The 144,179-nt window shown below is 41.2% G+C and overlaps 4 protein-coding genes across 8 annotated transcripts; 2 read left to right on the top strand and 2 right to left on the bottom strand.

Moving 5' to 3' along the window:
- Positions 1 to 40,470: 40,470 nt before the first annotated feature.
- LOC144700183 (Peptidase S41 family protein) lies at positions 40,471 to 45,964 on the bottom strand. Of its 3 annotated transcripts, none has more exons than XM_078571612.1 (13): positions 45,771 to 45,964; positions 45,212 to 45,575; positions 44,979 to 45,128; positions 43,925 to 44,007; positions 43,635 to 43,837; positions 42,866 to 42,934; positions 42,660 to 42,778; positions 42,395 to 42,470; positions 42,274 to 42,315; positions 41,897 to 42,005; positions 41,643 to 41,740; positions 41,440 to 41,533; positions 40,471 to 40,756 (listed from the first exon to the last, which is right to left on the bottom strand). In XM_078571612.1, exons 1-13 carry the CDS (start codon positions 45,882 to 45,884, stop codon positions 40,634 to 40,636), a joined length of 1,644 nt encoding a protein of 547 aa, XP_078427738.1. In that variant the 5' UTR covers positions 45,885 to 45,964; the 3' UTR covers positions 40,471 to 40,633. The 3 variants fall into 3 exon arrangements, with proteins under 3 accessions (XP_078427738.1, XP_078427737.1, XP_078427739.1); XM_078571611.1 differs by having other exon boundaries at positions 43,635 to 43,841; positions 43,929 to 44,007; XM_078571613.1 differs by lacking the exon at positions 42,274 to 42,315 and having other exon boundaries at positions 43,635 to 43,841; positions 43,929 to 44,007.
- Positions 45,965 to 51,676: 5,712 nt separating this feature from the next.
- On the bottom strand, positions 51,677 to 53,696 carry LOC144700182 (large ribosomal subunit protein eL20-like). 2 transcript variants are annotated; one of them, XM_078571610.1, is made up of 4 exons: positions 53,603 to 53,696; positions 53,394 to 53,509; positions 53,249 to 53,312; positions 51,677 to 52,167 (listed from the first exon to the last, which is right to left on the bottom strand). In XM_078571610.1, the coding sequence occupies exons 1-4, from the start codon at positions 53,615 to 53,617 to the stop codon at positions 51,826 to 51,828; spliced, it is 537 nt and encodes a 178-aa protein (XP_078427736.1). In that variant the 5' UTR covers positions 53,618 to 53,696; the 3' UTR covers positions 51,677 to 51,825. The 2 variants fall into 2 exon arrangements, with proteins under 2 accessions (XP_078427736.1, XP_078427735.1); XM_078571609.1 differs by lacking the exon at positions 53,603 to 53,696 and having other exon boundaries at positions 53,394 to 53,527.
- A 23,818-nt stretch (positions 53,697 to 77,514) lies between these two features.
- Positions 77,515 to 127,726, top strand: ILA (putative protein kinase regulator ILITHYIA). The gene is made up of 60 exons (XM_078571606.1): positions 77,515 to 77,776; positions 82,431 to 82,807; positions 82,923 to 83,054; positions 83,145 to 83,526; positions 83,627 to 83,773; positions 83,843 to 84,027; positions 84,123 to 84,249; positions 84,338 to 84,411; positions 91,402 to 91,478; positions 91,570 to 91,603; positions 91,789 to 91,955; positions 93,955 to 94,138; positions 99,457 to 99,534; positions 107,830 to 107,949; positions 108,032 to 108,091; positions 110,778 to 110,903; positions 111,007 to 111,112; positions 111,180 to 111,349; positions 111,556 to 111,855; positions 111,935 to 112,051; positions 112,124 to 112,225; positions 112,315 to 112,464; positions 113,851 to 114,015; positions 114,102 to 114,278; positions 114,963 to 115,085; positions 115,595 to 115,678; positions 115,774 to 115,890; positions 118,605 to 118,777; positions 118,886 to 118,963; positions 119,037 to 119,184; positions 119,683 to 119,805; positions 119,887 to 119,943; positions 120,421 to 120,531; positions 120,606 to 120,797; positions 120,932 to 121,105; positions 121,268 to 121,378; positions 121,458 to 121,527; positions 121,631 to 121,709; positions 121,785 to 121,887; positions 121,964 to 122,134; positions 122,214 to 122,336; positions 122,427 to 122,540; positions 122,855 to 122,961; positions 123,029 to 123,080; positions 123,147 to 123,253; positions 123,351 to 123,410; positions 123,489 to 123,603; positions 123,697 to 123,807; positions 123,883 to 124,020; positions 124,097 to 124,219; positions 124,318 to 124,389; positions 124,508 to 124,620; positions 125,005 to 125,163; positions 125,292 to 125,388; positions 125,462 to 125,644; positions 125,745 to 125,939; positions 126,014 to 126,190; positions 126,260 to 126,392; positions 127,411 to 127,489; positions 127,568 to 127,726. Exons 1-60 carry the CDS (start codon positions 77,659 to 77,661, stop codon positions 127,599 to 127,601), a joined length of 7,881 nt encoding a protein of 2,626 aa, XP_078427732.1. The 5' UTR covers positions 77,515 to 77,658; the 3' UTR covers positions 127,602 to 127,726.
- Positions 127,727 to 127,841: 115 nt separating this feature from the next.
- On the top strand, positions 127,842 to 136,777 carry ABCC5 (multidrug resistance-associated protein 5). Of its 2 annotated transcripts, XM_078571607.1 has the most exons (12): positions 127,842 to 128,078; positions 128,159 to 130,292; positions 130,500 to 130,820; positions 131,950 to 132,036; positions 132,490 to 133,185; positions 133,300 to 133,464; positions 133,890 to 134,184; positions 134,890 to 135,104; positions 135,169 to 135,474; positions 135,549 to 135,612; positions 135,954 to 136,193; positions 136,435 to 136,777. In XM_078571607.1, the coding sequence occupies exons 2-12, from the start codon at positions 128,289 to 128,291 to the stop codon at positions 136,545 to 136,547; spliced, it is 4,506 nt and encodes a 1,501-aa protein (XP_078427733.1). In that variant the 5' UTR covers positions 127,842 to 128,078; positions 128,159 to 128,288; the 3' UTR covers positions 136,548 to 136,777. The 2 variants fall into 2 exon arrangements, with proteins under 2 accessions (XP_078427733.1, XP_078427734.1); XM_078571608.1 differs by lacking the exons at positions 135,169 to 135,474; positions 135,549 to 135,612; positions 135,954 to 136,193; positions 136,435 to 136,777 and having other exon boundaries at positions 133,890 to 134,188; positions 134,890 to 135,090.
- Positions 136,778 to 144,179: the final 7,402 nt, after the last annotated feature.

Here is a 144,179-nt window from a genome sequence, read left to right as displayed (position 1 = left end):
AAGAAATCAGAGATTGAAGAATTAAATCAGAGTAGAAGCAGCGGTGATAGTAGTAGTAGTAGAAGAACAAATCAGATGTTGGGGAGGCTAAGTATTAAACCGGAGATTGAAAATGGAGACAAATAAGAGGAGGAAAATTAGAGGAAAAAGGAGACGAATAAGAGGAGGAAAATTAGAGGAAGAGGGAGACAAAGAGGAAGAGGAAAATTAGAAGAAAACGAAGGAGAAGAACAAGAGGAAAAGTAGAGGAAAAAGGAGACGAAGAAGAAGAAGAGGAAAATTAGAAGAAAACGAAGAGGAAGAAGTAGAGGAAAATTAGAAGAAAAAGAAGAGGAAGAAGAAGAGGAAAATTAGAGGAAAAGGGAGACGAATAAGAAGAGGAAAATTAGAGGAAAAGGGAGACGACGAAGAAGAGGAAAATTAGAGGAACAGGGAGGAGAAGAACAGGAGAAAAAGTAGAGGAAAAGGGAGACAAAGAAGAAGAAGAAAATTAGAGGAAAACGGAGGAGAAGAACTAGAGGAAAAGTAGAGGAATAAGGAGCAGAAGAAAATAACAGAAAACAATGAAGAAAGAGGAGATGAAGAAAATACCAGAAAAGAAGAAGAAGAATAAGGAGAAGATGAAAATTAGAAGAAGAACGCGGAGAAGAATAAAGTAACAAAAAATAAGAAGAATAAGGAGACGAAAAAAATTAGATGAAAAGGATCTGATGCAGAGGAAGAAGAAGAAGGCAGAAATTACGGTAAAGGAAGGAAAAATAAGAGGAACGGACACAGAGAGTTAGAGATGGAGGTTAGTAGAGATATGCATGGATAGCAAGAGATTTAGAGAGATGGAAAGCTACGTAGAAAGAGATGGAAACAGATATCGAAGAGAGACAGATATAAATGATAAAAGAGAGTCATTTAGAGTGAGAGATAACTTATAAGAAAGGAGGCAGAGGAAAGTAAGAAATAAGGACTAGACGAAGACAAAGAAGAAGCAAGCCGGTTTAGAAGACTGACCTACTGTAAATGGAGAAGGACCTAAAGCGGTGTGCCACCTTCCTCTTTTTCCGTTGTTATGCTGTCAGCCAGTCACATTGCAAGGAGCAAGTTAGGAAAAAAATAAGGTAGAACAAAAAATGTCATGTAACTCACCGTCCGAAGAGCTATCGTAATTGTCAAGGTCGTCCTCTGAGTCAGACAAGTGCTGCTCTGCGCGGCGGAACCATGCACGGAGCATCATCAATGTCTCTATGCTGTCTGCATCTAGGCGACCTCTGCGGTACGTGGTGATGCCCCGACCAATGGAAAAAAGCCGACCTACTGGTGCACTTGTTGGGCTTACGGCCAGAAATTGGGATGCAATTTTTTTCAAATTCGGGAAGTACCGAGTTCCAACGTCTTTCCACCAGCATAGTGGACTGTCTTCCTCTTCACTGCACGGGATATTTAGGTACTTCTCCAGCTCTTGCCGAGGTGATGCACGTGGGCGTCGAGACTTGCCCGGACGAATATACTGTCGCTTGCTGGACGCGAACTGACTCAGACGGTGTCTTCCAGCTCCCTCATCCTGCTCTGAATCACACCCAGTTGTGCTCGTTCTACCCGCATTGTCGAGAAGAATGCCGATGAATGAAAGCACGCCTTCACGAAATGACGGATGCACGACCTTTATCTTCGAGAATGGATCCAAGGTTCCCGCGGTCGCCACAGTCTTGTTGGCCCAAATGACATCTGCATATTGCATCAACTTATTATACATTGCAGAGCAGGCGAAGCGCAACGCCTCCCTTCGCTTGTCGTCCAAGGTAGACCCGGCATAAGCCATAGCATGTTCTAGTTGGCCCCTGAGGTCTGAGATCAACGACGTCACGTCAGTGATTGGCAATCTCTTTGCCGAACATATGTAGTCGGAACCCGCAGAAATTGGCCCCAAGATACCGATATATTCCTCTATTAATTCCTAGTCCTCTTGACATAGTGCGTAGTCCTTACACGGTGTGGCAAGGAACCTGACCCCCATATGGTCTAGCACGTCCTTCTTTGCAAGAGCACGCTCTAACATCTTGAATGTGGAGTTCCATCGTGTCGGGCAGTCCACTTTTTATCTTGTTCGCGTCAGGAAGTTCAAACATCTTGCACATATCTACATATTTCTCCATCCTCTGTGTGGACCCCTGAATGGCGTTGACGATCACTCTGACACGTGAGACGGCTACTCCCAAGGGTGCATAAGTCGGTGAACTGAATTCGTCACCTTGCGAGTCGATGAGTTCATTCGTCCGCAACGCAGCATATGGCCGAAGATCTCGAACACGTATTGTGCCAACTTCTGGTGCTTCAGGGTTACGTATGATCCTCAGTCCGGCTTGGACTACAAGGTTCAAAACATGTGCAATGCACGGTACATGCCTATCCATAGTGAAATCTGGATTTACGGAACGCAGCTGAGTTACAATCGACGCCATCATAGTTTTGTTGTTAGACGCGTTGTCCGTCGTAATGGCACAAAGCTTCGACTCTATCCCATACTCATATGCAACCTCCACAACGAGTTTCGCCAGGTTTGTTCCGCAATGAGACCCCCTGATCGGCCGGATTGCAAGTACTAGATCGCACAGCTTCCAATCGCTGTCGATCCAGTGGGTGGTTACCCCTAGAAAGGAGAGGTTGTTTCCTGACGTCCATGCGTCCACTGTTAGTGAGACGCTATGAATTCCAGTGAACATCTCTACTAGCTTTATTCGGACTTCTATATACATGGCAGTCGCCGTTGCTTTCACCACATCAGGGCCAGGGACGTCGCCAACCGACTGTGTCCCGTAGTACCATAATCTTCTGAATGACTTCTTCTTCACAAGTCGCCACGGAAGATCATTATCGCAGATGAATCGGACAAACTCTTCCTTCGTGCGCTCCGTGGAGATGCAACATAAGTAAAGCTTCGCTGACAGGAAGTCATACTCGAACATCCTCTTCTGATTCTTGTGGACGCCCTTTAGTTGATCGTGAATATTGCGATGCGCCTTCTCTATATGTCTCCAGAACATGTTCGTGCTCTTATTCTTATTCCGCCTGATAATGACCTTATGATCGGGGTTTTGTGCTAGACACAACGTACACTGATACTCGTCCGGGCCGAGTTCTATAAAATGGTCTATAACTTTAGATCGCTTGCGCCTACCACTTCGAGATGACACGTTGTCATCGATCTCCACCACGTCGCACTCCTTAGACTCAGACACCGTGGCTCTAGTTGTTGACTTCGGAGAGGTAACAGATGTGGATTCCATATCTATAGCATAAACAAGCACACCACATTTATAAACAATACATATTACTATCGCTCGTTAGATTCTTCAAGCTTCGACCCCTGATGCGTAATTTGAATTCCTAATCACCAAAAAAAATTACAAAAACTAGATACCACTGAAATTTCACAAACAGATTTTTTCACTTTCTCTTTCTAGAACTAATTGCTACAATTCTATGATTCTTAAGCCTAATCGAAATTTATAACTAAAGTGTTAAAGCTTTTTAAACTGCCTATCATACAAATTTAAATCAACAGACTTGACTCACTTTCTCGCTCTAGATTTTAGTTCCAACTGCGATGACTCTTAATGCCCTATTTAAGCTTGCAATCAAAGTTTAAAAAAGTCAATCACAATAAATACATTTCCAATCACAATAAATACATTTCGAAGCAAGCTATCACAAAAATTGATATAACCAATTTTAAATCCTAATCACAATTTTAAATCTAGATTTCAGTGCACTATTTTGAAGAATCTTGATGCCAAATTTTAAATCCTAATCACAATAAAACACTTCTCAACGAAATTTTAAATCCTAATCTTGACTGCGTTGAAGAGAAAAGATTGCATTTTTCAATCACAATGAACTTATCTATGAGAAAAGAATATGTCGTAAAACTGAAATTTTAACATCATGTGATAAATTTCATGGAAAGGGAAATTAGAGTGAGTAAAAACTTCTAAATTCGTGATCAGGGTCCCGAAAAGGGGACCTGAAGAATAAAATTACACGAATTCAGAATTCATGGCCCTTGATGAATGCATGATGCATGGCGAGCGCGACAGTTTCTATCAAATATTAGATGAAATTAATGTCAAACTGGGAAGTTCCCACGGGTGAAAACTAAAATGGATGATGGAGACATTTGTGTGTAAGTAAGCAGATGGCAAATGAACCAACTTAGGTATGAATTGCAAGAAACCAGATATAGATGGATATGGGTGGGGGTTCCTAGAAAACTAGGTAATCAAACAAAGATAACAATGACAGTGATGATAATTATAAATGGAGCGGCAACAATAGTGGTACAACAGTGGTGCACTAGATGTTCTCTTTGATGAGACCCCTGTCAATCCCAGGCTTCTGATACTAAGTGTAAACATAAAAAATGAAGGTATAGATTTAAGGAATTCCAAACCTTTATAATATTTATACACGTACGTAGAGAGAGTGTGAGATAAGAATTTACAGAATGGTAAACATAATATATACATATACGTTGAGAGACAGAGTGAGAGATAAGAGTCCAACTCACATTTTTCAGGAAGGAATTGTGCTTTTTTTTGCATGCAAACAATTAGGTGCACCCAAAAAACTAATAAAACTAATATTTATAAATAATCTAAATTTACTATAAGGTCATTCATGTGCTTTCTCATGTTGGGGATTTGTATCATGTTGTCACTAGTCTTCTTTATATTTATTTTCTCTCCCCGATGATATTTTTCTGCATAATTCTCACCTGTGAGAAACCTTACCCCTGTTACATCCATGTAATGCATGATCTGATATACCTATTGATGTTTCGCAAAGCAGAGAGACACGCATAAATTTTCAGGTCGGTGATTTCATGAATGTCAGCAAAGACCTCTCCGTTCAAATTGGTGATGACGAAGAGCTCTACTCTTTATTCATCAGTTAACTAGACAACCACGCGCACATACGAGAGATGATGAACATAGATTTCTTAAAATGATGAAACCCATTAACTAATCAAAATGTGAGATTGGGAGAGATGGAGAGAATTTCAGAGAGGTCGAGAGAGAAAATCAACAACTCAAACGTGGGATTGAGAGAGATCCAGAGAGAAATTTAAAAAAAAAACGAAAGTTTCAGAGAGATCGAGAGAGGTCGAACTTTTGATAAAAGAACTAAAGAAAAATTGGATAGAAATACCAATAGAGGCGTACCTTGCCAGCACGATTCCGCGTCCCTGTCACGAGCTCAAAGGATCTCCAAGCCAAGACGCAGACAGTCCCGCCGTCCGCCGATGCGATATTGCGATTTCACAGTCTAGGGCAGGGCCGGCAGGCGCGATCCATATTCAACTATTCAAGTATTTTTCGATTTAATTTCGTCCCATGGGATGAAAATTCGTCCGACAGCCCTGGGACAGATCGAAACATCGTCCCAGGGTATGCGGGATGGGACGATCCGAACGAGCTATCGTCCCGTCCTTCGTCCCAGGGGACTCACAGGACGGTCACGAGGACGAAGCTCGTCCCGTCCTCATCCACCGTCCTCATCTGGGACGATCCGGAAGTATACTGGCTGGGGCAGTCGGGCGGCTTTGGGCGGCCATGGTAGGGGCCGCCTGGGCGGCCTTGGGCGTCCCTAGCAGGGGCAGCCTGGGGCGGCCCTGGCAGGGGCGGCCTCGGCGTAGCCTTGGGCGGCCCTGGTAGGGCGGCCTGGGCGTGGCCTTGGGTGGCATGGCAGAGGCGGCCTGGGAGGCCTAGGGTGGCCATGTTGGGGCGGCCTAGGGCTGCTCGTGGGCGGCCCTGGCAGGGGAAGCCTGGGCAGCCTGGGGCGGCCTGGGTGGCCTTGGGCGGCCCTGTTGGGGTGGCCTAGGGCTGCTCGTGGGCGGCCCTGGCAGGGGCATCCTGGGCGGCCTGGGGCGGCAGGCCTGAGAGAGAGAGAGATAGAGAGAGAGAGAAGAGAAGATGATGAAGAGAAAGAGACGCTCGACGATGAAACTCTACAGCGGCGATGGTGGCGGCGGCGGCGACGACGGCTAGGGTTTGATGGGAGAGGGAGGCTGGGCAGTCCTCCAAGAAGAGTTAAACAGAAAACTCAATTCTTGAAATATGACTGCCTAACTGTTTCTTGAAAACAATGGCCTATACATAGGCTTTGGAGGAAAAGAGAAAAGGATGAGAAATTAAAGACGAGAAATTATAGACGAGAAATTAAAGGATGAAGGATGTGCTTTGTGTCACACCAAAGGACAGGTTTTGATCTGCCTATGGCGATGTGTCATGACGCGCGCAGGGACGTGCGTGGGTGGAGATGTGCGTGACAACGGTTGCGCCCTGTTCGTGGCGGATGTGTTGACTTAAGTTGACTGTGTCGTCGTGTCCGTGGTTGACTTTGATTGACTGTGTCATCGACGGAGTTGACTTCGGTTGATGGCGGCGGCACGTCCGGTGTCGAAGCATTGGCGTCCACGCCACCAAAATCCTTTACAAATTTACAAACATCTTTCTCCATATGTAAGATCCTTAAGAAGTATTCTCCCCTTTCATGAAAATCATTTGTTTTAGTAGGAAACCCTCTAATCATATCACAAAGTAGAATCGTTTTGGAAAGACATTCATGCTTGAAAACAGCCTCATATTCAAGAAAATAATTCATCATAAACTGATCACTCTCTTCGGAGTCATCAAGTTAAGAAATTTTTTGTTGAATCATTTCAAACTCATAACAAACACATGATGCTCGTTGGAAAATGAAGATGATGCATTTGCAATGAAATTGTTCCGATTCGCCCCCACTCATAGTGTGGATATTCCAAAGGGAGCATGACATGAGTGTGGAAGCCATGATCGTGGTTATTATGAAGAGAAAAGTTAGGGATTGTCGCCTCTCTAGATTTAGGATAATATGGATGCTCATGAAAATGGGGGAAGGCCTCGTAGGAATGGTCATATTCATATATATGAGGATTGATGTCATAGTGTAAATGTTCGCCATGATTCAACAAGTCTCTATAATCTTGAAGATAATCAGATTGTACACCTTCATTTTTAGAAATCATGGTCGTGATAGTTTTCATGCAACTCATGGTAACGAGAATTATGCCCATAATTCTAAGACATGGTTACTTCATATGCTTAGAAATAATTGTCTATCATAAAATACAATGAACTGAAGGAGTATTTTTTAGCTCAACACGTAGCACTTTCTAAGCATTTAAATTTAAATCCAAAATTGGAACAAAGTTGTAATTCAAGAAGATATATCAAATTAAAAATGAGCACTTTGTAGAGAATTGAATCACAAGATTTTGAACGATTTCAAATCACTCAATTGATGAAATTAAAAACCAATTGAATTTCCTTAGCGTTGCTTCCCTGGCAACGGCGCCAATTGATAAGCTAAAAATAGGGGTGAATTTTATGCAATTTTAAACCCTATTTCTAGCTTATCAATTGGCGCTGATACCCCTTGTCCTCTAGCATGATCCTTCAACTTCAGATCTTGTTGTTTTTCATTTTTATCAACTCTGATTTCGAACTGTTTTTTACTCTGATGGCAAGATGGTAGACCAGATGGCAAACATTGGTCCTAAAACTTGTTTTATGCAAAATGGGCACATTGTGTGGGGTTTGACCTTAACCTAGGTCATGCATGTTTTAGTTCCTTCTCAAGTAGTTTTTCATCTCCCACTATATGTTCCTTCTTAAAAGGAACACTTTGGGCATCTATTTTTTCTAGAACGAAGGTTTCTTCTTTTCTGTTTTTTCTTCCTTCTTCTCCCTTGTTCTCTCCCACCAGGATTTGTGCTGCCAGGGAGTGGCAGCAGGGATGCTTTCCCAACATTCGGTGTCAGAGCCTGAAGTCTAGTCCAAGGAGGAAGCAAGAGCAGATCCATGCCAAGACAGGCTAGTGAATCTGTCTCGCAAGCTGGTGGGATGTCTTCAGCAGAAGATAAGTCTGTTGGAACCTCTGTCGTGATGCCCATGTCTCTGGTCGAGAATGGACATGGTTTTCCCATTCTCTCCAAGCAAAACCATTCTTTGTGGGCTATGAGAATGCAAGTTTTGTTGGAGGGGAATGACCTATGGGAAGCTATTGAGATAGAGACAATGACAAAGAAGAAGGATCGGAAGCATTGTTGATTATCTATGGCGCAATATCTGATGAAATATTAGCTCACCTAGATAGCAAGATGACAACCAAGGAGACGTGGATGATGTTGAAGACAAAGAACTTGGGAGTTACTCATGTTCAGAAGGCTAGAGTGCAAGCCCTAAAACGCTAGATGGAGGTGCTCATCGTCGGAGAAGATGAGCTTGTATCTGACTTTGCAGGGAAGTTGTCCAAGGTTGTCACTCAGCTAAGAACCATGGGAGAGAAGTTAGAAGAAGGAGACGTGGTTGCAAAGCTACTCCAACGAAATTTGACTCTATTATATCCTCCATTAAGAAAATTTGGGAAATGAAATCCATGACGTTGGAAGATGCAATCAGATCCCTCAAGATACATGAACACAAGTTGAAGGATCGCCAGTCAAGAAGAGAGGACCAAGTTATGCTAGCAAGTGCTATCAGAAAGGGCAAGAAGAAAGACGAATATGAAAGCTCCTGTGGTCATGGACGTGGGTGTGACAAAGGAAGAGGTCGTGTCCAAAGTAGTGATGGAAAAATATGGAGCAAAGACAATGACTACAGAACTCGAGATAAGTCAAAAATTAAAAGTCACAATTGTGACAAATTTGGGCATTTTGCTTCTGAGTGTCGTAGTGAGAAGAAAGAGGAGAAGGCAAATTTGCCCAATGCCAAGGAGAAGGGAGAGTTGGCTTTGTTGATGACATTGACAGAGTCTCTGGATCATGTATTACTCCATGCAAGTGAGCGAGACCCTCTGATGCCTGATATGTGGTACCTCGATATGGGGGCCAACAACCATATAATGGGCATGAGAAGTATATTTTATCAACTAGAAGAAGCTCACCTTGACAGTGTTTACTTTGGCGATGGCTCGAAGGTGGATATTCAAGGCAAAGGAAGCATTATACTACAGTGCCAGATTGGAGGAAAAACGACATTGAGTAACGTTCTCTTTACCCCTCAATTATGCTTAACATTTTGAGTATTGGACAGCTTGATGAACAAGGCTGCAAGTCTATGATGGAGCGTCATCATTTGATCATATACGATAAGCAGGGGAGACTGCTGGCTTGTGTAAATAATACCAATGGTCATTTATACCTGTTGAAGCTAAATACTATCAGTAGTTGCTTGGTTTTGATTGATGATTCTACTCAAGTATGGCATGAGTGTTATGGTCATCTCAACCACCAAGAATTAAAGTTGTTGGCATATCAAGAGATGGTCAAAGGATTACCATCAATACTGTCTCCAGACTAGTTAAGTCAAAGTTGCATAGCAGGCAAGCATTCGAGAGCTCCATTTTTCCATCTTCATCAACATATAGAGCAAAGACACCACTTGAGTTGTTGCATGTTGACTTATGTGGTCCAATCACTCCATCGACATTGATGGTAATTCTTATTTCATGTTGATTTTTGATGATTTAAGTCGACTAACTTATGTTGCCTTGCTGAGGAAGAAGTCTAAAGCTCTTGGTGCTTTCACGAAGTTTAAGGAGATTGCAATGTGAAGGTCAAAGTTCTCAGGACTGATCAAGGAGGAGAGTTTGCTTCAGCAAAGTTTTCAGCTTATTGTGATAAGCAAGGGATAAAGAGACAATTCATGGCCCCATATTCTCCGCTGCAGAATGGTGTTGTTGAGAGAAGGATTTGGACAATTATGTCCATGGTGCGATCTATGTTGAATGGGAGAAACCTACCCAAGGATCTATGGGGAGAGGTAGTGAGCACTACCGTGTACCTCATGAACTGTGCTCCGACTAGAAGCCTTGAAGGAGCTACACTGTATGAAGCTTGGACAAGGTCAAAGCCTAAGGTTGAATACCTTAGAGTTTTTGGCTGCCTATATCATGTGAAAGTGCTAGGAGGGCACTTGAGCTAGTTGGATGACTGAAGCAAGCCAATGGTCTTCATTGGTTATGAAATTGGGTCCAAATATTATCGCTGCTATGACCCTAGCAGTGGAAAGGTGCATGTGAGCAGAGACATCATCTTTGAAGAAGATACTAAGTGAGACTGGGATGTCCCTGAAGTGAAGAAGAAGTAAGTTACCCCACTCCCTCATATTTTCCAATGTTAACTAATGATTGTGATGGTCAGGTGGATGAGGTACTAGCGGAGAAATCCGATGTTGCATCGCCTCCGCATGAGGTGAGCCCTGAACCATTTGTAGGAGATCCTCTTCTCACTACTTAAGAGAACTCGCCCAGGAGGTTCATAGGTTTATGTCTACTTTATGAAGACACCGAGCAAGTTCACCTTGACCAAGAAGAGTGATTGGTGATAGAGGGGGAGCTATAAAATCTCCTAGAAGCTTCCAAGGAGGAGGTTTGGAGATGCGTGATGAAGGAGGAGTGAATACCAACAAAACTAGTATTAAAAAGTATTGAGGAGGAGGTTTGAAATTTTGGAGTTACATTATCTATTAAAAAGGAATTATCAAACATTTGACTTTTTACAGTTTTTACAAAAAATAGTATTATTTACAGTTTCTAGGATTTATATATATATATGGAAGTAAATCTGATTTCATTAAAAAATAATGCAAATGAATTTAAATTGATTCTAAGTGTAAAATATTTATCTTATTTATAGCACCAAGTAACCATGTCATACTTGCCCAATGTATGATGTAACACGATGGACACTGGGTTCGAACGGCTCATGTTACACCATAGGGAGGGTGATGACAGGCATGTCAAGCAGGGATACGACTACTTCGAACGTAATGCAAGGGATGATGCAACGATGACAATCACTGAGAAGTACAAATCCGACGTCGACGAACACGAACAACCCCTAGGCTACGATAAATGTCACTTGAGAATGATTAGGCTCCCGATGCCACTAGGCTCCCGATGCCACTAGGCTCCCGATGACCTGGACGATGGGTTGAGGGCTGATGGTGCGAGTATGACTACTACCGCTCATGCGTGCACCGTTCAAGTGCCAAACAAGATCGTACTGAAGGAAATTTTAATCCTCAGAACGTGAATCCTATCTATCACTAACCTAACCCCAGCAGTGGAGAAAATGTTTCAGAGGCACTAAAAGAAATAAGTTAACGATGAGTGGAAATCTATAAGTGTACCAGTAGTAGTAGACGCGGCCAATGCCTAAGTTTGCAATAGTAGAAGGCGAGCAACAAGGCGCGGCGGCGTCAAGGCACGGTGGTGCGACCAGCACCACTATTAGCTGAGGCTGGATGCCGAGGGCTGCCGAGCGGCCACGAAGGCGGGCGAGGGGCCACCTTGGGATAGTTGAGGGGCGCCCAAGAGGCGATCGCAAGGGCGGCCGTGAAGTGGCCGAGGGAGGTGACCGAAGGGGCGGTCGCATGGGCAGCCTAGGCGCGGTTGCGGGGACGATCGTGGGGGCATCCAAGGGAGACTGTGGGGCAGCTGTAGGGTTGGACGGGGATGACCGAGAGAATGGCAGCAGGACGGCTGAGGGGCGGCCTCGAGAAGGGGCCTTAGGTCAATCGGGGGCGGTGGCCTTCGGTCGGCAACAGGCCAACAGCCTCTTGTCGGTGGTGGGGCGGCAGCCTCTGGCCAGCCGTGGATAATGGCCGCCTTCGATTGGCCGCGGGCCGCGACGACCTAAGGTCGTTTGCGGGGGGTGCCATCCCCAAGTCGACCGTGGGTGCAGTGGCCTGAGCTCAGCGACTGCAGGCTGCTTGGTGGCACCGGTTGGCATTGAGCGGCCGCAATCAGCCTTGGGCGGCCCATCGCTGCCCTGGGTGACTTCTGGCGGCCCTCTGCAGACGCTGGCAGCCCTCTGCGGCCGCTAGCGGCCCGGTCCGGCCGCTAGCGGCCCGGTCCGGCCGCTGGCGGCACTGGGCAACCTCCGGAACGACGGTCGAATCTCCAGCATAGGTGGCAGCGGCGATGGTTTTAGACAAACACGGCGGCAGTTTCCAACAAACTCTAGGGTTTCCTTTCTCTCTCTAACTTTCCAGTGGCATTTTCATAAATATGATAAAAACTAAATAAACACAAAAAATAGGAAAACTCACTAAAAATCACATTTTTTCAATCTTTCTTCTCTTCTCTCTTCCTATGGAAGGGTCCCACCTTTTATTGGGGCAATTATGGGCCGCTGATAAACCTATTATATGTCATGTATTTATACATATTTTAAGGGCATTTTGGGATAAATTCATGTGTATTTAACTCTATTTCATGAAATGTTGCATGTCATGCACTAAATAGAAAAAATTATGAAAATGATGCATTTTAATATCAATTTTATGCACATTATACAACTTAAATATTTTTTAGTTGAAATATACATTTAATACATATTAAATTGTCTCGGGTTCTATTTAGTATGTTTTCTATGAAATTGCAGGAGAAAAATATGTATTTAATTTGCAGAAAATATTGAGAAGTATTATATATAAAAATTAAAAACATTGCTTTTTATGGGCTATGGGGTATCTCAAGCACAGGGCCTCAAGCTAGCAGCCAGGCCAGCGAGTGCATGACGCTCAAGCCGGCCCAGCCGCCGGCGAGGCCCATGCACAAGGAAAGAAGGAAGCCCAACACCGCGCAAACAGCAGGCCCATAAAAGTCGAGCACACGGAGAGCCCGCGCATGCCCACGGTCGCAAGGAGAGAGGTAAGTAGTTTATTTGAATTCGATAGATAGAATGCATCGACATTTATATACAGCGCTATATTTTTAAATTTTTCAATATGGGATTGCAAAACCCCATGCCTCTTAAGGTCAATCCCATTGGGTCGGGCTTTTAAATAAAAAACCGGATCGCGGCCCGACGGGCCGAGATCCTGAAGAAAACAAGAGAGAATCCATATCGGGCTTCGAGCTGATCAGGCCCGAAGCCCGTATTATTTCGGGCTTCTTTTAAAGAGGCAGATATGATCTCGGTCTTCCAATCTTTCTAAAAAAAGATTGGACGATAGAGATCGATCTCGCCAAATTTAAAGACTTTCTTTCCTTGGTGTAGGCTGATTCGGCCACGGGGCCCAGCGGGCCGCGATCATTGCTAGTCCCTTAGCAATAATTCATAACCAAGCCAAATTTTTCTCATGATGATGGTTGACTTTAGAGTCTATTGCTACTTTAAATGGCTTAGTTCCCCTTGAAAGTGAGGGTTAGGCTAGGGAAATTCTCACCACCAATCATTCTCTCTTTTTCACTTGGGCTCTTCAAGAATTGAGTCCTCTACGAGCTTCTCTGTACACTTCGTAAAATTCCAATCCCGCTCTTTCTTTTGGTACTATCCACCACTCATTGAACCCACCATTTAGCTGAGCATGCATACTATCGTCCACTCTATTCGAGAAGATGTGGATAAATAAACTCGATGCCTCTCGATATAATATCAATTTTTTTGTATACTTTTTGTATTTCCCCTTGTGTTTTTGCTTTGGCTTTTGCCTTACGGGGTTAGAAATACGAGGCACATAGATCCACATTTCTCTGGCCTTTGCTCCACATCCTGCTTCTTTTTCTTCTTTTTCAACGCTTGCACCTTTTTCCATAAGTGTTTGCCATCAATCACTTGCACGATGTAGGTATACGTTTAGGAGCATAGGCTTGGGACGAGAGATTTACAGTACCTCTCAAAGCTATCAGGTGAGAATCAATGACCAGAGAATAGGCTCAGAAGTTCAGATTGGTCATGTTCATTCACTAGGTAATACAGTGAATCGCACACTGACTCACCGTATACTCTCGAATGAGACACCTAGGAATGTTGATCATGATCGTGTGATAGGTTCCTAGTTTCACCTCTCTTCTTCCTTAGGTGGTTCACCACACTATTCTAGAGTTTCCAACCCTTTAGTCACCCTTCATCTATGAAATCGTTGGCTTGGATGTTTAAGTGGGTTACATGTGTATGCACTTCCAGAAGCATCTAATGTAGCACATGGTATGAATCATGCTTGTTGATGATATGCATGAAAAACACCAAAAGGTAAGGGTAGAAAGAACCAACTGAATTTATCTCCTTGGCTTCCAACGGCTTGGCGTCCCTGGCTTGGTCGACGGCACGTGACGGCTTCTAGAGGGTCACCTCCTCGGCATTTTATTGGAAGCAAATAAAATTCTAACTATAAAATGAAAATTAAATATCAAACTAATATATTGAACTGGGTTGTCTCCCAGCTAGCACTGACTTTATAGTCTTCAGTCAGACTTATAGAATTTCATAAAAGAAATTCTATGCCCATGTGTATATATTTGTATTTTAAGGTCGACTTTAAAATTCTCTTGACTTCTGACATGTGTGATTCCAATAATGGTGGGAAGCCAAGGCATCTTTGAACCTGTGAAAGATATGCAATGAATTCAAAAGTCTTCCGTCTAAAATGATCTTCAATGTACTTTAAAAATTCAAGCCAATTTTTAGATTTGTGATCTTCAAGTGGTTCCGCTAAAATTGGCTTCTCATTACCCTCAAAATCAGGAGAGTCTAAGCACATGTTCTCTCCTACGCAAATTATATCCTCAAATGTACCTTCTCTTTCATCTATCATGATCATGGAGGTTTTGTCCTCAACCTCATAAAATGGGGGCTCAATCACCAAATTGCATCCTGAATCTTCCTCAGCCCCTGTTATCGGCTTGGGAGGGCTTCCCTTGGCCGTCTGATGGATAGGGGCTGCTTGGGGAGTCTTCCCGGGCCGTTGGATCGCCCAGCGGTCCCCCCTCGCCGGCCGAAAACCGCTCCAGCCGGCGGAGGCGAGGGCCAGGGGCCAGATTGGACGGGAATGCCCCTGGCCTTCCGATCGTCCCTTTAAAAAGGTTCAACGGCTGCGATTAAATCGCAGCCGTGAACCCCCTCTTAGGGTGCACCCAAGTCCTCACCTCCGCCGGCCAGAGCGGTTCTCGGCTGGCGAGGGGGGACCGCTGGGTGATCCAACGGCCCGGGAAGACTCCCCGAGCAGCCCCTATCCATCAGACGGCCAAGGGAAGCCCTCCCAAGCCGATAACAGGGGCTGAGGAGCCACAATTTGATGATCTTTCGACCATTTAGCCTTCATCGGCGGCGGGGATCCTTCTCGGAGTCGGAGGTAGATTGCAGCGTCGTGACAGCGTAGGCGACTGTGGAAGACTCGGGGAAGCTTCAAGAGAGACTGGAGAAGCTCGGATCTGTGCCACGACGGAGGAGAAGAACGAGAGAAGCGCAAACCGAAGTTAGGCGGCGGCGATCGGCGCCGCCACTCTTGTCTTCAAATCAGGGCGGATCAGTGAGTTCTTTTTCCAGTAAATCCTGTTGAAATTTAGTTAGATTTCATCATCATTTTGACTGTGATTAGTTTAGTTCTCGACTCAATCCAATTCGATAAAAAAAAATACAAGTTACCGCGATTTCATCTGGACATTTCATCGAACACCCTACGTGTTCGATGAATTGATCTCCGTTTATCTAAGTTCTACCATTATTCGACATCATAAAACATATTAAAAAAATATTCAACCCTCTTTCAGGCATTCTGTCGAACACCCTGCGGGCGTTCGACAGAAAATACCCCTCTCTTCTTCTACTGAAACGAAAACAAAACAAATATATATATATATATCACTCTCGCTCCCCATTCGGGTATTTCGTATTTCGTCGAACACCTAAAGGGCGTTCGACGAAAGACTCTATTGACTTCGATTTCTTATAAAGAAAACTTATAAAAATTACATTATAACTGAGTACAGTATATATATCTAACTGTTTTCGACTAAATCGACCTATTAATAATAGAAATTGATTATAAAAACTATATATAAGAATAAAACTAATTTAAATAAATATATATAATTACATATACTAGTTCTACGGATTATTCTGCCTTCTTATATTGCTATAGGTACTTATTAATTTCTATTACTCCCTCTTTACTCCCTCTTTACTTATTAATTTCTCTATACTTATACTTACTTAGTATACTATAATTAGATAATTACTAACTCCTTATTTCTCTCATATTCTTATTAAACTAATATTCTCTATACTCTCTTATTACTTATCTCTTCTTATTCTTATTATCTTTAGTATTATTACTACATTTTAATAAAGATAACTCAATTATTGAACTTAAACCTAAAGGCCAGTCCCTGTGGAGATGACCTTACTCACGCTATACATGAGTAAGTTTCTATACATTTTATAAATTTATTTGATTGTAGGCAAATTAAAATCACGACGACCATTAAAATTAACGCCCTAATTTGCCTCCATCAGCCGCCCCTTAAAAATAAAGGGGATAAGGCCCAATTAAGAGTAATTGGGGTCCCCCAATAGGAGATAGAAACCTACTAATACGCCAACATGGACTCACACGCCCGCAAACGCGTCGGTCCATACAGCGGTCCAAACACATGTGAATAAACAGAAAACACACACATACACGGAAAAAATACAAGGCCTTTTAAACAAAAAAACATAAGGAAAGATAACGACAAACCTTTGTGGCTGTTGACGAGGCCAGGTACTTTGAAGGATGAGTATCACGCATAAGCTCTCGCTCAACAAACTGGTTCAACAAGGTCTTCGAAGCTGGATGGTCCCCCATCAATGTATCTACAAGCATATTTACTTCATGGCTCTTGATAATATTTAATGCTCCTTCAATTCTTCACTCTTAAATATTAGGAATGGACCCAAAAAATATTACAAGTAAGAAAATCACTTAATTAAATTTAATTTGGAACAAAATCCAACGGTACCTTCTCACATAGATTGGAAATGTATTTATAGGTCCGAGACCTTGGATAGGTAAAGGAGAAAAGACTGAGCTATATATATTTTTTATGCCCACACTCATTTTCAATTTCCAAATACTGCATTTTTAACCTGGACCATTTGACCATTGATCGTTTCTCTATCCACTTCAATTAACGTCGAAGATCACTTGTGTGACACAAAACCATCAAATTCCCTGAAACTATGTATCAAAATCTACCTTCCAGTGTGAATTTAACTTTGATGCTGATGTTTGTCCTTTGAGTGGCATGAATACATTGGATCATATCATCTTTCCCCACATGTACCTTAAAAGGTAATAAAAAATTATATATCTCAGTCTTTTCTACTTTATCTTTCCAAGGTAATAAGGTAAAAGATACTTTTCAAGAATTAAATGCATTTTTCCTTCATTCAATTGCAATTTTCCATGTATTTTGGGATCGTTTGAAGATTAGGTGCATTTAATCCAAATTCAATTACTTGGATAGAGATCAATAGCAAAAATTTAAATATAATATAACATATTTAAAGACATAAAAATACTTAAATAAATCATCAAATATATATTCTGCTTTAGAAAAAAAATTTAACAAATCTAATATCATAAAATTCTATAAAAATTGAAGCAAATTGGGAAAAACAAGGATATCATTCTAAATAATACAGTAAATTGGGATCCATTAAATAATACAGTGAATAAACTGTATTATTTTAAGCTGAAAAATTTCATATTCAACTATTTAATGATTGTGAATATATAAAATATATTTTCCTAAAATTATAATTGGAATGTTGGGATTATTAGTGACATGTGATGCAACAGCCCTTGGTATGGGTAACATGGCTGAGAGGCGCCAGCAAAAAAAAACATCACTAACACGACTTAAAATGCCTTAAAATTTATTTTAAGGCAGCAAAGAACAACAGGCGTCATTGATAATACACATTTTTATTAGGAGAATAAGGCTGTATTTACAAGTTTAATTACACTGCATTAAGTATGTATGAATGTTTTCAGGCTTAAAATTATTAAATTTAATTATTGAATAAATTTTAAAAAATTTAGGGTATTTTTTAAAGGAACTTACTAAAATCATGGTCGGGAAAAAAATAGTTTTTGAGTCAGAAAATGACTTAGACTGACTATTCAAATGTTAAATACATGTAGATATATTTTTTCTATAGTAGGGAACATAAAGTCTCATTTTATATGAGTTAATTAGGTTCAAGAAAAACAGCATGTCCATGTGTCGCAAAAAATATGGAGCCATGCATGATCATGACTCTTACATGATTGCTAAATGATAAGACGCACATGGTTGTTGCACGCAAGGACATGTCCCCATGTCCAGACGTATATTTAACGAATGATGTTCCTTTATTTTTTCATTTTATCTTATCTGGCATGGGTACATGTGGTGTGATAAGAGGCTTTGGTTTGGAATGATATGTGAAAATCCACTTCAAGCATGGGTGAAAAAGATGAGCCCTGACCTTTCTGAAAAAATATCTTTGAACTTGCATCGTCCTAGAGAATGATATGATCTGTCAACACATCTATGTTAGGAAGAAGCCACGGCAGTTGCCCGGTTCTGAAGCCCAGGCTCAGTCCATAAAGGGTCCCCTTTAACCCCTCCCTTGGGAGAAGAGGACACAAAGCACCACTGTGAGTTTCTCCCTTTCAACCTCCTCTCTTCTTCCATGGGTCGTCACCCTCTTTCTATGTGCCTGAAGATCGACAATCTTCCTTTACCATTTATCCTTTGTTATTCCTCACCATTTCCATTCTTCCCTTTCCCCCAGAATTTCTCACTCTCACTCTCCTTCCATCCCTCCTACTTAGGATATTCTCTCTTTGCATGTGTGGTTGAAGACATCATTAGCTCAATTGAGATTTACCATTTACAGTTCAAAGATCAATAGAGTCAATCAACCCAGTCTTCACAAAAGATAGCGACGTTGGTATCAGAGCCAAGCCTTCCCTGCTCTGCCGACGCCACTTGGCCACTCTACTGCGGGTCCCTCTTCCACCATCCCCATCAGCCCATGCGAACGGTTTCCCATCTCGCACCGGCAAACCCTAACAGGCTGCCATTGTGGGTAAAGGGCCTTCAACCCTTGGCCTCTATTGTGGGCTTGTGAAATGGGCTTTTTCTCCCTTCCAGGTGAAGGCCAGCCTATTTTAAACTGGGCCAAACCCACGCTAAGGCGAGCGGGCTCAGTCCTTAATTTGGTCATTGGGAGGAGGAAGAACATACCGAAGCTCTTGCCAGGCTCAACCCATGGGGAAACTTTCGAGGCCCTCTCTAAGCAGGTTGCCACAAGGTGCCACTAGCCAATGAGCACACTCGATGGAACGGCCGCGCCATGGGAGACGAGCACCCCTTGGCCGATGCACCTCGCCGACTGCCGCATGTGCTTATACAGCATGATCACATGAGTGAGCATTGGTGGGGAGACAAGAGGGTTGAGTTCAAGGCGGCATTAGACACTTTATGGTGACCTCCACCGCGACATCCCCAGCGAACTCGCCTTGGTTTTTTAGATGGCCATCTAGATAGGGGGTGCCCTATCACCATACAACGGAACCTCCCATTTCTCAAAAGAGGTCTTGGACCACTGGTTATGGATCCTCAAGCAATACTTCAGCTATGTACCCGTGGATGATGCATAATGTCTGTACATAGCATCGTTGTAGTTGGACGAGAAGGCGTCAGCGTGGTTCTGCTACATCGACAATTATTTGGGCTCTCAAGTCTGGCTAGATTTCAAATGGCAGCTCAACCACTGTTTCAGCCTCAAACTACAAGAGACATATCCTCACCTTGTTAGCCTTCAACAGACCAGGCCTGTGGACAAGTTGGTGGCCTCCTTCATGGAGCTTGTGGAATAGCTACCAGCCCTCACCAGTGACACAACGATGCCTTCACTCCTCCCCGCCATTCGCCCAGCTCGACGAGTTGAAGTGAATGACCTCCCACCCTGCACCACTAATGAACTGACTGATTGTGCATTCAAAGTGGAGTCAACCCGCGCCTAGGTTCAAGATCACAAGGACCGCCAAGCTATGCAACCATTTCAGCTCCCAAAAGGAGAGCCTCCTCAAATCCTAGATGTCACACCCGATGGCCCCAACAGGGGTTGCAACAGACCTCCACCAGCATGCTGCCTCAACCTCATGTTAGACAAATTCCTCTATAGACAGGCCCAAAGTCTCTACATCTAGTGCAATGAACAGTTCATGTCAGGACACCGCTGCAAGAAGGATCTGCACATCCACATCATCATGTACTACCCCCAGGAACCTGGCACCAAAAATGATTTGAACCAGCCTCCAAGGATGACAAAGGGAGAGACGAGATCGTGTTCAACTCAATAAAACTAGAGTAGTTGGCCACCATGGGTTACACTTGTTACACACTCTCCATATTCAGGATGATATCCTCGGACAAGATATCAACGTGCTAATTGATATAGATGCTTCAACAAACTTCATATGTATCTAACTCAATGATGAGTTGGGTATCACTTTCAGCAAAGTGCCTCCATATCAGATCTGCTACGGTAATAGTATAGTCACCAAAAGGCAATGGGAAAGTCATGGTCATTCCAATGGAACTATAAGGATACATAGCTGTCATCACTTTCTTATCAGTGTTCAAACTCAATATAGACGTCATCCTTGGGTACTCGTGGTTCTGTACCCTAGGTTAGACTCAAGCCCACTAGGATATGATTCTCCTCAATTTCCAAGTGCATGGGTTGTGGCACACTTTGGCAGGTGTCCCCAATGCCTGCCAGACTAGTGTTACACAACACCAACCCAACAGGGCCCTTGGCACCTTATACGTCATGTAAAGCTCGCCATCAAGTCCTTTCAAGTCCTGGAGATAAAGCTTTAAGGGCATTTTTTTAGCACAATGCCTTAATATGCATTTTGATGAATGTTCAAATTGATGCATGCCCCAATATGCATTGTGATCAAAGCACAATAGGCCCTCAATCAAGTAGTTTACTGATTGTATGTGAAGATAAAATAGGAGCCTTAGCTTTATTAAAAGGCCACTTAGTTTGACCATACGTTGAACAAATCAAATCATGTATTTAGGACATTTATTTCTTATGACATGAAGAAAAACATAGTTTTTGACACTGTTCAGGTATTTGTGTGGATTTGTCTTCATTTGATTTTTTGAATAACTTATCCAAAATCCTATTTACTACCTTCGAGTATTTAAGGTTGAATTTACTGATGATATAATAAAAATGAATTACATGAAGATATTATTATCCAATGGTGATATCTTTATTTAAATGATGTGGTAAACATAACAAAAAGTTTAAGACTATTTTTAAAACTCAAAGCATTGTCGTAATGGCTAGTTTTTGCTCTTAACTCTTGAAAGGTGTTTTGAAGTAATGGCAAAAATGTATATATAAAAAATCAAAAGTAAAATGATTATTATTTTATATTGCTTAATCATAATCAATGCATATGACTGTTGGAGATTCCCATTATGACCTTTCAGATTTCTAAATCCATATGTACAGTTTTGAGCCCTGATTTCAAACTCTTTTATCCTTGCCCTCTGAAAATCACAGTTCAAAAGCTAGAGAGGTCTCTCAATTCCTAGAGCAATTTTCAAGCCATTTTTTAGCATTCTTTGAAGAGATCATTTGTTTCTAACATAAATTAAAGTTCATAGAACTTAGAATCGTGGTTTTTGGTGCAGGATATTTCAAGATTTAAAGAAAAGAAGGCTGGGATCTGAACTTTGCACATCCTCAACCCTGTGATAAGTTTATAACTTTTAGCATATTCTTTATACTGATTTTGAGTTTTTATTCAACATGTGAAATTTTTCTAACACCCATACAAACCAAAGGAATTTTAATTGCATCATTTGCTTGAGTTTGGAAAAAGAGTTACAGGGGTTTAAAGTTGGACACAGAGGAATCAAGAGGTAGACTAAGGACATTGACAGATTGATCTCTGGAGATTTATCTGTTTTCTTTTTGAATATTTTTGTGTGAGACAACAGTTGTGTGAAATTGTGTTAAGAAACCGCTCCAAGTAGAATTTTAAGCATCAAAGGTCAAACACGAATCAAGAATTTCATTCAAAAGAAAAATGTGGAGGAGAAGAGGACTGAAGAAAGAATGAACTCATAAAAGGAGGTATTACTGAAGGGAAGTCATATTTATATTTGTGAATCTTCATCGCTGAATTAATAAAATTTTGACATAAATGTATTCTTGTTGAAATACTTAAAATTGGTCCTTGTCTAAAATACTATTTTAAGTAGCCATCAATACTAAATATACTGCTATTGCTAGATCTTTGTGATCACTCAGGCTAAGGCTTTGGGGGCCAAGTTGAAGTAGATCAAGCATCGTCATTCTCTGGAAGCCTTTGAGGGTTGAGGACGGCAAAGCTTCATCGATTTTTTATTTTTATTGGTATCCTTTTTCAGCCCTATTTCCAAGTGATTTTCTTGGGGGCATTCATACAAACTCGGTTAGAGCACATCATCACCTTTGGATGGATACTCCCAAACAGCATTAAGTATTAGCCTAGGCTGTCTAAAATAAAATGTGTCTCCCATTTCCCCTACCTCATTTCTTGGGCAGAAAATTCCTAGGGTAATTAAAAATAAAAATATAATATAAATAGAGAACCTACATAGAGAAAAAATAATTGTGGAGCTGAAGAGGAGAGAAGGAATGTTTAATCAAATCAACAAGCCAATCAGCTTGATATCTGTCGATCCAGCAAGCCAATTCAGCTTAAATTATAAGCTGATCAATCCCTTTTCCCAACTATTAATCTTATTAAAATTATTAATCATTAACAACCACCTTCTTACCTCATCTTTTCCTTGTCTATCTACCCATTATTTTATAAGCACCTTTTATCATCTTTTAATCATGATTTAGAGGATATAAACTCCTAATCCTTGTTACAAGAAGAGATGATTATGTACTCATCAATAGATAGATTTATTTCATGCGGAAATATTTTTTCTAAAAATTATGGAGTGAACTCGAAGATGACAACGAGTCTAATTACTACCCTAAATTATTGAGTGAACTCGAAGGTGACAAAGAGTCAATCCACATTCTCCTAAGTGTGCTGAATGTCTCATTTTTCTTTTCAAATAGCATTGTCAAATCTCAGCAAAACTCTCCTCCCAAATCAAAATATTTAAGAAATGGAGTGTGTATGTGATAAACTCAAAAGTAGGTTATAATTATGGTGTTTTTGGATTTGATTTCATCATTAAAATTTATAAACCAATACTAAAAAAAATTTACAAGATAGTTGATTGATAGGGACCGTCACCACAAGTAACAGAAATTAGGGAAATAACTCTCTCGATATGGTAATTTTAAGAGAGCGAGAAAGAAAACATATTGGATACAAGGTAGTGATAAGATAAAGATGGTGACATGAGATGGGTATCAAAACTATTTAATCAGAGTAACATGAATATTTCCATGACTAGGGAAGGACACGGTCTGACTGAACTTTGGTCAGACCTCACCGAACTGGATTGTTGGTCAGCCATTTAGGGGCTGACCGAACCGTTCAGTCCGGGTCTGGTTCGCAAGTCGCACCGGACTGAGGACCGTTCCTAAATAAATTTAAATAGTATTATATTGAAAATAAGAACAATGGAGGGAGAGGAAGGGGTCAATCCCCCATTCCTCTCCCCTCTGTCAATCCAGTCCCTCCCCCGTTGATGGTTCCTCTAATCCTCTCCCAGACTGCACGCCACCCTGCTCGCCGTCGCCTCCGCCACCACGTTCTCCGGACTCTCATTCGCACTGTCTAACCCTTTTGCTCTCCACACATCTCACAGTCTTCCTCTCCCCCTCTCCCTCTGTCATGCTCTGATTCCCTCCCTCTCACGCTCTCCCTCTCTCGCCCTCCCTTCCACTCTCATTCCCTCCCTCTCGAATTCTCCCTCTCACTCTCTCAACCCCTCACTCTCTCATCCTCTTGCCCTCTCCCCCTCTCAAACTCTCCCTCTCTTCCTCTCTTCCCTTGTATTGCTCTCATGCTCTCATTGCCTCCTTACACTCTCCCTCTCTTCCCCTCACATGCTCTTTCTCTCCCCCACTCCCTCTCACCCCCTCCAACGCTCTTCCTCTCCCCAACTTCCTCTCTCCCTCTCTCATTCTCTTCCTCTCCCCCAACCTTCTCTCCCCCTCCATTCTCTTCCTCTTCCTCTTGTGCACTTCCTATCCCGCATACCCTCTCTCCCCCGCCATGCACTTCCTCTTCCCCGCACCTCTCTCCCCCTCCATTCCCATCCTCGCCCCCTCACCCTTACTCCCCCTCCATCCTCTTACTCTCCCCCCACCATCTCTCCTCCTTCATGCTCTTCCTCTCCCTCTCTCTATATCTCCCTCTCCCCCTCTTCCTCTCTCACTATCTCCCTCTCTCTCTCTATCTCTTTCTTCCTCTCTCATTATCTCCCTTTCTCCCTCTCTCGCTCTCTCCCTCAACTCCTATCCCCTCCCTGCTTCTCTCACTATCTTGCTCTTCCTTTCTCATTAGCTCCCTCTGTCTAGTCTCTCCCTCTCATGTTCTCTCCCTTTTCCCCTATTTCACTCTCTCCTTCTCTCACAATCTCACACTCCCATTATTTTACTCTATCCTTCTCTCCCTCTCTCTCTATCTCCCTCTTCCTCTCTCATTATCTCCCTTCCTCGCTCTCTCCTTCTCCCCCTATTTCACTCTTACTCTCCCTCTCTCCTTCTCTCACTACCTCCCTCTTATTTTCCCATTAGCTCCCTTTCTCCCTCTCTCCCTCTCCACCAATTTCAATTTGATGGCGCAACCCCGGACACGCCATCGGAGTCGTCACCATCGTCCCCGACAGCACCTGCTCCAGCACCGGATATGTCTACGGAGACGTCACCGCCGCCCTCGACAGCGCCGGCCGTCCGCGTTCAGCCCGCCCGGCAAGCCAAGGCGTCAGTACGCATGCCCGGATTCAAGTATTCCGGGGAATGGACACCGTATCGTTATTTCCTTTTACATTTTTTCTTTACTCGTCTTTGCTTTTAACCATCGTCGCTCGTCGTTTACTGACTCGTCATGATCGTATGTAAGGGGGGAGGTTCGTCCTATAAGGATCTCCCCTCCCCATCGTCGTTCTTCATCATGTTCTGTTTTCGTCAAGGTCTTAGGTTAGTTTGTTTTAGTTTCTTATTTTATTTTGGCATTGTGGTTAATGGGCCAAGCCCCACTTCCCCTATATAAGGGAAGCAAGGTTGCCCTAGAACGGGGACTTTTGCATCTTTTTTTGAGAAAACTGGTTCTCGCCCGCTGCAGAAGTTAGGTCACTGCTGGAGGAAGGAGGCAGGTGAAGAAGAAGACCAGGCAGAACCATCCGAGGAAGGAGACGCAATCGCAGAAGAGGTGGGAAGACGGTTCAACACCAGAACAGGGCGCCCGCGCCGTCGCGCGTTTCTGCGCTGGTTGCGCGCCCCGACTGCACGCCGCAGCGTTGTCGCGCGCGGCTATCGCGCTCGCGCAATGGTCCACTAGATGCACCGCCCCGCGTGGCTGCTCAACCAGCGTGCCCCTGGCGCTACCATCCTGAGCCGTCTCGCCAGTCTTGATTCTCCCGGCGTTCCCGCTAAAGACCCTCGCCCATCAGAGTTCTCAAGTTACCAGTGCAACCCTACATCCCGTGGACTCGCGCCGCGGCCGTGCAACCGACTCCCGAGAGTCGTTGCACCCTCGACGAGCGTCCCCCAGTGGCCCTGACATACTTGATCACCCTGTGACTGCCGGCCCGTTCGACCGAGCTTCTCTTCCGCTGAAGCACCAGCTCCCGGGCGGCACCTCTGGAAGCCACGTCGCCAGCCACAACTACCCCTGCCAAGCTGACCCACCGTCGAGCCGCTTTGCAGACCCGGTCGTAACCACCCACTGGCCACCCGACTGCCAAGAACCGTGCTTGTGCGCGAGACTATTGTCGGGAGGGTCCCTCCTGCCGTAGTCTGACCGTGCCGAGCCGATAGCCCCGTGCTACGACTCCGCGCTGTCACCCAGCCCTCTCTGGCTGCCGAACCCTCCCCCTGCGCACCGTTGCCGCCGCCCGTAGTCCCTCCCGCGCGCCATCACTGCTGCCACGCCGTTCCCCGGCGAGCATCCGCCATCGTTGCACGCCGTCTGCCGCGCCGTGCTGCCGCGCGCCCCGGGGGTCCTGCCTTGTCCCACGAGCCCCTCAGGTTGCGTTCGACAATAGGCGTCCCGTGACGACCCTGACCCCGGCTCCCCTTCGGAGCACCCACGCCCTGGAAGCCCTACACCGAGGAATTTCCCCGCCTGCGGTCGGTGTGCTTTCCCCTGGGACGTCGACAAGGTACGCCGCTCGATTCCCGTCTCTTCTTTCTTGCAGTGCACTCTCTTTTGCCTCCAAAGCACTCGGGCTAGACGTAGGTGAGCGAGACAGGACGAGTGACAACGCCGACTATTTGAGTGTCTCCCCTGGTTCAGTGCGAGTCGGGTTCGCCCATCACGTGCTAGCACTATCCGGCAGGGTAATTTCGTTCGGCGCCGTAGCGACCTCGTCCCTCCAGACGAGGGTCAGGAGGTCCCCTTTCCTTCCCCGGGCGACCCCGTCGACTCCCGAACGTTGGCCTTCCCCCTGCTCGTCGGCAGCTGCACGTACTACACCCCTACCGGAGCATTTCATCGTAGCTCGTCCCTAGGCCCCCCCGTGCCCGACGAAACCCCGAACCTTCGTCGCGCACCGACACACCTTCGATACCGAGTACGAACCCTCGGTGACGGCAGGATTTCGTCTTGGACGTGGTCCTGCATCACACTTTCTCCCTCTCTTCTCCATCTCTCTCTCTCTTTCTCCCTCTCTCCCTCTCCCTCTATTTCACTCTCTGCCTCTCTCATTCTCTCACTATCTCCTCTTCCTTTCTCATTAGCTCCCTCTTTCCCTCTCTCCTTCTCTCACTATCTCCCTCTTACTTTCTCATTAGCTCCCTCTCTCCCTCTCTCCCTCTACCTCTATTTCACTCTCTCAATCTCTCCCTCTCTCACTATCTCCCCATTGCTCTCTCATTATCTCCCTCTCTCTCTCTTTCTCACTCTCCTCCTCTCCCCTTATTTCACTCTCTCCCTCTCTCCGTCCCTCATTTTCTTCCTCTTCCTTTCTCATTAGCTCCCTTTATCACTGTCTCACTCTCCCCCCTTCTCCTATTCCACTATCTCTCCTCTCTCCTTTTGTCTCTATCTCCCTCTTCCTCTCTCATTATCTCTCTTCCTCCCGCTCTCTCTATCTCCCTCTTCTTCTCTCATTTTCTCCCTTTCTCCCTCTCCCTCTCTCTCTCCCTCTCTCTCTCTCTCTCCTCTCTTCTCTCTCCCCTCTCTTCTCCTCTCTTCTTTCTCCCTCTCTCTCTCTCTCTCTCTCTCGCTCTCTCTCTCTCTCTCTCTCTCTCTCTCTCTCTCTCTCTCTCTCTCTCTCTCTCTCTCTCTCTCTCTCTCTCTCTCTCTCTCTCTCTCTCTGTCTCTCTCTCTCTCTCTCTCTCTCTCTCTCTCTCTCTCTCTCTCTCTAACTCTCTCTCTCTCTCTCTCTCTCTATCTCTCTCAAACTCTCTCTCTCTCTCTCTCTCTCTCTCTCTCTCTCTCTCTCTCTCTCTCTCTCTCTCTCTCTATATATATATATATATATATATATATATATATATATATATATCATACTTTCCCATTACCTTTCTTCTGTTCCTCCTTGCAGTCAATTTTCCTCCATATGACCCCCCATTCTTTCATGCCCTCTTTCCTTCCTCTCACTCTTTAATTCTCTCCTTCTTTCATCTCACTCTCGCAATCTCTTTCTCACTCCTTAATTATCTCCCTCTCTCACACTCACAATCTCATTCTCACTCTCATTCTCATTATTAGTTTATGAAACAGAACATGCTTAGAATCAATGGAGTTGGATAAAGATGAGGTATTCTTGTGTTTAATTTATTTTATGATATTTGATTTTAATATTATCTACTCTTATTGTCATAAAAAAAATTACATTATATAGGTGATGTGACAATGAAGGGAACAGAGGTTTGTCAAGGTAGAAAATAGTCGCCTGTGATGGAGTGCTTTACCAAAAGTACTAATGGAGACTATAAATGCAATCTTTGCAAAAGAAAAGAGGTGACGGTGAAACGTCACAAAACTAGAACGACTTACGAAATTCTCATATTGAAGTTCATAAAAAGCTTAAGGGTTTGAACCATGTGAAACCTGTTTCGGGTTATTTTTCCAAAGCACCAAAATTTCCTGGCAGAACTGCAAAAAGAATGAAAGAAGAATTGTTGGATCTGATTGTAAGTACAGACATGCCAATCTCAATTATAGATCACCCTAACTTTCAAAAATTCTGTGAATTCATGGCCCAATAAAAAGTAACTATTCCACCTGACCAGACCGAAGAAGGAACTAGATCGAGACCAAACCGAGACCGAGACCGTACCGAACCTTATGTCTAGGTTTAGGTTTTCATTGAAACCGAACCGCGCTCGAACCGTGTCCTTCCCTATCCATGACTGGAAGATAGTGGAACATGAACAAACCAAGTGAAAATAAGAGTGTGTTATGGAGGATGATGTAAAGAGGTGATGATAAAAAAAGATGGTGACAAAGGGGAATATAAGAAGAAATATTTAAAGAAGGGTTTAAATTTTAAATTAGGTTTTGAAGAGGAGACATAATGGAGATGGCAGGATGAGATGTAGTAATGAAGATGGTGGAAATAAAATATGAGTCAGGATTGAGGAGGAAAATAGTGGTTTATGGTTTAGTATGTGAACAGAGAGGTACACAAGCGATGAGATCGTGGCGATCTAGATGATGTGTTAATGGGTGGTAGATGGTACATGACATATAAAATGCGTGAATGGGGATTTAGATCATGGTGGTTTAAATATATGGATTTTGATGGATGGTTAAGGATGTAGTATCAAGCAATACCACATACTAAACAATAAAAGTTGAATACATTGCAACAGCCGAGGCTACCAAGGAAGCAGTGTGGTTGAAGATATTAATCTGTGAACTTGGCATCATTTCTTCCATCTCATAACCTATTACATTGTTCTGTGACAACAATGGTGCAATAGCACAAGCAAAAGTGCCACGGTCTCATAAGAAGTCAACACATTTTGAGGCGATTTCACCTGATTAGGGAGATCATTGCTTGAGGAGATATTGCGGTGGAAAAGGTTCCATGGACTGACAACATAGCAGACCCACTAACTAAGATGTTATCTCATGAAACTTTTGAACCTCACTATGAGATGATGGGATTGTTGAATAAGGGTGATTGGCTTCAGCCCATTGGGAGATTGATGGATATTATGTGGTAATCAAACCAAATCACACCACCATGTTTTATTTCAGTTCGTTGAATAAAATATTAGTTCTATATTATTCCAGTGTGATGTTTATAATGAAATCCATGAAGAGATACAATGACCTACTACATTATGATGAGATCATAATACTATGATCGCTAGTCTTTAAAGATGTACTCTAAACATTTCTAGTCGATGGATAGTCAAGATGGCCATCCAATTATCCATATAGAATAGCACTAACTGATCCTACATATACAAAAAGTATTACTAATCATATGGTTATTAGTGTGGTGACACTAAGGGAAGATAGTGGGTGCTCTTTGTAGAAAGAGTTCACTAAATTGATTCGAAGAATCTCTCAATGGAATTATAACTAAACATCAATGAAATTAATTCACGTGATGGTTATATAAGTGATCCATTAACCTGAGACACCAAGGACATCTTGTTGATGGACAACTATATTTTGATTACCGCTTACGAGTTTTTAACCACGAGATTCAAACAAGTCATAGCTCAGATGTAGTGAGCATCTCACGGAGATGACTGAGTGGTCACGATGGGATCATCCGCCATCCATATAAGACGAGATTGACTCACGGAATACGATATAGCAAATCCCTAGCATGGGCAGTGATGATATTATAGGAGGAGTTCTCCAATGATCCCCACTACGCATTATTACTAATCGAGTGATGCATTAGGGTTTGACAATTAACCATTCACTAAGTTATCTTAGAGTCTCATGCAAATGATGGACTATACATATACGGTTACTAATGACGATATAGGTTCCATGAAATAGTCTGAAAACTACTTTGTATCTTCCAGAGAACAAGGTGTAGCTCAGCACCCTACAGGCTGGAAACTTAACCTATCAATGTGGTTAAATCGATCTGTAGTTAATTATTTTATATTTTGATGTAGTCAATTAAGAAGGTTGGCCAATAATTGTCACTGGGCCACTAAAGTTATTCACTAGAATGAGACATGGGCTAGAGGGTCACAGGCATAAGATCATTGGGGCATAGGTGAATATATTTTATTTAATGGGTTTTTGAGAAAAACTTAAGTAAAATATAAATAGGGAGGGGCATTCATTCCAAGCAGCTAGGCCAACCAGAGTTGAGAGCCCCCCTTTCTCCATTCTCATCTCTTCTCTACTCAACCTAAGGCTATAATGTGATTAGCCTAATGATATAATGTGCCCAGTGCTTCACCGAAAAAGCCTTGACTCATGGAAGTCAAAAGAAAATATTTAGAAGGATTTGTCCCGCAAATTTTGTGATGAGTGTTAATATCAAACACATGCAATAGCATGTGCACATAATTTTGGTCAATCACATGCATCTTACTCACCTTTATTTTCATTGAATATTGACGACTACTATCGTTGGAAATATATGTGGCCTACAAGCTAATTTCATATTCCAAATCCTATTTAATATTAATTTCAATAATATATTTTTTAAAATGTGTTTGTAATGTTCAGTCAAAAGGAGGAGGTCATAAGTCACTATACCTAGCCATAGGATATACTCCTACACACAAGTTACAGTTTTAAGTCTAGGTAAGCTCTAATACCACTTGTTAGTTTAAGTGGCTAAAGAATAACCTAGAGGAGTAAATTAGGTTATTCACCTATATCATTCTTTATTTTTTGTAATCAACCTATGATTTTTCTACCTAGGAATTCGAGTAGAGGAAATGAGAGACACGTTATTTTTTTAGACAACTTAGGCTAGTCCTTTATGTTGTTCGGGGATTTTGGGGTTCTAGAGGCCTTGGTGTGAACGATGATAAGATTTCCATGTAGCGAAAGACTTAAACAGAATCGTAGTTGAATCATTAAAACCAGTAAATGAATCACCTCAGCACATATCACATCTATGCTTTCTTTGATCCTCAAGTGAGACAAGTCATGCTGGTCATGTGTACAGCCTTTAGACGTATCCATGCGGTACATGGCACATCTAATCTCCTCCTTCAACTTGATGAGCTCCGTGCAGCCTCCATCATCCTTATGTTATCTCGATTGTATAATGAGTGGATAAGAGATGTGGGGAGAAGGAAGAAGTAGAAAGCCCTTGAACAAATCTGGCCTAGGTGAATTTTGTCCATGTCTTTCCCCTAGTAAGTAGGTATTTTTCATAAAACCCCCCAACTTTAAAATATCTCCCGACGTTCAAAAAACCATTCGCGTGTGACCCTCTAGGCCCATGTATCGGTTTAGTTAATGACTCAAGTGGCCTAATAACCTTAATTGGCCTTATAAATTAATTAAATGTATCATGATATAGATTAATTTATGTCAGATTGATTTAACACAATCGATAGGTTGAGTCTCCAACACGTGGGGTGCTAAGCTACACCTTGTGCTCTGGAAAATACAAAGGAGTGTGTGTCGACATGTTTGTCATTAGTTATCGTGGATGTATAGACCCTCATCCACTGGATGCTCCTAGGATGACTTAGGATATGGTCAATTGTCAACCCTAATCGGTCATCAGAGTTATACTGATGCATTTGAAAATCATCCGAGAACTCTTCTCTGATATTTTGCTATCTTGGCCAAGGACTTCATTGCATCATCTTCTTTGAGCTTTCACATCTTATACTGAGGGTGGATGATCCCATCTTAACCACTCAATTGTCTTTGTGAACTTCTTGATGGATCCAAACTAAGACCAATTAGAATCCCATGATTAGAATCTCATACGTCATAGTCAAAGTACAATTGTTTGTCCACTAGACGTCTTTGGTGTCTCAGGTCTAAGGACCACTTACACAATCCTCAAGTGAATAATGCTGATTGAAATTTTGGTATAATACCATTGAGGGATTTGTACGGATCAATTCAATGAACTCTTTCCCATAAAGAGCACCCACTATCTATCCTTAGTGTCTCCACGCTAATGGCTACAGAACCGACCATACGCATCATATGAGTGGGTCTAGATAGTGTTATTCTATTTCGATACTCCGATGTACTTATCAAGTATCCTTCGAAAAGGAATATTTAGAACACATGCTTAAACAATAGTGATCTCCGTATTACGATCTCATAATTTACTCAGTCCAATAATGTATTCATTGACTTCATTATAATCATTACACGTCCACTATAATGAATATGTTCTATTAATGAACATGGAAGGAGATATGGAATGTGTGATTGGCTTGCCAACCACATATATTTCCATCAGGGGTATCTATCCCAAGGTGATGATGAGCCCTAATCATGTTTTGTGAATGCTCCCCAAGCAGATCACTTTGAAATAGGGCTGAACAAGGATACCAAAACACAAAAAAGTAGATGAAGCTTTGTCCCAAAGTTTTCCACGGAATGATGTCGCTTCACCTACTTCAACTTGGCCCCCAAGAATTTTTCATATTGTCCCAAAGCCTTAACCTGGCTGACCACAAAGATCTAGCAAGAACGAAATATTTCTGAACCAAATATTCTCCTCAACAAAACTTAGTATAACCAATCCTTCATTAGTATTCAAGACAAGGCCCAATTTCATGCATTTCAAGAGTAATCTTTGTAGATAAGAATTTTATTACTTCAGAGATAGAAATTTTCAAATGTAAATATGACTTCCTGCAGCAAAGCCTCACTCTTTGTGGTCATTCTTTCCTCAAGCCCTCTTCTCCACGTTTCTCTTTGGAAGAAATAAATTGATTCATGTTTGACCTTTGGCAATTAAATATATTCTTCATTCATGTACCACATAAGACGATTCCACCTATAAACACAAGTACAAACAATTGTTATCTCAAACAAAATATCTCAAATCAAATAAAATACCAAAGGTCAATCTCTCCACGTCCAAGATTAAACCCCTGTTACTCTTTCAAAATTTTCCCTAAAGATATAATTCTAAGTTGTATTTATTTTTACAGATGTTAAAAATTATTCATAAGTTGAACAAAATCTCAAGATCAATATAAAAATTATGTTAAAGATATCAAACTTACCATAAGATCGAGGATGTGCAAACTTCGAAGGTCAGCCTGCTTTCCATTGAATCTTGCATCATGCTGCATCAAAAACTATGATTTTAAGTTCTATGGTTTCATGATGATTTAAGCAACAAACATCCTCTTGAATTAATGTTAAAAACTGCTTAAAATTGCTCAGGGATTGAAATGTCTCTCTAGCTTTTGGCTGAAATTTTCAAAGGGCAAGGTGAAGCGGAATTCAAAATTAGGATTCAAAAATGTACATATAGTCATAGAAATTTGAAAAGGCATAATGGTAACTTGTACGAAGTCCAACAGTGATATGTATTTTGATGTAACACGATAAGCACTCAGATCGGTCGGCTCGTGTTACAACATAGGACGGGTGGTAGATGGATCAATTGAACAGATGATCCTATGTATTGAGAAAGTCAAATGAGAAAAGTAGTGGCAATTTCTGACTAGGAAAGACAGCCGACTAAAGATTCAGGAGTGGACCGTCACAGAAAGACTCCGAATGACCTGACTGGATCAACTAGATGTCTCTAAGGTGGGGACACGCCGTGTCCAAAGGCGTCCATGTCCTATTTTGCCAGGGACATTAGTCGTTATCACAAAAAATCCCTACCTCTTGACAAGAAGCTGGCTAATCCTATTAATCATTCGATAAAACCGGCAGCGGAGCAAGTAGCGGAAGACACTACTAAAGTAAGTAATAATACTGCTAAAAGTGAGGGAAACCATAGAAACTGGTGGGGTTGCTAACCCAAAGTGGTCTTAGCGGCAAGGCGGAGAGGCAATGTCCCGGAACGGAGTCGGGACGATGGCGAGCAGGATACCGGTGTGCTTCTTGCAGGTCGTGCATTCTTGGAGAGGGCATTTTCTTGAATCTTCTCCAGTAAGCTCCAAGAAAATTCCTAGAAACTCCAATAGAGAGGAGTTTTCTTGAATATCCTACAATAACCTCCAAGAAAACTCCAAGAAGCTCCAAGAGAGGGCCTTTTCTTGAATCTGCTCCAAGAAGCTCCAAGAAAGATGAAAGATAGAGCCTTTTCTTGAACCTGCTCCAATAACTCCAAGAAAGCTCCAAGAGAGGGCCTTTTCTTGAATCTGCTCCAAGAAACTCTAAGAAAACTCCAAGAAGCTCCAAGAAAGCTTCAAGAGAGGCCTTTTCTTGAATCTGCTCCAAGAAGCCTCCAAGAAGCTCCAAGAAAGGTCCAAGAATGGCATTCTTGGAAGGTCATCCACCCAAGAAAAGGATTCTTAGGGAAACGAGGAGAACAATAGTTGATCGGGATGGTAGCATAGTGTGGGCATGCACACATGGAAGCAGAGAATGTGCTTCTTTCAGGCCGACGGTCGGGGCAAGGCGGCTTTCTTGAACTGATCCAAGAAAACGTGGCAACAACAATGAGAAGGGGAGCAGAAGTCCATGAGCAGTTCTTCCACGTTGGGATCTCCACGTGGTGAATCTGGCTACGTGCGGACGAAGCTCCCACGATCTTTATTTAGAAAACAGTAAAGATAAACTCCCAAAGGGAGGAGGTGAGAGCCCAATCGAAGAAGACTTTTTCAATTTCAATTAAACTCCAATGCTTCCTTGGGCATGCCATCCCTTTATATAGGGGAGGGAGGATGCTCAAGTGGGCCGAAATAGGGGAAAACCATCCCGTGATGAGGTTTCCCCTTAAACATACATCAAACAACATAAAGAAAATAGCAACGGGTGAGGCCCAAACATGGTGGCCCAATCCAAATTGTTCAGGAAAACCAAAATAAAAGAAAATAAATTCATAGCTCACAGTCGTTTGCTATGCCGAGTACTTGAAGCTGGGGTCGCGGACGTCAGCTCCAGCTGCACAGCAAGGTTGTTGGCGTTGCGTGGCGTGGCTGGTGCGATGGGCTCCCATCATATTTATTATGATTAGACAATATGAGACACCAATCCTTTTCATTTTGAATTATAAATTTTCTATTTAGTCATATGTTTAAAATACCTCTTAGATGGTAAGAGTAAAAACAAAGTTGTCGTTATGCCAATGATTTTAGATTTAAAATAATCTGACAGTTTAAGGTATGTCTACAACATATTTTACTCAATATATTACCATCGGATAATAATATCTTCATGTGACTAATCTTCAGTAAGGCATCAATAAATTAGCCTTAAAATACCCAAAGGTAATAAGTAGGAATTTGACAAGTTATTAAACAAATGAGATGAGGTCAAATTCAGACAACTATATGAAAAATGTTAGAGAATATGTTTATCCACATGTCACAGAAAATCCAACTCTTAAATCTATGATTTGACTTTTTCACCAAATGGTCGAACTAAGTAGTCTTTTTCTATAACTATGGATAGCTATTAGCTTTTCACTAACAATTAGTCAACTATTTGATTGAGGACCTGTTCTACTTGATCACAACTCTATTGGGGCATGCATTACTGTGAACATTCATCGAAATACATATTAAAGCATTTTACTAAAATCCCTCAATTCCTAATCATCAATAGTTTTAGAGATGATTGCAATTTTGGACATGAGACGTGTGAAATAATGCAAAATAATTCCCTGCTTTAGGGAGAAGGTGGAGGTACTCGACACATATGAAGATCTAAGCTATTGGGTGGATAAATTAATACTAATGTAGAAGAAGCCCCTAAATCTGAGGTTCAGAAATGAAAAATACAGATGATGGATGTAGCAATCATAAAAGAGAATGTGGAAATTGGGGAAATTATAATGAACTCATAGAGCTGGACGACCCCAATACCTTAAGGAGGCCCATGGAAAAGACTTTGCCTAACAATGAGTGCAAAAATTGACCAACAATATCAGCACTTCATGGGACAAAGTTATTTTATCATCTAAAAACACTATTTCTTATCATTCAAAATCATTAGAATGTATAAAATCAAGTATTTTATGATAAGTATGGGTTGAAATCCACAATGAGGAAGGGGTTGAGCTTTAAACCGGTGACTTAGTTAACTAGATCAAAGTAGAAGAATAAATAGCTCAAAATGTTATTATAGAGTATATACTTATATATGAGATTTATTCATCCAATTGAACAAGATAGACAACAATAAGATTCCAAATTTTAAAATAAATCACCAAGCAAGATAACCCATATAAATCTATTTACCAAGTCAAGTCACTAATTATTTAGAGAAAATTATTAAAGATTTATATTATAAGAATATAAGAATTATACGAATTAATTTCTTAATTTTAATAACTTATCAAGTGTAAGCAAATAAACGGATTGCAAGTGAAAGAGTAACAGTATTGTTAATTTGGGTGAATTAAGGGTTGCTTTGCCATAACTATTGACTTTAGGTGAATTGAGGGTGAATGTATAATAAAAGTTATGTAATCTAAGGGAAACTTATCATATAAATTTGACAATTTTGGAGACTATGAACTACTATCACATTCAACGTCAGTTTTTAGAAAATAACCTTACAAAATACAGCCAAAGTAAAGGATTCTAAATAACCAAAATCATGCTTACTGGAGGTTTAATCATCGATACATTGCTCTCAAAAGTGAATGTGTAGAAATTCTAAGTCCCTGAGGACTAGGAACCATCTGAAAAGTATTTCCAAGATCAAACCACAACATTAGTGCACAAATTTAATATTCACAGAATGAGGGGAAAATGAATCTATTTTAAAATGATCACAAGATTTCATAGCCATCTATTTTGTTTAATCAAAATGTTCTGTCCTGATTAGTCTGCATCATGCTAGGAGTGACCTATGTTGCGTATGTGGTGGACTGGATGGTTGAATTAATCACACTGAAACATCATTTTTGGATATCCTTCCAAGCCTTCAGTATTGTACCATGTTTTTATGAAAAAGCAGACTACATTAGTCCCATAGGAAAATAAACTAGCTTTTGAGAGGGGTATATAATATCTGTAGTGGATATTACTTAAAAAACACCTAATGGTCTAACTAAATCCATTACTCTACACAACTACAGGCCACATGTGGGCCCTCCTTGCACAACGTAGGCCCTTCTATGTACCCACTTTACAATGTTAGCTTGATAGAAAGTCACCACTTCTCAGTGTAATTAATTGTTTTTTTAACTTCTTAATTCCTAAAAAATCATTAAAATTTTTAAAAACTGTGAAGTGGAAATTTAAGTCTTTTGACTTGTTACTTATCTAGATAAAATCAAAGCGTAGAATAGTGGTACCTATTGAAACATTTAAAACCTCATCTATCCTTGAATAAAAATCATTTTTATGAATAAGGAGATGAAGATGAAGAAATAGAATTATAAAAATGCAATAATCAAGCCAGTCAAAAAAAAGAAGATGAAGGAGATGAGGAAGATGCAGCAGAAAAAAAGGAAGCATACGGAACAAACTTTTTCTCTATTTAAAGGTGCAGGGGCACGTGGTGCTTCCACAAAATCTAAAGATTAATAATGGAACAAGATGAACACGGTGCAGAGCTCATAAAATAGGATCGTTAAAAGTTGTCAAAAAGAGGTCAAGTTCTCAGAATCAACACCAAACCAACCTGTAAGGAATAGGGCAGTTCAAATACCAATGAAGGACAAGAATCTACTCCAAAGATCAAGTCAGATTACTTGAAGGTTATAATGAGAGCATAGGCTTGGTGCTAGAGTGGCCATCCATCCACCAAGCCTTATCAGATGTAATGTCTCTCTCTCTCATTCTTTCATCTTCCTCTTATTGTATTCTCATTATGGATATTAAACTCGCTAGTTGGACTACCTTAAGAGCCATTGTGCTGGAATATCTCTACACCCTCATTGATCCATGTCCACTTTCTTGCTAATTATGGCGAGAAAAAGATTTTCCTCACTCATTTCCCCTCACCTTCAACAGCTTCTTTGTCATCGCCATCTGCTTCAAAATTTGTCCACAATACATCTGGCTCATAGATGAATGGATCATGTCTGGTCCGATTTTTCACGAAAGAATTAAACCTTACCTAAACTTCCATTCAGTTCCCGGTCGTTCTTGTTCGGTCCCGGTCCAGTCCAGACCGGTCCCAGTCTGATCAGGCTGACTTGTGAAATTTCAAAATCAAACTCGAAAACTTATGTTCATAGTAATGTTAAATATGCTCTACATCAAGTGGGTTCTCACATATGGTCAAATATATGGCGTCTATCATGAGCACAATAGAAACCTCTCCGTCGAGTTGGATTTGATATTTTTTAGAAATTTTATAAAAATATTAAATAATATTGCCAGTTCCGGTCCAGTTTGACCCATGGACCTAAACCTGTTTGACAAATCGGTCCACCCTCAAATGGAGTACCTACCTACAGTCCCGGTTCAGTCCGGTCAAACCAACCTACGCATAAGTGCCTGCTGTTGAAGATGCTTAACTTTGATGTAGCCTAATTCGGTGAGCGCAAGAACTCCACTGGCACCATAACGCCCACCGTTCCAAATATGCCAGCATGGTTAGTACCCTTCAACTCTTGGTTGACTTTATTTTATGTTCCTTCTACTTTCTTCATTATTCACATTTCACATCTATTTCTGTTTTTATTTCTAGTATCTTTATTGCAACTTTTCATCTTCTTGCGCTCGTGATCAACTTGCATTCTTTTTTCATCCGTCTTTTTCTGTTACATTTCTCAGCTTATGGCATTTGGCTGGTTCAATTTTTTGTTGTGTATGTGTCACCAAGAGACAGAATAAGGAAAAACTCAGACAAAAAAACTTAAGCAATATTAAGTTGAATCTTTGCTTTAAACCAGTCAATTTTCCTCATTTCAAACTTGAAACATTGTTAGTGAGATAGGCCCTATATGGCTAATGGGCCCTGTTCTATTAGCCCATTAGCCTTACTCATCTTCTCTCTCCTAGGGTACAAAGACCCTTCTCGTGTAACCTCTAGGTTATGAGATTATTGTTCTTCTTCTCCCTCTGGTCTCATCATCCTTCTCCATCTTCTTCCTCCTAACCTAACCTAGGTTAGGATTCCACAAACATAAATGGTACATTTGTGTTCATATAATATGTTTCCCCCATACATTTTGCCTACCATGAACCTATCCCTGCCAGAGGAGGCGGGGTGGTGGTGGAACTGGGACGAAACAAGTTTTCGGGTGTATTATCGTTCCTTTTTTTTTCCCATCAGAATCGATCATGACCCAGCCAACTAATCAATCAAGAAGTTTCATTGATCAATCAAGTTCTACTGATGATCCACCAAAAAAAAAGTATACGTCATGATAAAATATTTTTTTATCAATCCAAAATATCTCAATGTAGATCTGATTGATCGGTTGATCAGACCACAGTTGAGAAGTCGCAACCTCTACTAAAATGCAACTTGAAGATGCAGCGGGAGCAATCAAATGAAGTTCTTTTCAATCTTGTCTCTCTACTGCTGTCTATGATCAGAAAGACCCCATTTTGGCAGCTATCTGAAGTTGAGTTTTGCTTTTTGAACTAATCAGATCAATCTGATCACCACCAAGGCTGTTTGTTCAATAACCTTTTTTATCCAGATCTGATTCCCAGCCCTTAAATGAAACCATTTGACCTGACCCAGGTGCAACCAAACCCCAAACTGACTTCTTGGTCAAGACAAAGAAGACAACCTAGGGGTCGGTTCAGCCAACTCGAACCAATTGCTAAAAACTATACGAAACAATTTAAAGTTTTAGAGCTTGGGAGAGAAAAAAAGAAGTCATTTCGTCAGAAACAAGAGAAAAATTATTCACCCACACAGGGGAGTGATTATCAGCAAAATAAATACATCATATCCCGATGAATAAGATCAAATCTTATTCCATGATATTTCCAAATTCTACTTCTTTATGATTATTATTATGCAAGGCATCGGGAAGGTTTAGTTGACAATTGATCTATGGTACATTTTATTTTGTCTAATTCTAGAACGAAAACTATCTGAAAGAATCTGAAGGTTTAAACTGTGCGGTGCTGTCCCTTATCAACTGAGACTTTAAAAAAAAATCATTGATCAACTGATCTCTCTCGAGGGCTTGCTTAGGAACAATAAAGAAGAAGATTCTGGAAATATCATGGAATAAGAATTAGACAGTTTTAAACCTTCTTATTTCATGATATTTCCAGAATCTTCTTCTTTATTATTTCTAAGCAAGCCCTAGAGAGAGTTCAGTTGATCAATGATTTTTTTTTTAAAAGTCTCGGTTGATCAATGATCTATTTTTCAATATCTTTTGATTATTTCCAGAAAGGAAAAACCCTGTTTAGCAGAAGCAAGTAGATTCACAAACTTCAAGTGGGGTAACTAGTTTTCATTTCCCTTCCATCCAATGCGAATTACAATATTTGACATGAAGCAGGATAGGGACAGAATGCCAAATTAAATGGTGATGGGACCTTTCCAATACATTCTTTTTTAACTGTACCTAAATGATGATCTTTGGCAGAAGCTTCTCACCTGGAGAATAGCTTTGTGCTGTCCAAGTTGCACAATGCAGGATTCTTCAGGCAGTCGCAGATTCCCTCCTTATCTGAAGGGAAGGACGCCGGAAGCGGATGATCTGGAATCACCCCAACCTTCATGGAGCCACAGCATGAGTTAGAAAGAGAAAAAGATCCACACAGCAAGAGATTGAGCAAGAGAGAGATGGTAAATAGAAGCTCAATGGCGGGCAGAGGAGAGACATTGCTGCAGTGAAATGCAGATGTGACAAATAAAAGAAAGATATGGTCATACCATACATGCACAAATCTAATCTCCGTAGCAAAAACATTAAAATATATTCCTCAGGTCATGAACTTATCCACAGAAGTGATGATCACTAATCTATTCAGACTACATACTAAAATGCTCGGCACAGAAATGTCAGCTTAACGGATTGGATTGATTCATGACATTGCACTCCAGGGAAAGCACCTCACGGAAGAAGTCTTTTAATCCACCACCTAGTATGAGGCGACATTACCGAAGTACATGATTCCATCAAACTGAAGTACTTTTGATGTTTTCTCATCAACATAAATAAAAATTCTTAGCTAATGCACATGCGTTTCAAAAATTAATCCAATTTGAAAAAAAAAATACAAAGAAATGATCCGATCCTCTTTTTCCTCAAACTGAGATCCATCAATCAGTTCCCGCGGGTAACTATCTTACATTTTATTCTTGGAGAGATCTATGTTCCTATTAAATTTAAGCAACTTCATGATGACCATAAGTATCACAAAGCATGGTCATAAATCGCATGGCGGGATCTGACCTTATCAATGTCCGTATGAGATGGAGTCTGGTAGCGCGCCACTGTAACTGCCAGCCCCGATCCATCCGACAGCTCAAAAACTGATTGGATCTTCCTGCAGAGAGAGAACCGCCAGCTTCATCAATTGAATCCCAAACTTGAAGGATTCAGAGAAGGAATTTTTCAGTTACTTTTTATTTCTTATTTTTTATGGATTAATTTACCCTTTTCCAAATGTGGGTTCTCCAAATATCACTGCCCTTTTGTTGTCCTTTAGTGCCCCAGCCAAGATCTCACTTGCACTTGCAGTCCCTTTATTGACCTGCGATCCAGAAAATCAAATATCATAGTTTTTCTTGTTTTCAAAAAGAAATATCAAGTAACTTTAGTGTTTAAACTTGGCCCAAATTAAGATTTTAAAATTTTAAGTAAATTTAGGATTTCGATCTAGCTCTTGAATAGAGGACAAAGATTATACCAAGACAGCAAGCGGTTCTGACACTGCAATCGCATCATTTCCATCCGTATCATATATATCACGAACTCCACGACTATCGCAAATATAAACTATTACCCCTTTCTGCAACCTGAAATATCAATAAAATCTAAATTCTTAGAAATCCGTGGGAAAAACCTATTTAACCAGAAGTAAACTTCCTATTTAGTTTTTCATGGCACGAGTAAAGAAGCGCTTTGCTTCTCCAAAGGGCTTCAGAAATCGTTCGTAAAAAAATAACATTTTTTTTCATTTCATGTATAATTTAATACATCTCTACATGGATACGTTCGAGAATTTAAGTAATAATAGGATAATTAAGTCAAAGAAGTTGAGAGAAAAAGGGCCTAGAAGTTCACCAGATCTTGGCAATCTCGATGCCTTCTGGGAATAGCCCCCCACTGTATCAGGGAAATGATGAACCATATCAAGTAGGCAGCCTAACCGTGAAATCATGGTCGTATATGATGAGGACATTACCTGTTATCCCGAAGGTCCAATATAAAAGCTTTAACGTTATCCCCTCTGAGTTTCTCTATGGCCTCCTTAACTGCACCTAGAAGGAAAAAACAGGCGCCATTGTGATTAGCAAGAGAAAATTATAAACGGAACATGCATAAGATTAAGTACTGAATAAATTTTCTTTCTAAAGGGAAAAAAAGGAAAATGAAAGCAATAGCGAGAAATGAACTTCTAAAAACGAGCTACACTAGAAGAGAGACTGATGGCATGAATCGTCAGTTACCTGAAGCATTTTGGTTGAAGGTCGCCAGCCTAATGTATCCAATTTTAGAATCATTATTTCCCATGCTAGCAACATCGCAGATCACAGAATTCACAGGGTTCAAGGTAACTTTTGCCCTCCTGCACAAGAGATCCCGATAAAGAGTGCCCAAAATTTTAAGCGAGACGATAAATTTACATAAAAAAGAGCATAACAGAAACACATACATTAAAGAAATGTGTTTGTTTTCAGAAGCAGTCCGAATATCCATCTCCACCGAGCTACCTTCCGGCCCTCTGAGAATCATTAGAACTCGGAATTATGAAACTGAAAAAGTTCAGAGAGAGGCAAACTGATGCGCGTAAGGAAAATTAGAAATAACTCAATGTCACAGTTCGATTACAGTTATATTTCTCAACAATATCATTATGATTTTCTGGGCTGATCACCGATTTCGGGTGATCTTCCCTCTTGAATTCAAAAAAAAAAAGATTTTCTGATTTAAGTAACGTATTTCATTATTTTATTTCGAATCTAGAACTCACAAAAAAGACAAACGTCAGTTGGATGAGTCGTAGGACCCCTCAAGGGAACCCACAGGTAGGATAATCGAGAGGAAGGAGAAGCCAACGAAGATAGATGGTGTCCCTCAACCGTGCCAAATGTAACGGGGCGTCTCCTAGCTGGATGCAGGTTGGGAACCTTGGTTAACAACCATAAACTAGATAATAAAGCCCTAAGCACGCTCACAATTTATTTGAAGTAACTCTAACGGAAAGGTAACTTAAGGATCTCTAGACTGCGCCTGGACCAATGGCCGGACATGCCCACTTTGACGGGCCAGAGCATATTCCTTGCCTATTTGACAATAAGTCCACCAGATGATCTTATCAGTGAACGAATCGATACATAAATAAAAAACCAATTTCCTTTTCTTGGAATTCAAAAAAAAATCCAAAAAAGTCCAACAAATAAGTCAAACAGATTGAAACATACTGCAATCGCTCAGCAGCATCGTAGATATCCATATCCTCCGTACTTTTACCATCAATTGACAGTATTACGTCTCCAGGAAGAATGCCAGCCTTCTTAGCTGGTCCACCGGGTGTTGCCGATATCACCACGATGCCTGAACCGTCAAGTCTGGTAGGGTATCCAATCGACAATCCAACACCTGTGAGAGTACCTTGTGTGCCTGACTGCCTTCAGAAAAGGGCAGAGTTTTTTGTTCAACACTAAAAATAATTAAAAAAATTTAGGACGGAATGTCAACTCAGAATGTTTACCCACAGACTCCTGAATCTCTCAGGTTCTAAAAAACGAGTAAAAGGGTCGTCAAGCGTCGCAAGCATCTTCTTGATTGCCATATCTGTAGGGTTAATTCATGTTATCTTATATAAAGGAATGGATGCTTGCGACTTAATTTCTGAGAGACGTTTACACTAACATGTCAAAACCTTTTTAGCCTTAGTTTTCATCTAAACGTAGCTACATTTTTTTTGAATAAAAACTACATAATTTGATAAGAGTGTTAGCTTAAGGAGATGTTTGAGTTCAGACGATTAACAGCAAATGGAAATGGAAACGCCAAAAGTTATTTCCTCAAAGCTTCACATGGAAATGGAAACGCCAGTCTAATGGGACAATCAGAAAACTGCTAAAGCATCAGTCCCAAGTCATGACTCTATAAGGAAAATGGATTTTTGTTTGTGACGGAGTAAAATTGTGATAAACTGGACATTGCACATCTATATGAAGGTTTCTGCACTCATCAACGTCAATAAAGTTGTCAGCATTGACCCTAGTTGACGCATATGGACATTGACATTGACACAATTACCATCAGCGGTTGATATTAACGCCATCAGCCTACATCAGCCGTCAACTTAGTAAAACTCTATCGTCAACTTGGTTGAACTATAGTTTTACGAAGTTGACGGCTGATGTAGGCTGATGGCGTTAATATCAACTGCTGATGGTAATCGTGTCAATGTCCATATGCGTCAACTTGGTGCAATGCTGACAACTTTATTGATGTTGATGAGTGCAGAACCCTTCATATAGATGTGCAACCCCATCAATGTCAACGTCAGCCAAGTTGACGATAACGACGGTGTCAAACGAAATTTTCTTTAATTACGGACAGTTGACATGGGCAACAACGTCGAAACTCATCAGAATTGATGACATTATCAGCAAACCGTCATCATCAATGTCAAAATCAACATCGACCTCACACATCGATGTAGTCAGGATGCACTGAACCTGAACCATATACTACTTCAAAAGTTGATAGATACAGTCTACGATCATCTAAAATTATCAAGTGAGAGATCATACAAGTCTCCTCTCGTGTATTCATTGGTTCACTTCGCAGCGCTTGTTCACGATATCTAAACCAACTCTGTCCATTAAATGATTTATCATAGTATGCGCGATCAACTGTTCTCCATGCCTCCAAGAAAAGTAAATTTTCTTCATTAAGCGCCCCTAAGATAGTGAAAATTCAAAATATTAGGCAATGATAAACACATTCAGGATCCAAAAGAATAATTTTTTAAGAACAAACGTACATGCAGGTGATTTGTTGACACCAACAGAGACTGACAACGCGAGCATCACGCCGAAAGCAAGACGAGAGAGTAACAGAGGGAAAGAGTGAAAAATTTTCTCTTTCCAATATTTAATCTGTAGCAAGATAATAGAAGATCGCAAGGATTTCAGGCTTCTTTGACGATTAAGCGACAACCAACGATCAGAAGACAAGCTCCGAATTGACTGAACCAGGCTGATAATAAGCCTGGATTCTGATTTCTTCCCATCTGTTTTGAGCTTATGTCGTCTTGACGGTAAATTGGAGTTCACCAGCGAAGATGAGCACAGCCCATTACAATTAAACTTGATTCTAGAAAATCCCATATACCTCCATTGCACAAACTGTCCAAGAACACATCCAGTCAGGTGAAACTTTCAAAGAATTGAAACGGGATGAAAGAAGCAAAAAGCAAACCCAGAAATACAACGCATAGATGCGACCCAGATGATAAATCGAGAATCATCCACGATGTGGATCGACAATAATGACAAAAATCGCAAACAACGTTATGAATTCAGGGTCATAGAAAGGCCAACCTGAGGACCTCCGATGCTCAACTGCCGGCGTGGAAAAGCCGATTTCTTGTTGCTACTGCTGCCGTGCATGGACAAGAGAATAGAACCTGAACCAGAGATAGCCGCGGCCTCCATGTCTGAGACCACGAACAGAACGATCGAGCTCGTCTCTGCTGTCAACTTGCCTTATCTCCTCCCTCCTCCGCCCAATAATGGCAAAAAAAAATGATTGTAGACCAAATTCGATTTTACTGATCCCTCTGCTCTCTCTCCAACTTTTTGGTGATGAATTGTTTAACCATATAGTGAAATAATTTCAGAAACATGATGGATTGAGTTCCAACAGTTTCAAGTTTTAGTTCTTTAATTTCTTTCAGATGTTTAAGAGCAACCCTTTAGTTGGTTATGAATCAATTGACAAATTCTTATACAACTTCGAAAATTGCTTGATGATTGATCATTTTGTTATTCTTTTTCTTTAAAAAAAACATTTTGTTAGTGGGTATTGAGAAGAATCACATGGGGGATTGAAAACTAGTGATTGAAGGCTGAGAATAAGATGGTGGTGGAACTGAGAGTAATGGTGAGGAGATTATGTCAAAATTGAACTTTATCAACACCTTGACCAAGTCTAGGAGAAGTGTATTGACCCTCTCTTGAACTTGAGAAATGAATAGAACAGGTTTAAGCCAAAGATTCAATCCAGAAAATGCCTCATGGTGAAAAGACCCTTCCCTTAAACATTCATAGCAATATTCAACCACCAAGCATCCAAGAAGTGCCAAAACTTTTATGTTTACTTGGTTTGCCCCTGAAGCAGTGTGTATAAATGAGAGATACAATGTGTGAAATAATCAGTGATGTATTTTGAGAACCCTTGACTGAATAACTATCTCCCAATGTTTTGGTATATTGAGGAGAAGCTATGAGTATAAAATCACTCCTTAGGGGAAGATTGTGAGGGTCAACATCACTTCTATAATATTTTATTTATTCTCTACTTCTCCCCTTCTCCACCAACTGTGCTAGGATCTCAGGTTTGTGACAAAAAAGATTCACGAGTATCAAGATAGAGAAAATAATTTCACATCTGAATTAAGATGCGCAAAATTTCTCTTATCTTTGGTAATTTTGATCCGTTAAAGCATCTTATTTCGATAGTTTAACTTGAAGGATAGACATAATATTTTGAATTGTGATCATATGTCTAGTCTAGATTGGATCTGCCCATTAAAATTGAACTCATTGGCCTTTGGATTGTGGTTTTTCTTTCTGAAGAAGGCAATTCAATCTCCATTATCTTAAAGTCACCACCTGTATATAAATTCAGTGTGAATTGATGTTACTCTAAGTTGACTGGGCTGTATCATAATAATGCCTCGAATAAACTGGAATACCATATCCAATAAGAGAAGATAATGACACGTGGAAAAAAAGAGGTATGTCCCCTGAATTCTAATAGATCGCCCAACAAAAAGAAGCCAAATAAAGACTCCCTGAAGTTTTTATTTGATCACTCCTGCAGGCATACTTGGAAAATTGGAAGTTCAAGGGTAGACTAAGAAATATATTACTGTTCTACTTGTGAATCTCGATTGATTCACAAGAGTTGAAAAATGCCTTAAAGGTAGTTTATGATGTTCACCAGCACTTCTTCAGCCATGTTAATTACTTTCCTGTACCTGAAAACATTTCCATAGTTTAAACCCATCAATCACGAATGAATTTACTATAAAGAAAATTATAATGATTCGATTATGTTTCCCTCTCGGTATTTATGATCATAAACACTGTTCTCTACACGACATTCATTTATTTCTCCATAAGCTAATACCAAATTTCAAATTGGTGATCCTAACACTGTTGTAGATTTACCCTTACTCATCAACTCACAAATCTCTTTATTTTTTAGATTAGATATCTTGACTAAAATAATAAGGCATTCAATCTACTTCAAAGTACCCATATATTATCCATAAATTTACTCATATATTATTTATATTTTCTGGATTATGTATGGACCTTTAAAATTATGAATCACCTGTTAAAATTTATATCAATGGGAAATTCATTCTAACCACTTGGGACAATACAAGACTGTGAATCTTTCTGTATAAGGAAGTGATGTGATTCGGAAATAATACTATTCAACTCCTCAGATATGTTTAGATTTTTTGGTTTTTCAATAGTATATTTATTATTATCATATAATATTTAAGTTAAGAAAAAATTTAAGAGCAATCCAATAAAATTTTTCCATTCTAAAATGATAGATAAGTTTCCTTCTTCTTCAATAATTCCACCCTCTCCCTCATTCATTGCATTATCATTGACATGTGGTCAAGTTATTTCCTATCAAATTACTATCAGATCTAATGATTCTTATATTTTTATATTAGGTATGCAATATATTAGGTATGATATAAATTTTAAATTTTTCTGCATAAAAAATGAAAGATGTGTGGTCTCGAGCTTAAAATGATTTAAGCTGTTTTAAAGGTTATTCTAATTTATATTTAATAATATTTTAAATGATTTTTCCAATTATATTCTGAAAGAATTTATTGATCTGAGTCAGAATATTTCTTGTCATGAATTTGTAAACATTATATTCAGGATGATATTAATTTAAATAAATTATGACTTCAATTTTATTTAATAGGATGTATTTGATGATTTATGGTCCTAAATCCACAACCTGCCACGTGTCACCCTTCAATTCCCTGCTTATTGGCAAACAATCACAGTTTTGTGCGGTGATCAGCGAGTCTAATCATTGAAAAAGCTGTCAGTATGATATCATAAGACATGATTCCATAACAGCCAATGATTAATCATATATTTTTTTAATCGGATGGTGACGTGGATCAATAGAAAAAAATGCACAACTAAATTCAAAATAAATGTGTGCAGTAGAAATGGAGTTTATAGTTTCAGGTCTAGGACGTATAAACAAAATTTCTTAGTTTTTAACCACTTCCTGAAGGATATATTATTGATCAATTGCAACAAAAATATCATCTTATTTATATTTTTCTCCTTCTCGCTGTGCTTTTTATCTTTGCATCATTTGGAAAGCCTTCGTTTCATAGGCATAGGATAAACAATTCTCTTAATATTTACGACTGAGATTATGTTTTTCTTATTTCTATATCTTGGATAAGAAATTATATTATTTTTATCAATTCAAGGGTGCTGAAAAAATAAATAAGTATACTTTTCTAAATTCATCTCAATACGTAGAAATGGTGAAATTTTTTAAAGTTAAACTATGGCCCTCACAGCTGAGTAAGTTATATGTCATATTTTGTACTAGGGTTCGCCCATCCCGATGCCGGTATCGGGACGGATGCTGAACCGGATACCGGAAATGAATTTTCCGGTATCCATTTTTTTCGATATCCGGATACCGGATATCGGTATCGGATATCAGTTGCTACAGTGCCGATATCCGATATCGGTATCAGTCCGATACCGGCATCCGTCTCCGTCTCAGGGGACAGATGACGGTACCGGATATGGGATGCGGATATCGGTTTTCGATATCCGCATCGAATTATTTATCTCTCTCTCTCTTTTACTCGTTCTCGCTCTCTCTCTATCTCTCTCTCCCTCTCCCCCTCCCTCCCTCTCGCTCTAACTTTTCGTGTCTCTCCCTCTTAAAATTTGAGAAGCACATTTAAACCAGGTTTCTCTCTCCTAAAATTTTGATCGGCTGGGATCTCACACATCGCAGAAATAATGTGGGCAAGGGGGTACCGCAGGATAACATTACTTAGTCATACAACTTAGTTATTATATACAAGCGACTATTTTTGATTCGTTCCGTATGGGATAGATGGATTCTGGTTTTGTGTTAAATTCGGAATCCCTTTATCCCATATGGAAGAAAAAAAAATTTGCACACTATATAATAACAAGCATTGAATATATATCAAAATCGAATAATGCGATATAAAGTAACAAGCATAATGTCTGAAGGTTGATTATTTTATCGGTCGATATCGGATATCGGTTTTCCGATATCCGGATATCGAAAAACCGGTATCCAGCATCCGGTATCCGTCTCCGACATCCGGATATCAGAAAACCAATATCCGGTATCCGATATCGTATTCGTCCTCACCCCCCGATATCCGATACCGATATCCGGTACCAATATCCCTGATAGACGGATATCGCCCGATGCCCAATATCCGATATCCGATATCCAGAACCGTTGCATTTTTTTCCAGATATTGGATATCGGTTGTCCGATACCGGATATCGGACGGATATCGGGACGGGTGAACCCTATTTTGTACCAATGATTAGCAGTATAATGTTCATCAAAAATATGTAATTAATGAAATAATAAAATAATAATTTTTGGATGGACATGGTGACTCAAAACCATCAAAATTTAGGCATGATCTTTTCATTTTATAATCAAGAATGTTAATTAAATGAATATAGATTAATATATGTAGATAATAATTCTATTAAACAGTATTTATTGGAGATCTGCGAGGAAAAAGTCATAAATAATATTTATATACAGTCAATTATCATGCATTCCCATAAATTTTCAAAATGTATGAAAAAAGAGGATTATCCCAAAAAAATCATCCTTGTCAGATTGTGTATCATTAAATTTCTGATTTTGAAGGGCTCACGCTATTCAATAAGGTTAATCCATGCTAATGGATATGACTTGAGTTTTTTTAATTGTCTCAAAGTTGGTTTTAGACCGATACACAAACTATATAGAAATGATATCAGAGCAGAATATAATGTCACTTTGACATGGGCAATTGTAAGATTAGGGTTTGCACTTTTGAACGAGGACCGGTTAGACTATTCCATACTGGGGCTGTCGGCATGCTATTTTCTTCTTCTTTTCTTCTTACTCTTTATTTTCTTATTCTTTTCTTACTTTCCTTACTCTCCCATTCCTCATTTTTTCTACTTCTCTTTTTATTGTATTCATATTTTCTTATTTTTCTCCTTTTCTTTCCATCATTCTTCTTCTTTGGTTTTCTTCTCTTTTATTTTCTTCCTATTCTCGTGTTCTTCTCATCTTCTTCTATTCTTATTTTCACCTTCCACTCTGTTTTCTTGTTCTTCAATTATTATTTTTTTCTAATTGTATTATTAATCTCTTTTTTATTTTCTTGTTCTTCTTTTCTGTTTTTCTTCTTATCATCTTCCATTAATCTTGTTTTCTTCTCTTCTTCTTCTATTCTTATTTTCACCTTCCACTCCTCTGTTTTCTTGTTCTTCTATTATTATTTTATTCTAATTGTATTATTAATCTCTTTTTTATTTTCTTGTTCTTCTTTTCTGTTTTTTTTCTTTTCATCTTCCATTAATCTTGTTTTCTTCTCTTTTTTATTATTCTATTGAATTTATGTTATTATTCTTTTCATCACGCATTCTCGTTCTTTTCTTTTTTTTTTTATTTTCTTCTTTTTTGTATGTATTCCTCATATTATTGAGAATAAATTGTACTATTCAACAAGGAAAAGAGCATCTGGAATAAATTCCTCACGTTTACATCTCAGCTTGAATGACATAAATCCTAAAGCTTACTTTGCCCTCCCTTTTTGCCTATGTATATGACTTAATGTTAAAATATTGAGTACAATGATTTCATTTTTCAATTATCTGCACTTTCTGTCTTTAAATGTCTTCTATCGATTTATTTTAGTTTTTCGACATAGATAGAGAATGAGAGAGAGAAAGAGAGGATGTAAGCCAAATATATATGGGAGAGAGGAAATAAGATATGAAAGAAATTGTGAACAAGTTGAAAAATAAAAGAGATTCTTAGAACATTTACGTTAACTACTATTTCCATATTGAGACATAATTACAATTGGGGGAGGAGAGAGAAGATTCCTCAAGTAGATAAATTTCAGCATATGTAGTGAAGAGACTAAACGGCATTTGAAAAAAACTTGGTCCTTTGTCTAATCAGATAAAAGTGGAACTTTCTGAAACAATTCTTCTTCAAAAAATAGAAACAGGAGTAAAAAATGACATTCCTCCAAAAAAACTCCAAGTAGTTCAAGAGTTGCTCACGGTTTCACTCTCTTTACATGAAGAGATTGGGGCGGGAGGCCTTGTAAGTGGTCTTGAGGCGGCGGGTGGGGGGTCTGACCTTTCGATTGACAAGTGGGAACTTGATCTTTGAGTCATGGAACTGCTTGGTGTTGTCTCTCTTGCAAAGTTTGGAAGAAATTGTAGCTGTTTTAATGATCTGGATGCATGGGTGCCTCACCCTGTGCCTGGACGCCATCTCATCATACATTTGCTCAACAGCGCCGTTCAGGGTTGTGTCCCTGTACTCTTTGTACATGTTGTGGTACCCTGTCCGGCTCTGGTACCTCAGCCAAATCCCATAATTCTTTATCGTTGTCGGCTTCTTCTCAAATATCTGCCAATTCATTCCAAAATTTTCAACAAAAATACATTTGAAAGTTCTCAGAAGTTGAAATCAAGCCAGATAAGGATTTTAGGTTGTAAATAAAAATAGGGTTAATAGATACGTAACAGGTACTGAAACAACAGACGACTTATACATAAATTTACCAAAGCTGAGAAAGAAGATAAATCATTGGGGGGATTAACCAATCAATTAAACGCTCAGAGAGGAAGAGAAAATTCGATGGATTTATGCATTTCTTTATTGATGATAGAGAATATTTAAAGAAGGTAGATATATGTCGTCTGCGGTGTTATCATTGGTCTGTAAGATTAAGACAGACAATAAAAAACAAGGCAGTCTCCTAATGTCGGCAACAGGGAAAAAGAGGAAACCAAGACGATGGCTGGTTACCTCGGCAAAGTTGCCGCACTATCAATAATAAACGAGAACAAATGGCAGAATTTGAAATCGAGACAATATTGAACAGACTGTTCTACGAGATAAATGGATTGACAGAGACAATAAGAACCTTTAAAAGTACAAATATGTAGTTCTCGGAATATCAAACGTAATGGTCGACATTTAAAAACCATAGTAAGGAAAGAAATCGCAGTTGATCTCTTGACATTTGAAAAATAAAAGACATTCAGTTGAAATGGATGATCGAGACAATTAAAAGAGGATAGGAATATGTCCTCCGCAGTGTATAACATTGGCCTGAATAATTCAACAGACAAATATAGAAGCACTACAGTCTACTGATGTTGGCAACAGGGAAAAAGAGGAAACCAAGACGATGGCTGGTCACCTCGGCAAAGTCGCCGCACTATCATGGAAAGCCTACAATATATTAAACGACGAACGGATTCAACAGAGATCCTCGCAAAGAAAAATGGTCAATGACCCACGACAATGACAAAAGAAACATGCAATCAACTATATCTTTCGTCAATGACCCAGAAGAAAAGGTATAATAAAAAACCGATTAGATAGTTCGTCGTAAATAAAATTTGAATAGATATAATGAAATGATGAAGACACGGTGCAGAAACAATCAGCAAAGAAAGTCCACATCGCCCCAACGATTTACCTCGTTGATCGCAAGCACCTGACCGTTGCTTTTCTTCACCTTCTTTAGCTTCCTCAAAAAATACCTTATAACGCAACCACTATGAGATCCAGATTCATGAAAAAAACTAAGATCAGAAACCAAATGAGAAAATAAACCGTCGCACCAAAATTTCGATTTCGCTCGAACTTCGTTAGTCGCCCACAACTTCATCCTGAAGATCTTCGGATGCTCTTCGGATGGGGTAGGGAGAGCTCGACCCACCACCTGGTACTGATGAAACTGCAACAAGGAAACCATGCCATACAATACAATCAATCAAAAGGGTACGCATTTCCGCGATTGAAACAAGCAAGAAAATCAAACCAGACATACCCTGAAGTTGCCCATTGTTGAGCTCCGCTCTTGCTCGCGCCGCTACTCCTAATCTTCTGAGGAGAGGATTGGAGTTTAGTATATATACTCCAGCGGACGAAAGCCCTAATCCCCAAATGCCTCTTATTTGCCTCGCTCGAGGGCAATGGGGCGGTTCGAAAATTCGCTCACTTGGGTCGAAAATTCGACCCAAGACTGACTTAGGTCTAAAATCCACACTTGTCTGAATAATTGACCTTAAGGAATTGCCCTTTTAAGAGAATTTGTTGTATTAATATAAGAAGGTAAGAGATTATGATAGGTAGCGTAAAGGGCATATTTAATTTATAATAAGATATAAGAGCAAATAAGAGGAGACAAAAATATCAAATTACGGTGCCCCTTGCCAAAATCCACTGTCTGATCAAGGAACGTGAAAACCGATGTGGAGATTGATGGCTTTACCTCAAGCCGAACAATATTACTAAATGATGGACCAACTGCCAAAATTAAATCTCAGCCGTGGACCTTTTTCCTGATCGATGATTACTCATCATTGTCAATTGCTATGGCCCAATCACTACATTCAAGATCACAAATCCACCATTAATAAACTTAAAATGTTTTATAGTGTTTCTATTGCGATGTTTTCCTTTTCAGGCTTTTGTATTATTAAATAAAAGCATACCATCATACTCATAAATGAAATAATTTCTAAGTCGAAATGTCTATTTTTGTAATTTTCTTGCAGTTTATTAAAATGTATATCAAATATTTATGTCATAGTATTTTTGGGTTTTCCTTGAAATTAAATAAAAAATCTATAATTTTGCAAGAGAGGTCTATAAGTTTGATAGGGTTTAATTTGAGAGAGACAGCCATTGACTGCAATAATTATTACAAAAAAAAGGTGTTGTCATGGCATCACATATTATAATGCCATAGTGGCCAACATTGTACTAGTTTTTAATGTGCATGAACATGTGCTAGCATTATTAAAAAATGAGGAATTTTTCCACCAATAAATAAGATTTATGTGCCTACATGTGTTGTCAGTGCATAAATTGTTGATTACAACCACAATAATTGCAACTAGAAAGCAAAGACATGTGTCTGCATGAGAAATTTGTGAGCAAACCAACATGAAATGACCCATGAAAGCATCGCTTGGCTGAAACTTACGGTATTTTGTGATTAGCCAAAATGGATCTTAGAGAGTTTCATGTCATCTTTTTTTCCTGATGGGCACACATGAGATCTGCAATTAAAGTACGTGCAAATCTAGTTAAAATCATATTGGAATTTATCCTATAATATGTAAGATGAGTGAACTTAAGTACTTTTGAGATCCATCAAGTTTCCTAGGTATCCATCATCAATGGAAGTTAGAAGGTGAAAGAGGAGCAGAGGGGCTCTCCTACTATTGCAAATTTCCTTTGTTGTGATAAAAAATACAAGGATATTCATTGAGTCTCCTTGCACATACAATATCATTATCTTCTCAACATCCATCCACATATTCCCATCTACTCATCAACGTACATCTATCTCGTGCATAACATCTAGAAGTTTCATCCATCCATATTCAATGACACGTATAGTCGATATCTTCTTATTGATTATTCAGTTTGCCATCCTCATTCCGTAGCTATAAAAATTTAAAGGGCAAATATTCCCATATATCCCGGGTTTTTTAAATCGTCCGCGATCTATCCCGGGTTTTTAAAAAGTTCCGCGATCTATCCCTAAATTATTTTATTCCGCGATCTATCCCGAGTTTTTTAAATCGTCCGCGATCTATCCCCGATTTTCTAAAAAAACCGCGATCTATCCCGCGTTTTCCCGACGATGACGTGGCATCCGACGCGGACGCCGAAGTGGGCTGACCGTAATAGACGTGGCATCCAAGTCGGACGCCACGTCATCATCGGGAAAAAACCCCACTCTCTCTCTCCCACCGCGATCTCTCTCTCTCTCTCTCTCCCTCTCTCTCTTCCGCGATCACCTTCTCACTCTCTCTCCCGCGATCTCTCTCTAATTCTCTCCGGGTCTCCCTCTCTCTCTCTCTCCCCCTCTCTCTCTCTCCGCGATCTCTCTCTCTCCCCCCTTATCTCTCTCTCTCTGCGGTCTCTCTCTCTCCCTCCCTCTCTCTCCGCGATCAGTCTCTCTCTCTCTTCCGCGATCTCTCTTCCCCTCTTTCTCTCTCTTCTGTGATCTCTCTCTCCCCTTCTCTCTCTCTCTGCGGTCTCTCTCCCTCTCTCTCTCCGCGATCAGTCTCTCTCTCTCTTCCGCTATCTCTCTTCCCCTCTTTCTCTCTCTTCCGTGATCTCTCTGTCTCCCCTTCTCTCTCTCTGCGGTCTCTCTCCCTCCCTCTCTCTCTCCGCGATCAGTCTCTCTCTCTCTTCCGCGATCTCTCTTCCCCTCTTTCTCTCTCTTCCGTGATCTCCCTCTCTCTCTCTCTGCGGTCTCTCTCCCTCCCTCTCTCTCTCCGCGAAGATGATGACTTATTACAGTTTTTCGACGCGGACGTGGCGTCCGACTTGGATGCCACGTCTATTACGGTCAGCCCAGCTGCCCACTTCGCCGTCCGCATCGGATGCCATGTCAGCGTCGAAAAACCCTGGGATAGATTGCGGAACTTTTAAAAACTGAGGGATAGATCGCGTGAAAAAAAAACGTGGGATAGATCGCGGACGATTTAAAAAACCTGGGATATATGGGAATATTTGCCCAAATTTAAATACACCAATTATTGAGTATATCTCGCATTGACATCCTTCTTGTATCACCATGTTTATTGTTTTACAAAATATATATTCTCATTTCCTAATTACCATTTAAATATGAGTTTAATTCATCACAATCTCTCCCCTTGGAGAAAACACTTGTTCCTCACTTGCTAATCATATCATTTTATACGTCAAATTCTTATAAATTTTATCAACTCAAATTTCAGAGATGAATTTAACACCTCAAATTTGAGTTCATTGGTGCCTCCAAGCTCAATAACACACACCATCTCAATCATCCACTTATAGTTAAACAATACAATCATTTCATATTTTTTTTTGAAATGATCCCCTTCTTTTTTCTTGATCAAGTATTAGGGACAAGGTGAAATTTGGGACCAGGTGAAATTTCTACTCTGACTTGAAGTGTATTTTATATATTTTTGCTAGTTTGAGATCGAGATGATTGAAATGAATTAAAGAGTTGACGAATTTCTAGAGATATGAGTGAGATGTCAAGCCTTAAATCAGAGGCAATGACACAAAGAATGACTACCATCAAGTTGAGATGTAAAAAATATTCAAATATTTTATCATGTAATGGGTTGGGTTTAAATATCTAAGTTTGGATTAATTTTGAATCGTACTTTATATGAATTTTGATTCATAATAGTAACAAAGTAAAAAGTTTCTACGCTTGTGACATTATAGCATTTCTGGATCCCAGTTTTTTAAGATAGTAAAACACATATTTAAGTTTCTTTCACTATATAAAATAAATTCCAAATACAAATATGATAATTTCTTTTACTTGGAATCTGCAAACTGATGTGTGGACCTCAATCACCAGTGCATACAAAATGAAAATTTTCTACTGAGTTCTGATGGCATTTTTATCAGATTTCTATCAGCTAAGTTATGAGTATTTATATTGCAAAGTGTTGGAAGTTGAAAATCACCTCAATGTACCCACAACTCCAGCAATCTCAGCGGGCAAGATGACTTAGGGTTTTAGGAGATGAAAAGAAGAAGAAGAACTGTGGAGAGAGAGAGTATTCAGAAAAAATATCACGTCACTTCTTGTTTAGGGCTCACATTCTTATAAAGGCCTTAATGAGTTTGGATCTTAAAGTCCAAACCCAATAAGCTTAGAACAATCATAAATTTGTAGCCATTACATTGGATATAGACACAATTTCAACTCTAATATGGTAAAAAAGTGAATGCAAATTTCTCACACTCCCCCACAAGTTGGGAATGAATATTTTTCATTCTGAGCTTGAAGACATGCTTTTCAATAAAGGTCTATGGACCCCTTTTGTAAGGATATATGCACGTTGCTCTGCATAGTTGACATGTGAGGTACAGATTGTGCTGTTTTCAAGCTTCTCTTGGATGAAGTGACAATCAACATCATAATGTTTGGTTCTAGCATGATGAACTGGACTGTGTGCAATAGCAATGGCAGATTGCTTGTCGCACTTCAATTGTATGAGTGTGGAGAGAGGGGTCTTGAGTTATTCAATAAGATGTTTTATCCACAAGCATTCACATATACCCAAGGCAAGCGCTCGAAGCTCAGCCTCTGCACTGGATTGTCACACGACTGATTGCTTCTTGCTTTTCCAGGAGACAAGGTACCTCCTAGAAAGGTAACAATAGCCGGAGGTGGAGCTCCAATCTACAATGTTACCTGCATAAACAGCGTCATTGTAAACGTCATGTTTAGTATGGCCATTGGATTTGAATAGTATGCCAAGTCCTGGGGTTCCCTTCAGGTATCGGAGTATGCGACGAACAACACATTCATGGACTCCCTGAGGTTCCTGCATGAATTGACTAACTAATCCCACAACATATATCGGGACGAGTGAGAGTAAGATAGATTAGTTTACCAACCATACGTCTATAACGTCCTTGGTCTATTGGCTTTTTGTCCTGCCCAAGTCTTAGTTTATGGTCTGGATCAACCGGCGTAGGTGCTGGTTTACAACCTAATAGCCCAATTTCACTCAATAAGTCCAAGGTGTATTTAAGTTGGGACAGAACAATGCCTGAAGGGGAGTAAGCAACCTCAATGCCCATGAATATTTGAGTTTGCCTAACCTTTAAATTTCAAATTCATGGGATAGTCGGGAATCCATTCTCTCGATTTCCTCATATTCATCCACTATAAGGATCATGTCATCAACATATACGAGTAATACGGTGATTCCCTTTGGCGAGTGCTTGAGGAAAAAAGTATGATCCCCATTACTCTGTTTACAGTGCATAGAATTCATTGTGTTGGTGAGTGCTCCATATCATGCATGTGGCAATTGCATAAGTCCATAAAGGGATTTGTGTAATTTTGCAGACTAAGTGATTGTTTTGGGTGGTTTTAAATCCCGAGGGAATATGCATACATACATCTTCCTCTAAATGACCGTGAAGGAAAGCATTCTTGACATTAAGTTGATGTGGGTCCCATCCTTTGATAGCTGCCAGGGAGATGAGCATACGTACAATCATCATCTTAGCTACAAGAGCAAAGGTTTCCCCATAGTCGATGCCACGTTGTTGAGTGTGTCCTTTAGTGACTAGACATGCTTTGTATCTCTCGATGTCCCCATTTGGTTTATACTTAAACATTGAAGATCCAACGACATCTGGCCGGTTTCTTCCCTGCATGCAAAGGAACTAGCGACCATGTATCGTTGTGGATCAAAGCGTGCATTTTGGTTTCCATAGCAAATTTCCAATTGGGATCTTGCATAGTTTCAGATATATTTGTAGGGATCGGTATCGCCCTGACTTTTGATATAAATGGTTGATATTAAGTAGATAAGTGGGTTGACGAAATATAGCGCTGAATGGGATAGAGAGGTGTACTTCCTTCCCTTGTAAATTGGGAGAGAAGAGAACATGAAGGTGCATGAGAAATTGGTCTGATATCTCCTCATAGGAGGGACGTCCAACTATGATATATATGGCCATACCAAGACTTAGGATTGGACAGTTTCGTAGAGGGTTCGAAGTGTACTAGGGCTTGTTCTTCCCCACTAGGACTATGGTGGTTAAACTGATTTATGATTGCTGACCCATTCTCCCCCTCAACTAATACAGTATTGGAGGGTTAGAATGTAGCCTTACAGGCTGGTCTCTCTAATGACCCTAATTCATGAACTCACATGTCCAACATATAGGGTTCTAGAGGACCGCAATCAGATTTCTTTTCATCAAACGTGACATCTTTAGTAACATAATATTTTTTTTCAAGAGGATCATAACACCGATATCCTTTCCAGGTCACTGAGTAACCCAAGAAAACACACACGAGGGCTTGAGAGGCTAACTTCGGAATGGCAGATAGATGTACATATGCTACACACCCAAAGACTCGAAGGGGTAAGTCTGATTTCAATCTTACAGATGGGTGATGGCTCTCCATGACATTAAGGGGACTTGACCCATTTACCACCTTTGTAGACCATAGATTAATCAAGTATTTGCTTCTGAGGAGAGCCTCACCCCATAAAAAATCAGGAACATGACTTTGTAGCATTAGAGAATGGGTAACTTCCAAAAAATGTCTAGTTTTACTTTTGGCCACTCCATTTTGTTGAGGACTGTTTTTTTTATTGGCAAAATACATGATGCCAGGTACGTCCAACCTTGCGGTTGTGGCCTAGACCGACCAAGTCATGCCCTGGACGCCACCCAGGAGGGATTTTATATATTAAGTGGATTGTTCACCAGTGTTTATAGGCGTGGAGCGAGCATAAATATTTAAATTACACTCTAATCCTACTCGTCCATGCCCATGGTGCAATAAAAGAAACATACATGAGTACACCTAAGCGGTGCTCAGAGAAGGTCACCCGTGCCGGCGTTACGTAGGGTCCCTCGCAGTAGTGATGGTGCATGGAGTGTATAGAGCTTTTCTCACCTTTAATAGGTGTCAGCGTTGAGGTGTGTGGTATGTACATCGATCAGGCGAGAGGGCGAGCGCCCTCATCTCTACTACGCCAGTCGCGGGGGTTATCATTTGACAAGGTGCGACGCGTGCGAAGGGCCAGCAAGCCAAGGCACTCAACGCGGTGGCTACCACAAGCTACCCGAGGGAGTTCCTACCAAGAGGAGTAGAGAGTATAAGGGGCTCGAGTGCATATCGCATGGTTGGAAAGGGCATCCGCAGTTTGGTTGCCCTCGCACAACTGGTGACTAATGTTAATCAAGCGAGGGCGGCACTGTACGATGTTTGCCATACTTGCTGTAGTCGCCACTGGGAGCAAGTACCTGCACGGAGCATGTTTACTAACACCTGTGAGTCTGATTCTATGATGACATTGTGAAGGTTTTGTGCCTCGCAAAGGTACAAACCAGCACGAATCTCCATAGCCTCGACTATTGTGTAAGTTTGGATACCATAAAAAGATGAAAAGGCAAAGATAATACTTCATGTGTGATCTTAGAGGATACCGCCCCCTCCGGCGAGTCTTGGGTTCCCTTTGGCTGCACCATCCATATTCAACTTGAGGATGCTAATTGGCGATGGGTGCCAATGGATAAGTTGCAGCTGAATGGTGACAGGGACGAGGGTCACTGAAGTGCCCCAAGTGCGAAGGAGATTGCATGCGAGGACTGAGTTGTGGGCGAGGGGCGGTGTGAGATGGTGAGTGCGTCTTATCTATTGCTGAACTCGTCGCATGATATCTAGTGCTCACATGGGGGTCCCTATAAAATGAGAAGAATTTTGCCCTTTCCAGATCTCACATTGTAAGTGAGCTATGATGACGTGAAGGAAAGGGCTCCACTTAGAGAGTGTTGGCGAGAGAAAATTCTTGCTGAAACACTCTATCGGTGTTAGAATATAAGGGGTACGCAGCAGTGGGCGCAAATGATTTGTAATTTGGCGCCAATAATCTAGAGCTATCTCACTATGGAAGAAAAGGTGCTCCATAGTCTCAGCCTTTGGAGGTGCGGGACAACACTAGCAACGCCAACTGAGGGAGTGATCGATATGAGTCACCTGATCATCAATCGGGAGGCCACGATGCATGAGCCTCAAAAGGATGAAAGAGACACGAGTGATGATCACCGGATGCTAGATGTAGCGACCCCATGCTGGATGGGGGATTTCTCGCGGAAATACAAGGAAAATGATCCATTGAGGGTAAGCGTCCAAATAGGACGGTCGTGAGTAGACCCGATGAGAGTACTTAGAGTCGGGGATAACATGCCTAAGGGGAGGCCATGTTGGTCCCAAAGGTGACGCATGTCACACGTGAGAAATTGTGCCCCGTTCAATAGCAATTGATGGGGCGCAAAGTGGGGTTGGTGGGCTAAAGGCTCACCGCTAAGCCATATATCATACCAAGCCCTAATCTCTCCACGACCGACATGCCAACGTGTGACGTTGGCTATCTCTAGCCAATGTCACTACCAAGTCCGCCATCTGTAATGGCCCCGGATATCCATCTCTCTCCATGCCCATTCGTCGTACTTGGTTGAGATGAAACTCCCCAATGGGGAGTGCATGGTATGCATATGTCAAATGAGCTTCTTTTGAAGCATATCTTTGACACCCTGAAGGCGTCTAATCCCTAGACCTCCCTCGTCCGTCGACCGACAAGCTTTCTTCCAAGAAATCTAGTGGTGGCGACTCTCTCCCTCGAGGTGACCAAACCATAAGAAACGTGCGCACAATCGCTACACCGAGTGGAGAACTGTGAGAAATAGTGAGTGGATCGTGAGAGTAAGCAGTGGGATGCTCATGAGGACATGTCTAATAAGCTGGATGCATCCCCTAGGAGATAGAAAATAAAGTTTTCATCCATCTAGTTTCTTTCTCAACCTGACCACCAAAGCATCAAAATAATGATGCCTAGCGGGTTTGAGAAAGATAGGGCATTTGGGATAATTGAAAGGGAGGTATCCTCATGAGTACTCGGCATAGTGTTGGATAATTTGAGAGCACTTTTTAGTGGTGGACAGACCGACCATAAAGCTACTCTTTGAGACATTGATGAGTTGGCCAGAAGCCCGCTCGTACGCAGTGAGGACACTCATAAGTTCCTTAATGGATTTTTAAAATCATTGAGGAAAAGGATGGCATCGTCTGCAAATAGAGAGTGCGAGAGAATCAGGCATCCCCTTTTTGTAAAATATGGTTGGATGAGGCCGCGAGTGATCGCTCGTGTGAGCGATTGGCTGAAGACCTGCCTACATTAATATAAAAAGGGTGGGTGAGATGGGATCACCTTGCCGTAGACCTCGCGTGGCCGTCAAAAAGCCTTTTGAGTTTCCATCCACCAAAAGAGAGAAATGATTCTCTCTAATGCAGGCATCCACAAGAACGATGAATGCATCGGTGAACCCAAAGCGATGTAACACTTTGGTAAGGAAACTCTACTCGACTTGATCAAAAGACTTCTTTATATCAAGTTTGATGATGACATTCGAGCCCCGAATATGAGTGTCTAGTGACTGGGCTAACTTGTGAACTAGCATGATATTATCATGGACCTGTTGACCCCTGACAAAACCACATTGTTAAGGTGAGATAAGTCTATCAAGGAAGGTTCTTAGCCGATTTGTAATGATATTGGATGCAACTTTATAGCATACATTACAAAGACTAATAGGGCGAAAGTCTCTAAAAGAAGTTGGAGTGTCCACTTTTGGAATAAGTGCCAAGAAAGTGGAATTCCAACTTCTAGGTAGGACTTTACACGTAAAGATCTCCTTGATAACAAGCACCAAGTATGTGCCTACTATATCCCAACGTGCTATGTAGAACTCTGTAGAAAACCCATATGGTCCCATGGTCTTGTTCTGACTAAAGGAGAAGACCACCTCCTTGATCTTTGCTCTTGTAGGAAGGGTCGTAAGTAGGGCGTTTTCTTGGTAAGTCACTAAGTGGGGGATGGAATCTAGTAAATCCTCACTCAAAGTAGCCGGTTGTGAAGCAAGGAGTGTACTATATAGTATGCAACACTGGCTGCCGCTAGGTGGGTGGGGTCTTGATTATGCATCTCTAATAGGATCTCATAATTAGTTGTCTCTTGTTGAAGGCTGTTGACACATGAGGTCTCATAGATTACATCTTGATCAAAAAAGAAGTTTTTGAGTTCATTATTCACATAATCCTTGGAATTTTCAAACCGGAAGTATTGGATCCCTTTCCAAACTACAATTTAATCATCTTGGAGAAATTAATTATAATTTGAGATGACTATGCTTTATGGGTCACCAAATACATCCACATCATACGTGAACAATCATCAATAAGTGATATATACAAGTGTTTCCCACCATAAGTGATTGTAGGAGATGGACCCCATATATCACTATGAACAAAAGAAAAAGGGGAAGTACAGTGATGAAAACAAGAGGAGTAGCTAGCACGGGTGTGCTCAGCCCGCATACAAGTGTTACAAGTAAAGTGCAGTCTATCTAGTACATTAGGTAAGTTGGGGAACAAAAATTGCAAATCAGGGAAAGCCGGATGTCCAAGACATTGGTGGAGCAAGACTTCCTCTTAGATGCTAATGGGAGTGCTATGGAGAGCAATGGAGGCTTGCGGTAGGATGTCTTCAAGTTGTCGGTCCACGAGGTAGTACATACCACATCGTTCTTCAGCGAGCGGTCCAATATACCACCCGGTCATCTTGTTCACAAGAATACACCCCGTCTTAGTGATTAAGATGTCATGTGTGAGTGACTGTCTAAGTCTACCAAGAGAAATCAAGTTAGCCGATAAGTGCGGCACATGTAGGACATGTTCAAACTTCCCAACCTTAGGGATAAGAATGGTACCAAATCCATCAATGGGTACTAGATTCCCACTCGTTATTAACACATTCTTGCCCTGACAAAATGATGTATATTTTGTAAAAAAATTTCAATGGGGAGTCATATGGCTGGTGGCACTTGAATCTAGGATCCATGGACCCTTATGTCTCCCGTGATGCGGAGATTCAAGACTAGTGAGAGCTACACTCTTGCAAATGTAAGTTATGTTCTCCTTGGGACGAAGGGATTGATCATATGATGACGATGGATAGGATGAGGTCTTAATAGATGGTGCTTCAGATGGTGTTGCAACAGAGGTAGTCGTTAGTAGTTGGCGTAGACGTTCTAATTATTGGCATAGTTTGTCCTTTTCGTTTGTTGATGTGGTAGAGGGTGGTCCTGCACTTGGTGGTGCCACCGGAATCCCCTGTATGGATGAAGTCTCACTTGTAACTAATACTTGGGGAAAGCTAGATGGCAGAGGAAATTGCCCGACTAGACTGTCCATTATATGGTTGAGGAAGGCCTTATATTGGCCAAGTTGTGGTTTCCCATGCAACTTCCAGCATGTTTCTCTAAAGTGTCATGGTTTTCGGTAGTAAGAGCACCACAATTTGGCCTTGGGCCAGCTATTGAGTGAGATAACACTTGAGTACGACGAGTGACTCTTGATCATCCTTGTGATAGTGACGTTGCTAGGTTGGGTAAGGCTGGTTGACTTGTGAGCTGAAGGCAGTGTTTGTAGTGAGTTCTGGTACTCCTAGCGATTTCAGTTGACTCTCCTCTAGTAGGGCCATCTTGACAGCCTCCGCGAAGGTTAAAGTACTTTCCTTGTTCAGCAACATTGTCTTCAATGTATCAAATTGTGAATTGAGTCCATCAATAATTTTTTGGACTCAATCTACTAGTACATGGCCCTTTCCTCTGAGTCTGGGTTCTTAACAGGCTGGAAGTAGTTCAAATCATTGCCAATTATGTGATGTGGGATTTGTCATTTCGTTTGGAGTGCATATGATGTACCCTATCCCATAAATCCTTCACGGATGGTAGTTGAAGAAGATGACGACCTGTGGTGGGATTAATGGTGTCTAACATCCATCCTTTAATGAGAGCATCCGCTTCTAACCAGCTCTCGTAGAGTGGGTTAGTGGGATGTTGTGGGTTCTCTGATAAATGTCTGATCTTGCGATGTCCTACCAAAATCATCTTAACATAATTTGCCCATTCCAATATGTTGGGACCCTTGAGTTTGTATAATTTTGGAATTTTGGGAAGTTCACTCACATTCTTTGCATACTCAGCTGAAGGGGCTATTGGGACTAGATATAAATGGGAAGTTCTGATGCCATCATTAATAAGACAGGTGGAATGTTTAGCAACTAATGTAAGCAGAAATTAACCAAGAACAAAAAAAATTTCAAGCAGATAACTTTTCAAGTATTCACTTGATTCTGGGAGGTGCAAAAAATGCAAATAGTAGCTAACCAATAGAAGCAACACGCTACTTTTGAGCAGGTATTGTGTGTAAAGCTTTCGTTGGGTTCTGGCTCTATTCAGGAGCTCTCCCTACGAATTTAGAGGGGGTCACGGCTCTATTCAGGAGCACTCCCTTGAACTCAATAAAATCAGACACATAAGACTACCAAAACATAGAGATAGCCAAGATCGATGGTTGCAGGTTCAAGCAAGGATGGAAGAGATAGCACTTGCGTTTTGCTTTGATACCATGTTGGAAGTTGAAAATCACCTCAATGTACCCATGAATCCAGCAATCTCAGTGGGGAAAATGAGTTAGGGCTTTAGGAGATGAAAAACAGAAGAAGAATCAAGGAGAGAGAGAGAGAGAGAGAGTATTCAGAAAAATATTAGGGCTTAACAATTATTCACATCCTTATAAAGGGCTTAAGGGGTTCGGATCTTAAAGTCCACACGCAATAAGCTTACAACAGTCATAAAGTTGTAGCCGTTACATGGGATTTAAACATAATTTCAAATCATAAAGTTGAATCGAAATCAATTACTTTTTAATCAAATGTGCATTATAAGTGGATACATTTTGAAGGAAATATAAGAAATCTACCATATAAGATGTTTCAAATGGAACAAATCACAATAAAAAAAATTTCAGTTTTCTCTTTCCCATGTTTTCTGCATTGTTACATGATGAATGAAACTGCTGGAAATTGTATAATAATTATGGGGAGGAACTTATAAGTGTTGTGGCACGCACTTCCCCTCATATTGATAGTAATTTTGCAACACATAATTGTTTTTTTTTCGTTTGCATTATTATTTATTATAGAAAGTGGGGCAAAGAACCATTTATTTGTTCTAAATTTATGACAATAATTCAATGACAAATAAATTTAGATTTTATCTCTAGAAAATATATAGATATTCACAGATATACGAGTATTTAAATTCATCGTCTTTACAATTATAACTGATCATGTCCTGTTGTATATATTATGAAAGTGCATACTTAAATATATGTTTCATCAATTAATTTATTATCTCTCAGTAGAGAACATGTATTATTCAGAGTGTATACATATAGTATGTATTGAAATTACTCTCCTACTCCAATACCTCTGTTATTATGAGCAGCAAATTTCATCTTTTATAATACATTATCTTTCCCATACTCAAATTGCTATAAATATTATTTATATATTATCAAGTAATATTTCAGTAATAAAAATCATATTTCTATATATTTCCTTAAATACAATGTTCAATAATTCGACACGTTCAGTTATATTATTATTTATTTTTATATATTGATTATATTTTAGTATCATTGCCCTATTGATATACACATATGTGATAAGCCAAAAATAGGGGTGAATTTTACTAATTTTTAATCCCTTGTCGTTGTCAATATCAGCTCATACAATAAAATTTATAAAAACCCTACTTAAGATGTGTAGTGATAAGTAAAGGGTATCGTCCAAGGGAAGCTAGTAAGTTAATTCAATTGATGATACACTTGAATAATTTGACAGTAATTAGAGTTAACTTGATCTTCAATTAAGATCAAATCACCCTATTTAGATGAGAAATTTAGAAAGGGGGTAGAAGAGATGGGATGAATAGAAGAAATAGGGAGCTCTAAATTGGCTTCTTTGATCCAAAGAGAAGGGTCAAACGGGTCAATTAGAGAGGTTGAGAAGGAAATTTTGAATTCGTTTGGTTGGTTTTGTAGGTTTGATAATTCAGAAATAACTACACTATTAGATAATAAAAAGGGAAATTTAATCTCCTAGAAATTGAAGTTTTTTTATAGTTTTTTAATGTGCACTCGGAATAGCTAGGTAAATCTCTCAATCTCTCCTCTCAATCTCAGTAAGAGCTTGTACATTTTGCTCAAGCCTAGCGATTTAGAAGTTCATACCAAGATCAAGAAGAAGAAATTTAACTATAACATCATTGATGACTCTAAAATATGTCATCAAATAATCAAGTTCTTAAGTTTAAATTCATTACAATTATCTTGTGAATTCATGCTAAGTTCATGCATATGTATTGTTTTATGAAATCACTAACCCCACTTGATTCTTTGAATCAAGTGGAATATATTTAACATTTTATAGCTAGTGAATATTCAGAAACAGGTTAAGAAGATCAAGGAAGAGAGGAGGATCAAGAGAAGTGGGCAAAAATTTGAAGTGGCAAAAATTACAAAAATGCCCCTGGGCATGACTTAAGAGAAAACCTATAAATACTCTCTTAAGAGAGGAGTTTAGGTTGTCCAGAATTTCTCTCAAGGAAGCTAGGGCTTGGAGAGAAAGGATTTCTGCAGACCCTCCAAGGCTGATGAGCATTGGAGCTGGGAGAGAAGCAAGCCGAGGAGTAGCTGGAGCACGACGATCGCCGCCTTGCCCAGAAGGAGTGACACAAGGAGGCGTGAGCGTTTCGGTTTTGGTACAATCTTCTTCTCCCTTCTAAGACAATCAGGGTTGGGCTGAAGATCACAAGCTGTGTCTTCAGCATTTCCAATTTCTGTTGTTCCTTTGGTTACGTTTGATTTCGAATCCCATAGTTAATTGAATCGTTTTCCATTCTGTCTAGCAAAAGTTTCATTGTTCTCGCATCCTCTCGTGAAATCCTTCCCTGCAGAATTTCCAACTGCCCGCGCGAATCAGCACCGCGAGCAGGCTCACCCGCGCGCCGGCGTTCGTGCGTGCACAAACACCCGCAGGGTGTTTCCTCAATTGCCTCACAGGGCGTAAGCGAACCGTCAACAAAGAAAATTTCTCTGCTGACGGTTCTACTCAATTGAGTTTTGCCAAGATATCTCCGTAAAACGTAACTGAAGATAATTTGACTGAAGAATTAGCTGAATCAATACTTTTAAGGAATTCTCTGCAACTTATTCTGAAGAAAATTTCTACAGAGATTAACACTTGGAATTAGAGAACTGAATAGACTGATTTAATAGAAAAGAATTTTCTGTTGTTTTCTCTGCTTCCTGTGGATCGACCCTTGCTTGCCAAAGGCTGTGAGGTTATAAATTTCGTTGCATAAGCTCAATCCTCACACGAATTCAACTGACAAATAACCAGTAAAAAAACGCCCTAAAATTGAGTTTATCAATCATCCAAAGTACACTAAAAGATCAAATACAAAGAAGGAAAAAGGTACCATTTTACCCAAGCTGGAGCTCCTCTCTGTCTTCAACTGTGATAGAGCACCATCAAGAATGACCTCCTCCTCTCGAAATTCTGCTTTTATACTTACGTTAAATGCTAAAAATTACCATTTTACCCCCACTAAGTATGTGATTTTTATCTATCTATGTAGGATTGATCTAAATCATCCAAGCATACAGATAGAAAGAGGAGGTTAAGCCGAGCAAATTCATAAAAAAATCACCTCAATCGAACTTCAGGATAAAACATAATTAATAAATGAAAATTGACCAATCATAGCTGTTGGATCAATTTTCCTTTATTCAATTTAATTTTTCTTTTACATGCAATGTCGTGTCATTTTCTGATTGACTGATGCATTTTGAACTTCAAATGGCAGGTTCACTCTCGGTGCGCCACGTACCCAATGTCCTGGAATAAAAATAAACAAAAAAACATTAAAACCATATTATACAAAGCGCTTTCCATGTATGTGTACGCTTCTATTGTCACGCCCCAATCACCAGTCACCACGTCATCAACTGTTCATGCGTTGTGCATGCAATGCATGGTACGTGGCGCACCGAGAGTGAACCTGCCATTTGAAGTTCAAAATGCATCAGTCAATCAGAAAATGACACGACATTGCATGTAAAAGAAAAATTAAATTGAATAAAGGAAAATTGATCCAACAGCTATGATTGGTCAATTTTCATTTATTAATTATGTTTTATCCTGAAGTTCGATTGAGGTGATTTTTTTATGAATTTGCTCGGCTTAACCTCCTCTTTCTATCCGTATGCTTGGATGATTTAGATCAATCCTACATAGATAGATAAAAATCACATACTTAGTGGGGGTAAAATGGTAATTTTTAGCATTTAACGTAAGTATAAAAGCAGAATTTCGAGAGGAGGAGGTCATTCTTGATGGTGCTCTATCACAGTTGAAGACAGAGAGGAGCTCCAGCTTGGGTAAAATGGTACCTTTTTCCTTCTTTGTATTTGATCTTTTAGTGTACTTTGGATGATTGATAAACTCAATTTTAGGGCGTTTTTTTACTGGTTATTTGTCAGTTGAATTCGTGTGAGGATTGAGCTTATGCAACGAAATTTATAACCTCACAGCCTTTGGCAAGCAAGGGTCGATCCACAGGAAGCAGAGAAAACAACAGAAAATTCTTTTCATTAAATGTCCCTCATTAAATGTGCTAGTGCAAAAGGACGCTGCCCGAAAAGTATTTATGTATATGCGCTTTTCGCTTTCTCTCTCCTCCATTTTCTCATAAAAAGCATTAAAAAAAATCCTATTTAATTACAATAAAACCTTGTAACTAGTTTTATTGCTTCCAACCACGACCGAGAGCTGTTTTAAGGGCATGATTGCAACAAAACTTTAAGAAAAACACCTTTTACTTTAGAAATTGCCTAAAAACTCATATTTTCCATATCAATATATCCTTTTCCTAGTTAAAAATTCATTTCTTTCACAAAATAAATTCCAATAAAACTACAGAAAATTCAAGAAAATTCAGTCATTCATCCCCACATTAATTCACATCAAAATTAAATTTTAAACCTGCCATTTTCATTTAAAAAGAATTATTTTGCACTTAAATAAATTCCATAAAATTCATATAATTAACTGAAAATTAGGGAAAAATCAGAATTCACTTGGAAAAATGAATTTACACGTAATATATGATAACAACCCATTTTATACTATTTAAGTACATAAAATTGTGCTAATTTCTTGAAATAAATACCAAATTTAGGCTGTTATTAGTATGCACGTGTATGTTCCTACCATGCAATTGTACATACATTGCTACCTCTTATACAATTATTACTTACATCTCTTCTGCTTGGGCATTGTCCATATTAAGACAATGCATGTTCTCTCTCACCCACCATGTATTGATATTTCCCATGCAAAAATATTATAACTACATGAATTTTGGAGGGTACGCAATACCATAGCAATACATGGTCATTGTACGTGTCTCAGTGAAATAACAATTCTGTTGCAAAGGCTCCATAGTTCAAAGTATCTCCTTTGGAGAAACCCTTTTAAAGGTCTGGGAAATATTGGGCCGTGTTTTGAAGGCTCAATATTCGTAGGAGATTTAATTTAACTGCCTTTCCACAATCAATCTTTGTCTGCCATCATTATGTGTCAAATCAATAGGGAAATGAATGATTTCCTATCATTTGAACCTATATATCTACACACAAAGATGCATGTGACACTCTCCGTATAAGTGGTCATATTAATGAAACGGCAAGGCAGAGGCCCTTTATTATTCAATATTGTATTAGTGATGAGCTATATTGAGCTTATCATGGGATCAAGGGAAAGCACCAATTGAATTTGAAGAATAATACAAATACGGGTATTAAAATTTCCATTTATTTATAAATTTCATATAATGATTCCAATTTTCTATATATTTCCTTTAAATTGCAACTTCATAGGTGTTTGAATTGCATGTATGTGTACTCAATAATTTTGAGTTGGGTTAATAAGTTAAATCTTATTTAACCCCACAAGAGATGATATAATGATTTGTTTTCACCTTACATCGTAAAAAATAAGTCAAAGTCTGCAATCTTATTAGACATCCTACACACCTTTCCACATTCACAAAAGTAAATATTTGTAGACAAATCACAAAACACCACCATGACTATTACATAGATGCTCAATTCCAATGCTGATATGGAATAAATATTGGATGACCTATTTCCTACTCATTGATAAAATGCATTGCTATATGAAAAATACGTGTTGAATAGTGAAGATAGAAAGAATAAGGGAATGGACATATTTCTTAGTCAATAATCCAAATATGGTTTAGGAAAAAGAAGACTTTGAAAAAAGTCATATCCTATTCTTAAGTTTTTCCTAACTTCTACTTGCATACGACAACGATAAGATATACAAAAAATGCATTGGGATAGAGATATATGAGTGATTTGGAATTGATGGGGGACCATCTCGCCACCGACACCAACGGATGCCAGCAGCCATATCGAGCAGCACGAGCCAACGTCCGCGACTCGTCATTCAAATACTTGGCTAAATGATGAGCCATTGGATGATCTATCTTCCCTTTCGTATTTGGTGCAATTGTAATCTCCTTTTGGATTGTGGACGGGCCTATGTGTTTGGGCCTCGTCCTTTTGAATTGTTTTTACTTTGTCGTTAAGGAATGCCGCTCAACACGAGACGGACCTTCCGCGTTTTGGCCCAATTGGGCATGCCCCCACCCAATATAAAGGACGGCATGCCCAAGAAGCCATTTGAAGTTGAAATTGAAATTTAAAGGTTTTCTTCATCTTTGGCTCCCGCCTACCCCCCCCTCGGGAGATTTATCATTTTTCTAGAGTAGATTGCTGGAGCATGTCCGCCGCACATCCAGCCACGTCGAATCTCTGTGGAGGAACCACCGTCGACGCCCCTTCATTGTTCTTGGAGCCGATCTTCAAAAAAACCCATTCTTGGAGTTGTTTGGGTCCAAGAAAGCGCCAAGATTCATTTTCTTGGCCGATTCTTGTGGACACCGCCGTTGTTATCATCGCCGCCGCCACCTCTGCTGCTACCACCGTAGCCACCGCTTCCCCCGTCGCCGCTATCATTGCCGTCGCCGCTGATACCTCTGAAGCCGCAGCCCTTGTCTTCGCTGCCAGCCCATCGTGCCCGGTCGCGCACGTTCTTCCCCGCTCGTCGCCCGTCCTTTGCACCGGGGTGCATTGCTCACCCAGTGTTGCTGCCGCGCATGCCCGCCCGCACGCGTCGCGCGCACTTGCGGTTGCGCGTGCTGCACGCCCATGCTGCCCCGCACGCGCGCTCCCAACCGTTCATCGCAAGCCCTTGTGTCGGCGTGCGCTGCCACCCGCCACTCCACCATCGTGTGCCCACTGCCGCATGCTTCCCCGCACACACCGCACGCCCTGGCCATCGTGCACCCCGCCACATACATGATGCCTTCTATCTGCTGGAGTATTCATTGTTGCCTGCACCTCAGACGTCTCTCGTGCGATCAACATTCAGGTTCTATCGCTTCCCCTACATCCTCAGTTTGTTTACTTACTTCAGTGCTATTGATGTGTGTCTTCGATAGCCTCAGAGAGATTGAATCAACTTAGAGGAATTAGCCACCATCGTTGTGTGAGATATAGGGAATTTCTTGCAGTATCATTAGTTAATATTGAAAAGGATCAGACGTCTTCGGGTAATTCATCTTACCCCTCGCTGTCGTGGACATTTAATCGATCCAAAGGGACATTGAGGAGTCTGATTGTGACCCAATCAAACTCCATCAACTTAATCGATTGTCAAACTTGTCATTGTTGCTGCATATTTTCATTGACTTAATAACTTTTTATTTCATCAACACAGCATCTCTAGCTCAAAATTATTAATACTTGTGTTACAACCCGTGCCAATTGATCCCGGTCGATTACGTGTTACATCAGGAATCACAAGACATTATTACCGATCCCTAAAACACTCCCGAGACTTTGACATAATAAAACACAGCCAATAACATTAATGTTTCGTCGTATGTATATAATACGAGGGATGAGAACAATCTCCAAAGTATTTTGCTTATGAATGTTTTTATTATTACATGCCAAAACAAGTTTTCTATTATCCAATTGATAGTTTGTTTTTGTATGCAATTGACCTCCATTTATGTGCAATCATAATTCAAATGATATCCCTTACGGGGCTCTCTAAATAAGAGAGTTCACATAATTCCATACATTATAGTTTTTTCACTGAACCTTTTTACTTCCAAGTGAACTTGTCATCTAAAAATTTGTATGTTTTTTAGATATTGACAAACGAGGAGAAACAAATATCTTTTGAGTATAAGTATGTTACTTTCACCACATGTGTCAAAGATATGTGTTAAAAAAAACTTTTGAAACACCTCGATATTCAAAATAACAAATGTTTCAGATTTTCTACTCAATGTACTATGACAATAAAACACCAAATACGGCCTATTTGGAGAAATAAAAAATATAAATAAAATCAAACAATAGTAAAATACTATTATGAAATTGAATTGATGACATACTGATATGTTTGTGTTAAGAAATACATTATATTTTTATTGTGATAATAATAAACTACGTGCATATATAATGTTTACGTGCCCTTGATTTAAGAGTTTGAGGAATTTTGTTTAGTCCCTCAATTTTTGTCTGGTTGATGTATTAAACCATTATCCACAGTAATTTCCAAAATGCATCCTTACATTAAGTGAACTCAATTCCATTACTATCAATTGTCTGGCTGAGTTTAAGATTTTAAACATACACAAACATATGAGTTGAATATTTTAATATAGGAGTCCAAAAATAAGAAAAATGTTAATAATATTGAATAATAATTATACCGCTTTTTCTACATGTGAATAGTGTTACATTCTATTATATGGCGCAGTGAATTTTGCGAGTCTCTAAAAGTTGTATCCATTATATTATCTATGCATATTGATGTCAATACCATCATCTTATATATATGAAAGCTTCTTATACTAGTAAGCATTCTCCCTTTTGAATATCAATTAATGACATGAACAATATAGGAACATTCACGTGCTTCATTTCTGGGATATCTCGCTACTTTATTAACGCAAACTAAGTACATGAACAGTATAGGAACAGGTCTTGAATACACAAGCCTTGCACTACTTGAAGGAGCCAAGTCCTGAATCCATAGAACTAGCTTCTCCAACCCATGAGTCCACAAGGGGTTGTGCTTGAATCCACAAGCACTAAAGCACTCTCTAGCAAAGAGAACACTAAGATGGGAGAAACAAGAGTTTGAACAAAACAATACACTTCAATAATGACCCTTCAAGGGTACACGGAGACCTTATATAGGCCACAACAAGTGCTGGGTCGTCCATAATGACTGTACCCATGAAATGACAACTCAAGCATTGAGAAAAACAAATTTGACAAGCTAAAACAGAAGATAAGCAGCCTTATAGGCCTGAGTAGAGATATATTGTAGATTCTGGGGCCTGTAGAAGTTTTCATGAGATATTTATGTGGCTAAAGAAGATCCTGATGGGACAAAACAAAAGATATGTAGTTATGACAAGTGAGAGTAGAGATCTTGGCATAAGAAGAATCTGTCGAAGGATTTTGGCAGATATGAATCTACTAGAAGATCTTGTCAGAGGATCTTGTCATGGAAAACCTTATTAGATAAAATCATGTCAGAGGGTCTTGTCAAAGGAAATCCTGTCAGAGGATTTTGAGGGGCTATAGGTACTTTTCTTCAGATCCTGTCAGTTCTAGAAGAATCTCCTTCTTGGGCCTCATGCTGCTAATGGGCCTCATAAATGGGCTTCTGGGCTATATCATCTAGGGCCTCAACTGAGATGAAAATCAATGATATATGTAGTAGAAGGTGAGTAATAAAATCTGACGACACTTAAAAAACAATGATCGAATCACATGTGCACGGATCATATACATGATTTATCAAATCATTAAGTGATGTGTTGAATTGATCTATCATGCAGCCTTTGGATGTATCCAAAGGATCCCTGACACACTCAATCTCCATCTCAATGAGACTTGTAATTCTTCCACTATTGTTGTCGAGATGTTGTCTTTGCACCAGGAGTGGATGCAAGCAAATTAAGAAGGGAGAAAAAGGCGGGAACCTATTATATATTGGATAAATGTTTTCTAGGGCTTTCCCCTATTAATGATTAATGATAGTTTTTCAAAAAAGCAACTTTAAGTATATCCTTTCACTGCCAGAAGAACATTAGTATTCAAACATATAGGCTCATGTATCGGTCTATTTAATGACTGTAGTGGTTCGATAGCCATTGTTAGCCTTTGAAACTAGTTTTATATCATTACACATATTAATTAATGACATATCAATTTTATCCAATTGATAAACTGAATTTCTAGTATGATGGGTGGCAAACAACATCTATAGAGTATATTGACTTGCTCATGAAACCTTTTTTGTGAAATACTGTGTATTTGTTGACTTAAGATGACTTAAGGTGCGGTTTAATGTCAAAACCTGGTCGTTCATACAAGTCAACACTAATACATTTATAAGTTATACGGGAAATCTTTCCAATAGTCCACTACCGTGGCATAAGGCTTGATCATATCATTCTCCTTAAAGTGTCCCCTCTTAAACCAACGACGTACAATCCCATGTTGAGATAACTTACAACTCCACGCATATGAACTCATAGGTCATAGTCAAAGTACATTCATTCATCCATGCGATGTATTCAGTGTCTTAAAAAGGACTTATTTGCACCACTATCACGCGAATCAACTTGCCTGATAGTTTGGTATAATACCATTTAAGGGTTCACACAAGTCAATTTTGTGAACTTTCTACCCTAAAGCGCACATTATATGTTAGTGTATTTCCACTAACGATTGTGGGATCGATTATACTCATCATACGAGTGAGATTAGATAGTTTGATCTCCTTCTCGACTATCCGTCAAATAGGAATATTTGGAAAACATGTTTTATATCAGTGATCTCCGTATTATGATTCCATTGTAATCGACTAAATCGAATCATGTTTTCATGGACCTCATCGCGAGCATCACAACATGCTAGATAATGGTAATATTGAATTAAAGAACAACAAACGAGCTATGTAATGAGTGATTGGCTCGATATCCACATACATTTCCATCATTGAACACATTTATTGCCAACTTACATTATCAATTGTCATTCTTAACTATTTGTTTAGTGTCATTAGTAAATGTAAATATGAGTTTAAATTGACATCTTTCCAAAATAATCCATATATTTGTTGTTTTAGTCACTGACATGTTTCTAATTGCATAATAGTTGAAATAATTGTTTTTGACATTTGAATCACCATTTATATACTAACTGCATTCAACACTTTCAACGTTACATAATTAAACCAATTTTCACACATGTCCTTGTATTGTTCACAAAGTCATCAGGTATGAGCCTCCTTGCATGATCAAAGAAGCTTTTGCGAAGTCCTTGTATTCAACATACAATGGTACACACATAGCATTGTTTTGATTTTTAATATCAAATAAAGTTGAGAGTTATTCAAGAGCTTATATCCCTTTATACGATGCAAAGTCTCAAATAAATGTAGCACATACAATTCCATACAACAAAGGATGATCCTTGCGGTCTATCATTTGTATTTATAGTTAAAGGGCATTATATTCTCTCAAAATTTCTGCTGTTATTCTATTGTTATCTCAATATTTTTGTGCTTGACAATGATTGTTTTTACAACACTAATGAATATAATTCTTTATTTGCTGAACCCTAAACCCTAAACTAAAGAGCTTCAAGAGCAGGACTTTCATAAAACAGACCAAGGCACTTGGCCTTTGGGATTCAAGTCTATTTACTTAACTGTGTCCATTTTTCTTCTGAATATTATGCTAGCAACTACCACTTTCCATCTAATACATTCTGGAATCTAGTTACACAAATATTTTATAACAAAAACTAGCAGTTCAGTGGATTTCCACTCAAATCCACATTCATTTTTTCTAAAACTGATCCAAAGTACCAACCAAATAGCTGAACTTTGATTAGGTTTTATAATTCAAGCATTACCATCAGCATGATTCTTTTCATGTTCTATCCTGCATATAGAGAGATCTGAAAAGAACACACAGTTCATTAAATTCCATTTACATAAAAAAATCATTATTTTCTGTAAATGGACTTTTTAAGAATTCTCAAGAATTCTTCTCACAATAAAACCCTAACACTGCCAGCAGGAAGAAGGGTGACGAAGGTGCAGCCATCGAGTCGAACCACGGATAATGCAATTCAGCGCACTCCTGTAGAGTGCAGTTGAGCTGCTTCATGAGCATTTGAGCTAGATTCTCGCGGCTGATCCGTCTCTGTTGCCGACAATGGATTCAGAAACGGAAGAAGCCTTGAGGGCAATTTCCAGTGAAGTTTCAACCTCCTCCACAAAGCAACGGATTCATATATTTCGAAATAAGCTGCCTTCTATCTTGCGAAATTCTGGTAAAAGTTTTTATTTTGATGCGGCCCTGTATGGCTTTTGGTTCGCCAAATTACGTTCTTTTGCAGCTTTCATTTTTATCAATTTTCGATCTCCACCCATCCCTGTACCGGCGTTTCTGTGCTACCCACTTAATTTTTGGACGAATCGATTCATGGGTGGACCGATCTATTTTGATCTTATATCGCTCAGTAGATTTGGGAAGGATGTGCTCACTCAGGTCTACCGCGATCTCACCCGATGAAGCCCAAGGTGCGGGGGCATCGCTGTTGCCATGGTCAAGATCTATTCCCCTTGATCGATTGGATAGAAAAATGAATTTTCACTTTGATCCTGGGTTTTGGGTCCTTCGTTGTTTTTCATACGGTCGTGATATGGCATTAAGTCTGGCATTGGCTATCACTCTTGGCCGCCAGTTCGTGAGAGGATCCTTATCTTTGTCATCCCCAATTCCTGTTGCACGCCTCTTCCTACTCTTCTTATTGGCTTTGTCAGCTTGCATCACAGCTTCCCAACTAGCCCCGCTTCCACAATTCTTAGTCTTCTGCCCCTCCTGGTCACCACCCATGCCTTGCAGCCCAGCCTCACCTAAGTACCAAGTTCTCCTTTTGTATACCGCACCTTGTTATCATACTATATTCCCACTTTGATCCTGGATTTCTGTGGCACCCGTGTCCATTGCCTCCTATTCTGTTCGTCTGCGCAGTCACTGGCTCAACTTGAACCTCCTTATGCTGTTCCTCGCGAACCGATGTCGTCTGGCTGTTGCCTCCCACTGATGGTTAATCTGCTCCACTGCCTCCTGTGCATCAATGATGTGTGTGGTATTGGCTGCATGCTAGTCTGCCGGTGGCCAAGTATTGTGGTACCACCCTCTCCCTTTAACCCCGACTCTTTTTGGTCATGCCCCATTGGTGGGGACTTGCTTCCAACGGCTAATCGATGGGTTGCATTTGATGTTCTCTCTTATGGCCACCTGCCCACTTGATCCTTCGGTGTATGTCTCTTCCGAACGTAAATAGCTCGTGGCACCCCTAAGAGATGAAGTGATCCCTCTAGTCCTCCCACCAGGTCGAGGTACTCCCCAGGGAAACTGTTCCATACCCTGATCTCCTTGAGATCCTTGGTGCTGGCAGAAGGGAATGCACCATTAACCTGACCTTGAGTGTACCCTCAGGGTCTCAAAGTCGAACCGACACTGGTGGTTGGAGTCCCCCTGGTAATCTCTGCCTCCAAAACTACCACATTGGGGTCCTCATAAATTAGACCAGTTGAGATGAAGCCATAGAGTCTCCCGCAAGGCCGAACGATAGCGTCCATTCCCTGCCATGTTCGGTAGTCCGTGGGAACCCTTCTGGCTTCCAGTACACTTGTCGCTGACTCTCCCATTGAAATTCTGTCCATCCACAAATCGCTACGCATGCTGCCATGGAGGCTCCAGATATGATGTGAGACCTATGTCCAGCAGCCACAGTTCCGCTGGACCCAGCGCGGGCACTTCATTCATAGCTCTCGACGGATTTCATCGAGCCTCTTGAAGCCCCCAGCCACATCCCCACTAAGCAACACCCGTAGGAGGCTGTTGCATGGCTCTGCCTCCCCCACCTCTGCCGAGGCCCTGCTTGGACCTCTGGATGCTCCCAGCCCATCAATCACCTGGACATGTGCCCTTTGTTCCCTCTCCAGTCTTTCACCTGGGGGGCACTCAAAATGATGGTGCCTGCACCTCTGCATTGCTGGAAAATCAGTTAATCCCTGCACTTCTGTGAGTTGTGCCCTTGTGCTAGGCATCTGAAGCAGATGCTCTCCCCAACTATGAAGCTGTGTTTCGTCTCTTTGGTTAGTCCTAAGTGCCCGTGCTCGACTGGGTCCCACTATCACCCAGTTCTCCTCATCCTCTTTGTCAGTGGTCCTATGTATATCAACTCCACGACTTGGACAATCTCACTTTGGCCCCTGTTGACAATGTCCGAGGAGTGCGTCATTTCTATGCCAGTCCACCAGCTGCCCTGTGCGGCCCCTCGTTCCCATTGTCACCACCATGTCACCTTTAGTTTGCACCTCTGAGTTCTTCCCCAGAAGAAGCCCTGCCACCATCAAACCCTTTCGCTGCCCCTTGCCTCCGCCCTCTGGCCTCTCACTGCCAGTGATCCCTTGCCACTGTCCACTGTCAGGTGCTTCCACCATCGAACCCTTCCTCCCGTCCATTCCCCCCTCCGCCATCAGCTGTCAATCAGTCAAACTCTCTTGTTGTTCTACTAACAAAAGATTTCACATGGATCTGGTTAACCGCCACAAAAATCATCAGAAACACAACCCCACAATGGCAGAGGGACCCAATGATCTCTTCCTCACCATTCTCTGTCTCCCTCTCTAACGGTCAACCACCAATAGAAAAATGTGAACAGAATACAAATCCCTCCATCCCTTTTGGCATTATTAATGGAATATCCTTCACTATGTTACTTAAAATGGAATGAAATGAACTGTTCCTTAGTTAAAAAGAGATGTCTTGAGCAAAAAGAGAAGCACTTTGATAAACAGAATTTATCTTTACTGACTCTATAAAGGCACTTGCATTATGTCTCCTATTAGACAAAAAAAATTGCATTTTTTGCACTTAGTTCAAATAAGAGTTGTACCGGTATGGAATTCTTCTGTTTCTAAGTATGATCCCTATCGTGATCTCTATTTCCTTGTTCAATTCTCCTATCCCACCTAGGTCTATGAATTTCTCTATCAATTGCACAGTCGCCCTTATCTTTACCCATGAGATTCCAACATTTTTTACTTAATTGACCTGGGAGTTGTTTCTGGGTGATACCAACAGGTATCCGCCTAGGAATTGGATTGCAATTAAACTTCAAAAGGGATACTCCCGATTATCAATTTGGCAAATTCAAGAATCTAGGCATCCTTCAGGCAAATGATAAACCAAGCGGAAGATAGTTTCGGATTTTGATCAAGAATAAGGATTAAGATCGAGATTAAGAGTGGAATGGAGATCCTCTGCCCCTTTCTGGTTGCAGGTGACTCCGCTCCCAGCCCTCAGCCGAACCTGGCTACTGAAAAACAGAATTGGGAAAAAAGTCTCCTTCCCACCTCTTCTCTGCTTCAGTTATTTGTAGGATCTCCATGGGCTGCGCTACTACATGTGAAATCCCGCACGTGGCCTGACCTATTGGGTTCCCTCCATCGTAGATGGTTCAGTCATGCCTGGTACCACAAAATGATTGAGAGCTACGATGGGTTCGAAATTCATTTTTTTTGTATTAAAGAAGTATCGCATGAGCAGATAATTAAAGCAGGGACGCAGAGCGCAAAGAGTCCTCTTTGGTGGTTTCTTTCTCTGGCGGCCAGCGTTCCCTGATGAAACGAACTTGAATAAGTTTGTTTTTCTGAATGAGTCTTCAATCTGGAAGGCTATGTCATTTACAACCAAGGTAGTTTTCGGATGCTTGATGGCCCCGCTGACCTGAAGTAAATTAAAAAGATGCAGAATAATACATTCATCGAGATGGAAGCCTAAGGAATTTATTGTAGGTGGATGTATCGAACCAGAATAAGATCTCAGATTGACATCATGATACACCATTTTACCATAATAATAAATAGAACCAATGGAATGTGGGAAGAGCCGCTTGCGGTGGCTTCCATTCATCAGCGCAAACACTAGTGCTCTCCGAACTGTGCAGGATAGTCTCCTATCACACAGATCTCAAACCCGGGAGTTTACAGAGTTAAAGCGCTTGAAAACAACCTTGGCCCTTAGCAATACTTCTCACTGCTGATCAAGCGGTGACGCTGCTCATGATAAGTTTAGCTGAAGCCTATCGTATTTTTATCTGCTCCCCCTCGTAAACTTGCTTCTGCTCCTAAAGTCACGCCTGGAGTCTCTCGTCTCTTTGCGCCATGTCCAGACATCTGTAATTTCATGCTGCGAAGATAAGATGCTCCTGGGAAAACTAATTTATTAAGAATATTTATTTGGTACATTCTAGAAACGTATCAGTCAATGACAACCAATTTAATTGATAATTGAAATGAATAGTGATATTTGATGAATGAAGAGGCTCATTTTTTTCTTGTTTGGGAAATATGAGAAGAGGTTCAATTTTAACCTAAAAAGCAGAGAGAATGAGGGAGAGAGAGAGAGGAGACAAGAGGAGAAAGGAGACAGAGATAGGAAAAGGAAGAAATTTAAAATGAGGTACAGTTCTCTCTTCTTTGCTGCCCTCCTAAAGAGAGGGCTGCCCTATTTGAACGGAAAATATGCTGGGAAAGTAAATGGGGAAAACACCCCAGAGACATGATGGGTATCATATCATTTTTGTACTCCATCAAGAAAAATAAAATACTGGCTCTAAAAGGAGGTCTGCACTTTGAATCAACCATGTGTTTAATGTTTTGCCTTTTGAGATACTAATAGATTGCATGTTTTTGATATGGCGTGGTAATTTCTCCATGTTCTCGAGAATCCTGTTACTAACACTGATACCATATGAGGTCTATTTGAATGTTGATACAGTAATCTTGAATCAGACTTTCGTTTTCTCTCCTTTGACCTCGTAGAGTATGACTAGAGGTGCATCTGTGTTTCGAGGAAAATATTAAGCTTTTTTATGAGGGAAACCAATTCATTTCTTGTGTTTTCAGAAGTTTCACCTGATCTCGCCTCATTGATTGCTGATATAATTTTCAAGACGTTGCCTATTTATGACGATAGACAATCTATTAAAGCTGTGGATGATCTGATTGTTGCGGTTCTGGCTGAATCTCCTTTTATGAAGAGTTTTGCAGCCCTTCTTGTTTTATCAGTGGAAAAACAAGTAAAGGCGTACTCATCTGTTGGCAGCTATAAGCTTCTTAGGTGGTCATGCCTCCTCCTAAAATGCAGCCAATTTACCTCTGCTTCAAAAAGTGCCTTTTCTAGGCTAGCAACTGCACAGGCATCCTTGCTGCAGTTACTTCTACAAGGTTCTTTCCGCTTGGGCAGGTCATGCAGGAAGTTGTTATTCCATCTTTTTTCTAAGGTTCGTTAATTTTTCTACCTTCATTTTCTTTCTCACTCTCTCTGTTTCTGGCAAACTTAATTCATACTAGTCCCTCTTATGGTCTGAAGTGCTTTATAATGGTTTTCCTGTCCAGTATCCAGGCCTTTACAGAATGTACGTGGAGGAGATGAAAGATTCGAGGGTGTTGTACAACAATGCCGCAGGATTGATTTATATGATTCTTGAATTTTCAACTGTGTCTATTTCTTTCTTCGAGCAATACAAGGTCATTGCCTCGTGCCGCCTTTCTCACGGAGGGCTATCTCATATTCTAAGTTATCTATTATTCCAAATTTGTGACTTTTTTCTTTTACAGGAAATATTCCTTGATGTCTATCTGAAAGCAATTCTAAATGCAAAAGAGCAGCCATCACAATTACTTATCAGTGCCTTTCATCCACTTTTGGGGCATTTGGTGCAAGAAGATTTCAGAGATTTCATTTTACCCACAGCTTTGAAAATGCTTAAGCGGAATCCTGAGTTGGTATTGGAGTCAGTTGTTGATTTACTCAAAACAACTAACCTTGATTTAAGCAAATATGCACTGGAGCTCCTGGCTGTCGTTTTGGCCCAAGTTCGGCATGCGGATGAAAGGAGAAGATCACAGGCGTTAGTTGTTGTGTCATGTTTGGCGCAGAAGTCTTGCGACCCAGACGTGTTAATTTCCATGTTTAATGCTATCAAGGCTGTCATCCTAGGTTGAGTGTTTCTCCTTATTTCACTGCATTTTATAATCAAATCAGCTCTTTATTACACGCTTTTAAATCGTACATGGATTGCGTGCTCTCTTGCTTTCAGGCTCTGAAGGAAAACTAGCAGTCCCGTTCCAGAGAGTTGGAGTCTTCAGTTCGATTCAAGAACTGTCAAATGCGCCAGTTGTGAAACAGTTGAATCGCTTGGGACCCACTATATCCGAGTTTTTGTTACACCATTACAAATCCGAAGGTAAGAACCTTTCTGGTCGTCTATAATTTGACTTAAAAGATATAGAATTGATGCTATGACTACTGACAGGGAATGAGGAAGTGAAATTGATTATCCTGTCTGCGTTGGCATCATGGGGTGCAAAAGCCGTCCAGACGATTCAGCCAGATGTTGTGTCGTTCTTCGCAGCAGGTTTAAAAGAAAAAGATGCACTAAGAAGAGGGCATTTACGGTGTTTGCGCTTTGTTTGCAGGAACTCCGATACACTGCCTAATGTGAGGGGTCATTTTAGATTATCTTACTTTATCTCATTTTAGATTCACTTTCCACGTTTTTGTGATGAAGAATCCTAACATAAGTTTTTCTACAGTTGTCCAGTCTGGTTGAGGCCCTTGTTCAGCTCGTAAAAACTGGTTTTACAAAAATAGCACAAAGATTGGATGGATTATATGCTCTTTTTCCATTGGCTAAGATTTTGACTGTAGATGTCCGAGCAGGTGAATATTTTTTGTTCTTTAACATCACGTCTAGTCTTACATTTTTAGTCAGTGAATAAACGAAAGGAATATCATTTTTTCCCAACAGAGGAGCTTATGACTAAAGATAAAGTCTGGTCGTCGATATCTCAATGCGAATCACCACTGTCGTCGCTTTCTATGGTAAACTCCTAAATTATCCTTCGCTTAAATGTAAATGAGTTGATTTTAATTCATCAAGTAAACATCTGTTCTTTCCCGCCCTATTCCACTGCCCAAATAATACTTGATATTTATGTATTGCATTTCCTATTGAGTTCTTGGATCCGGCAGCCACTAGCTCTGTATAATGGTGTAGTAATTATGTAGAAAGTTGTCAGAGATCAGGCTTAAGATGTTATTTGCCTGCTCTGTTGTGCTCCAGCAGAGCTGACAAATTTTTTTCAAATTCGAAAATTTTTTGTCAGCTCTGCTGGAGCAGCACAGACCAGCAGCCAGTCTCCACATTTAGGCTTTCAGAAAGGAAAAAAGACAACTTCAAATTTGTGCTCAGAGTCTGGGGCTTAAATACCCATGGCTTACATTGTGGGCTTGGGCCTGGGCCTGGGTCTGGAGTGGGCCCCAGACTAGGCCCGGGCCCTGCCCGAGTTTAAGTGACTTAATTCACATAAACAGTGAAATAAAAGATACAATAAAGCGCTCTGTTTAACATTATTGGTCATGATAAAACTCAGTTACATGATATTCACGAATTCGTCTTAAATCATACACTTGAGTCCTACATCAGAATGACTCTAATGACGAAGATTCTAAGATTTGATCTTGTCCGTATTGGCCCGCATTTCTTTTTGGTGGTCCAGAAAAACAGGGACCACATTTGCAAGCGGACAAATGTAAAATTAACGTTTTAATGAACATTGAGTTGATTTGGTTGGCTGACGTGAGGATATTTTGTTGGCAATGATGAGCAAGTAGAATTTCTGTGACATTTAGTTTTCTAGATTGAGATTAACCCAAATTGATGATTGAAGATGGGTACCAAAGGTTTGAGACACTGCAGCCGGAGTGATTTCCCTGGTGCTGAAATAAGTTCTTGGATTTGAAATTGTAAATCTCTGGTAACACATTAAGGAGACTGGCTGAAATACCTGTTATGCAGGCAGGGGGTAAGGAAGGATTCATAAATGGGCCGAGTACAGAAACGAGGCAAAATCTAAAATACTAAAGGGAGTCCTGTAACGGGCCTCTTTTCTTATGGCCCAACTCCGGTTAAAAGATAAATGGAATGATAGGGAACACAGGGGTCTAGACTCCTGTGTTCATCCGTGTTTTAAGTTAGTTCTTCAAGTGTGGGATTCTGTTCATCCAATAAATACCCACTTTCCACGTGATGAGTACCAAGAGAGGTGCGAAACTCACCAGACCAGACAGGGGCCGCTATACTCTGCATGCTCATTAGCTTTGCCATCTCTTCCTTGAGCTTCTTCAGTTTGGCAGTGTCTGCTCCATTGATTGCTCTCTGACCCCTGACTGGGTCTCCCTCTTTCTGACCCTTATGACTGTGCTCCATATTTGAAGGGAAGAAAACACAATACAAAAGGGGTTACTGCTTTAATTATCGGCGACGACATAATAAGGACCATTATGCCTTTAACTCATAAGTGGGCCGCTTAATTGGCAGAAAAATAAGACTTTGGTATGGCCTTATGTCAGTTACATAAACAAAAAAATGATTAAAATGATAGATGTCGATCTTGCACTCCACCAACCCTAGGCGGCAGTTAGGGTTAACTCAAGAGGAAAAAACTCTTCGTTCTGCTAGGATGCCCGCACATCTCCATTTGAGATGCTAACATGGGTTTTTACAATATTGGGTCTCTTATGAAAGGCCATCTAGAAGATACACATAAGGGCAAAACGGTAAATGCGAATACAACAAGAAAATATATGGGCGCTAACACCCCCCTCAAGCTGGTAGGTAGATGCTTCTAACTCCCAGCTTGGGACATATGCTGCTGAAAAAGAGCTCCTTGCAACCCTTTAGTGAGAAGATCGGCTACTTGTTGAGTTGTAGGCACATACAGCAATTGAATACTCCTCTGATCAATCTTCTCTCGTATGAAGTGTCTATTAATTTCGATATGCTTCGTTCGATCATGCTGCACTGGATTATGAGCTATGTCTATAGCCGACTTGCTATCACAGTATATGCTGATGGGCTCTGTTGTCAGTAACCATAGATCATTCAAGATAATTCTCATCCAGAGTCCTTCACAAATACCTTTTTTCAGTGCTCTGTATTCAGCCTCTGCACTTGACAATGCCACAACTGTCTGCTTCTTACTCTTCCAGGTAACCAAATTTCCACCGAGAAACGTGCAATATCCAGTAGTTGATCTCCGATCACTCAATGAACCGCCATAATCTGAGTCTGTATAAATTTCCAGATTAATCCCACCATGTCTCCTGAACATCAGCCCATGTCCTGCTGTACCTTTTAAGTACGACAATACGCGAGTTGCAGCCTGCCAATGAGGCTCTCTCGGACTCTGCATATACCGACTCAGAAGTCCCACAGCAAATGCAATGTCTGGTCTAGTATGATTTAAATAGATAAGTCTTCCAATCAGTCTTTGGTACTTCTCCTTATTCACGGGAGTTGCACCTTCACATCTGCCTAGTTTCAGATTTGCTTCCATTGGTGTTGCACATGGTTTACAATCACTCGTTCCAGTTTCTTCCAACAGATCAATAATGTACTTCCACTGACAAATGAAAATAGCTTCCTTTGAGTATGCAATCTCTATACCCAAGAAATACCTCAACTGTCCCAGGGATTTGACTTCAAACTGCTCAGATAGATGTTTACCCTACGCATCTGTTTCTTGCTCATCATCACCAGTAATAATGATGTCATCCACATTTACAAGAAGAACTGAGACGTGTCCTCTTGAGGACTGCTTCACAAATAGAGTGTGATCACCATTTCCCTGCACATATCCCATATTCTTCAATGACTGGGAGAACTTCCCAAATCATGCACGTGGGGACTGCTTTAGTCCATACAAGGTTCATTTTAATCTGCAACCTTTAGGTGCGGCCAAGTGTGAGTAATAGCCAGGAGGTAACTGCATATAAATTTCTTCTTCCAGCTCCCCATGAAGAAATGCATTCTTTACGTCATATTGATGCAATTTCCATCCACGAGATGCTGCCACTGCGATCAACACACGTACTGTATTTAACTTTGCCACTGGTGCAAAAGTCTCCTCATAATCAATTCCATAGCATTGGGTATACCCTTTGGTCACTAACCTGGCTTTGCACCTCTCTATTGTTCCATCAGCACGGTACTTTATGGTGTATACCCATCGACACCCAACTGGACGTTTGCCCTGGGGAAGATCAACAATCTCCCAAGTTCCATTCTTGGTCAGTGCTTCCATCTCAAGATCCATAGCCTCTCTCCATTTTTCGTCAGCCAACGCCTCATTTACTGACTTAGGAATATGAGTATTATCTAATTTTGTCAAGAATGCTTGAAACTCAGACGGCAAGTGTTCATATGTCACAACATTAGAGAGAGGATACCTTGGTCGTTGAGTGCATGCCCGTGTTCCTTTCCGTAGTGCTATAGGCCATCCATAATCGTTACTTTGACTCGATATCTCCACCTGTGATGCTTCAGGCTGATCTGCAACTTCCTCTTCATATTGAGCTGCATCATCTCCAACTTCTCCTGTTACCGGATCAGCTACGGCTGTTTCCTCAATTGCTTCTTCCACTTGAATTCTATTCTCTACCACAGCTTCATCATTAACATGTATAGGTATGTCATATGCCCTTCCATCTTCGAATACACTACCTCGGTCCAATAACTGGACTCTGGTTTCGGTCTCATCTTTGAAGAACGGTTCCATTTCGTGAAATGTCACATCAGCAGAGATGAACATTCTCTTTGACTTGGGATCATAACACTTGTATCCCTTCTTCCCTTGTGAGTAGCCCACAAACACACATTTAATTGCTCTTGGACTGAATTTATCGACAGCCCTTTGCTCGTGGACAAATGCTGTGCATCCAAATATTCGGGGCTTCAAATGAGTCTTCAACTTAATTAGAGGAAAGACTTTAGAAATGATATCAACTGGACTCTCATAGTTCAGAATTTTTGAGGGCAAACGGTTAATCAGATGCACAGCAGTAAGTACAGCTTCTCCCCATAAATACTTGGGCACATTGTAATGATAGAGAAGTGTCCTGGCTGTATTCACCACATGTCCTATCTTTCTCTCCGCGACTCCATTTTGTTGTGGAGTATTAACACACGACTCCTGTACAATTCCATTCATCCGGAAGAATGAGGCCAGTCTCTCATTAAAAAAGTCTTTTGCATTATCAGAACGGAACTTTCTTACTGAAACATCGAATTGATTTTTTACTCTGATACAGAAATCCTGTATAACACCTGTCACCTCTGATTTGTGCTTAAGTAAGTGCACCCAAGACAACCTGGTACAATCATCTATCAGAATAAGGAACCATCGTGCTCCGTTGAGAGAATTTATGGGTGCTGGTTCCCACACATCCCCATGAACAATTTCAAAGGGAATATTACTCCTTTCTCCATTCCCACTATAAGAGGCTCTTTTATGTTTCGCAAATTGACACGATTCACACATTACATTTTACATATCAAAATTCTTTGCATAAGAAAAATATGTTTCATCAACCCAAAAGATGGATGTCCCAAACGAAAATGTGAAATTTTAAAGTCTTCAATTTGCTTGTCATTGTTCCTTCCTGGAGATTGAGCGTTCACCATCATTCCCGCCTTCGCTTCACCCGTCACATAAATAAGTCCATTCCTCTCCTTAAAGAGTGAAATCTTCAAGTTCCTTGCCTTATCATATGCAAAACAACCAGTACAATCAATAGTTAGTGTACATTTGACATCTTGTACCAGGCGCTGAGGAGACATTAATTGTGCCTTCAAATTTGGCACCTGTAAAACATTTTTAAGAACTCCCAGATTTTCGATATTTACGTCACCAATACCAATCACCGGCAGGACTTCACCACCAGCAGTGAACACCTTCCTGCCCCCTTCATAAAGAGTATAAGAATGGAACTTTGATCGATATGGTGTCATATGATCCGTAACTCCAGAGTCTAAAATCCAGTCCAAATAAAGATGATCATTAAAATTCACGTGCTTACCAGGTCGACAGCTGGATTTCGCCATGGAGGTAGAACCAACTAATGCCTTCAACTTCTCTAACTCCTCTCTGAGAATGTTCATCCCATCTTTGTCTCGCTTGAACTCAACACATGTACCACTGGATCCGCCTGAGCTGGAGTCACACATCTCCTTTTCTCTTTTTTGATCTTCCTGAGCAGAGACAGAGTGTGCCTGCATTCTCGGTGGCCGGCCATGTAAGTCCCAACAATTCTCCTCGGTATGACCCTTTCTCTTGCAATAATGACACACAACATTGTTCAGATAGCCTGTTCCTTGATATGGTTTCTCTTTGCGATGTGCATCATGAGTTCCCTGAGTATTAGTTCGACTAGCACCACTCTGATTTTGCTCAGTTGGATGCTTCTGCTCCTTAGATTTAACCATCAATCCTGTTCCATTCTCTTCCTTGGAAGTTCCTGAGACTGCTTGCTGACGACGACTCTAGCACTATATTAATCGCCTGTTCAAGATCAGGTACTCGCTCATAATTGAGAATCTGTCCTCGCAACGTTTCGTACTCAGCATGCAGTCCCATCAGAAATTTAAACATCCGATCACAAAGTGTATATTCCCATTCATCTGAACTTAAAATTGGCCTGTAGTTATCCAGTTCCAACCATATAGACTGTAATTCATTCGCATACTCGGTTACTGACCTGTCTCCTTGTTGGATGCTCCAAGCCTTCACGACTAGATCATATGTCCTCCACACAGTACTCCGTTTTAGAGCTGTCTTCCGAACATAGTCCCAGATCTGTTTGGCAGTCTTCAAGAATGACAACTTTGGAAACACGTCTTTTGTCATGCTTCCCAGCAAGAAGACATGAACGTCGGGATCGACCTCAGAAATTAAGTGATCGTCCAGCCCCCTGCCAAGTAGTGTGAGCTCCACCATCTGCCCCCACTGATCAAAATTACGCCCATTATAACGAAGTGGCTCGGCGACTGGTGGTATCACTGACGATACTGAGTAAGAGGTGACGCCACGGTCTTCTTCTGTGCCACGTGAGGAATCCACCGCACTGGAAGATACCATCTTCAACTTGGTTTCAATCGATGTGCAATGCAGCACAATACGACGAATGCCACCAACCAAGGACTCTAGCTCCTGCTTGCACAGCACGCCACTCAATAACTCCTGCTCCAGCTCCACGCCGACAACAGTTCCAGACAGCTCCAGCTCCAGACAGCGTCACCCGACCCTCAATGCTGACAACAACTCCACGCCGACAACAGTTCCAGACAGCTCCAGCTCCAGACAGCGTCACCCAACGCTCCAGCTCCAGACAGCGTCACCCGATGCTCAACGCCGACAACAACTCCACCTAGACAACAACTCCAGCCGATCCTCCACGGTGGAGCCAGATTCCAAGCTCGATCACGTACACCGTGCTTGATCGATCAACACCAATAAGCTCCTTGCTCGGATACCATGTCAATCTTGCACTCCACCAACCCTAGGCGGCAGTTAGGGTTAACTCAAGAGGAAAAAACTCTTCGTTCTGCTAGGACGCCCACACATCTCTATTTGAGATGCTAACATGGGTTTTTACAATATTGGGCCTCTTATGAAAGGCCATCTAGAAGATACACATAAGGGCAAAACAGTAAATGCGAATACAACAAGAAAATATATGGGCGCTAACAATAGACGCAGGGACACAGGAATAAACTCCTATGCTCAACACCCACAGTTCTCAATTGCTTCCTGTTTGAGAGCGATGTTCATTTTATATTCTTTCTGGAAGTAGAGGTCGAAAAGGAAGTTGTCATACCTCAACTTTGGGTCTTGGGAATTCTTCTTTAGGTGTAATGTCTTTTTCTTTCCCTTTAAACTGGTTTTTGGCTTCCTACAATGATATTCATTGTTGAAATCGTTTGAATTTTATCCGATCCCATTTTTTTGATATGGCATTGCTCTATTACTTCAGGCCATGAAACTTGGAAATGAAGATTGCATTACATGTGTAGAAATTCTTGAGATGTTGCTTGTTGATCACCCTCAAAGGTAAACTTTGTGCTCTTCTTGTATCTGTTTCATGAATGAATGCTATTTAGTGATTCATTGTGGATTAATCTCTTATCATTGCCTTTTTCAGATTGGATGCTACATCTGTCAGGTCAATGTTGCAGGTTATTTTCATATTTTAGTGGGGTTTTGACGCAATATATTCTTTTCAAGGGTTACTTGTGGCACAGATAACTCGTTATATTTCTCTTGAAAAAAAAGATACTTCTTTATTTTATTATTATTATTTTTTGAACAATGATACTTTATATTACTTGTCATCAGTCAAGACCGTACTTGTGATTTACAGGTAATGCTCTATTTTATTTGTCATCCGAGTTGGGAGGTTCGGAAGATGGCTCAAGGTTCTGCAACAAAAATCCTTTCAGGCTCTTCATATTGGACAGAAATTATATTAGAAGAATATACGGACTTGCTTACTGTTGTTGGGGAGGAGAATTATTCTCTTAAAATTAGGTGCGTACGAGCCATTGCTCAGTGTGGATTCTGTGCATGCTGCCTGAAAATGTTATTTTATCCTCATGTTGGACAGAAATTATTTATTCTCTATTTTTATTAATTTTGCATTAGAATGGAAATAGTTATCATCGGTTTCTAGGAGCCAGGAACAGCCCACTTTATGTATATAGAAAGCTGATAATATTGCAGGTATGGTCTGCATTGTTTGTTCTCTTTCATTCATAGAGTCAGTTTCTGAGTAGTTAGTGTCAGCAGTAACGTTATTTGACTGGTGTTTTTTCCTCTTTCTACTGAAAAACTAATGAAAATTCAGAAATCATGGCAATATGAAATTATAATGAACTTTCTTAATAAAATTGAAATTATAATGAGCCCATCTCCATATCAATAGCGCCATAGTTTCAAAGGAGAACTCGAGAAATCACTTCCTTTACGGTTGGCGTTTTTGTGCGAAGTTTTTTGGGGGTACTTGATTGTGCGTTGGACTAGTCACGCAAATGGTCTTTGGAATAGGAAGCCCGTAGATGCCTTTTAGATACGATAATAAGTGTCTATGCTGAGAAGTGAGATCTAATTTTTGGGTACTTTTTTTTAGTGGATGGAAACAAGCTATTCCCTTCACTATCCCGTTAAACCTTTTCCATTTTTTTTAAAACCTTGGAAAGTATTATTTTACTTTATGTAGGTCATTTCTTGAGTGATTTCACCATTTACATCCGATGATAAACTTTTCACCTGCCATGATACCTCCGATAATGATAGCTTTTCTCGGGTATATGTCCTATGTCCTTAACGGATTTCCTTTCCTTTTTTGTTTAGATGTCCATATCGGACATTATGTATCTTGGATATGGGTTATGGGGTCTCAAGATACCCTACCCTTTCTCAGGTGCTTACTGTACAGAAGTCATAATCACCATTGTTCAAGTTATCGATGTTTTGTTTCTTCCCGCTCATCTAGGGTTTGGCTAGAGAGGTGTGAGGAGACCGGGGACTGGTGAAGGAGTTCTTCCTAGTCTGGAGGCAACACTTTTGGTTTGACATGAGTTGGCAGGAGGAACTTTGTAGGCTTAACTTGAACTCAAATTTTTATTGTTGGAGAAAAAAATTAATTCGTCTGATTTAGCCACTTTCTTGTTTAACGCTCTTATTCCAATTGATGGTTAGGCAAAATTTTTATTGAGAAGAAGGTCATAAGGTAAATGGGCTGTTCTATTGCGTTCTCATTGCTTGAACATGATTATTTGTTATTTACTTAGCATGCCTGTCAGAATCAAAGATCCTGTACTCTTGAATGAGACATGTAGAAATGTTTCTTGTACTAGAGTCGTTCTATGGGGTTGTTGGTTTAGTAGTTAGAATTTACTCTCTGGGTGAAATCAGTTCTACTATGTACCTTAAAATGGTCTGTAGTTTTATTAAAAAAAATGCCATCTGTAGTGCTCTTCTCCTGAACATCCCAACTCTTTGTCCCTTTCGCTTAAGGCTTTTTTTTTCAAAACTACTTCTCATTGCATCTTCTAAATGAACTGGTTGAATACCAGTCAGAGTTGAATACATGCTAAGATATACATAAAAATGTATGGGCCACTTAAACATTGGGCCCATTCATGCATCATGATAGAAATAAAAAAAGATACGCTAAACCAGCAACACTGAGTTACATCTGAAGATGGTATTTGGTTGCGTGAGATATGAATAATGGATCAGGTGTTCATCATCTTTTCTTGGAGTATTTCTTTCTTTCATGCTTTTAGCTTGAACAAAAATAATAAAGTTTTATTTATAAGAATTATAAACTCCACCCTCAAATCGAATATTTCTTCAGGGTTTCTTGGATTCTGATTTAGGGCTGCTGATTCTTTTAAAAGAAATGATTTAGGGCTGCTGAATAATTATTATTTGCAAGCTCTGATCATTCTAAGTGACACCCCTTCCGGACTTGACGCACTGACATTTGTGTATTTGCTTTATCTCCTATTCTTTTGTTTTTCAGTGATGCAGAAAATCTTGGAGAAGCTCAAGCTCAGTTTCTTCCTCCCCCTGTTTTGTTAGTAAAATGTATGCTTCTTATTGCACCTGCTGCTCTTACCCATGGGACATGGAATTGTGGGAAGCTTATTTTCTGTTCGCATCATCCTTCCATTAGTTCTATCGGTCAGAGTAATGCTGTGTGGAAGGTAAACTTTGACTACAGGCTGAAATATCTTTGCAATTATGCTGGTCATTTTTATACCTTTTTTTGGTTTACTCTGTGAGGAAAAAAAATACTCTTAAAAAGTATGATGAATAAATGCTATGAGGAGTCTATGAGACTCCTGTTAACTGTTTAATTTGCCCTTCCACTTGTCAGTTCTGCTGGAGCAATATATCTCCACTTCTATGGTTTAAGAAAAAAAAACAATATATGTCTTAATAAGAGACTGGAATTTAAATATCCATAGACAAATGAGTGGGCTTGGGGCCAGTATGGGGCCTGGGCCGGGGCAAGTTTAAGTGATGTAATTTTTTCTTTTTTAAATATAACAAAGGATGAACACCCGATGAAACGGAGAACCTCCCATCAGGACCTTACAGGCCCTTCACCCTCCTTTCAATCATCTTCAAAATCTCCTTTCTCCTCCTATCGCTCGGGGGAACCATGCTGCCTTAAGCCCTTCCGCTTCATGTATAGCTCCATCTGTAGAAGCTGTTCTTCCTCTGAACAACACCTCGTTTCTGTGCAACCAGATGGCCCACAACACCGCTAGTGCTCGGTCACCTTCCTTGTTTCCTCCTCCCTTGCAATTCTGTGTCGAGTCCCAGAAAGTCATTTCAGATGTCACCTTCACCCTTGAGAATATCTGGCTGGTCCAAACGAAAAAATTCACTCGTAAGTCAGGTAAACGGTGATTTAAACATAGATAAAACCAAAAAATAATACTACTGAGACCCTCTGCTGAACATTACTCTGCAAATTTATGCCCGAAGAGATCAGTGCTCTTCCTATCGGATGCAAGACATTCAAATTTGTGATCAATGGGAGTATATGGAAGAGAAACATGTGCCTATTCTCTCGGACATGCGCATGACTCTGCCGAGACATGTTCTCCTTATGATACAATGAAAAAACATGTAAAGGCCTTATGAAAAAAAATACGCACGAGAAAAATGTCCTTTCACTTTACTTTGGAATGTGCCATTAGATCCTTTTTCTAGAATTCTTTGTGATAATTTATTTTGAAAGAAAAGAGGGAAGGTCACCTGGAATCTGTGTTCAACCCAGTAGTGCGTGTTACACTTCTGACCGAAATGGGGTCCCCCAACTCAGGTCTTTCTAAAACAACCTGTGACAGGACCCTCCACATTGTGAATGACGCCATCCGTCATAGCTATCCTCATGAAAATGGTCTCATAAGATGCAGCCAGATGGTCCATAGCACTGCAAATAGCTTTCTCCACTCCGTCTCTCTCCTGAATGCTCTGCCTCGGAGAGGGACCCAGAAGGCCTCATCTGAAGTGATGTCCTCTCCTGGAGTCTTCTGTCGGGCCCTAACTGTCAGAGCAAAGGGCACTCAAAGAACAGATGAGAGTTATCTTCTCCTTCTGTTCACAAAAGAAAATTTGATTGACATGTCAGGGGTAACCTTTTCATGAAGGTTTGTGTTACACATCTTCGCCTTGTTCAGTTCGCCTTTTCATGAAGCCAACAAAAAGTTCACACCTTTATGGGAAGAGGCCCACTCCCATTCATCCTGTATCTCCCTGATAGGTCTAACATGTGTTAGAGGTTTCTGCATACTCAAAAAGTCCTCCAGATCCGACATAGTGCCCTCAAAGATCAGATTCCATGTGCCATCCCGGCCCTCCCTAACTATTGGCCCAAGGTCCCGTGCGAGGGCAAAAAAGCATAGAAACTCTTATCATAGAATGCCCCTAGTCGACCAATCCTATTGCGAATAACGAAATAGAGATCCGTCCGCGAGTTTGGGGTAGAATAATTCCCGGTCTCGGGGGAATACCTGCCAAAAAGCTGATGCCCCTCTGATGGGGACTGCCTGCCCCTCTTAGTCTAGCCTCCAGTCATATGTGTCCTTCAGGACTTTCAACTTCATATCCTCCCCTAAACTCATAATTTAGCCCACCCACTTTGCGGAAGTGCCTGGTCATTGTTTCACAGGTCTTCAATCACATCCAAAGAGACCATGGCCATCCCTCTACCCTCTGCTAACCCTCAGGCACATTCTGGCTCCTGCAGGTATCTTTAAAAAACAGAGGGATGTATAGAAATTGCAGATAACACTGACCGCACTAACACCAGGCATCTGCCCCTTCCAGTACCCTGGTCTGCCACCCCTCCAGCCTCCTTTCAACCTTCTCGGTCATTGGTTGCAAATCTGCGCTGGAAAATCAACCCTCGTCAGCGGTAGGCCCTAGTAGCACATGGGCCACGTCCCCATTGGCGCCCCCAAGGCCTCAGAATATTGAAACCCCTTCTCCTGGGATAGCCCAGACCCCACAAAAGCTGATTTGGCACTATTGATTTGGAGACCTGAGAAATCCACAAATAGATCCAGCAGCATACAAGTGAGGTAATACATCTCTTGACCCAGGCCACTCATTCAGCAGGGAGCCTCTCCTCTTCATGGACAATCATACGAAATCCCAGTCCAAGGAGTCTTATGCATTTGCAAAATCTACCTTCCACATGAATCCCTGAGTCCCCTTCCTCTGTCACACAATGATTGTCTCCCTGCCATGACAGCACTGTGCACCAACTGTCTACATGTATTGATGAGGTCCAACTATGTCTGCAATCACCGATTGTAACCTGCTTTCTAAGATATTTGCAATGCTGATGAATAGGGAGTTGGAAATCTCCAACACTAATCAACTCTGTTTGAATTAAGCCCCAAAATTCACTGTAGAAAAACACTGGAAGGACATCTGGTCCCAGAGCCCACTCTCCATTTAACCCCTTGATGGCTGCTCACACCTCATCTGCTTAGAAGGCCCTCACCAGCTCCACTTTCTGTGCTTGTGTCACCATGCTTCCCCCTTGCCACACCACTTCCACAGTTCCGTGCCCCTTGTTTGGAGGAAGAACTAAAGTGATCTGCCAGGGCTTAACCAATGGCATGTGCACTGGCATACTCCCACTCACAGGCTCAATATGTGATTCGACCACCTCCTGCCATTCTCCGTGAGACGAAAGAATCTTGTGTTAGCGTCACCCTCTCTCAGCTACATCTGCCTCAAAGCTGTCTCCAATCCATGTCCATCTTCCTATCTTCCTCGGTGACCACAACCCTATACCCCCGTCTCTCCTTTACCTGGTCTTCTAATATAGCTCTTACATCCTCCAGATCATCCATCTGCTTTATTCTTGATGAGGCATCTGTCCTCCATTTATTCCCTTCTTTTCTATTGTGCTTACTGAGCCCAATGAGATGCCTCCATAACTGTCCAATCTTACGACCCAACCTTTTTGTAGCCGACCTGTGCTCATATTGTACGGACCACCATGAAGCCAAGATTTCTCCAGCTTGAAGTAGGTGGACCTCCGGATCCCTCATGTGTCTGCCATATATTTAGAGCGTCTTCCGAAAATGGTCTATGATGCAAACACACATCTGCCATTGAGAAAGGCTCCACAAGCTCCACTGAACATAAAAATCCATCCAAGCAGGAGAGGGTAATGGGACCCGCTGTGCTCCTCAAAGTATATACGCAGTCCATGGACCCCATTTCCTGCAGCTCCTTGATCTGAAAGACCAAAATGCCTCTGAGGTTGGATCTCGTCTGCCTGCTCCGTTGGGTCTATCGTGTATCTCCCTTATCACATTGAAATCTCCCCCAAACAATATTGTGAGCCCCTAAACTGCTGGCACGCCCCAGTCAACTGCCTCCAAAGAGCATCCCACAATACGACCCACTCAAAGACGTCGCTCCTCCTCAACTTCACTGTCACTGCAAATTACACCATCCGTGACTCTTCCTTATAGAACAACATCTCATTCCAGGCAGCCAGCTAGCTCTTAGAGCAACTGACATCATTCAGTGCCAGAAAACCATCCAGGAAGCCTTGACCCACAAAGTTCTGATCCCCCATCTTGCAAATCTCTTGCATAGTCTCTGATATTGTCAGGTATCTTTACTTCCGAATTTCATCCAGATCTGAAATTCAATGATTGTAGGACCAATGTCGGAGTAGATGAATTCTACAGAAACTTCACTGTAGAAGCAAGAGTCAGGGGAAAAGAAGAAAGTTGGAAATGAAACAATGAGAAGGATTGGATGATCCTTCTCCCTTCTATGGTCGCAGGCATCTCCTTTTCTCCTCCCGCTGGATATTTATTGGGCACTGGTAGCTGGGCTCCCACGTGTGAGATCCTGCACGTGGTCCCCTATCCTACCCTCTAACTGGCGTGACGGCAATACATTTCAGAAAACAACGTATCAGTCTCCTGCAAACACAACACCGTGGGCCCCCATTTCCGCAGGCTCCGTCCAATTCTTTGTGATTATAATTGTTGTACTTAGCCGACTTATTCTGAATATAATATAAGGAGCCTTTCTTCTGCTTATTTTAGTTCCGATTTAGATGTATGCAACTTCTGCTGTGCTACACCCTCAGAAGGTTTATGATTGGGATCTTGGTACAGTTCTCTATGAAGTTTCCTGAAAGTTAAGAGAAAAAAAGAAATAGAAAGGAAGATGGTTACAGGCACGGATCGGTGCCTGAACACCTTCCAGGAGGATCTCCCAGAAGATTTAACCAACAATTTCTTGATTGCCCTCTTGAGAGGAGGTATGCATGTGTTTAACACGAGCTAGGCCAAGGTCAATGGCATATATACTCCTGGCAGGGGTTGGGGGTTTCAAGAATTTTCAGTGTGACTCTCTTGGAGTGAAAACTCAATTTGGGGTAATTTAGTGTAATCTCACTGAGATGGAAAGGCAATGCCAACTTTCTCGTTCTTCTTGCAGATCTTTTTTCCTGGGTCTCAGAATTTAACCTTCATGCAAGCTTTTGACACAAGCGTGACCCATCATTTAGAGATTGGATGCATGCCTTAGGGCTTTTCCCTATACATATAAATAGCCTTCACTTGGTGAGGCAGACAATAAGTAAGCAAAGTTGTTGGTTCTCATATCTGCTCCTGGGCAATTTTCTTCTCACTGTCAATCTCCCTCAGCCAATGATCTTTCGTGCTATCTCCCGCTGCCAACAATCTTTCTGCTGGCTCCCACTCTCTCGCTATATTCCTTGATGAGAACTCCGGTTCAAATCCTTTGATGATTCAGTTCAAATCCTTTGATCCTATGAACAATTGCTCATTTTTCTTTGTAGAATTTAGTTCCAACCTTAATGGTATATCATTCATGACTTATCTTCTCATATTTAGAATTGTCTCAGTTTATTTAATAATGCGTCACATCTGTTGCTGATATGAGGGCTGTATCATGAAATCAAATGTATATTTGAACTTTGTTTTTCGTGATTGCCATCTTGCAGAGACTTCGAAGAAATCTGCACAAACATGGATTTGCGATAATTGAAATTGTCTCTGAAAACATGCCTGTTATCTGCGAGGTATGGAACAAAAGAGAAACGAAAGTATTATCTTAGTGCTTTTTTCAATCGTGGCAATCGTCTGCTGAGTTTTCTTTCTTATTTAACGATGACATAAATGCTTCATCATCTGGTGCGAATCTCATTATTTCTGCCAATCCATGCCTTTTTCTATGTTTTATTTCCATTATTGTTTTGTAATTGTGCTTTGGCCCCAACCAAATCCTTTTTTCAAGGGTACTCGTAATTTTTCATATTTTTTCTGTACCTCGATAGGATTCTACCCCTGGTTAGCTACTGGCAGAAGATGGCAGAGAGAAACCATAAGGAACATGTGCATGACAAGGGGATAACCCTGTGGTGGCTTAAGGGATTTGTTATCACATGTCATAGCGCTTGAGGTCTTATTGGGTACGCGAAGAACCCATAAGTTATGGAGGAAAAGCCCGATTAGAGGTTTTAAAAGTAAGAAAGGCAAAGAGGGGTTCAACGCTCTGCTTAAAACTGTGAGGCTTTTGTAATTGTTGCATCCTGCTTTTGGTTGAAGAACCTGCCAGAGATACTTGGGATTTCGGAGCAGGAACATGAGCTAATGATGGGAATGCTAGCTGAAAGGCATTTGTTCTTGGTTTCTCTAAAACTCTTACCAAATTGAAACTGCTTTGTATGATTGATATCAACGATGTGTTCTTGGTCACGATGACGTCACAAGAATTGGAAGCATGTTGATGCGCCCTTGTAATTTGAACTTGAAATATGACTTGTATTCCAAATAGTTCAACTGGGTTCTGAAGAAGAAGATAGAAGAAGAGAGAGAGAGAGTAGATAGAGGAGTGGCGGAATTGACGATGCCACCAAGCAGACAAAATGGACGACACCTGGGCTCGATTCAGTTAGGCCGCCCTCATGCAGGTACGGCTGTCTGCAAACGAGGAAGGTGAGAAGGGGCCTTCGAGAGGAAATACAGATGTTGCACTTACAGGAATCAAAAGCCCTTTCTCCTCTCTGCCCGTCTGCTTAAGTAACTCCCTCTATTGGGCCTCCGTGGATTGCATTGTCCCCTGGCACGGGCCTGGGTCGACGTTCATTGATGCGATGGCGTATCGCATCACATGTTCAGAAAGGACACTTGGCGGGAATCAATGAGGATCAGACTTGGATCAGGGAGGAATATGATGCTGAAGAAATGCCTGAAGATACTCAATTGATTTGGAAGTGACAACTTCTTGGATCGAATTGGTGTGAATGGCAGAAGCAGAAAGAGAGAAGAAGAAGAAAATCGCAACCTTTATTCAACCTCAAAAAGTACGTTCTACAATCACATACAGTGTAAATTATAGGTGCCGTCTAACGGCTAGTTTTTCTAACGGCTAGTTAACGGCTAGTTTGACTAGCCGTTAGCGGTCGTTAGTGGGCTCAATAGAACCCGATAATGAGCCCAGTTGAGCCCGATAGTGTTTAAGGAGGAGCCTGTTATTTCGGCCCATATCTTCAACAGGAAGAAATGCGTCTTTCACCTGAGGAAAACAATACTGTGTCAAAGCATATGATTTTTTTTTTGAAGAAACATTTGATGCAGAGCAAATCAGAACTCTTAGATGCATGAGGTCAGGGTGAAAGTTTGGAGACAGGAGTAGTTGATCTGGAGGTCAGAAATCGTCCAAAATTGGAAGAAAAGGTCCAGGTGGGAAGAAGAGTCTGGAAAGGTCAAGGAGGATAACGGAATCAATACAATCTTGCCAACAGTGAAAAAAAAGTGAGAGCACCAACTTTCCAGGGTGACAATGTGGAAGTCTGGTACGGGGCATGCAAAAGGTACATAATGTGGGGATGGAGGATCAAATCAACTTGGTTTTTTTTTTTGAAAGAAAAGAGGGAAGACCACCCGAACTGGTGGTCAACCCAATCAAATCAACTTGGTCATGTCGTAATTGACAACTGTTCATTACGTATTTTGTTTTTTGTGAAAGGTGATCAGTATGTGTTTTTAAAATTGGAACGGCGTCAATGTACGGATTCGCAATAGGTTTGGTGAATCACTGTGATAATATCATGCATTCGTTTTTGCATATCAAATATATGAGTGTGTTCAAGGAGTTATCATGAGGAATTGGAGAGATTGTCTGTTTATCTGCTTTCCATACTGGTGTATATAATGGAAGCCACCTTTTTGAAAGTGTTAAGTGAGGAAGGAGGAAGATAATGACATAACCTTAAGAGAGTACATGTGTGGGTATATGTATACCCTAGGAGAGAGAGAGGATGATAAGAGGGCTAATGGGCTTATAGAATAGGGCCCATTAGCCCATGAGGATTAGTATCTCACTAACAGTATCTCACTAACACCCCCCCGCAAGCGAAGTATGGATGTCATCCATGCCAAGCTTGGACACTGCACGTTGAAGAAGAGGTCGAGAGAGTCCCTTGGTGAGGACATCAGCAGCTTGATCAGCGGATGGAACAAAGTCCAGGTCAAAGATGCCCTCGTCCATGCGCTCCTTGAAGAAGTAGCGGTGGAGTTCCATGTGCTTGATCCGGCCCTGTTGACCAGGGTTCTTTGCCAAAGGAATTGCCGACTTGTTGTCGCAATAGAAGTGGATCGGGCCAGAGTACTCCACACGAAGGTCATGGAGGATCCCGTATATCCGCTGGCCTTCAGAGGCCCCATCGGCAAGTGCTCGGTATTCGGCTTCAGCACTGGAGCGGGACACTTTGTCCTGCTTGCTGCTCTTCCAACTGACGAGACTGCCGAAGACAAAGGTGCAGTACCTCGTGGTGGAACGACAGTCCACAACTGAGCCGGCAAAGTCCGCATCAGTGTACACCTTCACGGTCCGTTCCATACTCCGAGGAAAGAGCAAGCCATTCCCGGGGCAGCCCTTTAGGTACGCGAGTACCCGGTTGGCAGCCTGGCGATGGATCTCCCGCGGAGAGTGCATGAACTGACTGAGGAGATTGACGGCGAAGCTGATGTCGGGGCGGGTGTGGGTCAAGTAGAGGAGTTTCCCCACCACCTGCTGGTACTGATAGGCGTTCACCGGGGCTGAGTCCTCCCCCTTACCCAACTTGACGTTAGGGTCAATGGGAGTACTCACCGGCGCACACTCGGTCATGTCTGTCAAGGCCAGGAGGTCGACGGCATACTTCTGCTGCGATACAAAGATCCCCTGGGGGGAGTAGGCCACCTCAAGGCCGAGGAAGTAGCGAAGTGGCCCGAGGGCCTTGATTTCGAACTCCTTGGCCAACGCAGAGCTAAGGTGGCTTGCCTCGGCAGAATCGGACCCCGTAATGAGAATGTCGTTGACGTACACGGCCAAGATGGAGACACCAGCAGGACTGTGACGGAAGAATAGGGAGGCATCCCCATCGCTCTGAGTGTAGCCCTCGGCCTTCATGACCGAAGAGAACCGACCGAACCACATCCGCGGCGACTGTTTCAGTCCATAAAGGGACTTCCGCAGTCGGCAGACGGTGCCCGGGGGACCGAGGGAATACCCGGGAGGCTGCTGCATGTACACCTCCTCCGTCAAGTCACCATGGAGAAAAGCATTCTTCACATCAAACTGCCGGATCTGCCACCGGGAGTGAGCCGCAAGTGCCAAGAGAAGACGGACTGTTTCCATCTTCGCCACAGGAGAGAACGTCTCGAAGTAGTCCACGCCATAAGACTGAGTGAACCCCCGAGCCACAAGGCGAGACTTGAGGCGCTCGAGAGTACCATCTGCATGATGCTTCTTGGCATGGATCCACTTGCAATCCACCGCCCTCTTGCCAGGAGGAAGGGGAACGACTTCCCAAGTGTGGTTCTTGAGCAAGGACTGCATCTCCTCATCCATCGCCGCTTTCCAATGTGGAGAAGAGAGAGCATCGGCTAGGCGACGTGGGAGTGGATCCGACGCGATGTGAGAAAGAAATAACCGGTAGGGAGGACTCAGCCGGTCGAAGGAGAGATAGTGAGATAAGGGGTAGAGGGGTGTGCGAGTGCACTGACGAACCCCTTTCCGAAGGGCGATAGGCCATCCCAACTGAGTATCGTCATCAGTAGACGAGGGGGATGCATCGTCCGACGGAGGAGCGGAAGCAAAGGTGGGAGGAGAGGGTATCTCCCCAGGGTTAGAGGTGGGCTCTCTGGGGGAAGGAGGTGCACTAGGAGAAGGATACGGTGCACCGGGAGGAGAGGTGGTAGGGGGCAAGGGAGAAGGTGAGGGAGGTGGAGAGAGTTCACAAGGCCTCTCAGGAGAAGGCACGGGAGAGGTAGACGTGGCGGGAGAGGTAGACGGCGACGGTGGTGTAATGGGTCCCACAAATGGGTAGGGTTCCAAGGAAGGAGTCAAGGAAGCCTCATCCAGCGGAAGGCGGGACGAGGTAGAGTCACCGAAATACTCGGCAAAGGTGACATTTGCCGAGATGAAGAACCGCCGAGACGGAGGATGATAGCAGCGATAACCTTTCTGGAGAGAAGCGTACCCGACAAAGACGCACCGAAGAGCTCTAGCATCGAGCTTCGTGCGAGAGGGAGCCGTGTCATGAACGTACGCCGTGCACCCGAAGATGCGAGGTAGAAGTCCAGTCCGCAGCGACAGTTGGGGGAAATCCGTGTTCAGCCGATCCAGGGGGCTGATAAACCCGAGGGGCTGGGAGGGGAGACGGTTTACGAGATGGGTGCTCGTCAAGACCGCCTCACCCCAATAAGCCCACGGAACAGAATAGTTGAGCAGAAGTGTACGAGCTGTCGACATGACATACCCGATCTGACGTTCTGCCATCCCGTTCTGTTCAGGGGTAGCCACACAGGAGGACTCGTGTAGAATCCCATGATCAGCAAAATACGTGGTCAAATCGGCGTTGACGAAGTCCCGGGCGTTATCGGAGCGGAAGCGCTGGATACCCCGGCCAAACTGGGTGCGAACCATGGTGCAGAAGTGACGGACCGTCGGTGCGACCTCAGACTTGGCAGTCAACAAGTAGACCCAGGTGTAGCGGGTAGCCTCGTCAACAAAGATCTGAAAGTAGCGGTGACCCTTGAGGCTGGCCTGCGGGGCGGGTCCCCAAACATCACTGTGGATGCGAAACAGTGGAGTCGATGAATGCGAGGTGGACGGCGAGAAAGATGAACGACGATGCTTGGCCAGCTGACAAAATTCGCACACAATAGTCTGAAGGTCCAATCCAGTACACATCGAAGGAAATAGATGCTGTAAAACAGGAAAGGGCGGATGACCCAGCCGTTGGTGAGCCAACTGAAGATGTCCCATGCGCTGCGCATCGGCCGGCCGGAGGTGGCGGTGCAGCAGAAAGCATCGAGAGCGACCCCCATCGTCCAACAACAGCAGCCCGTTCTCCCACCTAATCGGTGTAGTCCGGCCCACCTTGTCAGACAGAAACATCCCATCAGGTTGGAGGTGAAATGAATATGAGAGACTGTCAACCAAACGCTGAGGGGACATAAGGATGGCTCGCAGGGCTGGGACATGGAGGACGTTGCTGACCACTCCGAGGCCATCGACAAAAACTGCCCCAATACCGGCCACACGCAACCGTCCACTGCCGGCGGTGAGGACTGTACGGTTGCCACTATGCCTTTCGTGGGATACAAACCGGTCATTGAACGGGGTCATGTGTTCGGTTGCCCCCGAATCAAGAACCCAGCTCGTATCCGATACGAGAGGCGAGTGGAGAGCCGTGTGACCACAATACCACTGATCAGACGGAGAGAAGGGAGACGCACCAAATCCACCGAAGTGTGCGGTGGACTGAGCCGTAGTCTGCATGGTAGCCACTTGGTCGCGGAGACGGGCCAAATCAGCCTGGAGCTGCTCTAAAGTCGCGGGGCTGGTAGAGGTGGTAGAGGAGGACGCAACCATAGCTTTCCCTTTGGTGGCCTCCTTCTTCCGGTTGTCGTACTGACGCTTCTTGCACCACTTGCGAAGATGTCCAGGCTTGTTGCAGTAGGAGCAAACTAGCCCGGAGGATGCCGTCTCTGCGGTTGGAGCAGGGGCTGGAGAGGGAGGCCGGGTGAGAAGCCCGGTCGAGTCACGAGCCGTCTCCGGGGAGAGAGTGCCAAGAATCTGAAAATGGCTCTCCTCTTCCTGGAGTTCCTTCACCAAGTCGTCAATTGTGGGAAGGCCTTCCTTGCGGTGTAGAGCACGTCGACGAGTGTTCTGGAACGACTTGCACGTCGGGTCATCCGTCGGCAAATAATAATCCATCTCGTCCCACAGCTTCTTGTGTTCCAACGCATAGTCCGAGATGGACATTGCTCCCTGGCGAAGGTTGCTAGCTTTTGCGACCAGCATAAAGAGACGCCAGTTGTCCTCGTCTCGTCCGCAAAACGTGTTAGCCTGGTCCCAAAAGCCTTTCACAGTGGAGCAACGAGGGAACCGTTCACGGAACGAGGGTGCCAGAGAGTTCGTGTAGAGCCAACCAAGTACAAAGTGTTCTTCGGCTTCCCACGCAGCATAGTGTGGATGAGTCGGTGGGAGAGGAGCCTGCGTACAATGCTTGAACAGTTGGCGAGACTTGAGAGTGGTCTCGACAAAGTGATGCCACTGTAGCAAGTTCGGGCCCTGAAGACACGTTGAGTCGGGAACCAAAGGCAGTGAATGAGTGACCTTGTGTGACAAGGGTTCTCTCTGGAAATCCGCATCGGTGAAGCCCTCGGCTGTGACGACCGGCTGACGAGTCTGGCATGTGGAGTAAATTTCCTCCGACATTGTAACGGTGGCGGTGGCTGCGACTGCGGCTGCGGCTGCGGCTGCGGCGGCGGCGGCGGCTGCGGCTGCGGTTGCGGACGCGGCTGTGGCTGCGGCTGTGCGTGCGGCTGCGGCTTGCGGCTGCGCGTGCGGCGGCGGCGGCGACTGTGCGCGCGCGTGGCAGCTGTGCGCGCGGCTTGCGGCTGCGCGTGCGGCTGCTGCTGCGGCTGTGCGTGCGGCTGCGGCTGCGGTTGCGCGCGCGCTGCGGCGCGGCTGCGCGCGGCGGCGGCGTGCGGCTGTGTGCGCGGCGGCGGCTGCGGCTGCGGCTGCAGCTGCGGCTGCAGCTGTTTCTCCGGAAGCTCCGCGGGCTGACTACAGCTCGTGCTGTGGCTGATCCGTCGGTCACGCTCCGGGGTTCGCTAAACAGCGAGAGGGTGATGTCAAACCCTAGGTGGAAGAAGTAGAGGAAGAAGAGCTCTGGAGCTCTGATACCATGTTAAGTGAGGAAGGAGGAAGATAATGATATAACCTTAAGAGAGTACATGTGTGGGTATATGTATACCCTAGGAGAGAGAGAGGATGATAAGAGGGCTAATGGGCTTATAGAATAGGGCCCATTAGCCCATGAGGATTAGTATCTCACTAACAGTATCTCACTAACAGAAAGGTATTAAAGCAGAGATACGAGTGGAGTTGTTGTGGGGAAACCTTTGAGGGTGCCACAGTAAAGGCAGAAAAAACTACAAGAAACTCTGGGGCAGGTTTAGAGTGACCGGCTAATAAATTCTCTGGGACCCATAGAAATCTTCGCTGGCCACTTTGGCAAGGACTGGGAAATAAATGATACAGTGAGAAGCCAGTTCAAAGAATCCTTTTCAAGGGCGACCAAAGATAATCTGGAGGCAAAAGGAGACCCAGAGAATTCTGAACCAACATCCTTCAGAAACAGAATGGGGATTCAAAAAAAGCAAGAAAAGGGGTTGTCTATGCAAGAATTTTTTTGAATCTGGGCATATACGCTAGCAAACGCTGCAAAGATTGATGGTGGCTGAAGAGGATCGGAGACCAGATGATGACAACCCAGGGGCACCGAATAATACGAAAGGTGAAATTGTCGAAGTGGAAAATGATTTAGTTCAAGCACAGGTCATATGGAGGCAAAGAAGTTACATATTTGTGTGGTTACATATTTTTGGAGGCAAAGAAGTAAATGTTTAAATGGTGTCTAATATTTATTTCTTCATATTGCTGTTCATACTTCTGCCTGAGCAGTTGCTTTGTGCTGTGCTGAAAGAACTTTATCAAAAGCTCTTGCAGAGAGACCAAATTACGTTGGGCTGTTATGGCCCAGCAAACTTTAACCATTCTCTTAGTGAGGTCATATTTTCTTGCATGGGTAATCGCTCAAGCTAAGAATGTGTTCTCACTTTATAGCTGTCAATAATGCCTGCCATTGGTAGCTCTTGTGTGTTACTCTAACGTAGACTTTTAAAATTGATGCTGGTTTTTGTTTTCTACTCTAATGTCCAAACATTTTGATGAAAATCGTTCTGTAGCTCTTTGTTTTTTTTGGTCGAGAAACCATAGCTCTTTGTTTCATGGACATTCAAACTGTGTCTTACAGGAATTATTCGGAGCAAGAGGTTTAATGAGTTCCAATTCCTTGAACCGAGAAACTGCTGTTAGGGCTTTCTCAACTTTGATGTCCGTGAATCCCAGTCACACCTTTACAGAGTTTAAAAAGGTTAATAGCTTGTTACAATTGTATTTGTTTAGTAGAATTCTGCGCTAACTTTATAATAAGGCCATCATCTCTTTTTTAACAGCACATGGAAAGGCTTCCCGATTGGTGTTTACACCGTGATCTATCAGAGAATGACATAAAGGTAATGTAGTTTTACTTTATCTGGCAATCCCCCGTGTTAACTCTGTTTCCTAGTCTCAATATTTGTTGGCATAGTCATGAGTTTGGAGACAGCAGTTGCTATTCTGAACCCCATTGTGGAGCCAGTTTCGGTTTCCACTCTCCAAAAAACAGCAAATATCATATATTTGGCTTATAGCAGTGACGGTAGTTTTACTCTTAAAATTTCAAGAATGCCCTTAACCGTTTCCCACATGAATGAATGAAGAATCCCCTTCTTTCCTCTGACATTGATAGGGTCTGAATGGGACCTTATCACAAACATTAGATGACTGTTCCCTCTACGAATCTTAAGAACAGTGCTCATCTTGTAGATGAGGATGTCTGGGATTACACATAACTGACTCAGGACATCGACTAGCAAGGCAGTGTCATTCCTTTTTAATTCACAGATTCTGTTTGCCTGCACAAGTGAGTTTTTTATCGGTTTCAAAGTAGCGTCAATTGGTCGACTGTTTAAGAATGGGGTTTCATGTAGTACATCCAGAATATACCTATGATAGGACAATAAAATACCAGAAATTGAGTGAGCAAGTGGGCGAGCAGACTCATGGGATCAGATACAGATATGACTACACAGGTTCTGAAGGACAACTATGGATGTAGTTTGGAGTGGCAACGGTTCGAGCATCCTTTGCATTTTAGCAGGAGCTGCGGCAGGTGTTTTCGGCAAATTCTTCAAATGAAGGCCAGAGAATGGTACATCATTCTAATTTTGGCTAGATGCATGGTCAGCTCTGTGCACACCGAAGACAGAACTCCTAGGCCTGTTTGCCCTTGCACGGATGCCTCATGCCACAGTTTGGGAGAGCTGGGATGGCTCTAGGAATCCATGTGGGGTCAACACCCTGTTCAACCAAAGAGTGAGGAATATATGTGGATGTAGCAGACCTTAATCCACCTACGTCCACTGAGAAGGACAGAGGATGGATGGGGGTGGATCGGCACATCCTTCTCTGTCTGGGATGCTTATGCAAAGTTCAGCCTCAGACACATAGGGGAAGAACCAACAATCATCTTCTGGTGTTGTACCACATGGAGACAAGATTCCCTATAGGTGAGGTTCTTCTGTTGACTGCTCCTTCGACAAAAAATAGTGATGAAGGTCATTAGGAAGAGGTGGCTTCCAGAAGTCTTGGTGGAGTGTGCTATGTGCACAAGGGGGGGAGAAGACTGCACCAATCTCTTCTTTGATTGGTAGTTTGCCCTAGCCGTGTGGACCAACCAGTCGACAACAGGGATGGAGGTCTCCGCAGAAGAGACCTTTTGGGATTTTATGTAGGGTGGTGCACTCAGGAGGTGAGAGGGGCATGGTCAACCGTTTGCAGTGCCCTGGGCACTCTGGCTGCACGGAAAAAGGGCATCTTCAATGAAGGGGAAGCATCAGTGGATACTGTTGCACAAGCCGTAGCAAGTCTTGCCTCTGCATGGTTCCCTTTACGCCTTATGTGTGTTTAAGAATCACATTTCTTTATCACATCAGGATGGTTACCAATTTTGGGTGATCTCCCCTATCTTTCTTCAAAAGGAAGTCGAGTGAGCCACCTTAATTCCAAGAAAATATTTATACTGTTTGGTATCAAATTCAGTTGCCGGAGAATTAGTTAGCTTGATGATTTCTCTGCCATCATTGCCGGTAACAACAATGCCATAATGATATTCTAGTGAGATTAGGACTCCCGCTGAGTTAGGATACCTTATGGCCAATGAATGGACACCTACTTTTGATGCATCTATATAGTCTTAGTTCCATGCTATCAGCTATGGCTGAATCCTCTTCTGATGTCCATAAGTCGTACCGTGAGCTTGATGGGTGGATAAGATCCTACATAATTCTACTGGAACCCTCTCCCATGAATTGTCAGTTCCAAGAATATAGGGAGGACCACCGATCTTGGGTGACCTTCCCCCATTTTTCCTATGAAAAGAATTGTCACGTCCTGGAGACCTCTGTTTGCGCTTTTGTTCCATTGAACCTTATTGTTCCTGGAATCTTTGCCAATATAGTATAAACCCTGTCTTCCCTAGTTACCACTGGCGATATAATAGTTGTCGGTGTCTAGATATCATCACTTGAACTCATCTTGAAAATTATGTTCTTGATTTCCACTTAACCATGATAAGGAGAGGATGCTTGAGGCTGGATGACATACAATGTTTCCAACTAAGGTCGCACTGAGGGGGTAGTGTATAGGAGCTAATGAGATGTAGCCATGCTATGGTACCAGGTTAAATAACATCTGATTCTACAATCCAGCTAGTTTTTCGTCCTTGCTAGGGTTACACATTGGAAAAGTTGTGCAATATTCATGTCGTCCCTTTTCATTACAGGTAAAGGTGAGTATTCGGCTCGGCTTGACAAAAATGCTCATAGTGTACATTTGTCTATGCTTAATCAGATCTGCATAATAGTATGTTTAAATATGGAAGTAGGCATAAACACTGAGCTTCAGCAATTTATAGTCATTGTTTGATTCCTCTGAGCTATGTTCATCATATTATCGTCATAGTCATTATATTATCTTCATCAACCATTTATTCTCTTTGGATTGTTTAAATTGAAGATGGTTCTAGCTTCTAAGAAAAACATTGTTCTTTTTCTATTTCATTTTGGTTAGTCAGATGTTCTTATATCTACGTGATCCCAGATTTTCAATACTCCAGAAGGTATGGTGTCCAGCGAGCAAGGTGTTTATATTGCTGAGTCCGTGGCATCCAAAAATGTTAGACTTGCCAAGGGACGTTTCAGGCTTTATGACAATGATGATAGTCCTGTAAGTTTCTTTTGCTAGAGTAAAGTTCTCATCTTTTAATCTCTTTCTTCAAAAAGTACATCTTTTAAGCTCGTACCCTGAAATTCGGGTCTCTCTGTTGTAGGGCAATAGGCCTACAGTATCGACTCCAAAGGAAACGATCAAGAAGGAGGGCGTTACTCCTGGGAAGAAAGTTACTGGTAGAGTAGTGTCAACTAAAATACAGAAAGGCATGTGCACTTACCTAATTATGTCTTAAGTTTATGCGAATTACCTAATTTAGTTTTCTTGTATCAGATAAAGTGAAAACATCAAAAGAAGAGGCAAGAGATCTATTACTGAGAGAAGAGGCTATTGTGCGAGACAAGGTTATGGGTATTCGGAGGAACTTATCTGTCGTTTGCAGAGCTCTGGGCGCTATGGCTGTTGCGAATCCAGTTTATGCTCACACCCAACTTCCTTTGCTGGTAATTATCAAATGAATCATTGCGCATTGTATTCACGTGTCTTAAGTTCATGTGTCAAAAAAGAAATCCTGAATCTCAATTTTATTTCTGACAAATCTCTCTTCTAATTTCCAAGAAATATCTAAATTCCAAGAAAATATTTCAAAACATCTACTGTTTATACTACTTTCTTAATACCTAGATGCTAATTATGTTTTTCATGACAGGTAAAATTTGTTGATCCTTTACTTCGTTCGCCGATTATCAGTGATGCTGCGTTTGAGACATTGCTAAAGCTCGTTAGGTGTTTAGCTCCTCCTCTGGGTGATTGGGCCCCAGAGATAGCAGCAGCTCTGCGCATAATCTCAATGAAGGAGGCTGGAGTTGTGCCATTGGATTCAATATTAGTGCTCACAGGTGGCGAAAATGACTTGAATTTATCTCTCTTCGAGCAAATACTTAGTGGTTTACTGGCCTCTTCCCGCAGTGGCCCTCTTCCTGCTGATTCCTTCACAGTTGTATTTCCGGTGTGCATCTTATCTTGAAAACCGTTTTGGTTTTGCTTCTAGATTTTTTCATTCTCAATATTGTACCTTTGCTTGTCAGATTTTGGAGAAGATTCTAATGTCTTCTGGAAAGACGAGCCTTCATGACAACGTGCTTCAAGTTCTATCTTTACACATGGATCCTGTTTTACCTCTTCCCCGAATGAGGATGTTATCTGTAATATCTTGATTCTTGACTTGATTATTTTCTCCCGGAAAAAATATTGAGACCGTCCACTTTTTCTTCCAGGCTCTTTATCATGTCCTGAGTGTTGTCCCAGCGTATCAACTGAAAGTTGGGCCTATGCTAAATGAACTTTGTTTAGGTTTACGAGCCGATGATGTGGGCCAGGTGTGGATCCTTTTGTTGGGGATTTTCTATTCATTCCCATGTGGTTTCTAAGACTCATTTTTAAATTTCTTTCGATCTGTTGATCTCAGGCTTTACAAGGGGTTTATGCTAGAGATGTGCACGTGAGGCTTGCATGTTTAAGTGCTGTGAAATGTATTCCTTGCGTTTCTAGTCGTTCCATTCCCCAAAATGCAGAGATTGCGACAAACCTTTGGATTTCTCTTCACGACCCTGAAAAGGTGAGCTCCTCTATTTGCCGCTGAATGTGAAGTATGACTTTTTTGGTTTTTGTTGAAAGTCATTAGGGAGACAAGTAATGAATTTGTTTTTGAAGAAAAAATGATACTCCAGCATTTAGCTCTGGGCAATGATAGAGTCCCTCTCCACCCCGTCCCCCACATTTTGTCATACGTTGTGACTTCTCTCTTCCAGTTCCAGTTTGTCTCTTCCTAGTCTTGACAGCGGCTTCTATTTGGTTCATGAAATAACTCAGCCAGGTGATCACGTCTGGCTGCTTACACCTGTACTCCATGACCATTTTTTTAAAAAGGAGCAGGCATAAGCAGCCTTCTTGAAAAAGAAATAAGATGATTCTTCGATGAAAAGCTTTTTATGGATCAGACGTTATCAATTCTATCATGTTTTTTAGAAGCTATTGTCCTTGAGACATTTATCAACCTAGATCGGGGATGAGTGTAGTTTTACTTTAAGGTTTTGTCATCTTGTTCTTAATCAGGTGTGATGGGAAGTAACTCAACTTTAAAATACTATTCCTTCATGATCCTGGCATGTACCTCTTCAGTATTTTTGATTTGAGACTTTTGTAGAGTGTGGTATTATTTGTCATTACATTGAAAGCAGTCTAAACTCGTCAATAAACTAGGATATTGGTGCCCTGATATGAACCTCGATCTAGGCAGGCATCAGAGGAGAGTAGAGGGCGAGGCGAGGTAGAAGTTCCTGGGGTAGAGAGGAGAAACGTGAAGGATCCGAGAAGAGGCTGAGCAGAGGGGGAGGGATTGGCCGAGGACGAGCCGCCTGAAGATGCGGTGAGGTAGAGATGATCATGAGGGACGGGGATCGTAGAGGGAGGGAGGACCTAGACTTGGAGAGGGGAGACAAGAGACCTTACTTCATTCTTCTTGGCTGCCCTTCTATAAGGAGGGCATCTCTATTTTAAGGAAATACACAATAGCCAAATGACTGAAATGCCCTTATGGGCTAATACGATGAGATTACCCCTAGATAGGTAGAGGATTCTATCAAGGATCCTATCATGCACATTACTATTTCATTGCCTCAATATATTCCTAAATCTGATAGGACTGGGGTTTCGGCATTGAAAATTTCCCTTGCAAAGTCCTCTTTTGACCAAATCAAAACCCTAAGAGTTTCAACTTAAAGGCGGAAACATTATTTTTGTTGAAAGAACGGGCAGAAAATATTCCTTACAATCTTCAGAGTGGATATTCGACAGTATGAATGCTGTCGGACTCCTGAGTATGAAAATGTATTATGAATTGTGGTCTACTTAATGTTATGCGACTGCTAAAAACCTATAAGAATTTCTCCGGAATTTTCTCTGCTCCTAAGTTCTTGTCCTGTAATACTTTCCATGTCTCCAGGTAGTTGCTGAAGCGGCAGAAGACATATGGGACAACTATGGTTTTGACTTTGGAGCAGACTATACCGGTCTTTACCTCGCTCTTTCCCATGTAAACCAAAACGTGCGTTTGGCAGCAGCAGAAGCATTAGCTGCCGCTCTGGATGAGAACCTCGATAGTATTCAAGTTAATTCCCCTTTTTAAACAGCCTTAAAATTCATTTTCTCTTTTTTTTCTACGTTTACTAAAGCTCTATATATATGTATTTCCAGGAGGCTCTTTCAACCTTATTCACCATGTACATACAATTTTCTCCCAGTGGGAAAGAGATTGGGGATGCGTCGTGGTTAGGAAGACAGGGCATTGCCATGGCGCTTCAGTCTGCGGCGGATGTTCTCAGGACAAAAGATCTCCCTGTGGTCATGACATTTTTGATTTCGCGTGCTGTGGTCAGCTCTTTTTCTTACCAAAATATTCCTTTGACACAAACACTATTTGGAGATACATATTGTTAATCACAGGCTCTCACCTGTGTTTCCTCGGTTTACTTCTGTTTTTATTATGAAGCTAGTATTATGCCATTAATAGCTGGTCCCATTCCAGAGTCACATACAGATAAAATCATTATAGTCTAGGATTTCTTATTATTTCTTAAAAAATAAACTCTAGGATTTCTTATTCTAGGATTTCTTATGACTTGGTCTTTTATGTAACTAATACTGATACACCTTTACCAAAATAATGTGATCGTTTCCGTTTCCGTTGCATACTGAACTGTCTGGGGCTTCTGGGAAGAACATTGCCATTGCAGAGTTCAGCAAATATGTGACTTCACTCTCTGTTGTGAGGGGGATAGATAATTGTGTTTTTTAAAAGTAAATTCTCATGTTTAATCTTTTGAGCAATTTCAAGGCGAAAATATTAAAATCATTTCGATATTATCATTTTATCCCTGCGAGTTTATAATGGTTGATTACTCGTTTAGTCTATTACTCAAAATGATTGATAGTCTTGATATTCTTTTTAAGTTTTTCCCTTATTCTAGTCGTATGGTAGGTTTTATTGTTTCATGACACTCTGTCTTTGGTTTTTTGAGTTGAAATAAGAACTTACGTCAGACCTCTACTTTATAGGGTGATCCTAATGTGGACGTTCGTGGAAGGATGATCAACGCCGGTATCACTATTATTGATAGACATGGGAAAGAAAATGTCTCCTTATTGTTTCCTATATTCGAGAATTACCTGAATAAAAAGGTTTCACTCTTAACTGATACCGTTCTCGTATTTGTAGCTTTGACTGCAACCGAAACAAACATTTATCGAATTCTTCTCGAGTTTTTTCTTTCCCACCATGTCCGTCGTACCACTTCTCTATAGTGGTTGTTGTCGATTTAGCTTGATATCTTGAAGTAGAGAGAGAGAACAGAGAAGAGTAGAGAGGAACAGAGACAATAGAACAACTCAAAAGTTCGAAAATTACGTAAGTCCAATAGATACATTTATAAAGGCCTTCTAACGGCTAGTCTTCTAACAGCTAGTTTGTAACGGCTAGTTTGACTAGCCGTTACTTGCCCGATCTGGTACTTAACTAGATCGGATAATGGGCTTTTAAGCCCGATATTCTCTAACTATTTGGCCCTGTTAATATCTGTCTTCTCATCCTTGTTTAGCCCATATATTCAACAGTTGTCTTCCGTTGAAGAACAATGATGCTTTTGTTTTCCCTGAAATATCTGAAATAAGGCTTTTGTTATTTACGACAGGCTTCTTCTAATGAAGAAAAATATGACTTGATTCGTGAAGGTGTTGTCATATTCACAGGAGCCTTGGCCAAACATCTGGCAAAGGTATAAATATAAAATTACTCTATCCTTGTAATATTTGTTGATAAATGTTTTGGATTTTTTTCCATTATTTAATCTTTTTAAGTCATCACGAGCAGGACGATCCCAAAGTTCATGATGTTGTGGAGAAGTTAATGGATGTCTTGAATACACCATCTGAGTCAGTGCAAAGAGCTGTTTCACTCTGTCTTTCTCCATTGATGGTTGCAGAGCAGGTAGAGTCCTTCCTTGATGTATTATTCAATGATGTGTATTGGTCATGGCTTGAAAAGCATTTAGGAGGCTTATAAAGGTCTATTTATCAATATCTTTATAACATCCTTTCAACATCATATGATGCTCGATTATCCTTTAACCAGTAAATGCTACATTTTTTATTATTATTGTAGCTCACTGTGTACACCATGCCCCTCTTCTCTTTACCGAGCCTCTTACTACTGTAGACCACTCACAATATTCACAGGTCATATGTAGATAACTATTGTTAGCTGCATATTATAATGGTTGTTTTGTTAAGTTTTTCCTTGTAATATTTGTTTCTTCCATTATTTGCTTTATATACCTCTACACGTGCCCTGTGAGTGAGCCCATGAGCCCATTATTCTTTATATAACCTGTCTTTAAACAGTCAAAGCTTGGTTAATGGTGTGTCTTTCTTTCGGAGCAACTGTAAGCGAGTTGGCTGCTGAGGGTTGGAGCTGTACGGAAGTATGATGTTATAATGTAAGACAGAGCCTCATGCTGCTCGGTAAATACTGATCAAAGATTCGTCTTAGGTGTCTCTAGGGCTATTGCAGCAAATGAGACGATCCTCCTACATGGCATTGGCATTTGGGGAGCATCAAATAACACGTCCAAATTATCAACTTCCCAAGAGTCGTCTACATCTGCTTGTTCGTCGTTCAGGAAAAAAATGCAGAGAAAAAAAACAGGCACGGATCATCATAATTGGCATCCTAGATTTGATTGCTTTCAATGGAAAGGATCTCCTTCAGTAGAAGCAGTATGGGGGAGATAACACAGCTTGGACGAAGTGTGGAGGAATATCTCGCGGCAGAACTCAATGATCTAAGTCGCCCAAATAAATAAAAAGCATTAGAGGCAATGGTTCACACATGATTACTTTGTTCAATGGCCTCATAGATTCATGAATATTTCTTGTACATGGGACTTGTCATGGAGCTGTGGAAATACTGCTTGACTAACCTGAGCCAACTATCCAGATCTCTCTCGGAGAAGGATGGAAGGTTGGCTGTACTGGGGCGATGTCGTGGACAGTTCTCTTGTCGGGCTACACAGAGCTCTCTCCAATTAGGGTGACAAGGATGTCCTTGTCTTGTTTGTAGCACTTGTGAGTGGCTGCTCGATCATTTCATTGGCCTGTTCACGAGTTTGCTGGCATTCACGCACAGAGGGACCCTTCGACATGGGCGCAGTGTTGTGGCCAGTAACTCACTCATGCATCGCTGAATAGCTCATAGCACGCAGGTTCACGGAGGTAGAGACCTTGGCTGGTATGGATTGGCTAGAGGAGCACAAGGTTTGAGACCCTATTTCCCGCTGGTGGAGGCAGCTGAAAAAGACACGGGAGGGCTAGAGGCAGCAACAGGAGACCATTGCCATCTCTGTTGGATCCAATGCAGCAAGGTTGGCCTCTAGCTCCTTGGACGCATGGAGATTTATTGCAGGACAATCCTCTTGCTGCTGATGAATAAGGATTTCTTGTGCAGAGTTGGAAGCCATGAAGGCGTGTAAATGCTCAGTGATGGCTGCTAACGATGTAGAGTTTTCTTCTTGGTGACGTTGTATGGCATCCTGCAAGGATTTCCTGGTGGTTCGTAGTCAGTAGGAAGAGTGGCGATCTTCTCCGCTAACTCGTCTGTGTAAGTGATTTAGACATCTATTGGCATATGGAGAAACTTGGAGCTTGTGGCTATTATGAATCATGCCACTGCCTGTAACACGTTTCCGAAGTAATGTTCATCCAAATGCAGTGGATTGTGTGCTCAAATTGATCGAAGTATTTGAGAGAAGGGAACGTAGAGAGTATAAGGAAAAGAGAGCTAACAAGGAAAGAGAGAGAGAGAGAAAGATGGGAATGGAGAGGGATCAGAGATGGCTGGCAAGGACTGCCCAGAAGAGAGAAAAAGGAAGTGCCGTTGCTGTTCTGCAAGAATGTAAGCCATTCATAGAAGGCCAAGAAAGGGATCATGATATATGAGAGGGAGTCCGTGGCTGCCAAGATGCAGGCCCAGTTGAAGGAGACAAGCAAAGGAAGCACAATTCACCTCAAAGATCAATGGGGATCGTTCGAAGGAAACTCTGGTTAGAGAAAGACACATATAACCCTAACGTGTAAACACAACTTTGCCCTCATAATTGGCTGGAGTTTTTACTAATTTTAGAAAATTATGGTATCGGTTCTTGGGGATTGCAACTGGGGAAAAATTGACTGCTGGGTCTGTTCTGCAGGAAAGAGAAATCAATATGACCTTTCTCATGCGCTACTTCAGATGCCTCTTCTATACCGTATGACGAATTCTGGCAATGAAAAAGCTGACACCATAATGAGGCAGAGTGGTTGGATTTACTTCCCAAAGCTCCCAATACCATTTATAGTATAGCCGTAGCTAGATTGTAGCTCAATTCATTGCGCATAACAGGAAAAAAAGCAAGAGGGCAAGAAATATAACCCCAACCCACCATCTAATCAATTTGACATCAAAATATGGTTAGGGAGATGCATATCTAGGGAACAGAGTAACGATGACATCTCATATTAACTGTTATTTTGTGTTCCTGTACTATTTTATTTTATTTTTCCTTTTTTTCTGATTGATGAGATTTTCGTACCCTTAGTCGTTTCCTTCTTTTCTGTAAAATGCTTTATGAGTTTCTGATTGATGAGGTTGTCCTTGCAATGAACTAGGACAAGGGGCAAGAAATTGTGCACCGCTTGGTGGAAAGGCTAATGAAAAGTGACAAGTATGGTGAACGCCGGGGTGCAGCATTTGGGCTAGCTGGCGTTGTAAAGGGATTTGGAATTCGTTGCCTCAAGAATTATGGTATTGTGGCCATTCTTCAAGAAGGTTTGGAGGACAGGTATATGTAAACAATACATCTTTGAATTAAGTTTCTTTTGTTCTCACTCTTACTGCGAGCCATCTATAAATATAAAACCTATTTTCTTTGACCATTGAAATATTTCAGGATTTCTGCTAAGTCTCGTGAAGGAGCCCTACTTGCTTTTGAGTGTCTTTGTGAAAAGCTTGGAAGATTGTTTGAGCCGTAAGTAGGATAAATAAATTGGTGGTAAGATTTTCATTACTCCTGATCCCCTGTCTATTGTCATATGTTTCAGGTATGTCATCCAGTATTTGCCTTTTCTGTTGGCATCCTTCTCTGATCAAGTTGGTGCCGTCCGCGAAGCCGCCGAAGGTGCTGCGCGTGCGATGATGTCACAGCTCAGTGGTTCTGGAGTGAAGCTCATTCTTCCTTCACTTCTGAAGGTTTCTGCTTTTGGTTTTGAAAACGCATCATTGTGAATAATAGCCTTTATTTTATTGCATTGGCATAATGTTTTTCGTGCCCGTGTGGTATTTCATGGTTATTTTGATTCATCATAATAGATACTCTTTTTGTTAGGCTTCTTCTGTTGGAGTCTTCCTTCTTTTAGGAACACTGCTGTCTTTTTATCAGAAAATTCTACTTTCGTCGTTAGAGGAATAGTTATAATAAGTTGGTGGAATAATCTCTTCCAATTGGACAGTCTTGTGGGCCTTTCACCCTTCCATTGACAATCTTTTTCATCAAGAAAACATGAACAACTTGATGATATAAAGGTATAGTTTGGAAACTATGGAATTCCTTGATTATATCTAGGATTTTTCAGATAATTCCTAAAAGTACATGGATCTTTGTGACCTCGGAGAAAATGAAATCAGAAGTATCATAAGTTTTTTTTTTTTGAAGAAAAGAAGTATCATAAGTTACATTTCATTTTTCAGGGTCTGGAGGATAAAGCATGGAGAACTAAGCAAAGTAGCGTTCAGCTTCTTGGTGCTATGGCTTTTTGTGCACCTCAGCAGTTATCTCAGTGCCTCCCTAAAATTGTGCCTAAGCTTACAGAGGTTTCTTTTTCTCCTTGAGTTTTTTTTGACCTTACGTGGTCACGGAAACTTGCGTCAGGGATCACAAACCTTCTGTTTCAGGTGCTCACAGATACACACCCCAAGGTCCAGTCAGCAGGACAAACGGCTCTTCAACAGGTTTTCTTCGTCTCCCTTTCCATTCAATTTCATTTTGATGATGACCAGTTATCGTCATTTTATTAAGTTTTTTTTTATAAAAAGAGGAAGATTAACCGATATGGTATTTTCTTAACTTTTATTCGACGAGAAGAGGAAGATTAACAGATATTGTCATTATCTTAAGTTTTTTTTCGATGAAAAGAGGAAGATTAACCGGTATGGTCATTTTCTTAAGTTTTTATTCGATGAGAAGAGGATGATTAACAGATCGTCATTTTCTTAAGGTTTTTTTCGATGAAAAGAGGAAGATTAACCGATATTGTCATTTCTTTGTTTTTGTTCTTTTTACTCTTTTATATGACACGCAGGATGATGACTCATGATCTTCCCTGTCATTCATCTGTGGCTAGGATGACGATGAGTAGTCCTGATGATTATAATTATTGTCGTTTAGTTTATATTTGTTCAAGTGGTGCTGAGGATTATCATTTGCAGGTCGGAAGTGTCATAAAAAATCCGGAGATATCTGCCCTTGTGCCAACGCTTTTGTTGGGTCTGACTGATCCAAATGATCACACCAAGCACTCTCTTGACATTCTTCTTCAAGTACGAGCTGTTTGTGTAGAATGTTTGTTCTCTCTTTCTTTGAGTTTAATTATTAATGATTCTCTCTTCTACAGACGACTTTTATCAATTCTGTTGATGCCCCGTCCTTGGCATTGGTGGTACCTATTGTGCACAGAGGTTTGAGAGAGAGGAGCGTAGATACTAAAAAGAAAGCAGCTCAGATAACGGGAAACATGTGTTCATTAGTCACAGAGCCCTTGGATATGATTCCATATATTAACTTGCTCCTTCCGGAAGTGAAAAAGGTTTTCATATTTACGACTCCACAAATCCAATGTTTAGCTTTCTCCCTTAAAGTTTTTATTTGTTATTTTATTTTTTAACCTTTCTCCATATCCAAAATTTGGTTTATAACACTTTTTCTCACCGATTGGAGCAGGTTCTTGTAGATCCTATCCCAGAAGTTAGGTCGGTTGCAGCAAGAGCCATTGGATCTCTGATTAGGGGAATGGGCGAGGAAAATTTTCCCGATCTCGTACAGTGGTTGCTTGACACTCTCAAGTCTGATAGCAGCAATGTTGAACGATCTGGAGCTGCTCAGGGCTTGAGTGAAGTGCGTTAGACATTTGGATATCACATTATTTTCCCATGTTCTATGATTTTTGTTTTTTCTTTTTTTACTAAACGATCTCTGCTTTCGTTTCCTTCATCTTGTTACATATTCCTGACAAAGAAAACATCCATTACATGCTCTGATTTTCTTTTTGTGACCCAGGTCTTAGCTGCCCTTGGCACAGCATATTTTGAAAGACTTCTTCCAGACATATTGCGAAATTGCTCCCATCAGCGGGCTTCGGTCCGGGACGGTTACCTGACACTTTTCAAGGTCAGATTTCCTCTGAAGATAGCATGAAGTCTTTTGTCCTTGAATCTATATTAATACATAATCATGATTTACGTTGCAGTTTCTTCCCAGATCTCTCGGACCCACATTTCAGAATTACTTACAGCAGGTTCTACCTGCCATATTAGATGGTAGGTTCATTTCTCTATTAATTTGGTAATGGTGGTAATATTAAAAAAATCATTCCGCTGTACTTCGTATTTTCTTTCCTTGTTTGATTCCTGTGCCTTGCAGGGCTTGCTGATGAGAATGAATCTGTGCGTGATGCGGCGCTTTGTGCGGGTCATGTCTTTGTGGAACACTATGCCAGGACGTTAGTGAATTCTTTTTCCTGAACCTTTACTCACTCTTTAACATGACATTCTGCTGAAATCTTCTTTTTCAAAAGATCACTGCCGCTGCTTCTTCCTGCCATTGAGGACGGCATTTTCAATGACAATTGGCGTATTCGCCAAAGTTCTGTTGAACTTCTGGGTGATCTTCTCTTCAAGGTTGGGTATATTTATTGTATTTTGTTCTCTTTTACTCTAGGGTCTTTGTGCAAATCTCCTGCTTGTGTCTGAACAGATTGCTGGAACGTCTGGTAAAGCACTCCTTGAGGGTGGTAGCGATGATGAAGGTTCAAGCACTGAAGCTCACGGTCGGGCTATCATTGAAGTCCTTGGCCGGAATAAACGTAATGAAGTTCTTGCAGCAATTTATATGATTCGAAGTGACGTCAGCTTATCCGTTCGTCAGGTATGTCTGCGTAAGTTATAATTTGTGTTCAGAAGGCTTAGTTTTTTCTCCTTGCTGACATTTTTCTGAATCTTTTCAGGCTGCGTTGCACGTGTGGAAGACCATTGTTGCAAATACTCCAAAAACTCTGAAGGAAATCTTGCCCGTTCTTATGGACACTCTGATTTTATCTCTAGCTTCTCCATCATCAGAGCGCCGTCAGGTTGTTGAATTATTGAGATTAATGACAATTTTTTGAGAGTGGGGCACTGCTGGTGTGACAATTTCTTTGTGTCCTTATTCTTTTGTTTAGGTTGCTGGAAGATCACTTGGAGAACTTGTTAGGAAGCTTGGTGAACGAGTTTTACCTTTGATTATCCCAATTTTGTCGCGAGGCCTGAGAGATTCTGATGCTAGTAGAAGACAGGTGTGTGTGTTTTCATCGTGATCATTTACATAAATTTATCTGATAATTATTATTTCCAACTTCTGGACAAAATATCTTCTTTCAATTGTTTTCCTCATTGTCTCATGAAAATTCATAAGATTCACCGTTTTGAAGGTCATGTTTTCTAATTGATGAATCCTTATTGTCTCGTTAATGTAGCCATATGATTTACCGTAATCATAAACTATAGCATATATAAATATTTTGCTGAGGTTCGATTTCTAAGCTCCTCAAACCCTAAAAGAACATGATAATATACATACAGAAAACTCATCAAGTTTCATCTGCTTCAGGGGGTTTGTTTTGGACTGAGTGAGGTCATGGCTAGTGCTGGTAAAAACCAGCTAATTGGTTTCATGAGCGATCTGATTCCTACAATTCGGGTGGCTCTATGTGACAGGTTCATGACGATTAGTTCTTTGGCTTTGTTCTTTTGTAAATGTTTTAACACTCTCATTTTTGTAAAGCTCTCCTGAGGTTCGTGAGGCTGCAGGTTTAGCTTTCAGCACGTTGTACAAGGTGATATCTTACTCGAAATTTTATATTCCGAAGAATTACTTTTCACTGATAAACAATTGTTTTCAGAGCGCTGGGTTGCAAGCTATTGATGAAATAGTTCCCACACTCCTCCATGCTTTAGAGGACGAGGATGCTTCCCATACAGCTCTTGATGGTCTCAAGCAAATCCTGAGGTCATCTATTTTATGTTCATATAGTTCGATTTTTTACTCGAAAGCAATCAAATATTCACGACTTAAGTTTATAACAAATATCTTGGTGTTGTTTCAGCGTCAGAACTGCTGCCGTTTTGCCGCACATTTTGCCAAAGCTTGTCAATCCCCCTCTTTCGTGAGTGCTTCCGTTGCAATAGAGTGTTTCTAGAATCTTTACCTTTCCCTTCTATTGCATCAAAATTCCTTTTTGCAGTGCGTTCAACGCCCATGCTTTAGGAGCTTTGGCCGAGGTTGCTGGCCCCGCTCTCAATTTCCACCTTGGAACAGTGCTTCCGGCCCTTGTTTTGGCTATGAGCGATGATGATGAGGTTATCTTGACGTCACCTTCTAAATTATATCGAGGAGTATTTTTATGTGGATGATTATTTTTATTTACCGATATTTTGGCTTTTGGATTCTAGAAGGTGCAACATCTGGCGAAGAATGCTGCTGAGACGGTTGTGCTTGTTATTGATGATGAGGGAATTTCTTCGTTGATGTCAGAACTGCTAAAGGGTGTCTCTGATAACCAGGTTTGCTATAGAAAATCCCGCTTCCTATCCAAGAAATCAAAGGAGAGCCTGCTGATTTTTCCTTTCTGTTTCCAGCCTTTGACGAGGAGAGGGTACTCCTATCTGATTGGACACTTATTTAAGAATAGCAAATTAGATTTGCTTGATGAGGCGTCCAATATGATATCAACGTTGATTCCTTTGTTGAGCGACAACGATCAAGCTACAGTTCAGGTACACCTTTCAAGTTTTATTTCCTGTACTTATTTTTATGCGTTTCATCTAAGTCTTGTTTTTTCCTTTTTGTCAGGCTTCTTGGGAAGCTTTAGGCAGAGTGATCGGTTCTGTTCCCAAAGAAATCCTTCCCTCTTACATTAAATTAGTCCGTGACGCAATATCTACTGCTAGAGACAAAGAACGGAGGAAAAGAAAGGTGTTAATTGAGTCAAAGAATCTTAATTTTTCTTAAAACTGATATTTTCGGGGAAGGGTTTTCTGATTCCCCCATCGTTTTATGATATTAAAATGCAGGGAGGATCTGTTTTAATTCCTGGACTTTGTCTTCCGAGGGCCCTCCAGCCGTTGCTTCCTATATTTCTTCAGGTGCTGTTTTTTCCTCGATTCTGGTTTCCTGAAAATCTTCGTCCTGCTTTAATATATTAAATTTTAAGATATTGTCGCAAATAAACGACCGTGAATATTTCAAAATTTCATGTTTCAGGGTATAATCAGTGGTTCAGCCGAAACAAGAGAACTGGCGGCGCAAGGCCTTGGAGAGTTGGTTGATGTCACGGGCGAAAAAACACTAAGGGAGTTCGTTGTTCCTATTACCGGGTATTTATTTTCCTGTCACATAACTTAATATTACTTATCCTTGTTATGTTTATAATTTCCATATTTCAATCTCCAAGCAAAGTTTATGATTAAAGAGGGGTAGTGAGCACATTTAGGAGAAGATAAGTTTTTACAAAATGCACGATTGCAAAGCTCCCCTTGTGATTCTTCCAGTCAACCGGGTCAAACTACGACTAGAGCATAAGGGCAGCAACAAAATCTTTTTCCAAGGATTTCCACCTAAAACCGACCTCTTTGAACTGTTATATTTATTTGGTTTTTTGAGCTCAACCGTCCTTACATCCATTTTTACACGCGTTTTCCTTGTCTTATCAAGATCAATGGATGAAACGGTTAATATTACTTTGGTCTCCTCTCTTCCAGTCCTCTCATCCGAACCATTGGAGATAGATTTCCTTGGCAAGTAAAAGGCGCCATTCTATCAACTTTATCGATCATCATCAGCAAGGGCGGAATATTGCTCAAACCGTTTCTTCCACAGCTTCAAACAACATTCATTAAGTGCCTTCAGGACAGTGCAAGGTATCTCTTTCTCTCTCTCTCTCTCTCTCTATCTATCTATCTATCTATCTATCTATCTATGTATGTATGTATCTATCTATTTTTCTCTTCGGTTTCATCACCGCTAATCCAAATTCTTTACTTTTTAGGTCCGTTCGATCAAGTTCAGCGGTGGCTCTTTCAAAGCTCAGCGCCCTGAGCACCCGCATTGACCCACTAGTCACAGACCTCTTATCCGCTCTTCAGGTAATAGCATTATCCAAACATGCCACGTAGACAATCCCGATTGGCTGAACTTGTGAATAATTCTGGAATTCAGGCGAGTGATGTTGGCGTTCAAGGCGCTGTCTTAGCGGCGCTCAAAGGAGTCATAACTTATGCCGGAAAGAGCATCACCGGCAGCGTCAAGCACCGTACTTGCACCGTGATGAAGGAATTCATAGAGCTTGACGACGAAGAGCTGCGTAGTTCTGCCGCCAAAGCTCTGGGGGCCATTTCCAAAGTGAGATATCATCTTTGATTAACGTATATTATATCATTGTAACATATTTTTGTCATACTTTTAAAAAATTTAAATTTTATTTATTTCTCATAATTCGTAGTACCTGGAAGAGCATGAAGTCACAGAGATGGTGGAATCACTGATCAGCCTAAGCACTTCTTCGAACTGGTCTCTTCGGCATGGATCAATTCTCACCCTCGCAGCCATGTCCTCAAACAACCCATCAATGATGTGCATGTCGACATCATTCCCATCGGCCATCAATCGCCTCAAAGCGGCCATTAAGGATGACAAGGTAGGCAAAAGTCAACCCCTTGACTTTGACCAAGAATTTCATTTTTCAGTAATTTCCTGTGATTTGTATCGCAGTTTCCTGTTCGGGAAGTGGCCACGAGGGCGGTGGGGAGCCTGCTGCTGTTCTTGGTACAGAGCGAAAAGCTCGCCGTCGGTTACTCGGAGTTGCTTCAATTTCTTGCGTGGGCCATGCAAGACGAAACAAGCGAAGTCAAGAGGAGATCTTTGGCTTGTTTAAAAGCAATTTCAAAGGTGGTGGTCAAAATCTGAGAAGTTTGTCTGTGATTTTTGTGGCTTACTGATTACTTCGGAGTTTTGCAGGTGAATCCTTCGGCTGTTCTGAACAGCCTTCCTCTTCTTGGGCCGGCCATTGCAGAGTGCTTAAAAGACGCTAATACTCCTGTTCGGCTGGCCGCTGAGCGCTGCGCTTTGCATGCCTTCCAACTTACCAAAGGTGGGTATTCTCCAAAGTTCTCGCTTATTATTTCAAGTATAATTACTGTCTCCTCTCAAAGCTTCTTTCTTCTTTCCTTGCATGATATAACCCAAATATTACCCTATTTTGATCTTTCGAATTATTCCAAATATATGATTCGTTTCCTTGCTATCTGTAACCCTGATTTTATCTTGGATACTAAAACATACTTGCTTTCTTCTCTCAAAGCTTATTTCTTCTTTCCTTGGACGATATAACCCTATTTTGATCCTCAGGAGTTATTTCTCCAACTTTCTCGCGAATTATTCCAAATATGATTCGTTTCTTCTCTCGACTGCTTGTTTCCTTGCACACTGTAACCCTAATTTTATCAAGGATTTCAAAAAAAAAAATACTCGCTCTTTTCTTTTCTCCTTTGACGATGTAAAACCCTAATATAACCCTATTTTGATAGCTAGAAGTTATTTCTCCAAAATTGTCGCAATTATTCCAAATATAATTGGTTTTTTTCTGTCGAAAGCTCGTTTCCTTGCCCAATGTAACCGTAATTTTATCTAGAATTCCAAAAGAATACCTGCCTTCTTCTCTCAAAGCTTGTTTCTTCTTTCCGTGGACGATGTAAGACCCTAATCTAACCCTATTTTGATCTTTAGGATTAATTTCTCTTAAGTTGTCACGATTATTCTAAATATGATTGGTTTCTTCTCTTTTTCAAAAAAAAAATTTGGTTTCTTCTCAAAAACTTGATTTCTTGGATAAATATAACCCTAAATGTCTTGGACTCAAATGATCTGCAAACCCTCGACTGTATGATTTAATTCATGAATAAAAAACCTGTTTTCTTGGACACTGATTATTACCCTAATTTTCTGATGCTCAAACGGTCCTCCAATTGAATCCTTCAAAATCCGTTTCCTAAAGTTCTAATGAATGATCATTTCCTCTCACAAACTTGTTTTCTTTTATTCCAAATGAAACCCTAGTTTTCTCGGGCACACGTGGTCAACGATTTTGACGAACTAGGGTTCTTACTCAGGTCCAGAGCGGGTTCAGGCGGCCCAGAAATACATCACGGGCTTGGAATCCCGGAGGCTCTCAAAACTCCAAGAAAACAGGTAATTAACAATTCCAAAATCAAATCTTTAAATATCCCAACCTTCATAAAATAAACATTCTTCAATTTCTCCAATCAGCGACGACAGCGACGAGGAGAAACCCAGCGGCTGAGACGTCGACAGATCAACGGAATTTTTTTTTTCTTTTTAAATTCCACGCGACTGTTTCATTGAATATTGACGCACGTACGTACCATAAAACCCAATATTTTATCATAAAGCTACAAACTTTCTTGCTGGGTTGTCGGGCAGAGCAGCGCAGAGCTGTCAGACCATCATCCAACGTCCAGAAAATCGCCACGTCGCGTCTCTCTCCATCTCCACTCCCATGCGGGGGCCTAGATAAAGAGTAAAGCCGGTCCCTTTCGTTCATCGTACTCGAAGCAGACCCCCGCCCTGTTCTTCGCAGAGCAAAGCAAAGCAAAGCAAAGCAAAGGAAACCCTAAGAGATGTTCTTCTTCTTCTTCTTGTTCTTCATCATCATCATCTTTGCAAGGTAATGGCGATTTTGATTGTTTGAAGATTGCAGCTTCGCAGGAGCTTTCACGGGATTGCGTTCGCCCGCATGCGAGACGACAGCGAAAAGGAGGTACCCTTTTGTCATCTTCCTTCTTCCCCAATTGCAATTCTCCCCGTTTGCCAACTCCCCCAATTTTGATATCGACGCAGTACCAGCCAGCTCTTCATCTCCTCGGCAATCTGTCCTCCATTGCTGCAACCTGTCGCTCCCTCCTCCATTCGCCCTTCCTCGCCCCTCGCCTTCTGGTGAGATGCCCGTGGAATCCTCTCCCCTTCCGCCATGGATCGCCTCCCCTTCAGAGAACTCGTCTCCGTCCTCGCTCACTCCGCTCTTCTCCTCGTCTTCCTCTTCTACACACTCCTCCGCTCGGTTCTACCCTTGCCCTCCTCCCTCAAAGAGCCCCCCCATCGCCTCCCCCCCGCCGAGATCGCTCTCGATTCCTCCTCCTCCGCTTCTAGCAAAACCCTCTTCTGCTCCCTCTCCTGCTCCTGCTATCTCCTCCTCCTCCAGTTGATTGTTCTTTGCTGGGAAGTAGCAGAGATCCCTCCTGGCGAGGGATTTGGGGTTCTACTTCTCTTGCCCTTTGTCCAGGCTTTGGCCTGGCTAGTCCTTGTCTTGGCTGTTCTTCGAGTTAAGGTGGTTTCTGCTGAGGAATTTCCTTTGATTCTGAGGCTATGGTGGGTCTTGTCGTTTGGACTGTGCCTGTACTCTGGGTTCCTGGAGACCAGAGGACTTGTTCTGGGCTTGATGTCCTTGAATTCCCACATGGCGGGCAACTACGCCGCCGCCCCCGGCCTCGCTGTCCTCGGCTTCGTCGGGCTCCGAGGGCGGACCGGGGCTCGGTCTCCGGCGGCGGAGTCCGAGCTCTGTCGGCCGCTCCTCTCCGACGACGAAGACGCCGGGTACCTCACTGTCACCCCTTACAGTGAAGCTGGGATCTTCAGCCTTGCCACCCTCTCCTGGCTCAGCCCTCTGCTGGCCGTCGGATCGCGGAGGCCTCTCGAGCTCAAGGACATCCCCCTGCTGGCCCCCAAGGACCGCTCCAAGGCCTGCTTCAAGGTGCTGAGCCATAATTGGGAGAAGCTGAAGGCGGCGGAGGACCCGTCGTCGTCGTCGCCGCCGAGCCTGGCGTCGGCGCTGGTCCGGTCCTTCTGGAAGGAAGCCGCCGTCAACGCCGTCTTCGCCGGCATCAACACCCTCGTCTCCTACGTCGGCCCGTTCCTGATCAGCTACTTCGTCGACTTCCTCGGCGGCAACATCGTCTTCCCCCATGAGGGGTATGTTCTTGCAGGGGTCTTCTTCTCTGCAAAGCTGATTGAGACGCTGACCACCAGGCAGTGGTACCTCGGAGTTGACATTCTGGGCATGCATGTGAGGTCAGCGTTGACTGCCATGGTCTACAGGAAGGGCTTGCGGCTCTCAAGCACGGCGAGGCAAAGCCACACCAGCGGGGAGATTGTGAATTACATGGCTGTGGATGTCCAGAGAGTGGGGGACTACTCGTGGTACCTCCATGACATCTGGATGCTGCCTCTTCAGATTGTCCTCGCCCTCGGAATTCTGTACAAGAACGTCGGCGTCGCCTTCCTCGCCACCCTCGCCGCCACCGTCGTCTCCATCGTCGTGACCATCCCCCTGGCGAAGTTCCAGGAAGAGTACCAGGACAAGCTGATGGCGGCGAAGGACGAGAGGATGAGGAAGACGGCAGAGTGCCTCAGGAACATGAGAATTCTGAAGCTGCAGGCATGGGAAGAGAGGTACAGACTCAAGCTGGAGGAGATGAGAGGGTTGGAGTTTAAGTGGTTAAGGAAGGCCCTCTACTCTCAGTCAGTGATCACTTTCATCTTCTGGGGGTCTCCTATATTTGTCTCTGTGGTCACCTTTGGCACTTCTATACTGCTGGGCAACCGGCTGACGGCGGGCGGCGTGCTCTCGGCGTTGGCCACCTTCAGAATTCTTCAAGAGCCTCTGAGGAACTTCCCAGACTTGGTTTCCATGATTGCACAGACCAAGGTTTCGCTGGACAGGATTTCTGGGTTTTTGCTGGAGGAGGAGCTGCAAGAAGACGCCACTGTGGCCGTTCCCCGGGGGTCCACTGATCTAGCGGTTGAGATTAAACAAGGGGAATTTGGCTGGGACCCTTCGTCTTCAAGGCCTACCCTCTCCGGCATTGATCTGAAGGTGGGCAAGGGGATGAGGGTCGCCGTTTGTGGGGTCGTTGGTTCTGGGAAATCAAGCTTCCTGTCTTGCATTCTTGGAGAGATACCCAAAATGTCAGGTGAAGTAAGTAAAAAAATCATCACCCACCAAACTAGTGTTTTATTCCTTCGTTTTGATGGTTATATTCTGTCTTTACCACTTGTGAGTTGTTCGTTTTGATGGGTATGTTCTGTCTTTACCACTTGTGAGTTGTTCGTTTTGATGGGTATGTTCTGTCTTTACCACTTGTGAGTTCTTCGTGTTGATGGGAGTATTCTGTCGTTTTTTCAGGTTAGAATCAGTGGGAGTGCTGCTTATGTGTCGCAGTCGGCTTGGATACAGTCTGGGAATATCGAGGAGAATATATTGTTTGGGAGCCCGATGGATAAGCGGAGGTATAAGAACGTTATCCATGCGTGTTCGTTGAAGAAGGACTTGGAGCTTCTCTTGCATGGGGATCAAACGATAATTGGGGACAGGGGGATTAACTTGAGCGGCGGGCAGAAGCAGAGGGTGCAGTTGGCGAGAGCGCTTTACCAGGATGCAGATATTTACTTGTTGGATGACCCATTTAGTGCTGTTGATGCGCACACTGGGAGTGAATTATTTAAGGTGCGCTCTCTCGCTTTCACCCTCTCTCTCTCTCTCTCTCTCTCTCTCTCTCTCTCTCTCTCTCTCTCTCTCTCTCTCTCACTCTCTCTCTCCCTCCCCCTCTCTCTCCCCCTCCCTCCCCCCCTCTCTCTCTCTCTCTCTCTCTCCCTCCCTCTCTCTCTCTCTGTGTCTCTGTCTGTCTCTCTGTTTCTCGTTTTCCCTCTCTCTGTCTATCTCTCTGTTTCTCGTTCTCTCTATCTCTCCCTCTCTCTGTCTATCTCTCTGTTTCTCGTTCTCTCTCTCTCTCTCCCTCTCTCTGTCTCTGTTTCTCGTTCTCTCTCTCTCTCTTTCTCTGTCTCTATGTCTCTGTTTCTCGTTCTCTCTCTCTCTTTCTCTGTCTCTATGTCTCTGTTTCTCGACCTCTTTCTCTGTCTCTGTTTCTCGTTCTCTCTCTCTCTCTCTCTCTTTCTCTGTTTCTCGTTTTCTCTCGCTCTATCCCTTTCTCTGTCTCTGTCTCTCTGTTTCTCATTCTTTTTCTCTCTCTGTTTCTCGTTCTCTCTCTCTCTCTCTCCCCCTTTCTCTGTCTCTGTCTCTCTGTCTCTCATTCTTTTTCTCTCTCTGTTTCTCGTTCTCTCTCTCTCTCTCTCTCCCCCTTTCTCTATCTCTGTCTCTCTGTTTCTCATTCTTTTTCTCTCTGTTTCTCGTTCTCTCTCTCTCTCTCTCCCCCTTTCTCTGTCTCTGTCTCTCTGTTTCTCATTCTTTTTCTCTCTCTGTTTCTCTTTCTCTCTCTCTCTCTCTCTCCCCCTTTCTCTGTCTCTGTCTCTCTGTTTCTCATTCTTTTTCTCTCTCTGTTTCTCGTTCTCTCTCTCTCTCTCTCCCCCTTTCTCTGTCTCTGTCTCTCTGTTTCTCATTCTTTTTCACTCTCTCTCTCTCTCTCTGTCTCTGTCTCTCCGTTTCTCGTTCTCTCTGTCTATGCTTCTCGTTCTCTCTCGTTCTCTCTGTCTGTATTTCTCGTTCTCTCTGTCTGTATTTCTCGTTCTCTATCTCGTGTTTCCTTTCTCTCTCTCTGTCTCTTTCTTTCTCTCTCACTGCCCCAATGGTGATTTATTCTCAATGAACCGAATCTCACTGCTCTTTTGTGTTATCGCAGGAATACATACTAACTGCGCTGGCTGATAAAACTGTGATTTTCGTAACACATCAAGTGGAGTTCTTGCCCTCTGCAGACCTCATACTTGTACGTGGCTCCGGCCATTTCCCTTTTAACCCAGCAAGATTCTCGATTTTACAGTTGCCAAGAATAACTTTCAAACATGATTTTTTATAACAAAAAAACGCGTTAATTATTCCCAGGACCTTTTGGTCTGGAGTAAGGTTCGTGGACAGATGATAGTCGTCCATCTAGACCTTGGAATGGAAAACAGAATAAAACTCTCTTTCCTGCATTCCATTCCGTCATCAACAGCTGATCCATTGCTTCGTTTCGTGATACATCAATTTTCTTCTGTCTATTCCGTCATCTGTTCCATCTTGCCCCTTGGACAGGAACAGAACAAAACTCCTGACTATGTGACAAATGACTGAGCAAATTTTCGTTTAGAACCATTCTGTCTTGACCCATTCCGTTGTCTGTTGCCTATCCACAACCTTTTGTCTTGAATATGACCATCACTCCCTTATTTGGTTTCAGGTTCTTAAAGATGGGCAAGTTATACAAGCCGGAAAATATGAAGATCTTTTGGAGGCAGGGACTGATTTCAACGCTCTGGTCACAGCCCATCATGAAGCTATAGAGGCTATGGACATCGAGAGCTCACGAGAAGATTCTGTTGACACCGCTCCCGAACCATCCTACCCTTCAAGGAAGAGGCTTGAGTCCAATGTCAGTAGCCTCGACAGCATGAACAATGTATCGAGTGGAAATGGCCCGTTGACGGAGACAAAGGCCCAAAAGGAGAAGAAGAAGAAGAAGAAGGTGAAAAGCTCTCGCAAGCAGCTCGTCCAAGAGGAAGAGCGAGAGAGGGGAAAGATCAGCATGATGGTGTACATATCCTACATGGCAGCAGCGTACAAGGGGGCTCTGATACCGTTGATTGTTCTAGCCCAGTCTGCTTTTCAGGTGCTTCAAATAGCAAGCAACTGGTGGATGGCCTGGGCAAATCCTCAGACTGAGGGCGGCTCACCAAGAACCAGTAACATGGTCCTTCTTCTTGTCTATATGATCCTGGCCTTTGGGAGCTCCTGCTTTGTGTTCATTCGTGCAATCCTGGTGGCCACTTTCGGCTTAGCCGCTGCCCAGAAGTTGTTCTTGAGCATGCTGTGGTGTATCTTCCGAGCTCCTATGAGCTTCTTTGATTCAACTCCTGCTGGCCGGATTCTAAATAGGGTAAGCTGTGCTTATTTCCCATATGAGCCTAAGTTAAAAGCTCGAAGTCAGAACCTGTGGATTAACTTTCTCACAAATAATGTTCTTTCTCTGTCTTCTCTATGATATTGTCAGGTGTCTGTGGATCAGAGTGTTGTGGATCTTGATATTCCTTTCCGGCTGGGAGGCTTCGCGTCGACAACAATTCAACTTCTTGGTATAGTTGGTGTCATGTCGAAGGTCACCTGGCAAGTCTTGCTGCTGTTCTTTCCCATGGCCATCGCTTGCTGGTGGATGCAGGTAATTAGTGTCATATTTCTCTGGCTGTAGGAAATCAGTACGCTGCCTGTCTGAGTAGGGGTCTAACTTTTGGCTCTTGTTTGTGATGTTGAATACAAATTTTCAACCTGAGTAAGTACTGCTTGATTGGTTGATCTGATTGATCACCAAAAAATCTGTTCGATTCGATAAAAAAATCTGGTCAATCCAATAAAAAGTCTGATCAGCAATCAGATCAGATCAATTTAAGGATTCAATCAGCCCCGATTGAGATCTGATCGATGGATCCACTGAATTGAAAATTCCCTCCATCACCGATCCCAAAATATTAAGATGGGTTCAGGGTTTGAAACTTGTTAAAACTTAAGCACCCCAATTTCGTCATATCTATGAGACTGGATAGTGGGATTTACGATTGACCATGTTTAGTTTTTTTCATCTTGCAGAAGTATTACATGGCTTCTTCGAGGGAGCTGGTGCGCATTGTTGGGATCCAGAAATCACCGGTCATCCATCTATTTGGGGAGTCCATTGCAGGGGCAGCAACCATCCGAGGCTTTGGCCAGGAGAAGCGGTTTATGAAGAGAAACCTCTATCTGCTAGACTGCTTTGCTGGCCCCTTTTTCTGCAGCCTTGCAGCTATTGAGTGGCTCTGCTTGCGCATGGAGCTGCTCTCTACGGTTGTCTTTGCTGTTTGCATGGCCATCCTTGTTAGTTTCCCTCATGGTACCATTGACCCAAGTAGGTACTGCTTGACCTCCCCCATTACATTATCTAGCCTTCTCTATTACACTTTCAATTTTAACGTAGGAGACTAGTCTCTGTTTGGGTCGAACGATGACAATGACAACTCATCGTTGTGATTGTTGTCGTCATCCATCTGTTGATGAATCATCATCATTGGCATCATCATTTGTCCACGCCCCAACGTGGATGATTTGGCAATGAAGAGATTAGGGAACAATGACAATTGAAATAAACTTTAGAACCCTATGATCTTAAATCCTTATATAAAAAATCCCTATATTTGTAATACCCTAAACCCTAAACCTAAGACTTTATGTCTACAAAAACCTAAAAATAAAAACCGTACACCCCTCGACCCTAATTCCTAAGACCCCAAACTCTAAACATAAAAACTTCAGCCCCAAAACCCTAAATCCTAATTCCTAAATTCTAACATATTAAGACAATGACGAGTGGATAAAGAAGATGATGAATTATATCTTAACCATCTGATGATGTTGACTAACTGGAGTGACATCGATGATGAATTCATCGTCCTTGACCAAACTTAGTATTGTTGACCCATGTTCATAGAGAGATTTGGGTTCCCCGAGAAGTTCGCTAGTTAACCCATATGATTTGTACCTCTTCGGAAATTTCTCTTGACGGAAGTCAAATTCGCTTTGTGGGGAACAGCTCATTTTGTTTTTTGGATGCTAGGTATGGCGGGCCTTGCTGTGACCTATGGCTTGAACTTGAACGCACGCTTATCTAGGTGGATTCTGAGTTTCTGTAAGCTGGAAAACAAGATCATTTCAATTGAACGCATCCATCAGTATTGCCAGATACCAGGGGAAGCTCCTGCTATCATCGCTGGCAGCCGCCCACCGCCATCCTGGCCCCAGAATGGAAAGATTGAGCTTGTTGATCTCAAGGCAAGTCTTTCACTTCAATCCTGGTCTCCTAAGATCAGTAAAAGAACTTTAAATTTCATGGCAGGTGCGGTACAAGGAAAGTCTGCCCCTTGTGCTTCACGGTATAACATGTACGTTTCCTGGAGGGCAGAAGATTGGTATTGTGGGTCGCACAGGCAGTGGAAAGTCGACTCTGATCCAGGCTCTATTCCGACTGATCGAACCGTCAGAGGGGAAGATTGTGATTGATGGTGTGGATATCTCCACTATTGGTCTCCACGACCTCCGTGCCCGCCTCAGTATCATCCCCCAAGACCCAACCTTATTCGAGGGCTCCATCAGGGGGAATCTCGACCCACTTGAGGAGCACTCCGATGAAGAAATCTGGCAGGTGATAATCAGACCAATTACTTGCCTAAATCAATCTATATTTTCTTCTAATAAATTACATCCTTCCTTCTCCAGGCGCTCGACAAATGCCAGTTAGGCGAGATGATCCGCCAGAAAGACCAGAAGCTGGACGCTCCAGGTAAACTATCGACCCCCAAATAAACTTAGAAAATAAATAAAACCCAAGGGTGTAGGAAGAGAAAGAAGCAAAAAAGAACTACCACAGTGGTGTAGAACATCGTATATGAGATAATCTTCTATTGAATTAGTGTTGCATTTGAGAAAAGAGCTGTGCCATCATGAACTTTAGCTGCATTTTCCCCTTGTTCTTCTTTCAAAAAAAGAAACTTTCCTTGTTCTATTCACAGTAGCAAGTGAATTTTGTTTGTTGTTGCAATGTTGATTTGTTTGGAATGATGCCTATTTACTCTAGCAAGGAAAAGTATTTACTTTTTATATTATGTTTTGGATGGTTCCTAGTGTTGGAGAACGGAGACAACTGGAGTGTGGGACAGAGACAGCTGATCTCGCTGGGCAGGGCGTTGCTGAAGCAGGCACGGATTATCGTGCTGGACGAGGCGACGGCATCAGTAGACACTGCAACGGACAACCTTATCCAGAGGATCATCCGCACTGAGTTCAGCCACTGCACCGTCTGCACCATCGCCCACCGCATCCCCACTGTCATCGACAGTGACCTTGTTCTCCTCCTCAGCGACGGTAACTATGAAAGCTTTAGGGTTTAGGGTTAAGGGTTTTAGCAGTATGAAAAGAATCTAAACTGATTTTCACTTAAGCTGTCCATCGAGGGTTTAGAGTTTTGGCAGTATGAGAGACCCTTAAAACTTATTCCAACTAATCCTTCTTAGCAATTGAGGGTTTAAGTTTAAGGGTTCATTAGTAATAGAAATGTGCGAATCTCATTTTAATTGAATGGACTTGCCTTTTTTTTTTCTTACAGGGCGGGTGGTGGAGTTTGACACCCCGCAGAGATTGCTGGAAGATAAGTCTTCCATGTTCATGAAGCTCGTGGCAGAGTACTCAGCAAGATCGAGCAGCCTGCCGGATATTTGAGCCAATGGACTCTGTAAAGATGAGAAGAGCCAACATGGTAGGATGAATAATATATTGCTGCAAGTGCAGTAATGAAGAGGGTTTAGCAGATGGATCATTACCAGTTTGTAGTCTATAAAAGCTCTTGAAGCGTAAGGCCAGCTCGCTTCTGGGTAAAATTTTCCTTATGGCCCGTAATAGTATGTTTTTTCTTTTCACCGTCGGTAATAATATTTTTATTTCCAGGAAAAGCCATCGTTACAATACTTGTCAATAGGGTTTTTCAGTCTGATCTACTTGGCCAGATTTAGATCTGAGTGATTTGGCCGACCTGATCAAGAGAGTTGATCAGATTGGGGGACTGGACTGATTGGCAGTTTTGGTCCAAGCAGCCCATTAATTGGATTAAAATAAGCGCTCTTAAGATATGGATGTTTAAACAATTGAATGCAAAATCAATGTATTATAACAATTTTATTTATTATTTAACACAAAATTTAAGTTTTGGATATTAAAAAATACTTTCAATTGAAGTTTACCAACATATTTAAAATCCTCCGACAATTCAAGTTTTCTAACATATTTAAAAAAACTTTCAATTAAATCTTTCAATGTTATAATAGTTTCAAATTCCACACTAGCATCATCAAGTTGCAGTTACTATCTTCTACTTTTTTTCGTCCAATCAAATCTAGGTTTGCAGCCCCCCCCCCCCATATAAGAGTTATTGGGAATATGGGGAAGTTTTTTATCCAGATTTGCCAAGTAGATGGATTACCTGGCTGATCAAGGATCAGATTGATCCTGGATCTATGGAGATCAATTGGCTGATGGATTACATCCTCTGAGAATACCAGGTAGTTTCTGCACAAAATGTGGAAGAAGATTTTGGATTTATTCTTCACTTTGCACCTTTGATAACTGGTGGATGATCTTTGCCATTGGGATTCTTTAAAACTCCATAATTCTTTCAAAAACAATATACAGGATAAACCTAAAACCATTCCAAATAAATAGAACTCAACACAAAAACAAATCTCATAAAATGTTAAAATATAGGAAAATTCAGAATATGATTTTATAAATAATTTAAGTTTTTGTATTTGAACTTACTTTGTAAATGATACAAGGCTAAAATGGATAAATAATATATTGAAGGACATATTTTGGCATGTTATGACACCCAACAAAATTATACGTTTGTGAACACCCTCCAATGAAATAAATTTAGCAAATATTCATTACATTTTTGTATTATGGATATAATTTTTCAATTATAACTTTGCATGTATCTGTGACCCCTTCCTTTTGCGACAGAGATATTAGTATTTCCAGTGGGATTAATATTCCAACATCTAGACTAATGACATTTATATATTAGAGTATCTCTATCTTATATACATCATAGGATATTATTTATTTCTTTATGATTCATTTATAGAGGTTGGGGATAGTGCCTTGATCCTATCTTGGGTATATCCTGACCAAATTTACTGTTAGGTCAGTCAGGAAAAAAAACCAAAGTTTCACATCAGAAAAAAAATCTAACTTTCACATCAGAAAAAATGACATGCAGTCACCTCAACTTTTGCGGTGTCTGATTTGCGTTCTGTCACTCTTGATTAGTTACAATATTATACTAAAATAACTTGTAGGCGGATGTGACATAATAATTGGTCACACCAATTATTGGCCCATGCTAAACTCTTAAAACAGCCAATGATTGTCTGACAATATTCATTCTCCTGTAATCTAAACAAATCAGATTGTAACACCTGTCAGAGTGGATTAAATCAAATAAATATATCAATATATATATATTCTAAATTATAATTTTTTATTTTTAAATTTAGTGTTAAAGAATTCTGTAAAAATATCAGAAAATCAACTCAATAAGAAGCAAAGGGCATTAATAGGGACTAGCAATGATTTGAGTTGGGGTGTTGATAACGTTACAAATGGGTATGTAATTACATGAATTTTCTATGTATAGAAGCATTTAAATATTTTTTTTAGTATGTTATTAACTAGATTATCTGAATATTTTAAAATTTCCCCATAAACATACATAACTTTATCAATATTTTGGGAATTTTTAACTAACCATGACTTCCATGTAATTAAGTTCTTATTAACGATGAATATTTTGAAGTCCATTTATAAATAAATTGATAGAAATTAAATTGGATGGGGATCAATGGGAAAGGGCAACCCATGTTATTTTAAGAGCTATTTCTTTGGGTTATTGGGCCACATTGGAGAAATTTTGATTTTGAGCTTCAAAGGAACAGTTAGAAAGGTGTGTCCACGCCCTGGATCCCTCCACTATAAATTCCCTTTTAATGAGGAGCACAAATTTTAAATCAAGGAGTTCCAGAAACTTGAACTCAACAAATGGGAAAAGGAGAGGAATGAGAAGGAGAGAAAATAGAGAGAAAAATTGCATTCCCTATGTACAACTATTCTCTTCCTTTTTCTCTATTTACCTTATTCTGGAAATTGTCTAGCAGTGGCAAGACAGTAGGACAAGGCTCTCTACAATCCTGGTTGTTTAACCTAGTTGAAGTAAGTGTTGTGAAGTGTTCTTCTATTGCGCGTCCTTTACTTGCACATAAAAATAACTGATCATAGTGATTTATAAGAATCCAAGTTACGCGCTCAAGATACAAGCATCAACACTTTAGGAACCTAGATCTAAAGTTTCTTCTGTTGGGTTCTAGAAGACTTGAAATGGATGAACAAATTAAAACGATCCGCAGCGGAAGCATTGAACGGAATCAAAACGGCATCATTAAAACCATGAAACGATGTACCTTTTCACGGATCACATCCGTGATTTCTTTGATCTAGGAGTGAGACGAGTCGAGCTGCTCATGTGTGCAGCCTCTAGGCGTATCCACGTGATCCTCGGCACATCGAATCTCCTCCTTCTCCTTGACGAGCCCCGTTTTCCCTACACCGTCGTCGTTACGTCGTTACGATCGCATCGGGCATAGAGAGGGGGTGTGGGGTGAGTCGATAAAAAAGGAATGGCCCCTGAAGAATTCTGTCCAGGGTGAATTTTTTTCAGAGCCTTCCCTATTTATACTAATTGGATATTTTTCATAAAAACCCCCTAAACTTAAGTATATCTTCCGACATCCAAAAGACCATTTGTGTGTGACCCTCTAGGCCCATGTATCAGTCTAGTTAACGACTCCAATGGCCCAATAACCTTTATTGGCCTTCCAAATTAATAAACTATATCAACATATAGGTTAATTAATGTTGGATCGATTTAACCCAATCGATAGGTCGAGTCTCCAACACGTGGGGTGCCAAGCTACACCTCGTGTTCTAGAAGATACAAAGGAGTGTGTATCGACTCACTCATGGAACCTATTCATCATCGGTTACCGTGTATGTATAATCCTTCATCCACTTGGCGCTCCTTGGATGACTTAGCGTATGTTCAACTGTCAAACCCAAATAAGTCATCTGAGTTAGTACTGATGCATTCAGAAATCATCATCGAACTCTTCTCCAATATTTCACTGCCTTGGCCAAGGACTTCATCTCATCGTCTTCCTTGAGTTGTCACCTCTTATACCGAGGGTGGACGATTCCATCTTGACCACTCAATCATCTTCATGAACTTCTTGATGTACCCGAACTAAGACCATTTAGAATCCCATGAATAGAGACTCATTGGCCATAGTCAAAGTACAAATGTCTGTCCACAAGATGTCTTTGGTGTCTCAGTTGTAAGGACCACTTACACAACGGTGACCTGAATCAACCTGATTGACAGTTTGGTATAATACCATTCAGGGATTCGTACCGATCAATTCAGTGAACTCTTTCAACTTATCCTTAGTGAACATGCAACGAGATGTGGAATGTGTGATTGGATTGCTGGCCACATATATTTCCATCATCTTCCTCATCACTATTTGTTTCCTCTACTTTCCTCAACTTTACATCTCATTTTCTCTCTATCTGCTCGTTCTCTACCATTTTATCTCTCTATAATCCTACATTTTATCAATCTAAACCTTAAAATTTCACCTAAATTTTAACTAAAAATTCATCCACTTATCCTTCAAAATTTACATTACATTACATCTATGTTCAAATCATATTCAAATTTCGCTCAGTTTTTAGAATACCCCCCCGCCATATTCCGTTACCCAGACTTTACCAAATTTTGGCTTAGTCTAGGTTGCTCTAGGGGAACCCAGACCCATTCCTAAAATTCATATTTAGTATTTTTAGTTGTTTTAAAAATATTAGTTATCAAATGCTTGTCATTTTTGCTTGAATTTAATTCTATAAAGTTAAAAGAACTCTATATATATACTTTCTACAACTAAATAAATTGAGGATACATTACATATATTATTTTTAGTAATTTTATTTCATTTCTGCTTGAGCACGAAATACCAAAAATCCTAAAATTATATTTTGACTTGTGAGATTATTTCACTCATTTCCAAACATTATTTTTTTTGAAATTAAATTAATGCTTCATGAAGGAGTGACCCATGACTTACCCTATATTGAATGTTGAGTCAAAAAATCATGATAGAATATTGTTTCTCTATCTAAATTAAATCAAAGCTATAAACCCTTAAATTTGGACTTATTATTCATCAAATTTAATAATGTTTCAGACTGAAAGTTAAAAGTAGAAATTGAATGGATTTTTTTGTAAATCTAAAGATTTTTCAACACATTGGAGATTCAACTCATTGATACAAGTGGAGAGAGAAAAATTCAACAACTTAGAATGATCCAACTATAGAGTGTGATATCTGACTATCCATAAGGAGTTTTGGGCTAAAATTTTGAGGCTCGGTTTCTCTCTCTCATCTATCCATCATATTCTCCAATCTGTTAATAGACTCCTGCATACATGTCAACATTATATTGGAATATTTACGCATTGATAGTCCAAGTGAAAGTAGGTGATTTCATGATCTATCAATATTTCCCAGTGTAAATTATTGATTGAAGTTAAAAGGCAAAAGAGAAGTGGAAGGACTCTTCTGAGGCAACAAATCACCTTGACCATGGTATAATATAAGGATCTGTTGTGAGTTACTTATAACATTGTGGTATTATTCTCAATATCCTTGCATATCAAGCCATCCAAATCCAACGGTCCACACTCCTCCATCCATTAATTGTATCTGTTGATCATCATTAATCGTGCTGATGTATTTACATTTATATGATCCATACTTATCACTTTCTCATCTCACCATATATATTCTTAAGAATAATCTCTTCTCATCCAATAATCACCATTTAAAGAGGCATTTACTCCCTAATCACCATTCCTTGTGAAGATGACCCTTGCTCATATGCAGATAATCATATTATTTTAGACTGAGTGTTTTTTATAAACTGTATTAATGAGTTGATACACCAAAATTGAGTTCATCATAGGGGAAGCTTGTTTTCGTTGATGAACAAACACTCAAAAATGGTTATTCATATTTTTATATTCAACATTTTCATTTTTTTTGCTTTTATGTGCATGAAAAAAACAAATAAAATAAAATGCTACTGCGTGGATGGTTTACAGACAACATATTTATCGAAATGATGATAATATACAATTAAAATTCAACTTTATTGGAATATTTAGGATGCATTGGTTTAAGTAAAATTATTGCATTTTCCATTAAATATGAAAAATATATGAAATATAAATTTTATCAAATTAGACACAACTTCAACTATTTAATAAAATTTGATGAATATGCATTAACATTTCTAATTGATATTACCTATTTTCCATGGTTCCCTAAATGATGCAAGAACACCTTTAACTTTCAAGCTTTTGCTCCCTTCAAAGTAATTATTATAATTTTGCTTTTGGATTATTCCTTAATGTGTAATAAGATCAAAAAATGATATAAAATGAGTCAAACGCCATCCCAGTAAAAGTAAAAGATAGATGAAATGGAGAAGAAAATGTTTATTATGAGTAGACTGCAATAGGGATATAAGAAGGAATGTGCAATAATAGGACTTTTCAAGGTTTGTAGGTTGCTTTCTTTTTAATGCTACATTTGATAAGCGATGGGTCCCCCATTTCAAAAAATATGTAACTTATTTCTAGTCTACTTTGGGGGGGGGGGGGCTTAAATTTCAAAAGTCAAGATAATCTGAAATTCGGACCTATATATTTTTCTCGTCTATTGGCATTTTCTGTAGTCTTATTCTAACAAGAGAAATTTGTATAAATATTTTTTACTAGAAAAATACTAGTTCTTTATGGTAATGTGAATCAACTTTTATTTATACTCATTTCTTTATTTTCCTCACTTGGAATGGGTATCAGTGTAATGGGAGGAGCATGAAGCTTATTGTAGTACTTTTATTTTTTAATCTATAATAATTATCTCTTGATTTTAAGAGTTCAATAATGTTTATATTTTATCTTTTTACAATGGAATAACATATTAAATCAGAATGATGTAACAGATTCATGTAACGCTGAAATCATATGTTTGGTTGGTAGTATAATCTCTAGTGGAGACCCAGGCGTGTGTGATATTGGAGGTGAATATGTCAGCATTTTCATAAACAACATGACAGAAGGACCCGATGGATGATGTGTTGTGTCTTCATAAACAACATGATACTATTTTCATATCCCTTGTAGTGGACATCCACGAATTCAATAAAACCAATAGCTTAGATGCTGAATAGACATTAAGGTGAGTTAGTTTGTATTAGTTAATTAGTGATGTATATCCTCTACATAAAAGCTTCTATTTCCGTACCTCTGTTGGTTTCTTATATCTGAGAAAGACGTAAGGGGGGATTGAAATGGGTATATATATTTATCTATTATACAATTAATAGATAAATAGTAATCATCTGACCCTATTTGGGGAACATGAATATGGTCGATAGACTAGTCTATCGTAGATCTTGAACCCTATTCTATCAACCTATCAAATGCCTAGCTTACCAAAGCATAGACTTTTAAATAATGAGCCACAAATTTTTACCCACGCGATATTCTTAATATGCCATTTTACATCACTAAAATCATGATGTACAAGTTTGTATGAGTATTTCTACCTAAAAAGACAAGTGATGAACCTGAATATGGCAAAGTATGTTCATATTTATATTCCCTATTTTTTAATTTTTTATAGAATTTTTAGGCCTCATTTTTTGCTTTCTTTTTACAACTCAGGGTGTATTAAAATTTCTAAGGCACTAAATGATCAAAAACATAACACAGAGAATGAAGAGCAAAAAATTCCCAACAAATCAGCCAACATGCATCGTCTACCCAAATAAATTTATCATGAAAATATTCTTGCTTCTCCTTTTACAATAACTCCAGTCTTCTACAAAAATATTTCTTGCTTTAACTTTAACAAAAGGATAAATATTTATATAGAACATGAATCAATCATTTCAGTTTAATCTAAGCATTTGTACTTTAATCCAAAAAGAAGGACCTTTCTAAATTTAAATTCAGGTGGCTTAATCTAAACATGAATATCTCTTATTTGACTTGGATTTATACTAAATAAATGTATCAAAATCCAAAGTTTTTTTAGTTCTTCTATAAATCCCTCCAATCTAATATTCATTCCCTCTAGTTCGAAAATATCTCTATATATTTTGCAATCCAATAAATTT

This window comes from Wolffia australiana, chromosome 2 (assembly GCF_029677425.1).
Source record: "Wolffia australiana isolate 7733 chromosome 2, ASM2967742v1".
NCBI lineage: Eukaryota > Viridiplantae > Streptophyta > Magnoliopsida > Alismatales > Araceae > Wolffia > Wolffia australiana.
This window is presented reverse-complemented; position numbering and strand designations above follow the sequence as displayed.

Coding starts and splice junctions, on each gene's coding strand:
- LOC144700183 (XM_078571612.1), bottom strand. CDS start 45,884: ATGGAGGCCGCGGCTATCTCTGGTTCAGGTTCTATTCTCTTGTCCATG. Junction 42,471..42,659: donor CTTCAACCAAAATGCTTCAG/GTAACTGACGAT, acceptor TTTTCCTTCTAG/GTGCAGTTAAGGAGGCCATA. Junction 41,741..41,896: donor CAGAACCGCTTGCTGTCTTG/GTATAATCTTTG, acceptor TCTGGATCGCAG/GTCAATAAAGGGACTGCAAG.
- LOC144700182 (XM_078571609.1), bottom strand. CDS start 53,527: ATGGTTTCCTTGTTGCAGTTTCATCAGTACCAGGTGGTGGGTCGAGCT. Junction 53,313..53,393: donor CGAGCGAAATCGAAATTTTG/GTGCGACGGTTT, acceptor TTGCGTTATAAG/GTATTTTTTGAGGAAGCTAA. Junction 52,168..53,248: donor AGGTGCTTGCGATCAACGAG/GTAAATCGTTGG, acceptor ATGAATTGGCAG/ATATTTGAGAAGAAGCCGAC.
- ILA (XM_078571606.1), top strand. CDS start 77,659: ATGGATTCAGAAACGGAAGAAGCCTTGAGGGCAATTTCCAGTGAAGTT. Junction 91,604..91,788: donor CTGTCAGGTCAATGTTGCAG/GTTATTTTCATA, acceptor TGTGATTTACAG/GTAATGCTCTATTTTATTTG. Junction 111,350..111,555: donor ACACCCAACTTCCTTTGCTG/GTAATTATCAAA, acceptor TTTTCATGACAG/GTAAAATTTGTTGATCCTTT.
- ABCC5 (XM_078571607.1), top strand. CDS start 128,289: ATGGATCGCCTCCCCTTCAGAGAACTCGTCTCCGTCCTCGCTCACTCC. Junction 135,105..135,168: donor TTGAGCTTGTTGATCTCAAG/GCAAGTCTTTCA, acceptor ATTTCATGGCAG/GTGCGGTACAAGGAAAGTCT. Junction 136,194..136,434: donor TGTTCTCCTCCTCAGCGACG/GTAACTATGAAA, acceptor TTTTTCTTACAG/GGCGGGTGGTGGAGTTTGAC.